This window comes from Bufo gargarizans, chromosome 3 (assembly GCF_014858855.1).
Source record: "Bufo gargarizans isolate SCDJY-AF-19 chromosome 3, ASM1485885v1, whole genome shotgun sequence".
NCBI classification, from domain to species: domain Eukaryota; kingdom Metazoa; phylum Chordata; class Amphibia; order Anura; family Bufonidae; genus Bufo; species Bufo gargarizans.
The window spans coordinates 272335537-272479715 of NC_058082.1; the positions used below are offsets into that span (position 1 = coordinate 272335537).

The following is a 144179-nucleotide window of genomic DNA, read 5'->3' on the forward strand; positions in this document are numbered from 1 at the left end:
GCTTGCCCCTGATTTTGTATATGGCCAAAAAATGAACAGACTATTGCTGGTTAAATGCACTTGGTGTGACAGCTTCACCCTGATGTAGGCTTTAGCCAAAAAACAACCACACCATTGAGGGTTAAATGCACTTGGTGACAGGCGCAGCTTGCCCCTGATTTTGTATATGGCCAAAAAATGAACAGACTATTGCTGGTTAAATGCACTTGGTGTCACAGCTTCACCCTGATGTAGGCTTTAGCCAAAAAACAACCACACCATTGAGGGTTAAATGCACTTGGTCGCAGCTTGTGCTGGCGCACCACAAGACACAAAATGGCCGCCGATCACCCCAGAAAAATGAGACTGACAAACGGTCTGTGCAGCCTAAAAACAGTGAGCAATTGAGGATCAGCAGCTCAATGATCCACAGCTGCAGATCGATCAGTTAATCAAGTCCTTTGGAGGAGTTAATCTGCCTAATCTCGCCCTACTGTCGCAGCCGCAACCTCTCCCTACGCTAATCAGAGCAGAGTGACGGGCGGCGCTATGTGACTCCAGCTTAAATAGAGGCTGGGTCACATGGTGCTCTGGCCAATCACAGCCATGCCAATAGTAGGCATGGCTGTGATGGCCTCTTGGGGCAAGTAGTATGACGCTTGTTGATTGGCTGCTTTGCAGCCTTTCAAAAAGCGCCAAGAAAGCGTCACAAAAGCGCGAAGAAAGCGACGAACACCGAACCCGAACCCGGACTTTTACGAAAATGTCCGGGTTCGGGTCCGTGTCACGGACACCCCAAAATTCGGTACGAACCCGAACTATACAGTTCGAGTTCGCTCATCCCTAATGTCCGAGACTTCTGCTCAGCACAGTGCTTCACTGCATAAAATTGTTTTGCTGAAAAAAATCTATAATTGTGGCTTAGGAGCTTATGAGGATTCATTCAAAGCGGTGTATAGTGTAAGTGATGCAGAGTCAATTTTTTTTATCTTCTTACACACTTATATTCTGATCCTGTGCTCCAAAGAACCAACAGTAAAATGCACCGAGAGGACTCCTGTGCTCATGCACATAATGGAGGAGTCGAAGAAGAGTCCTCTCAATACCTTTTGTAGCAGGTTTGTGAAAGCACAGTGTTGGAATTTAAGTATCGTAAGTATGAAGGCAAATCGGACTTAGGACCTCTTATACTATACATTGCTAACACTGGTTTAGGGGGTGTTTTGGAGATGGCATATTTCCTTTGAGGATAGAAGCAATGGCCTTGTCCAGCTTCATTTTTCAAAACAAATTCTTAGTGTACTGAGAGTTAATAGAGGAGGTCCTTTATTCAGCACCTCAATCAATTAACTGGAGCAGTCTGCTACTGTTCAGAGAATCTCTCCCTCAAGATGTCAGTATAGTTCTGCATTTTATAGACATCCATTGATTTCTACGGACAGAATGCAATACCTCAACTTGCCTATTGGTAAAGCTGCAGGAGAACACAGGCTGTTTTCTTCACAGATTATAAGTGATCGCTCAGGGTTCTAGCAGTGGGCTACACTTTAATCTTATTTGCAGAAGACTCTAATAACAGAAAGTGATTGCAAACAGAGGACAGCTGTTTGAAAACATCTAAGAACAAATAAGGGCAGAGCAAGGGGGAAGAAACTAAAGTTTTATATAGGAAAGCTTTACACTTCTAAAACAACAATTTTATGGTAAACATAAACATAAATATACAGTATATATAGTATATGTATCCTTCAAAGGTTCTATTGGCCAGGTTGTTACCAAGAGGTTGAAAAGTTTTGCAAGTCCTGCCCAACCTGCCAAAGTAACTGCTCCTATGTGTCACTTTCCGAGCCCCTTGGTTCCCCTGCCAATAATTGAGATTCCATTCGACAGAATAGCTATGGATTTGGTGGAGCCGATAATCGAATCTACCCGAGGTAACCAGTATATTTTGGTAGTGCTGGACTATTCCACCAGGTAGCCTGAGGCCATTCTGCTGCAGAATACCTCTTCCAAATGCATTATATATTTTCCAGAACTGGCCTATCAAAAGAAATACTGACTGACCAGGGTACACCTTTCATGTCCAAAGTTATGAAATATCTGTCACGGCGGATGTACACTTAGTATCAAAGATAACACACCAACCAGGCTCTGGACGAGAGACAGGGGAAGGGTCACCTCCTAGCTTATCCCTGACCTCTTTCCCTGCACTGATCAGCCCACAGTAGACCTTGAAGGTAGGTGTACTAGTGTCCTCCAGCCTGGGCTAACAAAAACCCTGAACTCCCTAAGATGGTGAAGTGGGGAGATAGGAGCAGTCTGTTCGCACAGAACCTGGATGGACAAGAAGACACAAACAACCGAATAAGCAATGACACTTATCTCTGAGAGCAGGAACAGACAGCCAACCTTCTCTCCAAACTTCCCAGACAGAATGAACAGTATAATCCGCTCAGGGCACTGGGCAGTGTGCTATTTAACCTAAAGACCCCACCCAGTGCACCTGAGAGAGGCGGATCCAGCACGGCTCCAAAGCAATCACTAAACTCGTGCTGCTATCCTGGCTGACCTCCGCACATGGTCAGAGTGGGGCATGACAGTACCCCCCCTTCTACGGGTGACCTCCGGACACCCCGGACCAACCTTATCCGGATGGGACGTATGAAAGGCCCTCACCAGTCGGCTGGCGTTGACATCAGACGCCGGAACCCACATCCACATGCACCAGGTACTGGAGGGAGCCCCGAAGAACTCTCGAGTCGAGAATCCTGGAGATCTCGAACTCCAAGTTTCCCTCGACTAGAACAGGAGGAGGAGGCAATGGCGATGGTACCACCGGTTTAACATATTTTTTTAGCAAAGACCTGTGGAAGACATCATGGATCCTCCAAGTCTGCGGAAGATCCAGCCGAAACGCCACCGGATTGATCACCGCAGAAATCTTATACGGACCAATAAATCTTGGACCCAGTTTCCAAGATGGCACTCTCAATTTGATATTCTTAGTGGACAACCACACCAGATCACCCACACACAGGTCCGGACCAGTCACACGTCTCTTGTCAGCCATTTGTTTATACCTCTCACCCATCTTCTCCAAATTCCCTTGAATCCTCCGCCAGATGGAGGATAAGGCAGAAGAGAATCTCTCCTCCTCTGGCATCCCAGAGGAACCAGTCCCAGAAAAGGTTCCAAACTGAGGATGGAAACCGTATGCGCCAAAAAATGGCGACTTACCCGTGGACTCCTGCCTACGGTTCTGCTAAGGACAAGAATGAGGACCAGTCCTCCTGATTCTCAGCCACAAAGCACCTCAAGTAGGTCTCCAGGTTTTGATTGGTACGCTCCGTCTGACCATTCGACTGTGGATGAAAAGCCCACGAGAAAGAAAGTTGAATGCCAAGCCGAGAGCAGAACGCCCTCCAAAACCTGGAGACAAACTGCGTGCCCCTATCAGAGACCACATCTGAAGGAACACCGTGCAATTTCACAATATTATCCACAAAGATCTGCGCAAGAGTCTTAGCGTTAGGCAGACCCGTTAGTGGTATAAAGTGAGCCATTTTACTGAAACAGTCGACTACCACCAAAATCACTGTTCTCCCGGAGGAACTCGGCAGGTCCGTAATAAAGTCCATGGACAAATGTGTCCAAGGACGAGATGGAATAGACAATGGAAGAAGCGAACCAGGTGGTCGAGAATGAGCGACCTTTGACCGAGCGCAGGTTTCACAAGCTGTCACGTAATTCTCAATACTCTTACGTAACCCTGGCCACCAGAACCTCCGTGACACCAGATCACAGGTGGACTTACCACCAGGATGTCCAGCGAGAACAGTATCGTGATGTTCCTTGAACACCTTGTATCGTAGGCCCTCAGGAACAAACAACCTCCCTGGAGGACACGAAGCAGGAGCCCTCTCCTGAGCTCCCAATACCTCCATCTCCAATTCAGGGTACATAGCGGAGACCACCACCCCATCCGCCAAAATCGACGCTGGATCTTCTGAATCACCTCCCCCAGGGAAGCTGCGAGACAAGGCATCTGCCTTGACGTTCTTGACCCCTGGGCGAAAGGTAACCACGAAATTGAACCTGGTAAAAAACAATGACCATCTGGCCTGTCTAGGGTTCAGACGCTTGGCAGATTGCAGGTAGGCCAAATTCTTATGGTCAGTATACACCGTAACGGGGTGGGACGCCCCCTCTAACCAGTGACGCCATTCCTCAAAGGCCAACTTGATAGCCAACAATTCCCTATCTCCAACATCATAATTCCTCTCGGTGACCGAGAGCTTCCTGGAGAAGAAGGCACACGGGACCCACTTGCCAGGAGAAGAACCCTGCGAAAGCACCACCCCAACCCCCACCTCTGATGCATCAACCTCCACCACGAATGGCTGAGATACATCCAGCTGCACCAGAATGGGAGCAGACGCAAAACGCTCCTTAATGGCCGAAAAGGCCTGCAATGCCTCATCCGACCAGACAGAGACATCAGCGCCCTTCTTGGTCATATCAGTAATGGGTTTGACTAGGGTGGAATAATTCGAAATAAATTTTCTATAATAATTCGTAAACCCCGAGAACCGCATCAAAGCTTTCTGATTCTCCGGTCGGTCCCACTCCAGAACTGCCCGGACCTTTTCGGGGTCCATACGAAAACCGGAATCAGAAAGCATGTATCCCAAGAACGGAAGCTCTTGCACCGCAAACAAACATTTCTCTAGTTTAGCATATAACTTATTCTCTCGAAGGATCGTCAAAACCTGTCTTACATGATCCTGATGGGTCTTCAGATCAGGAGAATAAATTAAGATGTCATCTAGGAAAACTACTACGAACCTCCCCACCAAGTGATGAAAAATATCATTGACGAATCGCTGAAATACTGCTGGTGCATTCGTCAACCCAAAAGGCATTACCAGGTTCTCAAAATTACCCTCGTGCGTATTGAAGGCCGTCTCCCACTCATCCCCCTCCTTGATCCTGATCAGATTGTATGCTCCCCTCAAATCCAACTTGGAGAACACCTTGGTTCCAACAATCTGATCAAAAAGATCAGAGATCAAAGGCAGGGGATATGGATCCCGGACTGTAATACGGTTCAACTCCCGGAAGTCCAAACACTGTCTCAGAGATCCATCTTTCTTCTTCACGAAGAACAAACCTACTGCCACTGGAGACTTAGATGGTCTGATACGACTCTTTGCCAAACTCTCGGCGACATGCTTTCGCATGGCCTCTCTCTTGGGTTGAGAGAGGTTGTAAAGCCGAGACTTAGGCAACTTAGCCCCCTGAATAAGATTCACTGGACAATCATAGCCTCGATGAAGGGGCAATTCCTGAGCCCCACCCTCCGAAAAGACATCCCAAAAATCCGAGAGATACTGAGGCAAGGCCGTAATGGACACTTCAGCGATAGATGTGACAATACAATTATCCGAACAAAACTTGCTCCAACCAATGATTTGTCTTGCTTGCCAGTCTATAATTGGGTTATGTCTAGACAACCATGGCAACCCCAACACTATTGGCGCTGACAAATCCTTCATGACAAAACAAGAAATAATCTCAGCATGTGAATCACCCACCCTTAAATGAATACCATGAACAATGTGAGTAAGGCTCCTTTGAGAAAGAGGGGAAGAATCAATTGCAAAAACAGGAATCTCGTTCTCTAACGTGCAAGTACTTAGTCCCAGGTCCTGAAAAAAAGAAAGTCAATTAAATTCACCCCAGCATCACAATCAAGGAAAACATCAACAAACACATTTCTAGACTCTAGCGCCGCCATAGCTGAAAGGAGAAAACGGGAACTGCAGGGAGCTTGCATACCCGTCTGCTCCACCACACCATTCATACATTCATACAGTGTGAGGGGAGTTTTTTTTTCTTTTTTCTTTTTCTCTTCTACCTGTGGTTTGACCCTTCTTCCCACAATAGAAACATAGATTGTGCACTTTTCGAAAGTCTCTATCAGAATGGCCAGAAATCTGACCTAACTGCATGGGTTCCTCCCCTACCCCAGAGTAACAAGCAATATCACCCTGGGCAGCTGGTGAAACAAAACCACACGCGGGAGGAATCCCCTGCACCGAGGGACCCTTACAACTCTCTCTGATACGTCTATCCAAGCGTATAGCCAAAGACATTGCATTCTCCAAAGTATCTGGGTATTCATGAAAAGCCAGGGCATCTTTCAACCTTTCAGATAACCCCTGACAAAACTGACTACGTAATACGGGGTCGTTCCACCTCGACTCAGTAGCCCACCTCCTAAACTCTGTGCAGTAAACCTCAGCAGTATGTTTACCCTGTAGTAAGTTACGTAATTTTGATTCTGCCATCAAAACTCGATCTGGGTCATCGTAAATCAATCCCAGGGCTTTAAAAAATTCCTCCACCGACTGGAGGGCCAGAGAACCGGGCGGCAGAGAAAAAGCCCAGGATTGTGCGTCCCCTTTAAGCAAAGACATGATGATACCCACCCTCTGATCTTCATTACCTGAAGAAAATGGGCACAATCTAAAGTACAACTTACATGATTCTTTGAAGCGAAAAAAATCATCAGTACCCCCTGCAAATTTCTCAGGAAGAGCGACTTTAGGCTCCCCAACAATTTGACCTTTACCTGTTGCCAGCACCTTCTGACACTGTGTGACCGAACTACGCAGATCCACAACCTCTAGGGATAAACCCTGCATGCGGTCAACCAGTGCATCAATTGACGCCATCACAAAAGCGCTGAGCAATTGCTGTCACAGTCTGGCGGATTATAATGTCACGGCGGACGTACACTTAGTATCAAAGATAACACACCAACCAGGCTCTGGACGAGAGACAGGGGAAGGGTCACCTCCTAGCTTATCCCTGACCTCTTTCCCTGCACTGCTCAGCCCACAGCAGACCTTGAAGGTAGGTGTACTAGTATCCTCCAGCCTGGGCTAACAAAAACCCTGAACTCCCTAAGATGGTGAAGTGGGGAGATAGGAGCAGTCTGCTCGCACAGAACCTGGATGGACAAGAAGACACAAACAACCGAACAAGCAATGACACTTATCTCTGAGAGCAGGAACAGACAGCCAACCTTTTCTCCAAACTTCCCAGACAGAATGAACAGTATAATCCGCTCAGGGCACTGGGGCAGTGTGCTATTTAACCTAAAGACCCCACCCAGTGCACCTGAGAGAGGCAGATCCAGCACGGCTCCAAAGCAATATCTAAACTCGTGCTGCTATCCTGGCTGACCTCTGCACATGGTCAGAGTGGGGCATGACAATATCTCTGTAAGTTGCAGAAAATTAAGCCGATAAGAACCTCTGTATGTCATCCCCAAACAGATGGAGTAGTGGAGAGGTTCAATAAAACCTTAAAAGGGATGTTGAGAAGGGTGGTAGAAAAGTATGGGAGGGACTGGGATTGTCTGTTGCCATATCTCATGTTCTCCATCCGAGAGGTCCCTCAGTCCTCCACTGGCTTCTCCCCATTTGATTTATTATATGTGATACATGCCAGGGGTTTGCTGGATGTTACCAAGGATACATGGGAGAGTGAGTCTACCCCTTATAGAAGTGTGATAGAATATGTGGCCCAAATGCAGGATCGCATAAGCAGTATTATGCCCATTGTGAGGGAACACATGCAAAAAGCTCAAGAGTCCCAGAGCAGAGTATACAATAGAGCGGCCCGGGTGAGGCAGTTCAAACCTGGTGCCCGTGTACTAGTGCTGGTTCCCAAAGTAGAAAGTTAATTTCTGGCCAAGTGGAAAGGTCCTTTTGAAGTGGTTGGAGAGGTAAATTATAAAATCCATCAGCCTGGGAAAAGAAAGCCCATCCAACTATATCACGTAAATTTAATTAAACCCTGGAAGGATAGAGAGTCCCTGATAGTAACCTCAAAACCCCAAATGGACTCCCACTCTGATATTGAAAAGAATGCAATAGGTGACACCCTGTCCAAGACCCAAAAACAAGAAACCAAGGAGTTTCTACAGCGGAACAGGAATATTTTTACGGACCTGCCAGGCACTACAGGTGTCATTCAGCATGACATAGTCACTGAGCCCAAGGTAAAAATAAACATTAAACCATACAGAATCTCTGAAGAGGTAAAGCGTATGTTAGCTCTGCAGGTTATTGAGGAATCCAAAAGTGGGTGGTCCAGCACCCTTGTATTGGTGCCTAAGCCAAACGGGACCTGGCGGTTCTGTAATGACTTCTGCTGGCTAAATAAGTCTCTAAATGCTATTCCCATCCTATGCCCTGGGTAGATGAATTAATTGAAAGGTTGGGACCAGCCAGGTATATTACCACTCTTGACTTCACCAAAGGGTACTGGCAGATTCTCCAATCAAAGGAGGCAAAGGAAAATACTACCTTTTTCAACCCAGATGGGCTTTCTCAATATACCAGGATGCCCTTTGGGTTACAAGGGGCACCCACTACTTTCCAGAGAGCGATGGACAGGGTTTTGAAACTCCATAAAAGGTATGCAGCAGCATACTTACAGTAGATGATATTGTGGTCTTTAGCACTGACTTGGAAACCCATCTTGGTAAGGTACAGGCAGTACTTGATTCCCTCAGGAAATCTGGCTTTACTGCTAACCCTGAGAAGTGTGCTATTGGGTTAGAAGAGGATCGCTATCTGGGGTACATTGTAGGTAAGGGCACAATAAGACCCCAGGTAAACAAAGTGGAGGAAATTCAGAATTGGCCACAGCCTCTGAGAAAAAGCAAGGGAAGGCATTCTTGGGCATTGTTGGCTATTACTGCAGATTTGTCCCAAACTTTGCCTCCATTGCAGAGCCATTAACAGACTTTACAAAAGGGAGAAAGTCAGTAATGGTCCAATGGACCTTAAAAAATCCCTGTGTAGTCAGCCTGTGCTGATCGCACCAGACTTCACAAAAGAGTTTATTGTCCAGACCGATGCCTCAGAGGTTGGTTTAGGGGTAGTAATGTCACAAGAGGTGAATGAGGAAGAACACCCCATCACATATTTGAGCAGAAAATGCTCTAAATGCTTAGAGTAAGGCCTCATGCACACGACCGTTTTTTTTTACGGTCCGCAAAAACGGGGTCCGTAGGTCCGTGATCCGTGACCGTTTTTTCGTCCGTGGGTCTTCCTTGATTTTTGGAGCATCCACGGACATGAAAAAAAAGTCGTTTTGGTGTCCGCCTGGCCGTGCGGAGCCAAACGGATCCGTCCTGAATTACAATGCAAGTCAATGGGGACGGATCCGTTTGACGTTGACACAATATGGTGCAATTGCAAATGGATCCATCCCCATTGACTTTCAATGTAAAGTCTGGAGTCTCTTTTATACCATCGGATCTGAGTTTTCTCCAATCCGATGGTATATTTTAACTTGAAGCGTCCCCATCACCATGGGAACGCCTCTATGTTAGAATATACTGTCGGATATGAGTTACATTGTGAAAACTCATATCCGACAGTATATTCTAACACAGAGGCGTTCCCATGGTGATGGGGACGCTTCTAGTTAGAATATACTACAAACTGTGTACATGACTGCCCCCTGCTGCCTGGCAGCACCCGATCTCTTACAGGGGGCCATGATCAGCACAATTAACCCCTCAGGTGCCGCACCTGAAGGGGCTAATTGTGCGTATCATAGCCCCCTGTAAGAGATCAGGGGCTGCCAGGCAGCAGGGGGCAGACCCCCCTCCCCAGTTTGAATATCATTGGTGGCCAGTGTGCGGCCTCCCCCGGCCCCCCCTCCCTCCCTCTATTGCATTAATAACATTGGTGGCAGTGTGCGTCAAGGTAATGATTGTGTAATATGCAAATTTTCGTAATTCGAATTTTCAGATTCAAATTTTTTATTGCGAATTTTTCAACTTACAACTATTAGACAAAGAAGATTATAGCACTATATTAACAAAATTGCTCTATATTCTTTTTTTTTTTATATTCGCTATAGCTATATATTCTTGTTTTAGAATATTACGAATATTCGAAAAAACTAATATATAGCAATATAGCGAATATTAGAAAAAAAATAATATAGAGCAATTTAGCTAATATAGTGCTATAATCTTCTTTGTCTAATAGTTGTAATTTTTTTCTCATCTGAAGTTCAGATTGGAAAAAAAATTACAACTATAAAAACAAAGATTATAGCACTATAAATAGCTAAATTGCTCTATATTCGTTTTTTTCAAATATTCACTATATATTTGTAATATTCTAAAACAAGAATATATAGCAATATAGCGAATATTCGAAAAAAAAAAACTAATATAGAGCAAAATTCGCAAACACTACTACTCCTGCAAGTATATTGCAGCCTTCTTATTGGCCCACAAGCTAGAAGCAGGGAGGGATCATGTGTACTGATTAAAAAATAATAATAATAAAAAAAAAATTGAATATTCGAAATTACGAATATATATAACTATATTCGAAATATTCGCGAATTTTCGAAGTACCTATATTCGTGATAAAAATTCGAAATTCGAATATTCGTGATTAACACTAGCGGGCACATGATGCGCGTGGTGCGTGCTGAGGCAGTTGACCAGACGTCACGTCGCTTGGTCTCCGCCTGCTGGCGACGTACAGTGGTTATGTACCGCCTCACAAGGGGGGAAGGACTGACACATGCGCATTAACGAGGAATAGACGCGGAGTAGCGGCGTGCATTTACAGAAACTAAGACGCCATCTCCTTCCATTCCATAAATCCCCAGCAAGGTATTGTAGATTTTAGGAGTTTTTATTGCACTATTCACTTTATTATATGCACTTTAACACATGAATTATGATCATGAAAATTACTATTGATATCGTAGTTATAATGACACATTTGATCCGTCTGTATTCACGTTAGCATGTGGTGTTAATGAATGAATTGTAACATGTCCAGGAAGGGGAGTGCACTGTTTTTGTATTGGTTGATGAAATAATTGGTAACAACCTGATGATGTATTTATACACGCACGTATGCACTTTGTTTTCACCTGACTTGAGAAAGGTTCTGTGAGAGAACCGAAATGTTGTCAAAATTCGACATGTGTGAATAAAGAGCACATTTTTTATATTTCAAGGAGTGCTGCAGATTTTCTTTGTTGTCTTCCGTCCTGAATCGAGGGACCACCGCGGGCACCTGACATCTGTGTTTGAAGGGAGTGCACTTTTATTTATTTATATATATATATATATATATATATATATATATAATTAGGGATGAGCAAAAAGATTCCTTTTGAGTCCAGTTCGACGAATTTTTAAAACGTTGAATTTGGACCCAAATCTGTTCAGACCAAACCAAAGTTGCTCCAATTGCCCTGAAATTTGGTATGTAACCCTTTAGCCTCCTTGGACTCATAATTGTTAGGAAAACTTGTTATCTCTTTTTGTTTATTTTTTTATTAATTTTTTAAATTTTTCCCCACCTCTGGAACGCCATGACAGCAATAGTAAATGATGTCTGAGTGTCATTGACATATATAGCTATGGATAAACACACATTTGGTGATGTTAACACACAGCATTTAAAAATACACTGTGCAGGCACATGTGTTATGCCTTTTCATATTCTAAAGCTCCCACAAATTGTCCCTTTTTGGGAGCAGATAACACACATGGTGTTATGAGATTAAAAGAAAAAAATTAAAAGTGGCTTGAGGGAACGTGATAGTTGGAAATGTGGCATTAGTGGCATGATGCAGTCCACAGCATCAGCCTTACATAAAGTGATGTTAGTTAGGCAGAGAGACAGATAGCAACACTGGCAAGATGGGACACCGGCAGCAAGACAAGGTCTATTCATCGGAATCAGCCTGAGCTGTAAGAAAATGTCGGTATTGATGTAGCAATCATGTACGTATGCTGGTTAATGAAATTGAATCCCCCCCCCCCCCCCCGAAAATGTGGAAAGTGAACACATGTAAACAGATGATTTAGGCATTAGTGGCATGATGCAGGACGCAGCATACCGCTGTACAGAATGTGATGGTAGGCAGAGAGACAGACAATAAAAGTGGCAAGATGGGCCACCACCAGCAAGGTGAGATCTATTCATCCAGAATCAGCCTGCCTAAGCTGCGAGAAAATGCTAGTATAAATTCAGAAATAACATACATTTATGCTGCAGAAAGAAATATACCCCTCCACCAAAATTGTATATAATTTCAACTGTGTGGAAACTGAATACAGCACACGTAAACGAACGATTGAAAGGCATTAGGCTAGGTCTACACGTCGACATTTGTCGTGCGACAATAAGTCTTACGACACATAGGGCACAACTACACTGCAACAAGTGTCAATGTCGCACAACAATTTTTATAATGATAGTCTATGGTGTTGCACTACGACATGCGACATGCTGCGACTGCGACAGTTACAGAAAAATCTATTTTGAATGGATTTTTTGTGACTGTCGCATTGCAGTCACAGCATGTCGCATGTCGCAGTGCAACACCATAGACTATCATTATAAACATTGGCGCGACAAAATGTTGCGCGACAAATGTTGTGTAGATATAACCTTAGTGGCATGATGCAGGCCGCAGCACGCAACAGCTGTACTACATGATGGTAGTTAGGGTATTCACACTAGTGGCAGGACGGATCCAACAGGCTGTTCACCCTGTCGGATCCGTCCTTGCACTATTTTGCCATGCCGCCGGATCACCACTCCATCCCCTTGGACTATAACGGGGACGGGGCGGAGCTCTGGCGCTGCACGGCAGTTCGGACATGCAGTACTTTTAGTCCGGCGGCTTTTCGCCGTGCACTGCCATGCTGCACATGCCATGCAGATTTATCGATGATGTGTTGTTATTTTGGGAGGGAGAGGAAGAAGAATTCTGTACCTTCGTTGACGTGCTGAATCATAACATAATAGGTATGCATTTTACCTTTGAAATACATCCAAGTCAGATATGCTTCTTAGATCTAAAGATCCAGAAGGATTTGGATGGACAAATCCTTACTGACATTTTTAGAAAGCCTACTGCGACCAATAGTCTCCTCCATTGGACAAGCTGGCACCCGGTGGCCTTGAAGAAGGGAATACCCGTGGGGCAGTATTTGAGAGCTAAGAGAAATTGCACAACAGAGGAGACTTTCAAAAAAGAGGCCGATGAACTCTAAAATCGATTTAGGAGTAGAGGCTACCCTGGTAAATGTCTAAAAAGGGCATATAATCGTGTCAAGAATACCAACAGGGAAGATCTGTTATCTCACGACCATGGGAAAAAGAAAAATGAGGAAAAGAGGATAAGATGCATTGGCACGTATGACTGTAATAACCAACAAATAATGAAAATCCTGAAAAAGCACTGGAGGATACTTACCAGCGATGATGAACTAAGACCCGTGTTATCACCATATCCCAGTGTGACATATAGGAGGGGACAAAACTTAAAGGATAAACTGGTTCACAGTTTCTTGCCTGAAAAAGAAACAATAAACACAACCTGGTTAAAATCTAGTATTATTGGCTCCTTTCCATGTGGCAACTGTACCTTCTGTAAATATCTACCCAGAGTAAAGAAATTTAAAAACCCCACAGATGGACGTGAATATGCAATAAGAGAGTACTTTAACTGCCGAAGCAGCGGGATTATCTATATTGCATCCTGTAATTGCCCTAAATTATATGTGGGTAAAACCACACAGGAACTGAGGCGAAGAATATCTGGACATATCAGCGCAATAAATACAGGGAAAGATACGTCTCTCTATAGGCATATTACATACGTCTATGGGGGTAATCTTGAAGTCCTGAAATTCTGGGGACTGACGAAAAAAACTTTGGGACCCAGAAGTGGAAATTTAGATATCAAACTCCTACAGGAAGAGGCCAGATGGATACATAAGTTGCAGACCTTAAGTCCAGGAGGCCTAAATGAAGGCTTTTCATATACAGCCTTCATTTAATATGTGCATATGAAATAGTAAATATAAGGAAAATAAATTGACAATGAAAAATAATAAAAAGGAGGAAAGACAAAGAACATCGACCCCAATAGATTGCCAGAAATAACCCACCCATAGATAAGGAATTTGGCCCACTCTAATATAAATTGATGGGTCCAGCCATAATGGTATCCCTGCTTCAATCATTTTTATAATAAAGTGAATAATGAATAATAAATATATAAAAAACAATAATAATCAAATATATATAAAAAAAAATGTCAAGCCTGACCTTTAATTCAAATATAAGGGGAAAAAAATAAAATAAAAAATAAAAATATTTTGGAGCATGTCAGGATGGTGAAATCAGGATGGTGATATAGTAAAATATCTAGGAAAGAAGGACTGGATACAGCGTGAATAGTCTATATTATATCTATGGGCTATTCATGACCCTTGCAATTATATAGTATATATATGGTCCTTTATTACTAGTTTGCGCCTGATTAACAAGTTTAAAAGTAAGTTAGTATTGATGGATGGAATGTACACTTTAAATAAGTGGATCCAAATTATCAATACATTTCCCTTTATTCTCCCTTGATAATGGAGACAAATCGTGGTGGCACCCTTTGATCATATATCTTATATTACAATGACTGCAGGTATCGATCACTTACAAGGAGTTTATTACCGCTGGAATCGAGCAATCTATTCAGTGCTTATTTCCAAGTGATAGAATGACAGTCCTACGATGTAAACATCACCTGACGTCACCGACGGAGAGACTGAATAAGGGAGCGCACAGGATACGCGTTAACCAGACGCTTCCTGTTTTGCGATCACATGCACTGATCGAGGTTATCTTCGGTTGGTGATTGGCTGGGAGATCTAGGAGGGTGGGACTCTGGAAAGTATAAAGGGAGGTCGGCACAAGCGCGCGCGTACATATGCCCCGCATCCCCTGACGAAGCCGCAGTACGCGGCGAAACATGTCGGGAGGGGTGGTATAATGTGATCCTATTTTAGACAGTCTGCATCTTGAGTGAGACGAGTCGAGTGGTTTATAATAACACAGAGAGACAGAGAGGAGTATAGTGAGGTAGAGATTAGTTTGGTGGTGTGACACCGATCCCTGGTGTAATGTAACCAACACAGCAAGTTAAAGCAAGTGTCTAGCAGTGGATCAGATACAGAGTAGTGTTTACACTGACCTCTATGAGGATAAATAGAGGCAACAGTGTGGCCTACTCGAATTCAGTGGAAGGTGTATTGCTGTAAAAGTGTCAACTTTAGTAGTGGCAACATTGTCAATGAATTATAACCCCCAGTACAGGAATTATATAGTGGGGATATTCTGAATGAATCATGCAATCACCGTCTAATTGCTGATCCCGAAATAAGGCTAACTGCAGCGTACTTACAATTGACCAGAGAAAAGTTGGTTGTAACATACCAATGTTCCTCACACAAACAAGTAAATACATCATTACCTATATATGAATAGATATCTTCTGTGTAACCCAGAGACAAAGAGATGCTATAATAGGTTGTAAAAGAAGCAACCTGGCGTAATAATAATTGTCTCACAACTCATTGCAACTGAAAGTTTTAATAGTTTTTTTTTGTGTTTTCTCCCCTATATGTTTATAAGTCAAATAAAAAATAATAAAGACATGATTTTAAATGTTGGTTAGGGACCCCTAAAGGGATTTTTGGTCCTATAGACCATTACAGTATAATAGAGCCAAAAATGTTACAATTGTGTTGATGTCCCAATATTTATGGACCTGACTGTATTTATATTTACCTAGATTCGCCCACCATAACAGTGATATCCACAGTGGCTTCAATAACTGTGACCTCCTAAGTGCCACACCACAAAAAACAGAGACATCCACAGTACTATTCCCCCTTTACAGTGACCTGCACAGTGCCCTGTCCACATCACAGTGACCTCCACAGTGCCCTGCCCCATAACAGTGACATCCATACTGGCTTTATAACAATAAAGAAGAATGGAGTTGTTATGGAAATCTGATGTAAAACTGTATGTCAGTATATGAGTGAAGGACCTGTGAGCTTATATTTGCTAATATGGGTCATGCAATGGTGCCATATTTCCAAAATGGGGTCAGTTGAGGGGTGTTTGTACTGCCCTGGCATTTGAGGGTCTCCGCAATCATTACATGTATGGCCAGCATTAGGAGTTTCTGCTATTCTCCTTATATTGAGCATACAGGTAATGAGATTTTTTTTTCCATTCAGCCTCTGGGCTGAAAGAAAAAAATGAACGGCACAGATTTCTTCATTCGCATCGATCAATGTGGATGAAAAAATCTCTGCCAAAAAAAAAAATGGAGGGGAAAGGCGTCTGCCAGGACATAGGAGCTCCGCCCTACATCCATACCCACTTAGCTCGTATGCCCTGGCAAACCAGATTTCTCCATTCGCATCAATCGATGTGGATGAATAAATCATTGCCGGGATTTTTTTTTATTTTTTTTATATATATACAAAGTGTTTGCCAAAGCATAGGAACGCCGCCTCCTCCTCAGCTCGTATGCCTTGGCAAACGTATCTGTCACTGCAGAGGAGAAAATCCCGTCTTGCAGCGCCACATACACCGACTTGCGTGTAATCTGACAGCAGCGCAATGCTTCTGTCAGAATGCACATCGGTGCTGCAGCTAGTAGATCGGTTGGTTAACTTTTTGAACTAAACATTAACGTGTTTGCTTACTGGTGTTTTTTTTTTTTTTTTTTACCTTTATAGAACAAACCTCTCCCTCCCCATGGGTCAATGTGCAAAGCGTAAATCACCCAAAGATGTGGCGAAGTGCGTTATGCACTTTGTCCCATGTGAAAGGAGACGTTTGCAGCAGCTGTGGGTGAATGGGCCCTAATAGCCCTGTGTGCCTATCCTGGTGAGATGATCCCTATGCTAGGTGTACCTGTGTGTGGTACTTTCGGAAACACTCCCCTAAGCATAGGGCAGGGTGGTCAGGACAGTCAGGACAGAAATAGCGGGTGTCACGCCTTATTCCACTCCTGCTACAGACACGACATCTTTTTCGGGGTGACGGGTGGGTTGAGGTACCAGCAATGACATTGGGGAAATATCCCTCGTGTAGACGGCTAACTACACTGGTGGATGGGGCCACGGAACCTCCTGGATACAGGAGGTTCTCGATGATCTCTTCCTGAAATTTGAGGAAGGATCCAGTTCTCCCAGCCTTACTGTAGAGAACAAAACTATTGTACAGAGTCAATTGAATTAAATATACAGACACCTTCTTATACCAGCGTCTGGTTCTGCGGGAAACTAAATACGGAGACAACATCTGGTCATTGAAGTCCACCCCTCCCATGTGAAGGTTATAGTCGTGGACTGAGAGGGGCTTTTCAATGACACGGTTTGCTCGCTCAATTAGTATTGTCGTGTCTGCGTGAATGGAGGAGAGCATGTAAACGTCACGCTTGTCTCTCCATTTCACCGCGAGCAGTTCTTCGTTACACAGTGCGGCCCTCTGCCCCCTTGCAAGACGGGTGCTAACGAGCTGTTGGGGGAAGCCCGCGCGACTAGTTCGCGCGGTACCACAGGCGCCAATCCGTTCTAGAAACAAATGCCTAAAGAGGGCCACACTTGTGTAGAAATTGTCCACAGATGGTACCCCTTGCCGAATAAGGGTGACACCAAGTCCCAGACTATCTTCTCACTGCTCCCCAGGTAGTCAGGGCAACCGACCGGCTCAGGGTCTGATCTTTTCCCTCATAGACACAAAATTTGTGTGTATAGCCTGTGGCCCTTTCACAGAGCTTATACAATTTGACCCCATACCGGGCGCGCTTGCTTGGGATGTATTGTTTGAAGCCAAGGCGCCCGGTAAAATGTATAAGGGACTCGTCTACGCAGATGTTTTGCTCTGGGGTATACATATCTGCAAATTTCAGGTTGAAATGGTCTATGAGGGGCCGAATTTTGTGGAGCCGGTCAAAAGCAGGGTGGCCTCTAGGACGGGAGGTGCTGTTATCACTAAAGTGCAGGAAACGCAGGATGGTCTCAAATCGTGTCCTGGACATAGCAGCAGAGAACATGGGCATGTGATGAATCGGGTTCGTGGACCAATATGACCGCAATTCATGCTTTTTTGTCAGGCCCATGTTGAGGAGGAGGCCCAGAAAGGTTTTAATTTCGGAAACTTGGACTGTTTTCCACCGGAAAGGCTGGGCATAAAAGCTTCCCGGGTTAGCGGTTATAAATTGTGTGGCATACCGGTTTGTCTCTGCCACAACTAAGTCTAAGAGCTCCGCAGTCAAGAACAGCTCAAAAAATCCCAGGGCCGAACCGATCTGAGCTGTCTCAACCCGAACTCCAGACTAGGCGGTGAAAGGGGGAACTACAGGTGCGGCTGAAGTTGGGGACTGCCAATCAGGGTTTGCCAGCACCTCTGGGATTCTAGGGGCTCTACGGGCACGTCTTTGCGGTGGCTGCGACGGGGTCACTACTGCACGTGCCACCGTACCAGCTTCAACTGCCCTTCTGGTGCTCGCTACTTCACCATGTTCTACGGCAGTGCTGGTACTAGGTCCAGGAAGGGCTGGGCTGCTGGTGTATGCCTCACCACGTAATCCGACAGCACCAGCCCCACTCTGCTGCTCTTGAAGCGGATCCTGCGCAACCTGCGGTCTAGCGACACGGGGCCGGGTACGCCTGCTGCTATCAGGGACCTCAGCCTCCTCGTCCGAACTTTGGGTCAGAGAGCCACTGCTTTCTACAGGTTCGTATTCTGACCTGCTGGATTCATCAGATGAGGGTTCCCACTCCTCATCCGACTGGGTCAGAAGCCTGTAGGCCTCTTCAGAGGAATACCCCCTGTTAGACATGTGGGCAACTAAATTTGGGGGTATTCCCTGAGACTACCCAAGAAAAAAAAAGCAAGCCTGTCTTACAAATGGGAGGCTAGCGAAGTACCGGAGGCTGCTGCGGTTGATAAAAAATATCAAAACTGATTTTTTTATCGCCGCAGTGCGTGTAAAGTGAATGTGCGGTGGGGCGGGCGTGGGCGAACGCACATGTGGGCGACCGATCAGGCCTGATCGGGCAAACACTGCGTTTTGGGTGGAGGGAGAACTAAAGTGACACTAGTACTATTATAGATCTGACCGTGATCAGTTTTGATCACTTCCAGATACTATAAAAGTACAAATGCTGATTAGCGATACGCTAATCAGCGAATAACGGACTGCGGTGCGGTGGGCTGGGCGCTAACCGATCCCTAAACTACCTAACCAAGGGGCCTAAACTATACTGAAACCTAACGGTCAATACCAGTGAAATAAAAAAGTGACAGTTTGCACTGATCACTTTTTTCCTTTCACTAGTGATTGACAGGGGAGATCAAAGGGGTGATCAAAGGGTTAATTGGGGTGATCTGGGGGCTAAGTGTGGTGTAGTGGGTACTCACAGTGATGTGTGCTCCTCTGCTCCTCTGCTGGAACCAACCGACCAAAAGAAGGAGCAGAGGAGCACAGCAGCCATATAACCCCATCATATTTACTAATATGTGGGGTTCAATGGCTGCTGATTGGATTTTTTAAAAATCAGCAACCTGCCAGCCTATGATCGTGGCCGGCAGGCTGCTGACGAAATACTCTGCTGCGAAATGCCGGCCCGCGATGCGCATCTCGCGAGATGACGCGCCGATGCGTCCAGGAGGAACAAATCAACCACCTCCCGGACGCATCGGTGCGTTAGGCGGTCAGGAGGTGATTAAAAGTGACCATTAATAGTGAAGAAAAATGACAGAGTTTTGGAAACCTGGTATGAAACTGTGTGCATATCAAGACTGAAGGACCTGTGAGCTTCTACTGGTTAATAAGGGCTCTGTGACCTTGTGAATGGCAGTTATGCTATGAGTGAAGAACCTGCAAGTTCTTATTGGCTAATAGACTATATTTTTTTATCCAAAAGTGGGGGGAAAATGTCCCTGCGTCTTATGGGGTGATTACTAATGAACACTTCCATTACGGAAGCGCTCATTAGTGTCAGTGAAGGCTCTGTACTCAGTGCTACCTGGTCATCAGCTGTGCTGTGGCTGCATACAGCGTGTGGGTGCTCTGTGACCTCACACTGTGCGCGTTGGTTCACAGCACAGCAGGCATTAGGAAGAGCAGGAGGAGTGCTGGAAGTGACGAGCGGGAAGTCTGGAGCAGAAGAAGTAAGTGTATTTTTTGTTTTATGTACTCTGTGGCATGGGGGCTGTTATGGGAGCTGAAATAGGGAAATAGGGAAATAGGTGCTGATATGAGGGCTGGTGAGAGGCATGGGGGCTGATATGGGGGCTGATGAGAGGCATGGGCTAATATGGGGGCTGGTATGAAGCAATGGGGGTTGATGAGAGGCATATGGGGGCTGATAAGAGCCGTGGGGGGCTGATGAGAGGTATGGGGCTCTTATCAGAGGTTTAATTGGGGGTTATTCACATTGAGGTCTCAGCTGAGGTCTGATTGGGGGTCTAATATGAGGTCTTATTGGAATCTTATTAACATTAGGGGTCTGATTGGGTCTGTCATCTGAGGTCTGATTAACATTAGGGGTCTGGTTGGTGGTCTGTTATTTTCAGAATGAAGTACCGCACACCGTGGTCACTGGTGCTAGCAAAAGACTTTGTTAGTCGTAATCTAGTATAAAAAATTGCTGCACACAGCTAGTTCAATTTGCCATTGATTAGTGTAATTTATTATTCACAATTATTTCATGTTGCATACATGATCCAGTGGATGCCCATATGTCTCAGTCACATTGCATAAGTACCGTACGTTTCGGCCTTTTTCGGCCTTCTTCAGCGGTATACGATCTGGCAGTGACAGCGGGCAGGAGCACTGGATCACTTCTGTCACTGCCAGATCGTATACCGCTGAAAAAGGCCGAAACGTACGGTACTTATGCAATTTGACTGAGACATATGGGCATCCACTGGATCATGTATGCAACATGAAATAATTGTGAATAATAAATTACACTAATCTTTTTTTTTATTTTTTTTTATTAACTTTATTCTTTTCTTTCTTACAACATATAATCTTTCATCATATCAATAATATAGTATAACATATTCAATATTACTACTATAACAAATATTCAATATTACCACCCAAGCCCACCCACCACCCCTGGGGGAAGAGGGGGAAGAGGGGGAAGAGAGGGGAGAGAGAGGGACGAAAAAAAAAAAAAAAAAAAATCATTTTTCAAAACTTAACCCGATATGGCCATTTATTCCAGATTTCAACTCCTACTGGATTTTTGGTATAGCACTCAGAAACCCGTTGAGTTTTAATAAGATTAACTACTGCTTCACACCATTGTCCCACTGTGGGTGGTTCTTCTTTTATCCATTTCCTAAGTATGAGAAGTCTAGCTTGAAATAATATTTTACCCAAAACCAATCGTACTTCCTTCTTTAATTTCAGATGTTCAGTTGCTCCCAATATACAAACTACTGGATCTTCTATCACCTGAACATCCAAAAATAAAAATACACTCTCTGCTATCTCTTTCCAATATCTAAAAAGTCTGGGACATCTCCAAAAACTGTGAATTAAATCTGCATCCCTTTCGTTACATTTTGGGCAATTATCCGACGTTCTTACCCCCATTTTCTTTAACATCTTAGGAGATCTATGTAATCTGTGTACTATAAAAAACTGTGATATTTTGTGTGAACCCCTGTCCGACACCATTGGATAACTTCCAAGGGCATCTTTCCATTTCTCATCAGAAAGGAGCGACTGAAGTTCTTTCTCCCATTTTTTTTTAGCTAGTATTGTAATCCGTTCTCTTTCCTTCCATCAATATCCTGTATCTTTTTTTTGTAATACCTCTTTTTTCTCCTCCGTCAATAAATTTGTATATCCGGTCTGATTGTTCTTTTCTATATTTATCTAATTTTTGCCCTGAACTGCAAATATTTGTAAATATCCTTTTGGGGGATCCCAAACTCCCTCACAAGTGTATCAAAATCCTTCAATTTATCCTCTTCAAATACTTGAGCTAGATATTTTATCCCCTTTTTTTCCCAGTCAATATAACTCCTAATCGTTTGGAGTTCCTTCAAATTCACGTTTTCCCAAATAGGTGTATATTGAAGATACCCTTTTATCCCAAGTAATTTTTTTATGTGCCCCCATATGTAATCCATTGCACTCATAATTCTATTTCCTGTAATATTTTTATCAAGTGTACCTGATTCCATTATCTCTACGTGATTGAGTTCCCCTCTCCAACCCATTTTATCTAACTCCTGTCTTCCCACTAAACTATTCAAACTATCTCTTATCTGACTATATTGTGTTATCAAATAATACATAAACCAATTAGGAACCGCCAAACCATCCTCTCTCACTGGGAGCTGAAGCACTTCTTTTTTTATCCTAGGAATAGAGCCTTTCCATATGAATTCCCCCATTAAGCAATCCAGTAATCTAAATATCTTCTGCGGGAGTCTTATTGGGGCATTTTGTAACACATAAAGTACCTTTGGCAGAAAAATCATTTTTATTAAATTTACCCGACCTTGAATAGAGAGTGGTAATCTTTTCCAAATATGTATTTTGGTTCTAAGTTCTTTTATTACAGGGAGTAGATTTAATTTTTCATAATCTTCTATATTGCTGGAGATTTGTATGCCTAAATATTTAAAACTCTCGTGTTTCTCTAGTACTTGAACCCTTAAGTCCCTCCCTAACTGCCCATCATCCAATACCATCATATGGGATTTCGCCCAATTAATATTTAATCCAGAAAAAGCACCAAACTTATCTATTTTATCTAGTATCCTAGTAAACTGATCCCCTGTGTTATGCATAAATATCAAAATATCATCGGCATACATTAATACTTTTTGATCTCCTTCCGCATATTGAAAACCTTTTATCTCCCTATCGTTTCTTATTATACTTGCGAGGGGCTCGATTGCTATAGCGAATAATAGTGGAGAGAGAGGGCATCCCTGCCTGGTGCCCCGAGAGAGGGCAAGAGGCAGGGACAAGCTCCCATCCACCATCACCCTAGCCCTTGGGTTAGAATATATAAGCTGAATCCATTTTATAAACCCCTCGCCTATACCAACCCTTTCCAAGACTTCCCATAGATACTCCCATTCAATACAGTCAAATGCCTTCTGGGCGTCCAATGAAAGTATTGCTTTGTCACCTGGTTCTATTCTGTTAGCCTCAATATTAAAATACAACCTTCTTATATTTGAATATATTGTTCTGCCAGGTATAAAGCCAGTCTGATCTTCGTGGATTATATATTTAATCACTTTGGAGAGCCTCCCTGCCAAAACCTTTGCCAGGATTTTAACATCCGTATTCAACAGAGATATTGGTCTATAGGATCCGGGGTCCAGTTGATCTTTACCCTTTTTTGGGATCAGTGTAATAATTGCCTCTTTCATAGAGTCTGGTAGATCCCCTATCCTCTGTCCCTCCTTCAATGTTGTTATTAGTTCCGGTATTAAAACCCGGGCAAAAACCTTATATATTTCAAAGGGAAGGCCATCACACCCTGGTGTCTTTGCGGATTTTACTTTACCCAAAACTTCATTAATTTCAGCGATTGATGTTTCTCTATCCAGATATTCCTTTTGGACTGGGATATCTTTCTCCAAACAACCTGATCTAAATATGAGTCCAACTCTAGTCTTGAATATCGTACCCTGGTTTCATAGAGTTCCTGAAAATACTCCCTAAACACCTTTTTGACTCCTTCCGGTGTGGTAATTATTTTGTCCTCATTATCTCTAATTGCCCCCAGCCAAGATTTACTTCTTTGGTTTTTTACAATACCTGCTAAAATTTTTCCCACTTTTTCTCCCTCTGATGCCAGTCGGAACCCTTGGAAGAGCAGTTCTCTCCTACAGCACGATGGCTGGCAAGAACCTCTTCATCCACTCAAGGATAGCATATCTCTTTATTCTATCTCTTAGACCTCTCACATTCAATGAAAGGATCCTAACCATCTAGCAGAGAGGGGAGAACACAAAAAAATAAATAAAATTACACTAATCAATGGCAAATTGAACTAGCTGTGTGCAGCAATTTTTTCTACCTGGTTGGTGGTCTGACCTGAGGTCTAATTAAAAATATTTTTTTTCTTATTGTCCTCCTCTAAAACTTAGGTGCTGTCTTATAGTCCAGTGTAACTTATAGACTGAAAACTACAGCATTTTTTGAGAATATCTCAAGAACCGTACATGCTACAAAGCTGAGACGAAAACCTTCCAGGAAAGGCTACTTTCACACTCACATTTGGTGCGGATCCGTTCAGATAATACAAATGTCTGCATCCGTTCAGAACGGATCAGTTTGTATTATCTTTAACATAGCCAAGACGGATCCGTCCGGAACACCATTGAGAATCAATGGAGGACGGATCAGTTTTCTATTGTGCCAGATTATGTCAGTGAAAACGTATCCATCTCCATTGACTTACATTGTGTGTCAGAATGGATTCGTTTGGCTCAGTTTCGTCAAATGAAAGCGTTTTGGTGTCTGCCTCCAAAGCGGAATGGAGACGGAGTGGAGGCAAACGGATGCATTCTGAACGGATCCCTATCCATTCAGAATCCATTAGGGCAAAGCTGATCTGTTTTGGACCACTTGTTAGAGCCCTGAACGGATCTCACAAATGGAAAGCCAAAACGTCAGTGTGAAAGTAGCCAAACCCGATGTACCTATGTGCCAAATTTAGCGCAGATTAGTCCAGACATTTGGTAATGCATAAATAACAGACATACAGAAATATATGTATTTATATATATATATATATATATATATATACACAGTTAGGTCCATACATATTTGGACAGCTTTAATTTTAATTCAGTGGTTTTATGCAAATGATTGCATAAAAATGTGAGGAACTAAAGCATTTTTTAAACTCAATCCCTTCATTTCAGAGGCTCAAAAGAAGTGGACTAATTAAATAATTGTAAATAAAATGTTAATTTCTAATACTTGGTTTAACACCGTTTGTTGGCAATGACTGCCTGAAGTTTTGAACTCATGGACGTCACCACACGCTGTGTTTCCTCCTCTTTAATGCTCTGCCAGGCCTTTACTGCAGCGGATGTTTGTTTGCGGGCCTTTCTGTCTGAAGTTTAGTCTTTAACAAGTGAAATGCTTTATTGGGTTCAGATCAGGTGACTGACTTGGCCATTCAAGAATATTTCACTTCTTTGCTTAAAGGGAACCTGTCACCTGAATTTTGGGTATAGAGCTGAGGACATGGGTTGCTAGATGGCCGCTAGCACATCTGCAATACCCATCTGTGCTTTTATTGTATAAAACCTGAGATGAGTCAGAGCTTGAAAATATGACTTTTCTCTGGTCATACAAGTAAGATATGACTCTTTTATGTTAATTTGCATAAAAGGCGGGAAGTACAAAAATGCATAATACTTACTTAATTCATCTGCAAATGAAATTAAAAGTGTAATTTATATGTTTTTAGGGTAACACAATGAACATTTAGAAACCTCAGTGAGGGTAGAATAGTAGAGGTGACAGGTTCCCTTTAAATAAACTCCTGGGTTGCTTTGGCTTTATGTTTTGGGTCATTGTCCATCTGTATTATAAAAAGCCGACCAATCAGTTTGGCTGCATTTGGCTGGATTTGAGCACTTAGTATGTCTCTGAAAACCCCAGAATTCATCCGGCTGCTTCTGTCCTGTGTCACATCATCAATGAACACTAGGAACCCAGTGCCACTGGCAGCCATGCATGCCCAAGCCATCACACTGCCACCACCGTGTTTTACAGATGATGTGGTATGCTTTGGATCATGAGCTGTACCATGCCTTCACCATACTTTTTTCTTTCCATCATTCTGGTAAAGGTTGATCTTGGTTTTATCTGTCCAAAGAATGTTTTTTTTTAGCAAAGTCCAATCTAGCCTTCTTATTCTTGAAGCTTATGAGTGGCTTGCACTGTGCAGTGAACCCTCTGTATTTACTTTCATGCAGTCTTCTCTTTATCATGGATTTGGATATTGATACGCCTATATCCTGGAGAGTGTTGTTCACTTAGTTGGCTGTTGTGAAGGGGTTTCTCTTCACCATGGTAATTATTCTGCGATCATCCATCACTGTTGTTTTCCGTGGGCGTCCAGGTCTTTTTGCATTGTTGAGGTCACCAGTGCTTTCTTTCTCAGGATGTACCAAACTGTAGATTTTGCCACTCCTAATAGTGTAGCAATTTCTTGGATGTTTTTTTTTTTTTTTTCGTAGATGAAGGATGGCTTTTTTCACTTGCATGGAGAGCTCCTTTGACCGCATGTTTACTTCTCAGCAAAATCTTCAAAATGCAAGCACCACACCTTAAATCAACTCCAGGCCTTTTATGTGCTTAATTGAGAATGAAATAATGAAGGAATTTCACACACCTGCCCATGAAACAACCTTTGAGTCAATTGTCCAATTACTTTTGGTTCCTTTGAAAACAGGGTACCACATGTAAAGGAGATGAAACTCCTAAACCCTTCATCCAATTTTTATGTGGATACCCTCAAATGAAAGCTAAAAGTCTGGACCTTATGTCCATGTCCATTGTATAACTATAACTTGAATATGTTTTAGTAAACAGGTAAAAAAAAAAAATCTAATTTTGTATATACATATATTTATTTATTATACACACTGTACACTGTACATATCTATATATATAGGAGCGCAAAGGGGTTTCCCACCTCAGACAATGGGGCATATCTTTTGGATATGCCCCCATTGTCTGATAACACTTTTGTGACCCGCACCTATCTGATAAATGCAGCCAGCAAAGTTGAGGAGGGCACACTGTGCATGTGCGGCCACCCTCCATTTATTTATATGGGGCTATTGAAAGTAGTCGAGCACTGGCTCTGCAATTTTCATTGGCCCCATAGAAGTGAATGGAAGCGGTGACTGTGCAAGTGTAAAGTGTTCCAATTCATTTCTATGGAGATTCAAAAAATAGCCTAGTGCGCATTGCCAGCCACCACTTTCCCAAAGATGGGACCCGTACCTATCAGACAATGGGGCCATATCCTAGTGATATTCTCCAATTGTCTGAGATGGGAATACCCCTTTGATAAATACTTATTTTTTAATGGCAAAGCATTCACACCAGTTGCTGTTATTTCCCAAAACTCTCCATTTCATACCTTACTTATTACACTATTGCTGCTTGAACTTGGTAATGTATGGACCACAATAGATAACATTTGATTAAATATGTGACATTTCATTTTTCTGTATGTCTGCATGATTGTGGAGTGCTCTGTGTGGAATACAGACTGTTCCACATAATACCGTATTTTTCTGTGACGCCCTTGTGCTTCTCATTTTATGGCTTTTTTTTATTTTCTTCATTTGCTTGAGAAATATTCTCTCTTCATCCCTCTATATAATTTTCTTCAACCATTTCTTCTGAAATGATATAGTGCATGTTTTATTTTCTACTTTTCTTCTGCTATTGCCCTTTCCCACCAATTATGTAACACCCTAATTTATGTTTTTTTTTCCTGCGCCCTATCAATTGTTCTGTTTCATATTTGTCTAGGTTCAAAGTCACTCTCCGCCTGCCTATACATTCCTCTTTTTTGTAATCATTGTTAACCTAAGAAATGCCATACTAGAGAATTGTTCTATTACTGAGACTGCATTTACCTATATCAATTATCTCGTACAGATTGCACCAGTAGTACAGAATGGAAACCAGCATTATACAAAGACTTACAAGTGACTCTCTGGGGAGGATATTATTTTAAAGCCCTCAAGGATACCAGGGGAAAAAAAAAAATTGGACCCTATGTCATTGACTTTTTATAAAGAGAAATGTTCTAAATAGTCCACACTCCCAAATGAAATGCAAATTGAAATTTGTAGATGTGACATTTTACAGCACCTGCTGAACAATTATCCAGTCGAATATAGAAAGTAATGATGTCCCTTTATTCTACCCATTACACTTAGAGATTAAAGATGTTTATTATAATAAAGCTGCAAGAGAATGGAACATCACATTTAAAAACATTTTCAATTGTATTGATTATTTGCAGATTATATGAGCTTAAAATAAGCTATTGTTTCATTTAAAAAAATAAATAAAAGGTGTAGGGATCCTGTACAAACTAGAGGCACAGCTTGTCTTCAGCATGCCTGCTGCTGAAAAGACCAATGTTTCACCACTTCGGCTGTTTCTATAATAGATTGTCCTGCTCCTGTACCAGTGTCTGATTATAACCCCAATCATTAACATCTGCGCTCTCCCCCATTCTGGCATGAGCAATAACTATCTAGCTGGCTGGGAAGAGGGGAGAGCAGAGGTGTTGATGATTTGTGTTATAATCAGGCACTGGGCGATGTCTGATTAATGCCTCTTCCTAATTTTAACACTGATTGCCAAAGCTCTCTCCCTTTCATTGTTGGCCAGGTAGTTATTCAGAGCACCGGAAAGAGGGGAGAACAGTGGTGTTAGTGATCGGTGTTATAATCAGATATTGGCACAGTACAATACATCTTCTGGGATGAAAGGCATGGTGCTTAAAAAGTCACAGATAAAAAAACAAAACGCATGTGTTTCCTGAGTTTCATATCTCTATAAAATTTCAAGTAACATCTGGAGCTGCTGCTTTTTCAGCCAAAAATACAAGTACAAAAAATTATTGCTGAAAAATAACACTAAACTAAGGGTGTTCCCTTAAAGAGTTTTCCCACAATGTAAACTTACTTCCTCCGCTGAAGGAATAGAATGGCAGGACAAGCAGGCGTATTCACTGGAATGATGATTGGCAATCCAATAGACAGTAAACAGAGTAGCAAATACTTGATCTGCTGGTCCACTCAATCAGGGGAATTGCAACCCTGTTCCTGTGATCAATGAGGATCCCAGCAGCAGGACCCCTACGGATAAGAAGAGATGAGAGAATTGATTCTAAACAAATCAGATTGGTTATGAATAGAGATGAGCGAATCGACGTTGACAAAGTGGAATTTGATCAGAATTTCAGGAAAAACTCGATTTGGACCGAATCCAAAATTCCTCATGGTTCGTGGTGACGAATCACATTTTTTCCTAACATTACTTCTGCAGTTGTTAGGACATGGAGCAAGGAACTCTGGGAACGAGAAATCACCCACAATGCCATGCATGCAGCCAATCAGCAGCCAGCCAGCCAGCCATGTGATGTCACAGCAATATAAATAGCCTTAGCCATCTTGGATTCAGCCATTTTCCAGTGTACTTAGTGCAGGGAGAGATGTCAGCAGGTGCTAGAGACAGAGCTATAGAAAGACTTTAAAACTTTTATTTTGCTGTATAGAAGTTCAGGGAAAGGACAGGGAGGAATAATTCCACAGTACTGAAGCAGAACGGTTCAGTAGGGAAGTTTACAGCCTGGGTAATAAAATACCACTGGTGTTGTTTTTAGGTCTCAAGACCAGCTATGATTATTCTCTTTACTCAAGGTTACCATCTTAAGACACAGGGTTTAGTAGACAATTTTGTCTGATTAACAGACTAATCTTTGAGAGCCTTATATGGTTATCTCTCATATGAGAATTCTCCCTCTTTTGGGGGTATTAGCCTAATCGATCGAGAATCTTTATATATCTCTATGTACTTGTGGACCTGCTTATCCTTTGTTATCCTGATTTACTATGTTGTAAAAAAAAAATCTCTTTTACACTTCAAAAAATTAATAAAACTTAAATTTACAAGGAACAATCCTATTACCCCTTGCTGTACTGACTGCAGATCCAAATTGCCATTATACAGCTCTGTAATTCCAGCAAACAATTCTTGTTATTGGAGTGCAAGTGCTGTTTGATAAGGCCAATAACATGGTTTATTACAAGGAAATATTTCTACATTTTATTTGCCCTTGTGCGGTATAAGGGCCCATTTGTCATTCAGCAGTGCAGTTATATGTTCTAAAGCCCTTTTTAGCATGTATAAGTGGCAAAAATATATATATTATTTGCCGTTCAGCGGTGTAGCTGTATGTTCTAAAGCCCTTTTTGGCGTGTATAAGTGGAAAAAAATATATATATTATTTGCCATTCAGCGGTGAAGCTATATGTTTTAAAGCCCTTTTTTGGCGTGTATTAGTGGCCAAAAATATATATTTGCCATTCAGCGGTGCATTTATATGTTCTAAAGCACTTTTTTGTGTGTATTGGTGGCAAAAAATATATATATTTTCTGTTCAGTGATGCAGTTATATGTTCTAAAGCCTTTTGTGGTGTGCATAAGTGGAAATAAATAAGGGCCTATTTGCCGTTCAGTAGTGCAGTTATATGTTCTAAAGCCCTTTTTGGTGCGTATTAGTGGGGGAAAAAAGGGCTTATTAGCCGATGTGTGGTGAAGTAAGAAAATTACAGATTATTTTGGGGTGTTTTAATTTTCTTTTTATTTATTTATTTATCTAACAGTATGTCAGACAGAGAAGTGCCAGGCCCTGCACAGGGGAGTGGCAGAGGCCTAAATGTTTCTGGCACAGGCACAAGTCGCAGAAGAGTAAGGGGGCATGGCAACAGGAAGCGCAGTGAGAGCCCTGAGCTTTTGGTTTCATCTAGCGGTCGTGTCTTGACCAGCAACCCAGCGGTTCTTGAATGGTTGACTCGGTCATCCACTTCGTACCAAGTGACATCAGACACCCGCGGCCAAGAGTCTGTGGTTTTGTCAGGCACAACCCTTAGTTGGCATGGCCCGGGAGCAGGCCCTGTGCCCTCACCTGTCCTCAACCTGCCTCTGTCCTTTTCTGTTCCCTCAACCAGAGAAGTATTTTATGCTGTGGGCTCAGCAAGGACGAGCTACTAGAGGGCAGTCAGCAGTTACTGGCCAGTCAAGATGTGGATAAGATATCTGCTGCTTCCTCCGGTAGGCAGATAAGTAGTGATGAGGAGAGAGGCGTTGGAGCTGGTGTTGCGAGCGGTTAGGCTCCTGACCCAAAGACCGTTGAGGAGAAAATCAGTGACGTGCAGACAGTACTCGATGATGAAGATGTAGCTGATCGCATTTGGTAGCCGGGTGAATTAGGGGCTTCATCATTGGGAGAATAGGATGGCAGCTTGCCCGTGAGGCAGCAGCTGAGCCAGCGTGGCCTGGAGTCAGCAGGGTGGCAGTAGTTGGAGGTCGGGAGCCAAACGAGCCTGGGGTAGATCACCCACTTTGCAGGAGCCTACCTGTTGGGAAAGTAGTGGTTCATAGAAGCAGCGGCGGTAGCAGTCAGTCAGTGCAGAGTGTTGGGGGTAAAATCACCTACTCGGCGGTGTGGCAGGTTTTTGTTAAGCTGCCGGAGGGGGTGAACATGGCCATTTGTAGAATCTGTGGGCAGAAGGTGAAGCGTGGGCAGATTGACAATCAATCACCGAAGCGATTGCCAAGAGACAACAGTATGCATGCACTCATCCAACGGCGCAAAAGCTGAATGTGCTCCTGGCCAAGTTGCTGGTGCTGCAGTCCCTCTCTTTCCAAGTGGTGGACACTGCACTTTTCAGAAAACTGATGGCTTTTGCCAAGCCGAGGTGGAGAGTCCCAAGCCATCATTTCTTTGCCAAAAAGGCAGTACCAGCCCTGCACACGTATGTAGAACAGAAGGTGGGCCAGTCCTCGTGCACACACATGTAGAACAGAAGGTGGGCCAGTCCTTGAGTCTTTCGGTGTCTGCCAAAATGCACGGCAGCGCCAACGTGTGGAGCTGTAAAAATGGTCAGGGACAATACATGTCCTTTATGACCCACTGGGTGAATGTGGTTCCTGCACAGCCACACCAGCAACTTAGCCAGGTGACGCCACTTCCGCCTTCATGTTCTCACGCCGTTGGTTCTGCGAAAATATCCGCCTCTGCCTTCTCATCCTCCTCCGTGTCCTTAGCCTCCACTTCAGTGACAATTCACAGTGCCCCTCCAGCATACCACATGTGCAGTGCACAGCAGTGTCAACCTGTTCTGCACCTTGTTTGCCTGGGCAAACAGAGTCACACAGGGGAGGAACAGCTCCGTGTTCTTCAGCAAGAAATCGAATACTGTCTTTCTCCATGACAACTTAAAATCTGAACCATGGTGACCGACAACGGGTAGAACATGTTGTAGACGCTGCGCCCTGCATGGCACACGTATTCAATCTGGTTGTCAAGCGGTCCTGGAAGTCTTCCAACCATCTGCAAGACATCCTAAATTAGCTAGGAAACTTTGCATGCACTTCAGGCACTCGTACACCGCAAAGCACACCCTCCTTGAGCTGCAGCGGTAGAATAGCATCCTCCAACATAGGCTGATATGCAATGTTTTCACCTGTTTAAATTCCACCCTCCATATGTTGGACCGACTATACGAACAGAGAACGATTTCTGTATGATCCAAGCTGACAGGATTACTCCCCTGTGTAACTTAGATGTCAGCCAGTGGCAGCTCATGTGTGACACCTGCCGTTTGCTCAGGCCCTTTGAGGAGGCCACGTTATTTGTAAATCGGCAGTACTAAGGAATAAGGAATAAACAATGTCATTCCACTGCTATATGTCCTGGAACAGATGCTGGTAAATACTGGTCAGGGAACTGGGGACATGGCGACTAGATCTCATGGCAACATGAGCCCTGTGCGGGCTGAACTGGAGGAGGAGCAGGAGGACATTGGAGGATATCGGAGCACAAGCAATGTGTAGAGAAATGGGTGGTTTTTCTACACAGGTAACAGGAGAGGAGGAGCAGCCAGAGGAGCTACAGGGCGGAGGAAGAAAAGGCAGAGGACCTAGACACACTGTGGCAGTATGCAGTGGAGATGGAGGCAGGGAGTCCCTCTGAGTCACTTGCACAAATGGCCCGATGCATGCTCACTTGCTTGAGTAGTGACAGCCGAATTGTCAGCACTCGGCAGAGGGATGACTTCTGGCTCTCCACCTTGTTGGACCATCGCTACAGGTCCAAAATGGGGGCCTTTTTTTACACCCGCTGAGAGGGATGACAAACTGAACTACTGTAGAGACATCCTATGTAGGCAGCTGGCCACTGCCATTTGTACCATCGTCCATCCTCTCGCAGGTCTGACCGGGGGGGCCCTCTGTGCTCACGTTCCTCTGCCATAGCTGCTGTGGCAGGGTGGTTAGATAGGAGGAGTTCCAGCTCCATCAACAGCAACTTCAGTCTAGAGTCGCTGATAAGCAGCTTTATTCACCCGTTTACTGAAGAAACTACTCCCCAGCAGCAGCAGCTCGACCTGAAGCAGGACCTAAACCAGCAGGTGGTGGCATACTTGGACAGCACCCTGCCACCCCACATTGAAGATCCGCTGGACTACTGGGCAGCAAAACTGGATTTGTCCTGCCTGGCCAGTAGTGTGGCATCAGAGTGGGTGTTTAGTGCGGGGGGGGGGGCATAGTTAACCCAAGAAGAACTCGCCTGTCTACCCAAAGTGTGGAGAGACTGACGTTTGTTAACATAAATCAGGCGTGGATCCACCAGGATTTCCACCCACCAATACCTGATGCGTTAGACTAGATCATCCATGGTGCCACACGAACACTTTGAAAGAAGAGACCGGTTTCTTCTGGCTACCTGCCTCAGCTACTATTCTGATGCTGCCATCTGCCTGATGCCACAAATCTGATGCCAAGTGCTCCTTCTTTCACCCAGCATCTTCAGCTGGTACTGGTATTGCCACTCACCTCCCCACTCTGTCACCGGGTCACTCTGTGGTCTCCTGATGCTGCTGACACCTCTACATTATGTCACCTTGCCACTCTGTGGCCTCCTGATGCTGCTGCTACCTCAACACTTTGTCACCTTGCCACTCTGTGGCATCCTTATGTTGCTGCTGCCAACTCCATACTGTCATTGTGCCACCCCGTGGCCTCCTTCTGATAGCTACTAGAGATGGGTCATTGATCCAGAGAGAAATTCTGATTGCCTGATTGGAGTCAGGAAGGAATTTTTTTTCCCCTTAAGTGGGGAAAATTGTCTTCTACCTCACAGTTTTTTCTTTCTTGCCTTCCTCTGGATCAACTTGCAGGATAACAGGCCGAACTGGATGGACAAATGTCTTTTTTCGGCCTTATATACTATTTTACTATGTATAATCGGTCCAACATATGGAGGACATATGGAGGATGGAATTCCAAAGGATGAAAAAGTTGCATATCAGACTATGTTGGGGGACACGGTTCTGCCGCTGCAGCTCAAGGAGGGTGTGCCTTGCAGTGTACGAGTGGCTGAAGTGCATGCAATGTTTCCTGCCCATTTTCTGGATGTCTTGAAGATGGGTGGAAGGCTTCAGGAACCGCTTGCCAACACCATGTTCTTCCCATAATCGGTCACCATGCTTCTGATATTGAGTTGTCGCAGAGAAAGTCAGGATTCAATTTCTTGATAAAGGACACGGAGCAGTTCCTCACCTGTGTGACTCAGTTCGCCCAGGCAAACGAGGTGCGGAACAGCGTGACACCACCATGCCCTGCACATGTGGTATGCTGGAGGGACACTGTGAATTGTCCCTGAAGTGGAGTCTGAGAACACGGTGGAGGATGCGGAGCCAGATGCGGACCTTGTCGCCCCAACGGTGTGAGAACGTGGAGGCATAATTGACAACACCTGGCCAAGTTGCTGGTGTCGCTGTGCAGGAACCACATTCGCCCAGTGGGCCGTAAAGGATTGTAATGCATTGTCCCTGACTGTAGTTACAGCTCCACACGTTGGCGCTGCTGTGCACTTTGGTAGACACCAACAGGTTCAAGGACTGGCCCACCTTCTGTTCTACATGTGTGTGCAGGGCTGGTTCTGCCTTTTTGGTAAAGAAATGACGGCTTGGGACTCTCCACCTCAGCTCGGCACAAGCCATCAGTTCTCTGAAAGGTACAGAGTCCACCACTTGGAAAGGGAGGGACTGCAGCACCAGAAACTTGTCCAGGAGCACATTCAGCTTCTGCGTTGTTGGATGAGTGCACGCCTGCTGTTGTCTCTTAGCAATCGCCTTGGTGATTGATTGCTGATGGAATGAGTGACGAGGAGTAGGATGGAGAGGAGCAGGAGCATCAGGACCAGCAGATGATGGGAAGGACAGACAGCTCCCTTCGGCAGAGGTGGTGGAGCCTTGACTGCCTGAAATCAGGTGCGTGCCACTGGGTGATGCAGCAGTTGCTGCAGCAGGCCGGACCACCACATCGGATCCATGGTTCTCCCAGTCCACTTTATGGTGACGCTGTATATGTTGACGCAGGGTCGTGGTGCCAACATTGGCACCCTGACCACACTTCACCTTCTGCCCACAGATTCTACAAATGGCCAAGTTCACCTCCTCCGGCGGGTTAACAAAAAACTGCCACACTGCCAAGTAGGTGATTTTACCCCCAACACTCCGCACTGACTGACTGCTACTTCCGCTGCTTCCGTGAACCCCTCCACCACTACTTTCTGGGCAGGTAGGCTCCTGCGAAGCAGGTGGTCTACCCTGTGCACGTTTGGCTCCCGACCTCCCACTGCTGCCACCCTACTGACTCCCGGCCACGCTAGCTACTTGCTGGCTCCGCCACTGCCTCATGGGCAAGCTGCCACCCTCTTCTCCCGATGATGATGAAGCCCCTAATTCACCTGGCTCCCAAGTGCGATCAGTTACATATTCAACATAGAGTACTGTCTGCATGTCACTTACCACTCGCAACTCCAGCTCCAACGCCACTCTCCTCATCACTACTTGCCCGCCAACCGGAGGAAGCGGCGGATGTCTCCTCCACATCTTGGCTGGCCAGTAGCTGCTGACTATCCTCTAGTAGCTCGTCCTCGCTGTATAGTGGACATAGCCAACAGCATATGACACTTCTTTCTCTTGCTGAGGGAACCTAAAAGGACAGAGGCAGGTTGAAACCACCGACTTTTGGCTGGGGGTGTCTGATGTCACTTGGTACAAAGTGGATGACCGAGTCAACCATTCAAGAACCGTTGGGTTGCTGGTCAAGACACGACCGCTAGATGACACCAAAACACAGGTCTCTCGCTGCGACTCCTGCTGCCATGCCCCCTTACTCTTCTGCGACCTGTGCCTGCGCCAGAAACATTTAGGCCCCTGCCATGCCCCTGTGGCACTACTCTGTCTGACACACTGTTAGATCAAATAAATAAAAAGGAAATTAAAACACCCCAGAAAAGGCAGTAATTTTCTCATTTCACCACACAACGGCAAATACTTTTTTTGTGCCACTTATGCACGCCACAAAAGGCTTTAGAATATATAACTACAGAGCTGAAAGGCAAATAATATGTATTTTTTTGCCACTAATAGATGCCAAAAAGGGCTTTAGAACATATAACTGAACCGCTGAACAGCAAATAGGCCATTATTTTTTTCCCACCTATACATGTCACAAAAGGCTTTAGAACATATACCTGCACTGATGAACGGCAAATATATATATATATTTATTGCCACTAATACATGTCAAAAAGGTCTTTATAACATATAACTGCACCGCTGAACGGCAAATATATATTTTTTTGCCACTAATACACGCCAAAAAGTGCTGTAATTTTCTCACTTCACCACACAACCGCAAATACTTTTTTTGTGCCACTAATACATGCAAAAAAGTGCTTTAGAATATATAACTGCACCGCTGAATGGCAAATGTATATTTTTTTGCCACTAATACATGCCAAAAAGGGCTTTAGAACATATAACTGCACCGCTGACCGGCAAATAATATATATTTTTTTGCCACTAATATGCGTGAAAAAGGGCTTTAGAACATATAACTGCAACAATGAACGGCAAACAGGCTCTTTTTTTTCCACTTATACACGCCAGAAAAGGCTTTAAAACATATAACTGCACAACTGAACGGCAAATAATTTATAATTTTTTACCATGAATACACGCCAAAAAGGGCTTTTGAACATATAACTGCACCTCTGAATGGCAAATAGGCGCTTATTTTTTCCACTTATACATGCCGCAAAAGGATTTAGAACATATAACTACACTGCTGACCGGCAAATAATATATATTTTTTTGCCACTGATACATGAGAAAAAGGGCTTTAGAACATATAACTGCACTGCTGAATGGCAAATAGGCCATTATTTTTTTCCACTTATACGTGCCACAAAAAGCTTTAGACAGTGGCGTAGTTAGAAATGACCAGGCCCCACAGCAAATTTTTGAATGGGGCCCCCCTCCCCCAGTAATTTTTTCACAATGCCTTCCTTTCATGCCGCCCCCATTCCTGTGCCTAGTAAAGATTGCTCTCTCAGACCAGGCCCAGCAGCTGCGCCGTCCATTTTCTACACTGTCTATACTGTCACTGTATATAATTTTATTCTGTAATACTGTTGAGGGTGCCCTGACAAAATATTTTAGTCCTCCTCCTCCTGGATGGGCCCCCTTCTGGGTCAGGGCCCCAAAGCAGCCGCTTCCCCTGCTTCCCCTATAGTTACGCCCCTGGCTTTAGAACATGTATCTGCCCTGCTGAGCAGCAAATATTATATATTTTTGTGCCACTAATACAGGCCAAAAAGGGCTATAATTTTTATCTCTTCTCCACACAACGGCTAATAAGCCCTTTTTCCCACTTATACAAGCCAAAAAATGCTTTAGAACATATAACTGCACAGCACAAGGGCAAATAAGACATATAAATATTTCCTTGTAATAAACCCTGTTAATGGCTGTATCAAACAGCACTTGCACCCCAATAAAAAGAACGGTTTGCTGGAATTACAGATCTGTATAATGGCAATTTGGATCCCCAGTCAGTTCAGCAAGGTGTAAAAGGATTGTTCCTATTACCCAGGCTGTAAACTCCCCTACTAAACCCTGTTCTGCTTTAATACTGTGGAATGATTCCTCCCTATCCTTTCCCTGAACTTCTATATAGCAAAATAAAAGTTTTAATGTCTTTTCTACCACTGTCCCTAGTGCCTGCTGATGTCTCTCCTTGCATTAATTACACTGGAAAATGGCCGAATACAAGATGGCTGAGGCTAATTATAGGGCTGTGACAGCACAAGGCTGGCTGGCTGCTGATTAGCTGCATGCATGGCATTGAGGGTGATCCCTCGTTTCCAGAGTTCCTTGCTCCATGTGCTAACAAATGCAGAAGCCATTTTAGGAAATATGTGATTCACAACTAAAGTAATTACAGGAATGAGGGAATTACACTACCCTGAAAGATTATCAAAATTAGGGTTATTCACTTTTGAAAAAAGACGACTGAGGGGAGGTTTAATTACTATGTATAAATATATCAGGGGTCAGTACAGAGATCTCTCCCATTATCTATTTATCCCCAGGACTGTGACTGTGACAAGGGGAAATCCTCTGTGCCTCGAGAAAAGAAGGTTTGTACACAAACATAGAAGAGCATTCTTTACGGTAAGAGCAGTGAGACTATGGAACTCTCTGCTTGAGGAGGTGGTGATGTTAAGTTCACTAAAAGAGTTCAAGAGGGGCCTGGATGTATTTCTGGAGGGTAATAATATTACAGGCTATAGCTAGTGAAGAGGGGTCATTGATCCAGGGAGTTAAGTGGGGAAAATTGGCTTCTACTTCACAGTTTTTTCCCCCCCTTCCTCTAGATCAACTTGCAGGATAACAGGTTGAACTGGATGAACAAATGTCTTTTATTTAGGTCTTATATACTATGTTACCGCAAAGGGTGAGGAAATTCGGATTCGGTGCAAATCAAATTGTTCCTGAAATTCGGATCAAATTCCACTTTGTCAACTTCAATTCACTCATCTCTACTTAGGAGTCCATTTGGTGGTCCTAAAGAGTCATTGACAGACTTCCCTATATGAGCATATATACAGACATAACTAGCAGTCACTGAGTAGGACAGCCCACTGAACTCCTTAGCGTGCAGGGATATAGATGATAAATAAAGAAGTTGTACTGGATGTTTTCTAATAAAACAATATATCAATCTGCTCAGGTCCTCCGGCCCAAATGTTGGGCTATATTTTCTGTGTGACAGGTTACCTTTAAATTAAGTTATAAATCCCAAAATTGTGATGTATGCAATATCACCACTCATGACCTTTTAGAACTACCGTTTTAGTCAACAAGTGCTGTACAAATTATTCCTACGAGATGTGAAAGAATTGGCCTTCCTTAAGGTTCACAAGTGGTCATAAACAATCTACCCTACTGTGAGAAAATGTTTAAATTCTTGTGATTATCCTTACATTATGACTACTAGTGTTGAGCAAATTGAAGTGACGTGAATTGACTTCGATCCAAATTGCAGGAAAAATTCAATTCACCACAAATTTGAATTTCCTTGTGCTTTGTGGTAATGAATCGGGTTTTTCCTAAAATGGCTGCTACACATGTTGCAAAGTGAAAGTACGAAGAATGGGAATGCGATATAAGCTATTATGCCATGCAGCCAGCCAATCAGGAGATAGGCATTCCCTGTGATGTCACACCCTTATAAAAGCCTTCCTTATTCTGTGTGGTCATCAACATTTCACTGTTAACTAAGCATCAGGAGAGATGAGACAAGTGCTAGGGACAGTGTGTTAGAAAGCTTTTAATTCTATAATATTGGATAGGGACAGTGCAGGGACAGAGAAGGAAGATCATAGGGAGAGTGTTTAGACACTGTAGGAAGACCTTAAAGAGACTGCAGGGACAGTGCAGGCTCAGTATTATCGCTCTGTGTATCTTATTCATCTGCCGTGCCATTTGTTCTTAATCTGTTATACATAGACTTACTGTGCATAAGACTCATTTTTAAAAGGCGGTCTAATATATAGGTGCCTTTATCTAGTTCATCTAATGCACCATTTATACTTAATCTGTTGTGTTATACATAGACTTACTGTGCATCAGACTCATTGTCAACAGGTGGTCTAATATATAGGCGCGTTTATCTAGTACACTTACTGTGCCATTAATACTTAATTAATCTGTTTGGTTATAGATAGACACATTGATTAATAAATAAGCAAGTCTATTAGGTCCCGATTCACAAATTGGGATGATACACCTGTCTATTTCTACTGTTTGTGTTGTGTCCACATTGATTAATAGATATGCAATGCCATTAGACCGTTATTCACAAATTGGGGTGATACATTTGTCTCATTCTACTGTTTGTTGCGTGTCCATCTTGATATTTAACCGCTTCTGTTAGCCAAACAGTTATTGTGATTTAGTGTTACAGAGAGGTTTTATTTAACACCCTGTGAGCAGTGCAAATAAATTGATTCTACACACAGCAGAGTTGACCCCGAGTTGATTGTCGTTTTCTGTCGGAAAAATTATTAGTTTATCTGAATTTTTGTTTTTTTTTGCAAAAACATTAGTCTTTTACCAAATAAATTAGTCTGCTCCAGTATTACAATCCCTATGATGAACGAGGTTGAGCAGGTAACCAGCACCTGGTGGCAAACAGAAACACGACGATCCATTCAGTGCAGTACATGTGCAGCCCCAGACATGTAAGGGTATCACAGAACAGCTGAACGCCACTTAGCCCTGCAGAAAGTTGGACGCAGAATACCTGGGGTTAAATAACTCCTTGTAATTAGGGTTAAAACCCGATGGATTACTGCCACAAATGAGGTTTGTCGTTCGTTATTGGAATGAACCACACAAATCATTCCACCAACTGGACCCAAATTAATTTTAGCAAATACATTCCATTAGCAAAAAAATTGCAATCGTTTATGGTCAGAACTACGACAGTATTACCAGACAAATCGCTCCACCAACTGGAGCCAAATTCATTATTTTTAGCGACCACATTCTGTTATTGAATATTTGATTCTGCGTCACTCTGAAAACTACAACAAATTTTTAATAAATAGTATGTCATTGTACAGTGCAAATAAATTTTAGCCCATGTGGATCCCTCCATAAGGTCCGGGACCCCTCCATACTATGAAATTAACCCTTTTACTACCAACACATTAATTACGCAACCAGCAATAATGCTGATTGCAGTAATTAAAGATTTTAAATGCCGTGATCAAGTGAGATCACAGCATCTAAAGTGTCAAAAACTCATGCTCATGCTTACGGGAATCCTACCGACCTCTTCTGCGGCCAATGGGAATGCCGGTAATTAGTTTGCATGCCCTGGGTATTGCAGAAGACACCCAGGGTATTTAAACTGCTATTCTAATTTTGGCAACCAGATGGCAGGCCAACATAAGAAATGAGCAATGGACAGTAATAATATTTTTAAAAATACATGATTGTTCAAAATTTAAAATATAAAAATCGATTTTTAGGCTCATATAAGAGATTCAAAATCATTCCAAAAAATTTCTAAACACTTTAAAAATGTATAAAAAATGTAAAAAAATATAAGTTTAAATCACCCCCTTTCCGTATAATAAAAAATACTAAATAACAAAAAATATAAACATCATGGGTATCACCACAACTGAAAATGCCATACTATTAAAATATAAAAATGTTTTTCCAATATAGCGAATGTATTGTGTAATGGAAAAAAGGGTCAAATGGCCAATTTGCCACTTTTTCAATGCTTATCTTACCCAAAAATGCAATAAAATGTGATCAAAAAGTCACAAACACTCCAAAATGGTATCAATAAAAACAAAAAATTGTCCCGCAAAAAATGAGTCTCCACACAGCTCAGTAGACTGTCTAACTATAGAAAAGTTATGGGGGTTACAATATGGTGATGTAAATAAAAAAAAATGTTTTTTCAAAGTTTAAATTTATTTTTACACTATTTAGACATAAACAACCTATATGAGGCTTTGTTGTAATCAAACTGACCCAGAGAATGAAGGGCATTGGTCAGTTTTGCCGCAAACAAAATGTCGTGGTAACAAGACCCGTAAAATGGTGGAGGAATTGAGTTTGTTTTTTTTTCAATTCCACCCCATTTTGATTTTTTTTTTTTACTGCTTCCCACTACATTGTATGCCATAATTAATGGTGGCATTAGAAAGTACAACTCCTGCAAAAATAAGCCCTCATACCTCTATGTGACAGGAAATATAAAAAGATTATGGCTCAAGGAAGATAGGAAAAAAAAATGAAAACGCAAAAACCTTTGGTAGTGAAGGGGTTAAGGCCCCTTTCACACTGGTGAGAATTCCGTGTGAGGTGAACGCATTGCACCTGCACTGAATCCGGACCCATTCACTTCAATGGAGCTGTTCCGATGACTTGTGCGTTGCGTGAAAATCACAGCATGTTCTATATTCTGCATTTTTCACGCAACGCAGGCCCCAAAGAAATGAATGGATCTGCGTAAAAATCGCAAGCATCCCCAAGCAAGTGTGTATGCGGAGCGATTTTCACGCATGGTTGCTAGGAGATTATGGGGATGAAAGCAACCCCGGCCACATTTAAGTGTATTCACTGTATTATTTTCCCTTATAACATTGCTATAAGGGAAAATAATAGCATTCTTAATGCTGAATGCTAACTAAAATGTTGATTGAGGGGGTTTAAGAAAAATAAATAAAATGAACTCACCGTGTCCAATTGATTGCACAGCTGGCATGGTCTTCTTGCTTCTTCTTTCAGGACCTGAAAAATAACTTTTGATGTAATCACGCTTACCACGCAGGTCCTGCTGAATGCGGGATCAATTGGGTAAGGTGAGTTAATTATATATATTTTTTAACCCCTCAATCCACATTTTAGTTATCATTCTGTATTAAGAATGCTATTATTTTCCCTTATAAAATGAATAGAACACCTAACCCAAACCCGAACTTCAGTGAAGAAGTACGGGTCCGGGTCTGGGTACCACATTCAGGTTTTTTTCACGCGCGTGCAAAAACACATTGCACTCATGCGGAAAAAAATGAACATCGGAATGCAATCGCAGTCAAAACTGACTGCAATTGCATGCCTACTTGCGCCGTTTTCCCGCAATGCACACGCGACGCATCCGGAGCAAATCCTGGACGCCCGTGTGAAAGAGGCCTAATGGTATTTTGCTTTAAATATATCTGGGCTAAAACCAAATGTGCTGAACTTGTTGGATGGATCAAGCATGGCATTGGATTATTGCTATATGGGATGAGTGTCTTTGGTTATCGGAATGAACCACACAAATCACTCCACCAACTCGATCTAAAATCATCATAGATTTTAGATTTTTACATTCTTTTAGTCAGTGCTTGGTCAGTAGTCATAAAAAAAAAATATAAAAAAATAAACAGCACTGCAGGTTTAAAGTGATGTCGGGTCTGTTCACATCAGATATTGTCCAAAAGAAAAGAATGCGCTGCTGCTGGTTATTCTGAGTAGGGATGAGCGAATCAACTTTGAATAAAACATCCAAGGTCGATTTCCATAAAACTTTGTTTCAATACTGTACGGAGCGAGCGCTTCGTACAGTATTAGAATGTATTGGCTCTAATGAGCCGAAGCTATTACTTTGAGAAGTCTTGCGAGACTTCTCATAATAACTTCAGAAATTGATTGCTACTGTAAAAAAAAACATTTCCCAAACTCGGTTCGGTCCAAGATCTTTCTTGTGATATAGTCAATCATTGCTTCTTATACAAATGCTTCTGTCCAAATCTCCGTGCTCAACTCTATAATGGTCGAATGGAGATTGAATTCACAAATAGTGAAGCACCACAGATACAAAACATTATCCTGCAATTTTATTACTCTTGCAAAATTATAAAAGATACAAGCATATCAAGATAAAAGACATAAATCTCCCGTCAATCGCCCAACCCGGGTTTCATCATCTGCTTTAGGGCTCTTGCACACAATCGTATGCCCTCCGTGACATACAGTCCGTGAGTGGGCCATATGTCCTGGAGTGGCATTGATCGTGCGCATGGGAGCACACAGAATCAGAAATTACAATGATTCTGTGGACGTCGGGCTGCCCGCGAGGCTATTGTCCCGCACTCATATGATCATATGAGTGCGGGACAATAGTCCCGCGGGCGGCCCGACGTGCACAGCATCATTGTAATCTATGATGCTGTGTGCTCCAGTGTGCACGATCAATGCGGCTCCAGGACATATGGCCTGCTCACGGACTGTATGTCATGGAGGGCATATCGTCGTGTGCAAGAGGCCTTATCAGGAGTGTGTACTCCTCCCACTTAAGGGAGATCCTTTTATAGTCAACTACAATCACAAATGACTGTTTATAAGAACTAAACTAAAGTTACAAAAAAAGACATAAAAAGGGAGAGCAATTTCAGGCTCTATCCCCTAGTAATAATTATATGTTTTCAATAATCATGATAGAATAGAACCACATCAAATCCATTCATAAAATGTCCACATGATTACTACAGCCAAAAATCTATTGAGAAGAAGATTGTAATTTAGTTAACTCTGCATACATCCTGCAACTATTGATATACAAAAACTTTATTAGAATAGTTAAATGAGACAGTGTCAGTGAAATTGTAGAAATAGTTATAAACGGTATTCCTGTGTCTAATTCTTCTGCAAAACATTTAGTAATATTAGCATATGAATTATCATTCAATATAAAAGAAATATAGTCCATCTAGATGACATTCACTTTATCACATCACAAAATATTTGATTACTTATACAAAATCCCACTTCATCAGCTAACCCATGAAGGAAGAATAAAGGACCGATTTATCCTCATAATAAATTCTGCACTGTTGATAAAAAAAAAATAATGAAAAAATATTCCTATTCTTATGCAGAAAAACACGGTCTGCACAGCAGGGCTCTAAAGTAATAGACCCATGCATACATGGATACTGTATGCAGTTTTGTCTCATTATGTTTCATTATGCTTGACTAGTGCCTTGAGCCTGTTTTTTTTTTTTTCTACAATGCCAATGTTTCTTTTATTAAATTTCATCTGTCATGTACATGCCGATATTGAGTTCTTTGAATTTCTAAAGACTAAAACTAGATGCACATATTTCTTTTCCAGTCCAGGACACATAAATGAAACATTTTTTGCACAAATAACATTTTGGACGAAAGCCTAATGAAAATGAATTTCACTTAAAAAAGAAATAAAGAAAAAAGTTGCACTATTTAAACAATAGCATGCCAATAATTGGCTGGCTGCAGATGGTTTTGAAGGTCACAGGAAAACAAGCTATGCATTGATATACAGACAAATCAGGAGTGCATTTTAGTCTTCTCTCATTAATGTGCCAAACTAGTGAGCATCAATGTATGCAAACGCAAACAGTGCTGCATTATTATCAACTTGTAAAATAAATTTGCAACTGCTTTTAATTTTTAAGTGGCATTTGCTTCATTTGGTATGCCTTACTGAGACAAGCACTGCTGGAACACAAAGTGCACTGGCTCATCTAAATCCTCTTTAGCTCCTTTGGAAGTTTAAGATGCAGTCTATCATTACTTATGGTCTTATTTATTTCAAAGTAAGCTTGTCAGAGTTACTCACTAGGCTATAAAATGTTCAAAGTGGACAGGGAAATGTACAACCACAAAGCATTGGCACATATGAGATAATAAAATACTCAAATAAGAACAGCATAGGGTAAGCACTATTCAAGTTGAGATGGTTAAAGTCCAGCATGTCAAAATCAAGTGACAAGGCAATGTAAGAAGAGCAAAAATTGAAGGTGGTGGAAGCAAATAAAAATGAATGTATATATAGATACATGTGCCAATATTTTCAGTTGATAATTATAATAATACAGGAGTTATTGCTAACTGTATAATAGTTTATAACTATTATATTATTATGCTTATCCTTAGAATTACTGCTGTTAAATTGAGATGAATATACACTCACCTAAAGAATTATTAGGAACACCTGTTCTATTTCTCATTAATGCGATTATCTAGTCAACCAATCACATGGCAGTTGCTTCAATGCATGTAGGGTTGTGGTCCTGGTCAAGACAATGTCCTGAACTCCAAACTGAATGTCAGAATGGGAAAGAAAGGTGGGCTGCAACAGCAGAAGAAATTTGCACGAGCTCACCAAAATTGGACTGTTGAAGACTGGAAAAATGTTGCCTGGTCTTATGAGTCTCTGTGGAGACATTCAAACGGTAGAGTCGGAATTTGGCGTAAACAGAATGAGAACATGTATCCATCATTGTTACCACTGTGCAGGCTGGTGGTGGTGGTGTAATGGTGTGGGGGGATGTTTTCTGGGCACACTTTAGGCCCCTTAGTGCCAATTGGCCATCGTTTAAATGCCACGGGCTACCTGAGCATTGTTTCTGACCATGTCCATCCCTTCATGACCACCATGTACCCATCCTCTGATGGCTACTTCCAGCAGGATAATGCACCATGTCACAAAGCTCGAATCATTTCAAATTGGTTTCTTGAACATGACAATGAGTTCATTGTACTAAAATGGCCCCCACAGTCACCTGATCTCAACCCAATAGAGCATCTTTGGGATGTGGTGGAACGGGAGCTTCATGACCTGGATGTGCATCCCTCAAATCTCCATCAACTGCAAGATGCTATCCTATCAATATGGGCCAACATTTTCTTTATTCATTTTTTCGAGAAACAACACAATGTACAAATACAAAAAGGAAAGGAGGAACATAATACATATACAAATTCAACCTCAAATATATATGGTCTTCATTATATACCTATATGGGCCAGCATTTCTAAAGAATGCTATCAGCACCTTGTTGAATCAATGCCACGTAGAATTAAGGCAGTTCTGAAGGCAAAAGGGGGTCCAACACCATATTAGTATGGTGTTCCTAATAATTCTTTAGGTGAGTGTATATATACAGTGAGAAACAGAAGTATTTAAACACCCTGTGATTTTGAAAGTTCTCCCACTTATAAATCATGGAGGGGTCTGAAATTCACATTGTAGGTGCATTCCCACTCTGAGAGACAGAATAAAAATTAAAAAAAAATCAGGAAATCACATTGTATGATTTTTAAATAATGTATTTGTCTTCCACTGCTTAACATAAGTATTTGAACACCTGAGAAACAGCAAGAATTCTGGCTCTCAAAGACCTGTTACTGTGCCTTTAAAAAGTCTCCCTCTACTCAACTCATTAATCTAACTTAGTAGCACCTCTCGGAGCTCTTTAAAGAAACTTGCCCACTCCACAGTCAGTCAGAATGTGAATTTCAGACCCCTCCATGATTTCTAAGTGGGAGAACTTGCAAAATCGCAGGATGTTCAAATACTTCTGTTCCTCACTGTATATATATATATATATATATATATGACTCAACAGTTTTCTCAAGAAAAACATCTTTCTTTTAAAAGCTATTCTATTTGTCACGTTGCCAAGAAATGTAAAATTTTTCCCAGGTGTCCACTGCTGAGGTAAAGGTGTCCAATGCTGAGGTCAAACTGACTCACTGATAGAAAAAGAAGAGAAGGCCAAGATTTTACAGCTGAATAAAACGTTACGTACTCAAGTCCTGACTTGACGAGTCACACCAGTATCAATTGGTAATTATTGTGGACTGTTAGCTTCTTAGACAATGCTAAAAAAAAATCCTATCCAACATATATGGAACTGCCAGATAGAAAGTATTAATGGGAAAAAAGATACAAACATTGGATTGATGTTGACTGGAAAAGAACATTATGCATGGATGAGTCTTTTAGTTTTATATCACAAAGAAGAATATCTGTTAGAAGTAGAGCAAATTAAAGGATGTTGAACTGATTGAAGCCTTCTAATAATGTTAAAAGAAATGTCATGGTATGGAGCTGCACTGGTCTTCGCAGAGGTGATATTTACACAAGGAATAATGAACCACATAGGTTACTTCCTATTTTACAACCTCCAATGGTCAGAAATTGCATCATCCTATACAATAGGATGAGTGCCACAAAAATGTGTACTTCTCACCTATGCATTTGATGTTACAATTGCAAACCTACTAACCTCTTGCAGGTAAGCTTCACTCAGGATAACATTTCTAACAAAGTCAGTTAGATCTTTGAGAAGAGTTACAGAAGTTGAAGTTTAAATTCCACTTTGCGTATAGTAAAAATAATAATAAAAATAAATGGACAACCCTTTTAAGGTTAAAAAAGTTTATTTTGCTATATGTGCATTTATATTGTGTCACACACAAAAGGAGGAATCTATTAGCCCCATGCACTAGAAAAATGGCATCAAAAAGTTCAAATTTTTTGCTCAATAATTTTTGGGTTCTTGTTCCATTCTTGCAATCCAAAAATAGGATTGAGAGTGTACAGGGCTTATCGGGAGAAGCATGGCCTCTCATGACCCGGAAAATTTAGTAACATTTATGCTAGAATATGGCTTCAGCTATAATTTATAGCTGTCGTAATTTGACTTTCTGATGCACAGAGGGCAACAGATGTGCCTAATTTATTTGGAGGCCTGCATCCTTTATTAAGCGAAAACTGAAATGAAAAGTCTGTCTTCAAAAATTCTCACCAATTAAAGCTGTCTAATGATCTGAATAGTTATCCCATAAAAAACAATAAATTCTTTTCCTGTATTCTTGGTTCAATATTCTCCACCTGTGATTGGTACATTCTAACAATCTTACACACTCTTCCTGGCTGCTGTCAGCTCAAGGTTTAATGTCATCAAATGTCTGCTCTTTCTTATCTCTTCTTAGTGTTAGAACAAAAAAAGAGGATAGAAATGGAGCAGATAGAGAGGAGATAATCCATAGCAAAATTTGCAGGGAGAGTATCTGGGTCCACAAAGGGGTATGGAAATCCTACTGCATTGAAAGTGTAAGAGGTAGATAAATTAGTAAAGGCAGCAGCATCCTAGATTCACAAGTGAATGAGACAGAGCTGCAAATCCAAGACCAGCAGCTATGAAAAGTAGAGCATTGTACTATTCTGTAGATACTGTAGATCAACTATTAAAACCTGGTTAACCCCTTTAAATTGCCTTTCCAGTTACCACATCGTATTTAGATATTTAAAATACTAGATAGTATATGCTACACCAAAAAACATAAATCTGTCACTAAATCCACAAAAAATTACGAATACAATTGTTTTGAATCTTAGAGGTTCAGTATTTTATTTTTCAAATGTACAATAGATGAATTTTAATTTACTTTCAGATTTCATCAAGCGGCATTACAAATTTATTAAGCTAAGTTAAAACAGCAGATCTACTTAAATGGAAACTTCTGACCATGCTAAACTGCTGACAATGCAGGTAGGGGAAGGGGCCAGGGAGAACAGTTCAAAGATACATTTGGTGAAGCTTTCCGTACTAATCAGGAGTAGTTTTAATATAGGTGTATCTCAATAAATTAATCAACTGACGAGTGAACAGTGATTTCTGAATCTAGTAAGATACTCAGTATTTTCAAATGGTATTATGCTTCATTATATTTCTCTAAAGGTGATAAGTCTGTATCTCAAATAGTTATAAAGCTATCAAGAATTCTACTCCCTAGCTAATCGCAGAAAGATAAACTAGGCTGACAAAGTAAAAAAAGCAGTTAGCCAAATGCTTTATGTGAAGACACAGTGTGCAGATAGGCTTCCAGTGGAGGCATATAAAGTCAGGTCAATAAATATTGGGACAGTGACACAATTCTAACATTTTTGGCTCTATACAACACCACAATGGATTTGAAATGAAACAAACAAGATATGCTTTAACTGCATACTGACAGCTTTTTATTTTTTTATTTTTATTTTAATTATTTATTTTATTTTCAAAAAAGATATAGATTTACAATGTATCAAATCAGTGTCAGATTACAAAATACAATATCATGCAGTACAACGTATTCTCCTCATGTATCAAATCCCCCTCTTATTTTATACCCACCCACTTCTCCCTCCCCCCCTTTTCTTCCGCGGAGCCGCCATTGTCACACATGGTGTTTTTATTTTATATTTTTATTATTTTATATTTTTATTTCCAACTACCCCATATCCGATGCCAGACTACTTATTTTTTTTCTGTGTAGGCGAGATTATGTTCATAAAACTTTACCCTGTCCATATACTCTATCCATTCCTGGAGATTGGGGTATTTTTTGGAACCCCAGTCTTTAACTGTTATTATTTTGGCCAAGGCGATGCCCCGAAGCCAAAGTAATTGCTCAATTTTGTTTTTATTTGTCTCTGGGAGGGTGCCCAGGATCACATAGTCGATGCATGCTTCATATTTCATAGGGGAACTATTCTGTAATTTCCGAAATATTTTAATCCAATACTCTTTATCCCCGGGCATTCCCACAGCAAGTGTTTATATTCTCCTCTGTCTTTATTACATTTATAGCAGTTCTGTTCTCTGTCTTTATAGATATTATGCAAAAATGCTGGTGTGTAATAGAGGCGGTGTATAATTTTTAGAAGAATCCATGCATGGGCAGGGGAGATCGTGGACCTTTTAATATTTTTATAAACAATGTTCCATGGAATGGGTTCCACCTTCTGCAGGTCCCTTTCCCATTTGCCTTCAGCTCTAAATGTGATCTGTTTAGTGTATTCGTGTTTTAACTTAGCATAAATGTAAGATACAGCAGAGGTATTTAACGTCATATCGTGACAAAAATCTAAAAAATAATTCTGTGCAATGTTTAAATAATTCTTATTTTCCGTATAGTGTATAGCGTGTCGTAATTGTTCATATCGAAATTTATCAATAAATCTTACTGAAATATCAGGAAAAATTTCATTTAAAGGCTTAATCTGTCCCTTATCAAAAACTTGTGAAATGAGATGTATCCCCTGGTTTTCCCAATATCTAACATCACCCATTTGCTTAATTTGTGGTAAATGAATAATAATCATAAATCAAACTTTCACTTTTTAATACTTGGTTGCAAATCCTTTGCAGTGAATTACAGCCTGAAGTCTGGAACGCATAGACATCACCAGACGCTGGGTTTCATCTCTGGTGATGCTCTGCCAGGCCTCTACTGCGACTGTCTTCAGTTCCTGCTGATTATGAAGCATTTGGCTGAATATGAGCATATAATATTGCCCGAAACACTTCAGAGTTCATCCTACTGCTTTTGTCAGCAGTCATATAATCAATAAATTTAAGAGAACCAGTTCCATTGGCAGCCATACATGCCCACGCCATGACACTACCACCACTATGCTTCACTAATGAGGTGGAATGCTTAGGATCATGAGCAGTTCCTTTCCTTCTCCATTCTCTTCTCTTCCCATTACTCTGGTACAAGTTGATCTTGGTCTCATCTGTCCATAGGATGTTGTTCCAGAACTCAAAGGGCATCAGCAATCGGCAGGTGTAACGCATGAGCTGCTACTGGCTGACATCAAAGTTACACAGGGGAGTACTTCTGTCCACTTGGATCATCAAGAAATCCTTTATGGCCTTTCTCTGTTCGTACAGTCGGTCCAACATATCTAGTATGGAATTCCAGCATGAAATGTAGCATATCAGCCTATGTTAGGAGATTCTGTTCTGCCGCTGCAGCTCAATGAGGGTGTGCTTTGCGGTGTACAAGTAGCTGAAGTGCATGCAAAGTTTCCTGGACATTTTTAGGATGTCTTGGAGATGGGTTGAAGGCTTCAGGAACCGCTTGACAACCAGATTGAACATGTGTGCCATGAAGGGTGCATGGCTCAGCCCTCCTTGACGCAGTGCCAATGCCATGTTCTTCCCCTTGTCGGTCACCATAGTTCTGATTTTGAGTTGTTGCGGATAAAGCCAGGATTCGATTTCTTGCTGAAGGACACAGAGCAGTTCCTCCCCTGTGACTCTGTTCGCCCAGACAAACGAGGTGCAGAACAGCGTGACACTGCCAGTGCCGTGCCCTGCACATGTGGTATGCTGGAGGGGCATCGTGAATTGTCCCTGCAGTGGAGGCTGAGGACAAGGTGGAGGATGAGGACAAGGTGGAGAATTAGGAGGCAGAGGCATACATTGTCGCAGGACCAACTGCATGAGAACGTTAAGGCGGAAGCGGCGTCACCTGGCCAAGTTGCTGGTGTGGCTATGCAGGAACCACATTTACCCAGTGGGCCATAAAGGACATGTATTGTCCCTGATTGTAGTTACATGACGGCTTGGGACTCTCCACCTCGGCTCGGTACAAGGCTTGGGACTCTCCACCTCGGCTCGGCACAAGCCATTAGTTCTATAAAAGATGCAGAGTCCACCACTTGGAAAGGGAGGGACTGCAGCACCAGCAACTTGGACAGGAGCACATTCAGCTTCTGCACCATTGGATGAGTGCATGGATAATGTCTCTTGGCAATCGATTTGGTGATCGATTGCTGACGGAATGACTGACGCGGAGTAGGATGGCGAGGAGCAGGAGCATCAGGACTAGCAGATGATGGGAAGTACAGACAGCTCCCTTTGACTGAGGTGGTGGAGCCTTGACTGCCTGAAATCGGCTGCATGCTACTGGGTGATGCAGCGGTTGCTGTGGCAGGCTGGACCACCACATCGGAGACAGAATTCTTCCAGGCCATATTATGGTGATGCACTAGATGTTGACACAGGGCCTTGGTGCCAACATTGGCACCCTGGCCACGCTTTACCTTCTGTCCGCAGATTATACATATGGCCATGTTCCCCTCCTCCGGCGGCTTAACCAAAACTTGCCACACCGCCGAGTAGGTGATTTTACCCCCAACACTATGCACTGACTGACTGCTACCACCGTTGCCTCAGTGAACCCGTGCACCGCTACTTTCCGGGCAGGTAGGCTCCTGCGAAGCGGGTGGTCTACCCCGGACACGTTTGGCTCCCGAGCTCCCACTGCTGCCACCTTGCTGACTCCCGGCCATGCTAGCAACTTTCTGGCTCTACTGCTGTCTCACGGGCAAGCTGCCACCCTCTTTTCCCGATTATGATGAAGCCCCCTTCGTCACCCGACATCCAAGTGCAATCAGCTACATCATCATTATCGAGTACTGTCTGCACGTCACTGATGTCCTCCTGAACCTTCTCTGGGTCAGGAGCCTGACTGCACACAACACCAGCTCCCACGCCACTCTCCTTATCACTACTTGCCTAGTGGAGGAAGCGGTAAATGTCCCCTTCACATCTTTGCTTGTCAGTAGTCTTCTAGTAGCTTGTCCTTGCTGTATAGTGGAGCTGAGCCCACAGCATATGACACTTCTTTCTCTGGCTGAGGGAACCTAAAAGGACCGAGACAGGTTGAGGACAGGTGAGGGCACAGGGCCTCCTCCCGGGCCATGCCAACTAAGGGTTGTGTCTGACGAACCCACCAATTTTTGGCTGAGGGTGTCTGATGTCACTTGGGAAAAAGTGGATGACCGAGTCAACCATTCAAGAACAGCTGGGTTGCTGGTCAAGACACGACAGCCAGATGACACCGGGAGCTCAGGCCTCTCACTGTGACCCCTGCTGCCACGCCCCCTTACTCTGCTGTGACCTGTGCCTGTGCCAGAAACATTTAGGCCTCTGCCACTCCCCTGTGCAGGACCTGGTACTTCTCTGTCTGACCTTCTGTTAGATAAAATAAATAAATAAAAAGGAAATTAAAACACCCCAAAAAATTAGATTTTCTCACAACAGCACACAATGGCAAATACTTTTTTGTGCCACTAATATACGCCAAAAAGGGCTTTAGAACATATAACTGCACTGCTGAACTGCAAATTGGCCCTTATTTTTTTCCACTTATACATGACATGAAAGGCTTTAGAACATATCACTGCACCACTGAACGGCAAATACATTTTTTGTTTTTCCACGAACAAATCCCACAAAAGGCTTTAGAACAGATAACTGCATTGCTGACCGACAAATATATTTTTTCTTTTTCAAATAATACACGCCACAAAAGGCTTTAGAACATATAACTACACCGCTGGACTGCAAATATATTTTACTTTTGCCACTAACACACAACAAAAAGGGCTGTAATTTCAGCACTTCACCACACAATGGCTAATAAGCCCTTTTTTTCCCACTAATACAAGCCAAAAATGCTTTAGAACATATAACTGCACCGCACAAGGGCAAATAAGACATATAAATATTTCCTTGTAATAAACCCTGTTAATGGCTGTATCAAACAGCACTTGCACCCTAATAGGGATGGTTTGCTGGAATTACAGAGCTGTATAATGGCAATTTGGATCTGCAGTCAGTACAGCAAGGTGTAATAGGATTGTTCCTATTACCCAGGCTGCAACCTCCCCTACTGAACCCTGTTCAACATAAATGCTGCGGAATGATTCTTCCCTATCCTTTCCCTACACCTTGAGTAATCTTGCCCTGCACTTTTAAATCATTTTTATAGCACAGACATTTTTTCGAACACTGTCCCTAGAGCCTGCTGATGTCTTCCTGCACTAAGTACACTGGTAAATGGCAGAATCTAAGATGGCTAACACTATTTATATGGCTATGACATCACATGGCTGACTATCTGCTGATTGGCTGATTGAATGGCATTATGGGTGATCCCGCCTTCCCAGAGTTCCTTTCTCCATGTACTCACACGTGCAGCAGCCATTTTCGGAAGAAATATGATTCATTACCACGAAGTGCAAGAAAATTCGGCTTCAGTGAGAATTGAATTTTTCCTGAAATTCGGATCAAATTCTACTTTGTCAGCATTGATTCGCTCATCTCTATCTATAATGACTCCTTAAAATGTGTCTCACTTCCAAAGTCAATGCAGGAAGCTAGAGTGGTAGTTCTTTTGAAACCAGGAAAACATAGTCAGACTTAGATTCCTATAGATCTATTTCCCTTCTTCCAGGAGATATGAAAATACTTGCAAAAGTATTGCCAACTCGGTTATCTAAAGTAGTTACCTCAGTTGTTAACTCTGATCAGACAGAATTTTTGCAACTTAAGTTTACTGCTACAAATGTTCGTCGGCTTTTTATTAATTTACGGATTCCATCTGGCCGATAAGGCTCTAGAGTAATATGCTCGTTAGATGCTGCAAAAGCTTTCGATTCCGTCGAATAGTCTTTCCTATGGGCAGTGTTGCACAAAATGGGATTTGGTGATAAATTTATCAAATGAGTTAGGCTTCTATATAAATCTCCATCTGCATGTATTAGTGTCAATGAAGTCTTATTCTCTAGATTTGAATTGGGAAGAGGAACTAGACAAGGATGTCCTCTATCCACTTTGCTATTCGCTCTTGCAATAGCATTTAATTGACTGTCCGCTGGACAGAGTGACACAGTTTCATTACTTGGGGATAGAGGTTTCCAGGAATCTGGCCAGTTATGATACATAAAATCTAACACTGCTAGTAAAATAATTAAATTTCAACAAAAGTCAAGGATTTGGTTGAAACTTCTGATCTCAGTGATTGGGAGAGTGAATTTGCTTAAAATTATATTGCTACCACGGTTGCTGTGTTATTTATACAGTTCTCCAATTTGGATCCCTTAGGAGTTTTTTTGTAAAAATAAAGAGACTATCTAAAATCCTAATGTGGGAAAAAAGGGTTGAAACACTACAATACAGTAATAGGGAAGGGGACTTGGCAGTGTCAAATCCTAAAATGTATTGGTATGCCTCTCAAATGCAACATTTCCGGTGATGGGATGTAGATTGTTCTACAGACAAAAGTATTTTCCATTCTGAAAAACTACTTCAACAATAACAATCTAGTTAGGGTATTGGATGTGAGGGGTTTGGGGAAACCTGCCAAGGGCCTTCCTACTCTGGCATTAATGGATAGAGTGTAATGGAAAGTAAGATCATTACAAGGATTAAAAGGACCCACAAGATATACATCTATTTGGTCGACTCCTTGGTTACCTGAACTGTTTAATTTGGAGGGTTTTTCAATGTGGAAAAAATGGTATATTAATATTTCAACATATATATAATGAAAAAGAGTTTAAATCATTCAAGGATTTACAGCAGGAATTTGCTTTACCAAATACCTGTTTTTATCAATATCTGCAATTAAGCCATGCAATAGAAATACAATGTAAAATACAGGAAACGGCCCTGGTGCAAAATAATATAGCTGCCTTAATTGTAGGAAAGTGCTCATCATCTGGGCTTATATCTAAAGTATATTCCCAACTACTTAAATAATTTTAATGGCCTTTCCGATAGCAGTGAAAGTAGAGTGGGAACGGGATGTGGGGCCAATCTCGGATATGGATATGGATTGGAGGGATATTGTTTTGGGGTAAAAGCTGTTCTTCAGCCTAGTGGTGCGGGCATGTAGGGCTCTAAGACGCCTACTGGAGGGTAGGGGAGTGAAAAGGCTGTGGCCGGGGTGAGTTGGATCCCCGCAGATAATCTTTGCCCTGTTGCTGCAACGAGCAGTGAAGATGTCATCCAGCGATGGTAACTGAGTACTAGTGTTGATCGAGCACCTATTTGCTCAGGTGCTCGGGGGCTCAGGCCAAACACATCGGGATGTTTGGGTGCTCGACCGAGCACCCAAGTATAATGGAAGTCAATGGGAGAACCCGAGCATTAAACCAGGCACCCCCTGCTCTGAAGAAGGGAGGGTGCCTGGTTCATAGGAAATGTCAGAAATTTATAGAAACACCACCAAATTGGTTCTGTAACAGCATGGGGAGGATGTCTGGATGCATCTTGGACTCACAAGTCGCTGCTGGGAACGATGTTGTCCGAATAGTACGCCACTTTTACAAACTGACAATATTACGCACCAAACTGAAGAAAAAAAATTGATTTTAGAGGAAAAATTGATAGGAAACATTCTTTCCTGTATATTTACTTGTTTACAAAGTGCAAGTGCTGCCAAAAATTACAAGGAAGAAGCACTCCGATACAACCTGTATATCACATAAAGGAGGGCCTCATTCACATTGTGGTACAACTGTTCATGTAGTGGGACTCCTACACTCATAAAGCCTATGCACTAAGTGAAAGGGCTGCCAAAAATCACAATGAACCAGTACTTTAATACACCCTTTGTTACACCTAAAGGAGGGCATCATACACACTCTTGAAAAATTATGATTGATGGCCCTCTGGTGACCCTCAAAAACATTTGGAGCAAGGGCCTGCTGATCTGACCATCTAAAACATTATGGCCAAGGGCCTGCTCCCGCTTTGGTGACTCTAGATAACCTGGGAACGATCGCATGTCCCCGTGATGGCGACGATCCATTCGGATGTCTGCCCTATCAACTTTCGATGGTATTTTCAGCCCAAACCATGTAGACCATAGGTAACGGGGGAATCATGGTTCGAGAGGGAGCCAGAGAAACAGCTACAGCTACCACATCCAAGCAAGGCAGCATGCAACCTATTAGGTATAATTAGGTGAGGGCCTGCAGGTGAGCTGAGCCTATAAGAGATTTTAGGTGCAGGCCTGCAGGTGAGCTGACCCTGTAAAAGATTTTAGGTGCGGGCCTGCAGGTGAGCTGACCCTGTAAAAGATTTTAGGTGCAGGCCTGCAAGTGAGCTGACCCTGTAAAAGATTTTAGGTGTGGGCCAGCTGGTGAGCTGACCCTGTAATAAATTATATGTGAGCGCCTGCTGGTAAGCTGACCCATTAAAACATTATATGCAAGGGTCTGCAGGTGAGCTGACCCTCTAAAAAATTATATGCGAGGGCCTTCAGGTGAGCTGACCCTGTGAAAGATTTGAGGTGCGGGCCTGCAGGTAAGCTGACCCTGTAAAAGATTTGAGGTGCGGGCCTGCTGGTGAGCTGACCCTGTAAAATATTTTATGTGCGGGCCTGCTTGTGAGCTGACCCAATAAAATATTGCAGGTGAAGGCCTGCAGGTGAGCTGACCCTCTAAAAAATTATATGCGAGGGCCTTCAGATGAGCTGACCCTGTAGAAGATTTGAGGTGTGGGCCTGCAGGTGAGCTGACCCTCTAAAAAATTAAATGCGAGGGCCTTTAGGTGAGCTGACCCTGTAAAAGATTTGAGTTGTGGGCTGGCTGGTGAACTGACCCTGTAAAAGATTTGAGGTACAGGCCTGCTGGTGAGCTGACCCTGTAAAAGATTTGAGGTGCAGGCCTGCTAGTGAGCTGACCCTGTAAAATATTTTATGTGTGGGTCTGTTGGTGAGCTGACCCAGTAAAATATTGTAATGAAGGCCTGCTGGTGAGTTGATCCTGTAAAAAATTATATGCGAGGGCCTGCAGCTGAGCTGACCCTCTAAAAAATTTAATGCGAGGGCCTTCAGGTGAGCTGACCCTGTAAAAGATTTGAGTTGTGGGCCGGCTGGTGAACTGACCCTGTAAAAGATTTGAGGTACAGGCCTGCTGGTGAGCTGACCCTGTAAAAGATTTGAGGTGCAGGCCTGCTAGTGAGCTGACCCTGTAAAATATTTTATGTGTGGGTCTGTTGGTGAGCTGACCCAGTAAAATATTGTAATGAAGGCCTGCTGGTGAGTTGATCCTGTAAAAAATTATATGCGAGGGCCTGCAGCTGAGCTGACCCTCTAAAAAATTTAATGCGAGGGCCTTCAGGTGAGCTGACCCTGTAAAATATTTGAATTGCGGGCCTGCTAGTGAGCTGACCCTATAAAAGATTTGAGGTGAGGGCCTGCTGGTGAGTTGAACCTGTAAAAAATTATATGCCAGGGCCTGCAGCTGAGCTGACCCTCTAAAAAATTATATGCCAGGGCCTGCAGCTGAGCTGACCCTCTAAAAAATTATATGTGGGGGCCTGCAGCTGAGCTGACCCTATAAAAAAATTATATGTGAGGGCCTGCAGGTGAGCTGATTCTGTAAAACATTATATTTGAAGGGCATATATGTGAGGGCATTATATATGACAAATAAGCATGTTGATATGATGGAAGAGGAGGAGGAGGAGGAGAAAAGTAAGATTCAACCATATACCCTTGTTTGTGGTGGAAGGGGTGCATGGGAATACAGTGTATTCAGTACATTATAAGCAACACATTTAAAGTGCCTTTATGTTCAGTCGCTCTCCTCTGGTGGAGTCGAGAAGTCAGGGTCAATCCAGGCCTTGTTCATTTTTTTACGAGTAAACCTATCAGCATTTTCAGTTGATAAGCGGATACGCTTATCTGTTATAATGCCACCAGCAGCACTAAATACCCGCTCAGACAAAATGCTGGCGGCATGGCAGGCCAGCACCTCCAAAGCGTAGAGCGCCAGTTCGTGCCATGTGTCCAGCTTGGACACCCAGTAGTTGTAAGGCACTGAGGGATCATTGAGGACTCTGACACGGTCTGCTATGTACTCCTTCACCAGCTCCCAAAATTTTTCTCTCCTTGTGACAGTATGATGCGCATCAGAATGAGGGTGCTGGTGGGGTGTCATGAAACTATCCCAGGCTTTGGATAGTGTTGCCCTGCCTCTGTTGGAAATGCTGTGTGTTCCCCTTGTCTTCCCTCCTCGGTTGGCCAAGGAACTACGGACTCTGCTGCCAGTGTTGTCAGATGGAAATGTTTGGAGCAATTTTTTAACAAGGATTTTCTGGTATTGCACCGTTTTGCTCATCCTCTCCACCAGAGGCATGAGAGATGAGATGTTCTCTTTGTAGCGGGGGTCCAGAAGGGTGAACAACCAGTAATCCGTGTTGTCTAAAATGCGGATAACGTGCGGGTCCCGGAAAAGGCAGCCTAACATAAAGTCAGCCATGTGTGCCAGAGTACTAACAGGCAAGACTTCACTGTCGTCATCAGGAGGATCACTCTCAATCTCCTTATCCTCTTCCTCCTCTTCTGCCTACCCACGCTGAACAGATGGAATTAAACTTCCATGGGTACTACCCTCTGTAGTGGAGGCAACCGTCTACTGCTCCTCCTCCTCATTGTCCTTCTCCTCTTCATCGTCCAATTGGAGCTGAGAAGACAAACTGAGAGTGGGCTGGCTATCACCCAGTGTAATGTCTACCCCCATTTCCATCTCTTCCACATGCAAAGCGTCGTCCTTAATTGTGAGCAGCGAGCACTTGAGTAGACACAGAAGTGGGATGGTTAAGCTGATAATAGCGTTATCGCCGCTCACCATCTGTGTTGATTCCTCAAGCGTTCTTAAAACCTCACAGAGGTCAGACATCCATGCACACTCCTCGATTGTGAATAGTGGAAGCTGACTGGAAAGGCAACAACCATGTTGAACCACAAGGTTGAAGACGTGTGCAAGGCATGGGATGTGTCTAAGGTTGCCGAGCTCCAGAGCCGCCACCAAGTTACGGCCATTATCAGACACAACCATGCCTGGTTCTAGGTTGAGTGGCGAGAGCCACAGCTCAGTCTGGTCTGGTCTCTTGTCCCCTGCCACAGCTCTGCAGCGGTGTGCTATTTGTCCCCTAAGCATATCAGCTTTAACACTGCTGCCACTTCCCCACTGCAGTGCTACACTGCTTCCAGCTACTGACTGATGACTGACTGGTGCTGCATGTATATAATTTGGAAGTGGAGGAGGAGGCAGAGGAGGAGAAGTGGAGATTGGAGCCACTAACGTAGGTGCTGACGGAAACCCTGATCGACGTTGGGCCAGCAATCCTTGGCGTCGGTAGCACCTGTGCCATCCCAGGATACGACTCGCTCCCGGCCTCCACAACATTTACCCAGTATGCCATCAGCGAAATGTAGCATCCCTAGCCAAATGCACTTGTCCATGTGTCCATGGTTAAGTGAACTTTCCCAGTAACTGCGTTGGTCAGGTCAAGTGTGATGTTACATGACACATGTTGGTGTAAGGCGGGCACGGCACACCTTGAAAAGTAGTGGCGGCTGGGGACTGCGTAACGCGGGATGGCCCCAACATCAGGCTGCAGAATGCCTCCGCGTCCACTAGCCTAAATGGCAACATTTTCAGGGCCAGTAATTTGGAAAGCTGTGCATTTAGTGCTATGGCGGGTGGGTGGCTGGGTATTTTCGCTTGCGTTCAAAGGACTGGGGAAAGGACATTTGGACGCTGCGCTGGGACATGGAAGTGGATGTGGTCGCTGATGGTGCTTGCGAATGTCCAGGTGCAGGGTGGGAGGCATCCGGGCCTGCGCCTTTGAAAGGGAATTGGCCAGCACATAACATAGGGGAAGAGGAGGCAGTGGTGTGACCCGCAAAACAGATTGTGGACCCAGGCGTTCGTCCCACTTATTATGTTGCTTGGATGCTATGTGGTAGATGATGCTGGTGGTGGTGAGGTTGCTAGTGTTCACGCCCCGGCTCATTTTCGTATGGCACAGGTCGCAAACTACTATTCTTTTGTCGTCCGCACTTTCTTCAAAAAAGCGCCAGACTGTGGGAGGGCGTGCTCTATGGAACAGTAGCGGGCCTGTTTGGTGTGGACCGCCTTCACCCTTTTGCCACCCCACTGCCTCTTCCAGCCTGTTGCTCTGCTGCGGATCCCTCCTCCTCTGTACTGCTCTCCTCGCTCGGCTTTCCACTTTCCCAGGTTAGATCAGTGACCTCATCGTCCACCACCTCCTCTTCCACTTCCTCACTCTGATCATCCTCCTGATTTGTTGACCTAACCACAACCTCAGTGATTGTCAACTGTGTCTCATTCTCTTCATCAACCTCTTTAGACAGTAAATGTGGTTGATTTACTAGCAACTGTGTCTCATCATCATCCACCTCATTAAACTCTAATTGCGGTTCACCACCATCATGTTCTTATGACTGTGGATGCTCAAGAAGTTGGGCAGAAGATCTCATGTTCTTCTTCAAGAGTGCTTGGCGAGAGCGCCAAATCAAGTAATGGTGCTAAAAAGAGCTCCTCGGAATATCCGAGTGTGGGATCACTTGTTTGGCAACACTGTAAATGGTGGGAGGAAGGATGATCAGGGTAAGTATTGTGTGGACCAGACTCCTGGCTACTGAGACTGGACTTGGTGGTAGAGATGACCTTGCGGTTCGCCCGGCGGTCGTTTCTCATCCAACTTTGCTCGTTCACAGTTCGCCAAACAGGCAAACATATGGTCATGTCCGCCGGCGCCATATTCTTAGCATTGTGATGAACTTTGACCCATGACACATCCATCAGGTGGGACAGGACAGCCAAATGAGACGTTTCAGCACATGGACACACCCCCTACCCTATAAATATTCCCGATCTGGCAGCCATTTTACATTCAGTTTTTTGCCAGTGTTGGGAGAGGTTGCTGTGTGGAGCAGGGACAGACTGTTAGGGACCCCAAACGCTAGCTAATAGGGCCACAAAAGTCCTTTTAAGAACTGGTATAGGTGTGCTATCGATAGGTGTGACATACAGAGGGGTGAGATATACTTATACTTTCTAACATGAAAAATATATTGTGCAGTAGTTGTGTGCAGTTCTGCTGCAATACTGCAGCTAGATAGAGGGACAAACGCTATTGGAATAACTAATTGCAACTGGTGTGATATTCCTGTTGCCCCCCCCAAAAAACTGATTGAGGGGTGTGATATACCTATAATATACCTTCTAACATAGAAAGTATATTATAGTGCATTTGTATTGTGCAGCAGTTGTGTGCGGTTCTGCTGAGATACCGCAGCTAGATAGAGGGACAAATGCTATTGGAATAACTAATTGCAACTGGTGTTATATACTTGTTGCCCCCCCAACAAAATCTGATTGAGGGTAGTGATATACCTATAATATATCTTCTAACTTAGAAAGTATATTATAGTGCATTTATATTGTGCAGCAGTTGTGTGCCGTTCTGCTGAGATACCGCAGCTATAGAGAGGGACAAACGCTATTCGAATAACTAATTGAAACTGGTGTGGTATACCTGTTACCCCCAAATAAACTGATTAAGGGGTGCAATATACTTGCTTCCATAAAATACTGATTGAGGGGAGTGATACACCGGCGTCCACAAATTATTGATTGAGGGGAGTGATATATAGGCTTCCACCAAATAAAGAATGAGGCCTGCGATACACCAGCTTCCACCAAATATTGATTAAGGGGTGTGATATACCAGCTTCCAGCAAATACTTTTAATTGGGTTCTATATTCCTGTTTCCACAAAATACTGATAGAGTGGATTGATATGCTGGATTCCACCAAATATTGATTGAAGCCTCCAATACACCAGCTTCCACCAAATATTGATTAAGGGGTTTGATATACCAGCTTCCAGCAAATACTCATTATTGGGTTCTATATACCTGTTTCAACAAAATACTGATACAGGGTATTGATATACCGGCTTCCACTAAATATTGATTGAGACCTGCTATACACCGGCTTCCACCAAATATTGATTATGGGGTTTGATTTACTAGCTTCCAGCAAATACTTATAATTGGGTTCTATATAACTGTTTCAACAAAATACTGATACAGGGTATTGATATACTGGCTTCCACCAAATATTGATTGAGGCCTGCGATACACCAGCTTCAACCAAATATTGATTAACCCCTTAGGGACTGGGCTCATTTTCATCTTAAGGACCAGGCCATTTTTTGCAAATCTGACCAGTGTCACTTTAAGTAGTGATAACTTTAAAACGGTTTGACTTATCCAGGTCATTTTGAGATAGTTTTTTCGTCACATATTGTACTTCGAGACACTGGTTAAATGAAGTAAAAATTTTTTTTCCAAGTTTCACTTTCTCTACTTCTATAATACATAGTAATACCTACAAAAATAGTTATTACTTTACAATCCACATATGTCTACTTCATGTTTGGATCATTTTGGGAATTACATTTTTTTTGGGGGGATGTTATGAGGCTTAGAAGTTTAGAAGCAAATCTTGAAATTTTTCAGAATTTAAAAAAAAAACACTTTTCAAGAACCAGTTCAGGTCTGAAGTCACTTTGTGAGGCTTACATAATAGAAACCACCCAAAAATGACCCCATTCTAGAAACTACACCCCTCAAGGTATTCAAAACTGATTTTACAAACTTTGTTAACCCTTTTCCAGTTACAAAGCAAGGGTTAACAGCTAAACGAAACTCAATATTTATGGCTCTGATTCTGTCGTTTACAGAAACACCCTATATGTGGCCGTAAACCACTGTACAGGCACACGGCAGGGCGCAGAAGGAAAGGAATGCCGTACGGTTTTTGGAAGGCAGATTTTGTTGGACTGTTTTTTTTACACCATGTCCCATTTGAATCTTCCCTGATGCACCCCTAGAGTAGAAACTCCAATAAAGAAACCCGATTTTAGAAACTACGGGATAGAGTGACAGTTTTGTTGGTACTATTTTAGGGTACATATGATTTTTGGTTGCTCTATATTTTGGCACCGTTTTTATTTTTTGTCATTTACAACATTCATCTGACAGGTTAGATAAAGTGGTATTTTTATAGACCAGGTTGTCATGGATGTGGTGATACCTAATATGTATACTTTTTTTTATTTATGCATGTTTTACACAATGATTTCAATTTTGAAACAAAAAAAAAATCATGTTTTAGTGTTTCCATTGTCTGAGAGCCATAGTTTTTTCAGTTTTTTGGCGATTATCTTGGGTAGGGTATTATTTTTGCGTGATGAGATGACAGTTTGATTGACACTATTTTGGGGTGCATATGACTTTTTGATCGTTTTCTATTACACTTTTTGTGATGTAAGGTGACAAAAAATGGTTTATTTAGCACAGTTTTTATTTTTTATTTTTTTACGGTGTTCATCTGAGGGGTTAGGTCATGTGATATTTTTATAGAGCCGGTCGATATGGATGCGGCAATACCTAATATGTATATATTTTTTTATTTATGTAAGTTTTACACAATAATATCATTTTTGAAACAAAAAAAAAATCATGTTTTAGTGTCTCCATATTCTGAGAGCCATAGTTTTTTCAGTTTTTGGGCGATTATCTTAGTTATGGTCTAATTTTTTGCCGGATGAAATGACGGTTTGATTGGCACTATTTTGGGGTTCATATGACTTTTGATCGCTTGCTATTACGCTTTTTGTGATGTAAGGTGACAAAAAAGTTTATTTAGCACAGTTTTAATTTTTTATTTTTTATGGTGTTTAGCTGAGGGGTTAGGTCATGTGATATTTTTATAGAGCCAGTCGATATGGACATGGCGATACCTAATATGTATACTTTTTTTAAATGTAAGTTTTACACAATAACAGCTTTTTTAAAACAAAAAAAAATGATGTTTTAGTGTCTCCATATTCTGAGCTATAGTTTTTTTTATTTTTTAAGCGATTGTCTCATTTAGGGGCTAATTTTTTGCGGGAGGAGGTGACGGTTAGATTGGTACTATTTTGTTAGGCGTATGCCTTTTTGATCGCTTGCCGTTTTACTTTTTGTGATGTAAGGTGACAAAAAATTGTTTATTTAGCACAGTTTTTGCTTTTTATTTTTTACGGTGTTCATTTGAAGGGTTAGGTCATGTGATATGTTTATAGAGCCGGTTGATACGGATGCAGCAATACCTAATATGACAACTGTCAAATTTTCCCTATTTTTTTTCCATTTTTTTTTTTACTCTATTTGGGGAAAATTACGTTTTTGTTTATTTTTACTTGAAACTTGTAATTTTTTGGGGGGAAAACTTTTTTTTTAACTTTATTTTTTGTCCCACTTTGGGACTTCAACTTTTGGGGGCATCGCTCTGCCTTCCATGCCATCGGGTCCTCCCTACAGCCCCATGGGAACCCTATGGCACTGCCGCCGCAACATAAAAAGCCGCCAACTGCAGGTCTGAATTGACCTGCGGTTTGCAGCGATCGCCGATACGGGGGGGGGGGGGGGGTTACAGGACCCCCCCGCGCATTTAGCCAAGGTGCCTGCTCAAGGATTTGAGCAGGCACCTTGTTCCGATCACCGCCCGCCGGGCGGCGGTGATCGGAAATATACATGACGTACTGGTACGTCATGTGTCCTTAAGTACCGGGACAACATGCCGTACCAGTACGTCATGTGTCCTAAAGAGGTTAAGGGGTTTGATTTGCCAGCTTCCAGCAAATACTCATTATTTGGTTCTATATACCTGTTTCCGCAAAATACTGATAGAGTGGGTTGATATACCGGCTTTCACAAAATATTGATTGAGGACTGCGATATACCTGCTTCCACAAATACTGCTCTTCTATAGGGACTTTGTCACAGGGTCATTTTCAAAATGACAGGCAGAGGAATAGGCAGGCCATTCCCCAGGGGTGGTAGGTGTACCAGGTCAGAACCTAAGTGTGAAGTTGGAGAAGGTCCATGCAATTACGTCAAAGGATGCACCAGAGTTTGTTGAGTGGCTCACTCCACCTTCCGCTTCTGCACCATCTTCATCCTCTGTATCAGCACCCTCCTCACTCTGCTGTGTGCACCTCCAAAGACCACTGCTAGCCTGCCAACTACTGTCATATAAACTGGTGGGCTCTGAGGCTTTTAGAAAATGTATGGCCATTGGCACACCGCAATGGAAGGTCCAAGGAAATAAATATTTCTCCCAGAATGGCAACCCAGAGCTATATGGCCACGTTCAGCTGCAAGTGAATGTATCTCTGGCACACAGTGTCGGCATCAAGATATATCTGACCACACGTGGTCTAGTAAACACAAGCAGGGAATTTACATACCTTTTACTGCCCACTGGGTGAACCTTCTGACGTCTGTCAAGCATGCAACCCTTGGCACCTGTGTGAATTTGGTGTTACCACCACGAATTGCATGCGGGCCTGCCTCTTCTTCTTCTCCTCCTCCTACTCCATCCTCCGTCTCCTCCTCGGATGACTCCTCCTTTTCCATTGCTACCGCCTCTTCCGCTGCTCCCCCCAGCTTCCCAGAACCTATTCGATGTGCCAGGTGAGACGTTGCCATGCTGTGCTGCGGCTGTTGTGCCTGGAAGCCAAGAGCCACACCGGTCCTGCACTGCTTTCAGCTCTGCGGTCACAGGCTGATCAGTGGCTAACGCTGCTCAAATTGACAGTTAGTAAAGTGGTGTGCGACAACCGTGCCAATCTGCTGAGCGCGCTGAAACAGTGCATGACACTTGTGCCGTGTATGGCTCACGTCCTGAACTTAGTCTTGCAGCGATTCATTGCCAAATACCCCTGGGTCCAGGACGTCTAGCAGCAGGCTAAGAATATCTCTGGCCATTTTATAAGATCTTACACGGCCATGGCTTGCCTTGCTGACGTTCAGCGGCGACACCACTTGCCCGTCAGACGTCTGATTTGTGACAGCCCGACGTGCTGGAACTCCACCTTGTATACGCTTGATAGGCTGCTCCAGCAACAACGTGCTGTGAACGACTACCTGTACGAACTCTGCGGCAAGACAGGTTCTGGGGAGCTTGGTTTCTTTTCACCGTGCCAGTCGCTGCTCATGCACGACGCATGCAGAATTCTGCGGCCATTTGATGAGATCACCAAACTGGTCAGTCGCAGCCAGGGTATCATCAGTGACATGGTACCTTACACCTTCTTTCTGTTTTGTGTATTGCATCATGCCATTGATTAAGCCGTTGAGGAGCAGGAGCAGGAAGATGAGGAAGTCGCAATGCTGAATGGATTCCCGGGGGGGAGGCTACTCCATCTGAGACAAGTCAGCAGGAGTCTGAAGAGGAGTCAGAGAATGGTGCATGGAAGGAGGAGGAGGAGCAAGAAGAGCAGGCTTTCAACTTGTCTGGGATCCCTGGTGTTGTCTGTGGATGGGGGGAGGAGACCGAGGACGACATTCTCCTAGGCAATGAGCAGGAGCCCGTGCACTCCACCGCTTCCAATTTAGTGAAAATTAGGGCCTTCATGCTCCAGTGTTTGAAGAGGGACCCCCGTATAAAAAGCATAAAGGGTAAGGACAAGTACTGGGTGGCAACTTACTTAGACCCCGGGTACAAACACAAAATGGTGGACATGCTACCAGCATCACAGAGGGCTGTCAGAATGCAGCATTTCCAGGGCTTGCTGCGAGAGATGCTGCAATCTGCTGTTGCGGGCACTGGCAGAGGAATTTCCACCCACAGTTGCGGGTACCAATCCTACAGCGCATGCAAGAAGAGGCCGGTTTGAAGATGGGTTGGTCACTTTGGATATGAGATCATTCTTGCAGTCAACCCATCGACAGCCACCCTCCGTATCCAGCCTCAGGGAATGCCTAGAATGACAGGTGTCCGACTACTTCGGGTTAACGGCCGGTGTGGACGCTCTGAGAAGCAAGGAACCCCTTGACCACTGGGTGTGCAGGCTTGACCTGTGGCCAGAGCTTGCACAATTTGTCATGAAACTCTTGGCTTTCCCCTCGTCGAGTGTCCTGTCCAAAAGGACGTTCAGCAAAGCAGGGGGGATTGTGACCGATAACCTCCCTCGCCTAGCTCACGACAGTGTGGACTACCTCACATTTATAAAAATGAATGAGGCATGGATCTCGGAGGAATTCAACACCTGCGACGACTATGTTCAATTGAATTTCCTCCTGCCAGCCCACAAATATCAACCATCACCCAGAACAAATAATGGTCCCTGTCTTATGTAAATACAGCGGCATAAAAGGCCTTTTCTGTCTGGTGAATGCCTAATGTTTGGGGCCACGGAGGAATTTAACACCTGTGATGTGTTATCGAATTTCAACTATTATCATTTGGAGATTTTTCAAGAGGGTGAATTTCTTTAGCCATATTTTGGAATCCAATTTTATATTTGACATGTATTTGTACTGGCCTGCAGTAAAATTGATATCCAATGGCTGTCTAATATACCTCCAGCCACAAAATCACTTGTTCTTTTCTGTACGTTGAATGAATAATTTTTGGGGCCTGTACTCCACTGGCCAGCATTGTTATCCATCGACCGTCTAAAATACCTCCAGCCAAAAGTGGGGGGGAAATGCCTCTGTGTCTTATGGGGCGAATGCTTCCATTTTACATTGCAGTCTGCGATGCTGCAGCATCGCAGACTGCGATGTATGAGCCGGGAGAGAGGAGGGGCTGGAGTCCGGAACTAGGGGTGGGGCCCGGTGCAGTCACTGTACTCTTACACCGGGCCCCGCCGCTCACCGAAGAATTTCTAAACATGAATCCTTATCCTGTTATTTAGTTTGACTAACGCTGCTCTCTCCCATGTTCCCCTGTATCCCCACAGCACTTACGAACAAGCTTCAATAGCAGGCAGAGCGGACGGCAGTAGTAACGTCACTCACTGACGTTGTGTACCTGCTCCGCCCACTTTATGAATGAAGCAGGCGGAGCAGGCGTGTGACGTCAGTGAGTGACGTTACTGCTGCCGTCCGCTCTGCCTGCTATTGAAGCTTGTTCATAATTGCTGTGGGGATACAGGGGAACATGGGAACATGGGAGAGCGCAGAGTTAGTTAAACTTAATAACAGGATAAGGATTCATGTTTATAAAAACTTCGGTAAGCAGAGGGCCGGTGTATTGGGGGACACTATTATGAGGGGGATCTGTGGATGACATGTAGCAGTGTCATCCACAGATCCCCCCATAACAGTGCCATCCACAGATCCCCTACCCCATAACAATGCCATCCACAGATCTCCCACCCCATAGCAGTACCATCCACAGATCCCCCATAACAGTGCCATCCACAGATCTCCCATAACAGTGCCATCCACAGATCCCCCATAACAGTGCCATCCACAGATCCCCCATAACAGTGCCATCCACAGATCCCAGAATAACAGTGCCATCCACAGATCCCCCACCCCATAACAATGCCATCCACAGATCCCCCCACCCCATAACAATGCCATCCACAGATCTCCCACCCCATAACAGTGCCACCCCATAATCAGATCCCCCATAATAGTGTCATGCACAGACCACCATTAATTCAAAACCCACCAAAGGCACACCTTTTGGTTAAAAATATTTTTTTCTTATTTTCCTCCTCAAAATCCTAGGTGCGTCTTATATGCCGGTGCGTCTTATAGGGCAAAAATACGGCAATCACTTTATGTTTTCTCTCCAGTGAATGCCTAATGTTTCAGGCTTGTACTCCACTGGCCTGCAGTTAAATTGATATCCAATGACCATCTAATATACCTCCAGCCATAAAATCACTTTATGTTTTCTGTCCGGTGAATGAATAGTTTTTGGGGCCTGTAGTTCACTGGCCGGCAGTAAAATTGATATCCATCGACCGTCTAATATGCCTCCAGCCACATAATCACTTGATCTTTTCCGTACGGTGAATGCATCATTTTTGGGGCCTGTACTCTAACTGGCCAACAGTAAAATTGTTATACGGTGACCACCTAATGTACCTCCAGCTGCATAATCACTTGATGTTTTCTGTGCGGTGAATTAATAATTTTTGGGGTCTGTAGTCCACTGGCCTGCAGTAAAATTGATATCCAATAACTGTCTTTTCTGTACTGTGAATGCCTATTGCCTAATTAATGGGGCCTCTGAGGAATTCAACACCTATGACGACCAAGTGTTATCGAATTTCACCTATTATCATTAGGGGTTTATTTAAGAGGGGGGATTTTTTTAGCCATGTTTTCAATCCAATTTTATATTTTTAGTACTTTTAAACATATGTATTTGACATGTAATTATACTGGCCTGCAGTAAAATTGATATCCAATGATGACCGTCTAATATACCTCCAGCCACATAATCACTTGTTCTTTTCTGTACATTGAATGAATAATTTTTGGGGCCTGTACTCCACTGGCCTGAAGTAAAATTGTTATCCAATGACCGACTAATATACCTCAAGCCACATAATCACTTGATCTTTTATGTACGGTGAATGCATAATTTTTGGGGCCTGTAATCTAGCTGGCCAGAGGCAAACAGTAAAATTGTTATACGGTGACCGCCTAATGTACCTCCAGCCACAATATCAATTGTTCTTTTCTATATGGTGAATGAATAATTTTTGGGGCCTGTAGTCCACTGGCCTGCAATAAAATTGATATCTATCGACCGTGTAATATACCTCCAGCCACATAATCACTTGATCTTTTATGTACGGTGAATGCATAATTTATGGGGCCTGTAATCTAACTGGCCAACAGTAAAATTGTTATACGATGATCGCCTAATTTATCTCCAGCCACATTATCAATAGTTTTTTCTGTACAGTGAATGAATAATTTTTGGGGTCTGTAGTCCACTGGCCTGCAGTAAAATTGATATCCATTGACAATCTAATATACCTTCAGCCACATAATCACTTGATGTTTTCTGTACGGTGAATGCATAATGTTGGGGCCTGTACTCCACTGGGCTACATTAAATTTGATATCCAAGGACCATCTAATATACCTCCAGCCACATAATCACTTGATGTTTTCTGTCCGGTGAATGAATAATTTTTAGGGCCTGCAGTCCAGTGCCTGCAGTAAAATTGATATTCATTGACCATCTAATATACCTCCAGCCACATAATCACTTGATCATTTCTGTACGGTGAATGCATAATTTTTGGAGCCTGTCATCTAGCTGACCAGAGGCAAACAGTAAAATTGTTATACGATGACTGCCTAATGTACCTCCAGCCACATTATCAATTGTTCTTTTCTGTATGGTGAATGAATAATTTTTGGGGCCTGTAGTCCACTGGCCTGCAGTAAAATTAATATCCATCAACCATATAATATACCTCCAGCCACATAATCACTTGATATTTTATGTACAGTGAATGCATAATTTTTGGGGCCTGTAATCTAGCTGGCCAGAAGCCAACAGTAAAATTGTTATACGGTGACCGCCTAATGTACCTCCAGCCACATTATCAATTGCTCTTTTCTGTATGGTGAATGAATAATTTTTGGGGCCTGTAGTCCACTGACCTGCAGTAAAATTGATATCCATCGACCGTCTAATATACCTCCAGCCACAAAATCACTAGATCTTTTATGTACGGTGAATGCATAATTTATGGGGCCTGTAATCTAACCGGCCAACAGTAAAATTGTTATACGGTGACCGCCTAATTTACCTCCAGCCACATTATCAATAGTTTTTTTCTGTACGGTGAATGAATAATTTTTGGGGTCTGTAGTCCACTGGCCTGCAGTAAAATTGATATCCATTGACCGTCTAATGTACCTCCATCTACATAATCACTTGATGTTTTCTGTACGGTGAATGCATAATGTTTGGGGTCTATACTCCCGTGGTCTAAAATAAAACTTTTCTAAGCTCCAGCAGGGCACATTTTTGATAGTTTCCCTTTAAGATGCATAAAAATGGCCCCTGATTAAAACACATATTTTATGTGGGAATTTTTGCCATTGATCCCCCTCTGGTATATCACTGTCCATGTTGTGGGACTATTTGTGCACTTCTAGTAAGTATTTGGTGGCTGCAAATATGACCTGAAGATTTTTCAGGTTCGCCTGCTATTAAAGTGAATGGGGCGTTCGCGAATCGTGCCAGCCGATGTTCATCCATCACTACTTGGTAGAAGATAGGATGGTGCTTAACCAACTGGAAGCATTATCGGCTGCAATCCAACTGACCACCTGCTCGCACTGGGCTGACTTCGAGAGTGGTTTCCTGCACCGCCCTGCAAACTGGAACATGAAGCTAGGTATCTTGGATGATTTTTTTTCTTGTGCTCTGACAGCATGCACAGTTTCTCCGTGCCCAGTGCCACGGCCTCTGTGTGCACCTTCATCATCACGGCCACTTCCCCGTCCCCTACAGCTCGCCTTCTTCATTTTAAATGTGATATATTCTTGAAAGTATGTCATACGTACATTAGTGTAGGATTTGGAAGTGTATGTGCAAACAAATTTACAACAGTATTTGTGATGAGTAAATGTTATACAGGACAGGTACCATAGGTAATGTCACAGTTTGCAGTGTCTACAGAAAAACTGCACTGGATGTCACAGATATTTTAGGAATGCGCACACTTTAAACAGGAAATGCGGCGCGGATAATTTAACTGTCCACAGGAGACACCGTCTATGGAAAAACTGCACTGGATGTCACTGATATTTTAGGGATGCGCACACTTTGAACAGGAGACGTGGTGCTGATAATTTAACTGTCCGCAGCGGACACCATTAACTGAAAAACTGCACTGGATGTCACTGATGTTTTAGGGATGCGCACACTTTAAACAGGAGATGTGGTGCGGATAATTTAACTGTCCGGTGCGGACAACATCTATGGAAAAAGTACAATAGATGTCACTGATATTTTAGGGATGGGCACACTTTAGCCCCTTAAGGACTTGGCCCTATTTCACCTTATGGACTTGGCCATTTTTTGAAAATCTGACCAGTGTCACTTTAAGTGCTGATAACTTTAAAATGCTTTGACTTATCCAGGCCATTCTGAGATCGTTTTTTCCGTCACATATTGTACTCCATGACACTGGTAAAATGAAGTAAAAAAAAAAAATCAATTTTATTTATAAAAAAATTGCAAATTTCCAAGTTTCAATATATCTACTTCTATAATACATAGTAATACCTCCAAAAATAGTTATTACTTTACATTCCAAATATGTCTACTTCATGTTTGGATCATTTTGGGAATTATATTTTATTTTTTGGGGATGTTACAAGGCTTAGAAGTTTAGAAGCAAATTTTTAAATTTTTCAGAAATTTTCAAAAACCCAATTTTTAGGGACCAGTTCAGGTCTGAAGTCACTTTGCTAGGCTTACATAATAGAAACCACCCAAAAATGACCCCATTCTATAAACTACACCCCTCAAGGTATTCAAAACTGATTTTACAAACTTTGTTAACCCTTTAGGTATTCCACAAGAATTAATGGAAAATAGAGATACAATTTCAAAATTTCACTTTTTTGGCATATTTTCCATTTTAATAATTTTTTTCCAGTTACAAAGCAAGGGTTAACAGCCAAACCAAACTCAATATTTATGGCCCTGATGTTTACAGAAACACCCCATATGTGGTCGTAAACTACTGTACGGGCACACGGCAGGGCGCAGAAGGAAAGGAATGCCATATGTTTTTTGGAAGGCAGATTTTGCTGGACTGTTTTTTTGACATCATGTCCCATTTGAAGCCCCCCTGATGTACCCCTAGAGTAGAAACTCCATAAAAGTGGACCCCATCTAAGAAACTACATCCCTCAAGGTATTCAAAACAGATTTTACAAACGTTGTTATCCCTTTAGGTGTTTCACAATAATTAATGAAAAATACAGATACAATTTCAAAATTTCACTTTTTGGGCAGATTTTCCATTTTAATAATTTTTTTCCAGTTACAAAGCAAGGGTTAACAGCCAAACCAAACTCAAAATTTATGGCCCTGATTCTGTAGTTTCCAGAAACACCCCATATGTAGTCGTAGACTACTGTACAGGCACATGGCAGGGAGCAGAAGGAAAGGAATGCCATATGGTTTTTGGAAGGCAGATTGTGCTGGACAGTTTTTTTTGACACCTTGTCCCCTTTCAAACCCCCCTGATGCAACCCTAGAGTAGAAACTCCATAAAAGTGACCCCATCTAAGAAACTACACCCCTCAAGGTATTCAAAACTGATTTTACAAATGTCGTTAACCCTTTAGGTGTTCCACAAGAGTTATTGGCAAATGGAGATGAAATTTCAGAATTTCAATTTTTGACAAATTTTTAATTTTAATCCATTTTTCCCAGTAACAAAGCAAGAGTTAACAGCCAAACAAAACTCAATATTTATGGCCCTAATTCTGTAGTTTACAGAAACACCCCATATGTGGTCAAAAACAGCTGTATGGGCTCATGGCAGGGCGCAGAAGGAAAGGAATGCCATACGGTTTTTGGAAGGCAGATTTTGCTGGACTGTTTTTTTGACACCAGCCCCCCTGATGCACTCCTAGAGTATAAACTCCCAAAAAGTATTTTAGTAACTACGGGATAGGGTGGCAGTATTGTGGGTACTAGTTTAGGGTACATATGATTTTTGGTTGCTCTGTATTACACTTTTTGTTAGGCAAGGTAACAAGAAATAGATGTTTTGGCATCGTTTTTATTTTTTGCTATTTACAACATTCATCTGACATGTTAGATCATGTGATATTTTTATAGACCAGGTTGTCACGGATGCGGCGATACCTAATATGTGCACTTTTTTATTTACGTAAGTTTTAAGCAAAAAAAATCATGTTTTAGTGTTTCTATAGCCTGAGAGCCATAATTTTTTCAGTTTTTGGGCGAATTCCTTGGGTAGGGTAAGATTTTTGCAGGATGAAATGACGGTTTTATTGGCTCTATATTGGGGTGCGTGTGACTTTTTGATCGCTTGCTATTACACTTTTTGTGATGTAAGGTGACAAAAAATTGTTTATTTAGCACATTATTTATTTTACATTTTTTACGGTGTTCATCTGAGGGGTTAGGTCATGTAATATTTTTATAGAGCCATCGATACGGACGCGGCAATACCTAATATGTATACTTTTTTTTATTTATGTAAGTTTTACACAATAAAATCATTTTTGAAGCAAAAAAAAATCATGTTTTAGTGTCTCCATATTCTAAGAGCCATAGTTTTTTCAGTTTTTGGGCGATTATCTTAGGAAGGGTCTAATTTTTGGCGGGATGAGATGACGGTTTGATTGGCACTATTTTGGGGTGCATATGACAATTTGATCGCTTGCTATTACCCTTTTTGTGATGTAAGGTGACAAAAATGGTTTATTTAGCACAGTTTTATTTTTTTGTTTTTTACGGTGTTCATCTGAGGGGTTAGGTCATGTGATATTTTTATAGCGCAGGTTATTACGGACGTGGCGATACCTAATATGTCTACTTTTTTATGTAAGTTTTACACAATAACAGCTTTTTAAAAAAAAAAAAAGATGTTTTAGCGTCTCCATATTCTGAGCCATAGTATTTATTTTTTTTTAAGCGATTGTCTCATTTAGGGGCTAATGTTTTGCGGGATGAGGTGACGGTTAGATTGGTACTATTTTGGTGGGCAAACACCTTTTTGATCGCTTGCTGTTGTCCTTTTTGTGATGTAAGGCGACAATTTTTTTTTATTTAGCACAGTTTTTATTTTTTACGGTGTTCAACTGAGGGGTTAGTTCATGTGACATTTTTATAGAGCTGGTCGATACGGACGCGGCGATACCTAATATGTATACTTTTTTTTCCAATTTTTTTTTACTTTATTTGGTGAAAATGACGTTTTTGTTTATTTTTACTTGAAGCTTTTAAATTTTTTTCAACTTTTTTTTCACTTTATTTTTTGTCCCACTTTGGGACTTGAACTTTTGGGGGTATAATCATTTACAATGCATTCCAATACTTCTGTTTTGGAATGCATTGGCTGTATGAGTAATACAGTGTGTATTACTCATACAGCTTCCGGCCTGTGAGATCCAGGGGGCTGGATTAGAGTTGGGCGAACCCGAACTGTAATGTTCAGGTTCGTACCGAACTTTAGCTTTTTTTGGACCCGGACCCGAACCCGAACATTTACGTAAAAGTTTGGGTTCGTGTTCGGTGTTTGGCGATTTTTATGGAGCTTTTTGAAAGGCTGCAAAGCAGCCAATCAACAAGCGTTTAACTGTGTGCCCTTAGAAGCCATCACAGCCATGCCTACTATTGGCATTTCTGTGATTGGCCAACTGCAGCATGTGACCCAGCCTCTATATAAGGCTGAGTCACGTAGCGCTGCACGTCACTCTGCTATTCTTAGTGTAGGGAGAGGATGCTGCTGCTGTCAGGGACAGATCAGGGATAAATATTAAGAAGAACTGCCTTATAACTCAGCGATCTCAATCCAATGTGCTTTGTGGGTGCAGTGCACAGTTTTTTTAAGCCTACACTGAGCCAACTTCTGTTGAAAATGCTTTTTTTTTTTTACTTCAGTTTGTCACTATGGATACCTAATTGGCGGCCATTTTATGCAGACATGCTGGTGCAGCACTATCTATCTGCATGTCTGCTAGTCCAGAAATACAGCTTTTTTGCTGCCTGTGCTTAAAAATATATTTTTTTCATATACTGGTCATCTTTGATTACACGTGCATAGGTGACAGTCACATTTTGGCCACAAATACGGCCATTCGTTTACTGTGGTTGAAATAAACTGTGTGTTCATGTACTACTCATTTTGAATTTAACGTACATAGAATACAGTCACATTTAGGCCAAAAATACGGCCATTCGTTTACTGCAGTTGAAATAAACCGTGTGTTCATATACTGCTCATTTTGGATTTAATGTACATAGAATACAGTCACATTTTGGCCACAAATACGGCCATTAGTTTACTGCGGCTGAAATAAACTGTGTGTTCATATACTGCTCATTTTGAATTTAACGTACATAGAATACAGTCACATTTAAACCACAAATACGGCCATTCGTTTACTGTTCTAAATCCTCTGTTGTATTGCTGGGTGACATGAACCCCCTTTTGCTGTGAATGAACCCCTGCTCTGCATTGCCGACAGGGGGCCTAAATCTCTCAAAATCCTCTGTACTATTGCTTGGTGACATGAACCCCCTTTTGCCCTGAATGAATCCCTGCTGTGCCTGCGTGACAGGGGCCTAAATCTCTCAAAATCCTCTGTTCTATTGCTGGGTGACATGAACCCCCTTTTGCCGTGAATGAACCCCTGCTGTGCCTGGGTGACAGGGGCCTAAATCTCTCAAAATCCTCTGTTCTATTGCTGGGTGACATGAACCCCCCTTTGCCATGAATGAACCCCTGCTGTGCCTTGGTGACAGGGGCCTAAATCTCTCAAAATCCTCTGTTCTATTGCTGGGTGACATGAACCCCCTTTTGCCCTGAATGAATCCCTGCTGTGCCTGGGTGACAGGGGCCTAAATCTCTCAAAATCCTCTGTTGTATTGCTGGGTGACAAGAACCCCCTTTTGCCGTGAATGAACCCCTGCTCTGCATTGCTGACAGGGGGCCTAAATCTCTCAAAATCCTCTGTTCTATTGCTGGGTGACATGAACCCCCTTTTGCCGTGAATGAATCCCTGCTGTGCCTGGGTGACTGGGGCCTAAATCTCTCATAATCCTATGTTGTATTGCTGGGTGACATGAACCCCCTTTTGCTGTGACTGAACCCCTGCTGTGCCTGGGTGACAGGGGCCTAAATCTCTCAAAATCCTCTGTTCTATTGCTGGGTGACATGAACCCCCTTTTGCCGTGAATGAACCCCTGCTCTGCATTGCTGACAGGGAACTAAATTTAGTGAAAACATCTGTTACTGATCGGAAGATGCACGACTACAAGCACACGCTGATGATAGCATTCCCACCTTACAGCGGGGGCACAGTAGAAGCACAAGGCGAAGGCAGGGGAGGAGAAGGAAGAGGTCGCCAACGCAGCTGGGGCACCACCAGCACCTCAGAAGGCAGGGTTAGCATGTCCAAAATGTGGAAAAGCTTTGTCACCCTTGGAGGTGCTGACCTGCCCTGCAGCCAGTGTATAGTGTGAACGTGTGTTTAGTACGACATAAAGCATTATCACAGGCCGCAGCCAATGTGGACAAGCTTACGTTTATTAAAATGAACCAGGCATGGATCCCGCAGGACTTGTCCGTACCTTGTGCAGAATAGACATTTATACCAGCCTCAACCATCCATTCTTGCATTCAAGTGCACTTATTCTTTGTTTTATTTTGTTATATGTCCCAATTAGGGATGAGCGAACTCGAACTGTATAGTTCGGGTTCGTACCGAATTTTGGGGTGTCCGTGACACGGACCCGAACCCGGACATTTTCGTAAAAGTCCGGGTTCGGGTTCGGTGTTCGTCGCTTTCTTCGCGCTTTTGTGACGCTTTCTTGGCGCTTTTTGAAAGGCTGCAAAGCAGCCAATCAACAAGCGTCATACTACTTGCCCCAAGAGGCCATCACAGCCATGCCTACTATTGGCATGGCTGTGATTGGCCAGAGCACCATGTGACCCAGCCTCTATTTAAGCTGGAGTCACATAGCGCCGCCCGTCACTCTGCTCTGATTAGCGTAGGGAGAGGTTGCGGCTGCGACAGTAGGGCGAGATTAGGCAGATTAACTCCTCCAAAGGACTTGATTAACTGATCGATCTGCAGCTGTGGATCATTGAGCTGCTGATCCTCAATTGCTCACTGTTTTTAGGCTGCACAGACCGTTTGTCAGTCTCATTTTTCTGGGGTGATCGGCGGCCATTTTGTGTCTTGTGGTGCGCCAGCACAAGCTGCGACCAAGTGCATTTAACCCTCAATGGTGTGGTTGTTTTTTGGCTAAAGCCTACATCAGGGTGAAGCTGTCACACCAAGTGCATTTAACCAGCAATAGTCTGTTCATTTTTTGGCCATATACAAAATCAGGGGCAAGCTGCGCCTGTCACCAAGTGCATTTAACCCTCAATGGTGTGGTTGTTTTTTGGCTAAAGCCTACATCAGGGTGAAGCTGTCACACCAAGTGCATTTAACCAGCAATAGTCTGTTCATTTTTTGGCCATATACAAAATCAGGGGCAAGCTGCGCCTGTCACCAAGTGCATTTAACCCTCAATGGTGTGGTTGTTTTTTGGCTAAAGCCTACATCAGGGTGAAGCTGTCACACCAAGTGCATTTAACCAGCAATAGTCTGTTCATTTTTTGGCCATATACAAAATCAGGGGCAAGCTGCGCCTGTCACCAAGTGCATTTAACCCTCAATGGTGTGGTTGTTTTTTGGCTAAAGCCTACATCAGGGTGAAGCTGTCACACCAAGTGCATTTAACCAGCAATAGTCTGTTCATTTTTTGGCCATATCCCAGTCTAATTCTGTCACTAAATCCATACCGGTCACCCAGCGCCTAAATACTAGGCCTCAAATTTATATCCAGCTAAATCTGTCCCTAGTGCTGTAGCTGGGCGAGTTATTTAGTGTCCGTTCAAGCACATTTCTTGTTCTGGGTTGAAATACAATTCCCAATTTAGCAATTTCATAATTTAGTGGTTCCTGCTATATCAGAGCTATTTGAAATCTATCCCAAAAAGGGTATATAATATTGAAGGTGCACATTGGGTCATTCAGAATAACTTCACACACACCCGCTACTGTGTATTTCCAAGTCTAATTCTGTCACTAAACCCATACCTGTCACCCAGCGCCTAAATACTAGGCCTCAAATTTAAATCCCTCTAAATCTCTCGTTACCCACCGCTGTACTGTTGTTGCTGGGCAAGATATTTAGTGTCCGTCAAAGCACATTTTTTGTTCTGGGTTGAAGTACAATTCCCAATTTAGCAATTTCATAATTTAGTGGTTTCTGCTATATCAGAGCTATTTGAAATCTATCCCTAAAAGGGTATATAATATTGAAGGTGCACATAGGGTCATTCAGAATAACTTCACACACACGCTTCTGTGCATTTCCAAGTCTAATTCTGTCACTAAATCCATACCGGTGACCCAGCGCCTAAATACTAGGCCTCAAATTTAAATCCCTCTAAATCTCTCGTTACCCACCGCTGTACTGTTGTTGCTGGGCAAGATATTTAGTGTCCGTCAAAGCACATTTTTTGTTCTGGGTTGAAGTACAATTCCCAATTTAGCAATTTCATAATTTAGTGGTTTCTGCTATATCAGAGCTATTTGAAATCTATCCCTAAAAGGGTATATAATATTGAAGGTGCACATAGGGTCATTCAGAATAACTTCACACACACGCTTCTGTGCATTTCCAAGTCTAATTCTGTCACTAAATCCATACCGGTGACCCAGCGCCTAAATACTAGGCCTCAAATTTAAATCCCTCTAAATCTCTCGTTACCCACCGCTGTACTGTTGTTGCTGGGCAAGATATTTAGTGTCCGTCAAAGCACATTTTTTGTTCTGGGTTGAAGTACAATTCCCAATTTAGCAATTTCATAATTTAGTGGTTCCTGCTATATCAGAGCTATTTGAAATCTATCCCAAAAAGGGTATATAATATTGAAGGTGCACATTGGGTCATTCAGAATAACTTCACACACACCCGCTACTGTGTATTTCCAAGTCTAATTCTGTCACTAAACCCATACCTGTCACCCAGCGCCTAAATACTAGGCCTCAAATTTAAATCCCTCTAAATCTCTCGTTACCCACCGCTGTACTGTTGTTGCTGGGCAAGATATTTAGTGTCCGTCAAAGCACATTTTTTGTTCTGGGTTGAAGTACAATTCCCAATTTAGCAATTTCATAATTTAGTGGTTTCTGCTATATCAGAGCTATTTGAAATCTATCCCTAAAAGGGTATATAATATTGAAGGTGCACATAGGGTCATTCAGAATAACTTCACACACACGCTTCTGTGCATTTCCAAGTCTAATTCTGTCACTAAATCCATACCGGTGACCCAGCGCCTAAATACTAGGCCTCAAATTTAAATCCCTCTAAATCTCTCGTTACCCACCGCTGTACTGTTGTTGCTGGGCAAGATATTTAGTGTCCGTCAAAGCACATTTTTTGTTCTGGGTTGAAGTACAATTCCCAATTTAGCAATTTCATAATTTAGTGGTTCCTGCTATATCAGAGCTATTTGAAATCTATCCCAAAAAGGGTATATAATATTCAAGGTGCACATTGGGTCATTCAGAATAACTTCACACACACGCTTCTGTGCATTTCCAAGTCTAATTCTGTCACTAAATCCATACCGGTCACCCAGCGCCTAAATACTAGGCCTCAAATTTATATCCCGCTGAATTTGAATACAATACATTGGGCCAAATAATATATTTGTTGTTGTGGTGAACCATAACAATGAGAAAAACATCTAGTAAGGGACGCGGACGTGGACATGGTCGTGGTGGTGTTAGTGGACCCTCTGGTGCTGGGAGAGGACGTGGCCGTTCTGCCACATCCACACGTCCTAGTGTACCAACTACCTCAGGTCCCAGTAGCCGCCAGAATTTACAGCGATATATGGTGGGGCCCAATGCCGTTCTAAGGATGGTAAGGCCTGAGCAGGTACAGGCATTAGTCAATTGGGTGGCCGACAGTGGATCCAGCACGTTCACATTATCTCCCACCCAGTCTTCTGCAGAAAGCGCACAGATGGCGCCTGAAAACCAACCCCATCAGTCTGTCACATCACCCCCATGCATACCAGGGAAACTGTCTCAGCCTCAAGTTATGCAGCAGTCTCTTATGCTGTTTGAAGACTCCGCTGGCAGGGTTTCCCAAGGGCATCCACCTAGCCCTTCCCCAGCGGTGAAAGACATAGAATGCACTGACGCACAACCACTTATGTTTCCTGATGATGAGGACATGGGAATACCACCTCAGCATGTCTCTGATGATGACGAAACACAGGTGCCAACTGCTGCGTCTTTCTGCAGTGTGCAGACTGAACAGGAGGTCAGGGATCAAGACTGGGTGGAAGACGATGCAGGGGACGATGAGGTCCTAGACCCCACATGGAATGAAGGTCGTGCCACTGACTTTCACAGTTCGGAGGAAGAGGCAGTGGTGAGACCGAGCCAACAGCGTAGCAAAAGAGGGAGCAGTGGGCAAAAGCAGAACACCCGCCGCCAAGAGACTCCGCCTGCTACTGACCGCCGCCATCTGGGACCGAGCACCCCAAAGGCAGCTTCAAGGAGTTCCCTGGCATGGCACTTCTTCAAACAATGTGCTGACGACAAGACCCGAGTGGTTTGCACGCTGTGCCATCAGAGCCTGAAGCGAGGCATTAACGTTCTGAACCTGAGCACAACCTGCATGACCAGGCACCTGCATGCAAAGCATGAACTGCAGTGGAGTAAACACCTTAAAACCAAGGAAGTCACTCAGGCTCCCCCTGCTACCTCTTCTGCTGCTGCCGCCTCGGCCTATTCTGCTGCTGCCGCCTCGGCCTCTTCCTCCGCCTCTGGAGGAACGTTGGCACCTGCCGCCCAGCAAACAGGGGATGTACCACCAACACCACCACCACCACCTCCGTCACCAAGCGTCTCAACCATGTCACACGCCAGCGTTCAGCTCTCCATCTCACAAACATTTGATAGAAAGCGTAAATTCCCACCTAGCCACTCTCGATCCCTGGCCCTGAATGCCAGCATTTCTAAACTACTGGCCTATGAAATGCTGTCATTTAGGCTGGTGGACACAGACAGCTTCAAACAGCTCATGTCGCTTGCTGTCCCACAGTATGTTGTTCCCAGCCGGCACTACTTCTCCAAGAGAGCCGTGCCTTCCCTGCACAACCAAGTATCCGATAAAATCAAGTGTGCACTGCGCAACGCCATCTGTAGCAAGGTCCACCTAACCACAGATACGTGGACCAGTAAGCACGGCCAGGGACGCTATATCTCCCTAACTGCACACTGGGTAAATGTAGTGGCAGCTGGGCCCCAGGCGGAGAGCTGTTTGGCGCACGTCCTGCCGCCGCCAAGGATCGCAGGGCAACATTCTTTGCCTCCTGTTGCCACCTCCTCCTTCTCGGCTTCCTCCTCCTCTTCTTCCACCTGCTCATCCAGTCAGCCACACACCTTCACCACCAACTTCAGCACAGCCCGGGGTAAACGTCAGCAGGCCATTCTGAAACTCATATGTTTGGGGGACAGGCCCCACACCGCACAGGAGTTGTGGCGGGGTATTGAACAACAGACCGACGAGTGGTTGCTGCCGGTGAGCCTCAAGCCCGGCCTGGTGGTGTGTGATAATGGGCGAAATCTCGTTGCAGCTCTGGGACTAGCCAATTTGACGCACATCCCTTGCTTGGCGCATGTGCTGAATTTGGTGGTGCAGAAGTTCATTCACAACTACCCCAACATGTCAGAGCTGCTGCATAAAGTGCGGGCCGTCTGTTCGCGCTTCCGGCGTTCACATCCTGCCGCTGCTCGCCTGTCTGCGCTACAGCGTAACTTCGGCCTTCCCGCTCACCGCCTCATATGCGACGTGCCCACCAGGTGGAACTCCACCTTGCACATGCTGGACAGACTGTGCGAGCAGCAGCAGGCCATAGTGGAGTTTCAGCTGCAGCACGCACGGGTCAGTCGCACTACAGAACAGCACCACTTCACCACCAATGACTGGGCCTCCATGCGAGACCTGTGTGCCCTGTTGCGCTGTTTCGAGTACTCCACCAACATGGCCAGTGGCGATGACACCGTTATCAGCGTTACAATACCACTTCTATGTCTCCTTGAGAAAACACTTAGGGCGATGATGGAACAGGAGGTGGCCCAGGAGGAGGAGGAGGAGGATGAGGAAGAGGGGTCATTTTTAGCACTTTCAGGCCAGTCTCTTCGAAGTGACTCAGAGGGAGGTTTTTTGCAACAGCAGAGGCCAGGTACAAATGTGGCCAGCCAGGGCCCACTACTGGAGGACGAGGAGGACGAGGATGAGGAGGAGGTGGAGGAGGATGAGGATGAAGCATGGTCACAGCGGGGTGGCACCCAACGCAGCTCGGGTCCATCACTGGTGCGTGGCTGGGGGGAAAGGCAGGACGATGACGATACGCCTCCCACAGAGGACAGCTTGTCCTTACCCCTGGGCAGCCTGGCACACATGAGCGACTACATGCTGCAGTGCCTGCGCAACGACAGCAGAGTTGCCCACATTTTAACCTGTGCGGACTACTGGGTTGCCACCCTGCTGGATCCACGCTACAAAGACAATGTGCCCACCTTACTTCCTGCACTGGAGCGTGATAGGAAGATGCGCGAGTACAAGCGCACGTTGGTAGACGCGCTACTGAGAGCATTCCCAAATGTCACAGGGGAACAAGTGGAAGCCCAAGGCCAAGGCAGAGGAGGAGCAAGAGGTCGCCAAGGCAGCTGTGTCACGGCCAGCTCCTCTGAGGGCAGGGTTAGCATGGCAGAGATGTGGAAAACTTTTGTCAACACGCCACAGCTAACTGCACCACCACCTGATACGCAACGTGTTAGCAGGAGGCAACATTTCACTAACATGGTGGAACAGTACGTGTGCACACCCCTCCACGTACTGACTGATGGTTCGGCCCCATTCAACTTCTGGGTCTCTAAATTGTCCACGTGGCCAGAGCTAGCCTTTTATGCCTTGGAGGTGCTGGCCTGCCCGGCAGCCAGCGTTTTGTCTGAACGTGTATTCAGCACGGCAGGGGGCGTCATTACAGACAAACGCAGCCGCCTGTCTACAGCCAATGTGGACAAGCTGACGTTCATAAAAATGAACCAGGCATGGATCCCACAGGACCTGTCCGTCCCTTGTCCAGATTAGACATTAACTACCTCCCCATAACCATATATTATTGGACTCCAGGGCACTTCCTCATTCAATCCTATTTTTATTTTCATTTTACCATTATATTGCGATGCTACCCAAAGTTGAATGAACCTCTCCTCTGCCTGTGTGCTAGGCCTAAATATATGCCAATGGACTGTTGCAGTGGTGGCTGACATGAAGCCTGATTCTCTGCTATGACATGCAGACTAATTCTCTGCTGACATGAAGCCAGATTGTCTGTTACGGGACCTCTCTCCTCTGCCTGGGTGCTGGGCCTAAATTTATGACAATGGACTGTTGCAGTGGTGGCTGACGTGAAGCCTGATTCTCTGCTATGACATGCAGACTGATTCTCTGCTGACATGAAGCCAGATCGTCTGTTACGGGACCTCTCTGCTCTGCCTGTGTGCTAGGCCTAAATATATGCCAATGGACTGTTGCAGTGGTGGGTGACGTGAAGCCTCATTCTCTGCTATGACATGCAGACTGATTCTCTGCTGACATGAAGCCAGATTGTCTGTTACGGGACCTCTCTGCTCTGCCTGTGTGCTAGGCCTAAATATATGCCAATGGACTGTTGCAGTGGTGGGTGACGTGAAGCCTCATTCTCTGCTATGACATGCAGACTGATTCTCTGCTGTCATGAAGCCAGATTGTCTGTTACGGGACCTCTCTGCTCTGCCTGTGTGCTAGGCCTAAATATATGCCAATGGACTGTTGCAGTGGTGGGTGACGTGAAGCCTCATTCTCTGCTATGACATGCAGACTAATTCTCTGCTGACATGAAGACAGATTCTCTGTTACGGGACCTCTCTCCTCTGCCTGTGTGTGTGCTGGGCCTAAATATATGCCAATGGACTGTTGCAGTGGTGGCTGACGTGAAGCCTCATTCTCTGCTATGACATGCAGACTGATTCTCTGCTGACATGAAGCCAGATTCTCTGTTACGGGACCTCTCTCCTCTGCCTGTGTGTGTGCTGGGCCTAAATATATGCCAATGGACTGTTGCAGTGGTGGCTGACGTGAAGCCTCATTCTCTGCTATGACATGCAGACTGATTCTCTGCTGACATGAAGCCAGATTCTCTGTTACGGGACCTCTCTCCTCTGCCTGTGTGTGTGCTGGGCCTAAATATATGCCAATGGACTGTTGCAGTGGTGGCTGACGTGAAGCCTCATTCTCTGCTATGACATGCAGACTGATTCTCTGCTGACATGAAGCCAGATTCTCTGTTACGGGACCTCTCTCCTCTGCCTGTGTGTGTGCTGGGCCTAAATATATGCCAATGGACTGTTGCAGTGGTGGCTGACGTGAAGCCTCATTCTCTGCTATGACATGCAGACTGATTCTCTGCTGACATGAAGCCAGATTCTCTGTTACGGGACCTCTCTCCTCTGCCTGGGTGCCGGGGCCTAAATATCTGAGAATGGACTGTTCCAGTGGTGGGTAACGGGAAGCCAGATTCTCTGCTATGATATGAAGACTGATTCTCTGCTGACATGAAGCCAGATTGTCTGTTACGGGACCTCTCTCCTCTGCCTGGGTGCTGGGCCTAAATTTATGAAAATGGACTCTTACAGTGGTGGGTGACGTGAAGCCTGATTCTCTGCTATGACATGAAGACTGATTCTCTGCTGACATGAAGCCAGATTGTCTGTTACGGGACCTCTCTCCTCTGCCTGGGTGCCGGGGCCTAAATATCTGAGAATGGACTGTTCCAGTGGTGGGTGACGGGAAGCCAGATTCTCTGCTATGGAACCTCTCTCCAATTGATTTTGGTTAATTTTTATTTATTTAATTTTTATTTTAATTAATTTCCCTATCCACATTTGTTTGCAGGGGATTTACCTACATGTTGCTGCCTTTTGCAGCCCTCTAGCCCTTTCCTGGGCTGTTTTACAGCCGTTTTAGTGCCGAAAAGTTCGGGTCCCCATTGACTTCAATTTCCGGGATGTTCGGCCGAACTTCTCGAACCCGAACATCCAGGTGTTCGCTCAACTCTAGTCCCAATTTAAAAATAAAAAATAACTCAAATCAGTGTTGGCTACCTATTCCTCCTTCACCGCCGCTTCCACCTACACCGCCACATCCACCCATCCACCGCCTCCTCAACCTCCTACTCCTAGATCCAGACTGTTATTTTTAATTTTTCAGTATTTTATGTTATTTTAAGTAATTTCCCTATCCACATTTGTTTGCAGAACAGTTGTCATGCTCTTAAGCACATTTTGATGCCTTTTGCAGCCCTCTAGCCCTTTTCCAGGACTATTTTAGAGCCATTTTAGTGCCCAAAAGTTCGGGCCCCCATTGACTTCAATGGGGTTCGGGGTCAAGTTCGGGTCAAGAACCTGCCGAACCCGAACATCCAGGAGTCCGCTTAACTCTAGGCTGGATCTCACAGGCTTGTGTAAGGGATCGCCTCTTATTTGGGGGTCATTCGCACAGATATCTTCAGGACACCAAGTTTAAGATCCAAACACTGTGCTTTATTGCGGCACATCCGCATAAACATAAACAATAATACAAAATAACAAACACTTGCCCGGCTAGGCTCTAACTAAACAAATAGATGCCTGACTCACCTAAGTCCCTGTTCACACCCTGTGAACACGTGCGGCTTTCTGAGCCAAAGTCCCACAGCCTCCTGGCTGTACAGAGCACAGTACGCCCACTGTCTCCAGTCCAGTGTCTCTTGGGGAATCGTGGTCCCTCAGCCCTCCTGGCTTGGACCACACTGACAGAGCCTCCAGGCCTCTGTCCACAGGTACCACACTCCCCCCTTTCTGACACTCTGGGAGGTGCTTTGTGCTAGGCTGATTACCTCCAGCTTCTCTCACCTGTGGTGGAACAGGGGTGTGGACCGAACTATCCACCCCTTCCTTGCCTCTAACCTGAGTGAGACCTGTCACTGTCTCACACTTGTTACAGAAAGGCAGTGCCGATGCCTCAGGAAGGCATTGCGCTGCCTTCCATGCCATCCGGTCCCCCTCACAGCCCCATGGGGACCCGATGGCACCGCCGACCACCGCCGCCACACCAGGTAAAAGCTGCAAACCGCAGGTCTGAATTGACCTGCGGTTTGCGGCGATCACCGACACGGTGGGGGTCACGGGACCTACCGCGCATTTAGCCCTATTGCCTGCTCAATGATTTGAGCAGGCACCGTGTACCGATCACCGCCCACCGGGCGGCGGTGATCGGAACTATAGATGACGTACCGGTACGTCATGGGTCCCTAAGCACTCGGGAACCATGCCGTACCGGTACGTTATGGGTCCCTAAGGGGTTAAACAGGAGATGTGGCGCAGATAATTTAACTGTCCGCAGCAGCTTATTACACGGTATTTAGCGCAGGATGCGCTAAAAATATATATTGCTCCTGCCACACACAATAGTCCTTAAAAGGACTTTTGGGTCTCTGAAAAAAAAATGTGTATACAAATCTTCCTATTGCACTCCCTACACTGTCTGTCCCTTCCTATGCACAGCTCTCCCTAACACTGAGCAATTTAGCGCAGGTTGAGCTACAAAATTATATTGCTGTTGTCACACACAATAGTCCTTACAAGGACTTTTGGGTCTCTGAAACATTTTTGTACACTTATAATATTCGATCACACTTCCTACACTCTCTGTCTCTTCCTATCCTCAGCTCTCTCTGACTTAGAATGAGTTTAACATGCATCATCATGGCTACTGGCATTACAGTAAGGGCAGTACTTACCTGCACGTTTATTGGCTGCTTAGCAGCCACGAAACGTGCGGAGAAGAGACTCGAGCATTGCACTCCAGCACATGCCGTACTCGGTATCATGTTCCGAGCATAGCAATGCTCGAGCCGAACTCGTTTTCGGCCGAGCATGCTCACTCAACACTACTGAGTACCAGTGGCTGGAAGAATCACTGGTACTCAGTTACCATCACTGGATGACATCTTCACTGCTTGTTGCAGCAACAGGGCAAAGATTATCTGCAGGGATCCAACTCACCCAGGCCACATCCTTTCACTCCTCTACCCTCCGGTAAGAGCCCTACATGCCCGCACCACTAGGTTGAAGAACAGCTTTTACCCCAAAGCAATCAGTCTCCTAAATGCTCAGAGTCTATTGTCCCTTCCTAGGATAGAAACTACAACAGACTAAAAGTGACTGCTGCATTTCTTGATGATCTCTTGTCTGCAGTGGTGTCTAAATTAGTTTGTATATACAGTCAGGTCCATAAATATTGGGACATGAACAGAATTCTAACATTTTTGACTCTATACACCACCTCAATGCATTTGAAATGAAACGAGCAAGATGTGCTTTAATTGCAGACTATTCGTGAAAAAAGACCGGCACTCGCACTGTTGAAGTATCTTGCAAATTTTTTCAGTCACATATTGCAACATAGTGACGCGTTCCAGCAACAAAGTGCTTTCATCAGACTGTGACACACAGTCTGATGAAACCACTTTGTTGCTGAAACGCAACACTATGTTGCAATATGTGACTGAATAAATTTGCAAGATACTTCAACAGTGCAAGTGCCGGTCTTTTTTAATGAATTGTCTATTGGAATTCCTGCCCGCAGACACTTGCACCGCCAAACTACTTAAGAGCAGTGCCGACCTTCTTGAATATATGTTAACTGCAGACTGTCAGCTTTAATTTGAGGGTATTTACATCAAAATCAGGTGAACGGTGTAATAATTACAACAGTTTGCATATGTGCCTCCCACTTGCTAAGGGACCAAAAGTATTGGGACAATTGGCTTCTCTGCTGTTCCATGGCCATGTGGGTGTTATTCCCTCATTATCCCAATTACAATGAGCAGATAAAAGGTCCAGAGTTCATTTCAAGTGTGCTATTTGCATTTGGAATCTGTTGCCGTCAACTCTCAAGATGAGATCCAAAGAGCGGTCACTATCAGTGAAGCAATCCATCATTAGGCTAAAAAAACAAAACAAACCCATCAGAGAGATAGCAAAAACATCAGGCGTGGCCAAAACAACTGTTTGGAACATTCTTAAAAAGAAGGAATGCACAGGTGAGCTCAGCAACACCAAGAGACACAGAAGACCATGGAAAACAACTGTGGTGGATGACTGAAGAATTCTTTCCCTGGTGAAAAAACACCCTTCACAACAGTTGGCCAGATCAAGAACACTCTCCAGGATGTAGGTGTATGTGTGTCAACAATCAAGAGAAGACTTCACCAGAGTGAATACAGAGGGTTCACCACAAGAAGTAAACCATTGGTGAGCCTCAAAAACAGGAAGGCCAGATTAGAGTTTGTCAAACGACATTAAAAAAAGCCTTCACAGTTCTGAAACAACATTCTATGGACAGATCAAGATCAACTTGTACCAGAGTGATGGGAAGAGAAGAGTATGGAGAAGGAAAGGAACCGCTCATGATCCTAAGCATCCCATCTCATCAGTGAAGCATGGTGGTGGTAATGTCATGGCGTGGGCATGTATGGCTGCCAATGGAACTGGTTCTCTTGTATTTTTTATTTTTTTTTAATAAAATTTTTATTTATAAAATATAACGTAACAAGGTACATATACAGGTATCTTGGACGTCAAGCATGACGTAAATTTTGTACATTTGAAAACATTTCAAAATGACAAGAGGCAGTATCACGGAATGTACAGGCATATGAATGAGAAGACAGTAGTCACATTTATATCATATGAGATCCCTGGTGATAGTATTTCTTGCATTGGACATTCGTGCCAGGATAGACTCTAGATCAGCTTCCACATTAATGAACAGATGTGGGATAGAGCATCTTATTTGGTGTGTCTATACTCGGACCACATTTTCCAATGTTTTCAAAAATTTGTGTGAGTACGTGTTTCCCAGGAGGAAATTTCCTCAAACCTGAGCAGTTGGTCAACTTTCAATTTCCACTGTTCCAGGGGAGGGGTAGAAGTCGTTAACCAAAGTTTAGGCACCAGCAATCTGGCAGCAATCAGAAGTTGCCTGAAGAGAAGTGGAGGATGAGGAGAGACTGTTTGGGTGTTCAGATTGAGTAGTGCTAATGAAGGGGATAGCGGTATATTGGTGTGGCAGATTTGGTTGCTGAGATCGAAGATGTTTTTCCACCACTTGTTGATTATAGGACAGGACCACCATATGTGGAAAAACGTCCCCCTGTTTCCCAGGCATCTCCAGCAATTATCCGTCGCTGTGTCTGAATAAAGGGAGGTCACGTCAGGAGTTTTGTACCACCTTGTTAAAAGTTTGTACCCATTCTCCTGTATACGAACACAGCGAGAGGTCTTATGTGGGGCTAGTAGCAGTTTCGGCAAGTCGGATATTGAAAGATCTATGGCTAAATCTTTTTCCCATCTGCTGATGAACGCTGGCTTAACAAGTAGCGGAAGAGTATTAAGTCTTCAATATAATTGTGAAATTAGCTTTTTGGGGGAGTTGGGGTGACTGATAAGAGATTCAGCCCATACCAAGGGTCGAAGCTGATCTCTGCCAGAGATATGTTGCGAGATAAACAAATGTAAGTATAGTACAGCCGGTGAGAACTTGTGATGGAGATTCAGTTTTGTTTGAATCTCACTTATAGAGGGGGGAGGGCCATCAGGTTGAAAAAATGTAAAAATAGAGATGTTTGATTCCCTGATGTCGCGTGGGGTGCAATCTCTTATTACTGGGAGGGAGGTGCCTATAATATCCCCCACCGAAAGAATCGGAGATGGGAAGGGTATCCCACAATGTGTGGATTGAAGGCATTTCCACGCCTGAAGAGTAGATTGGATTATCGGAGAGGGGGAGGAAGGGAGGTTATTTATTTTGGGAGTCCCTAACAGTAGTGAGCGGAAGGGTTGCTTCACCAGATCCTGTTCCATTGCCACCCAGGATTTGGGATTAGGAGTTCTAAGCCATTCCACTGCTCTAGACAACAAAACAGCCCTAACGTAAAGCTCAGGGTCCGGAAAAGCTATACCCCCTGTATGTTTGGGGTGAGATAGAAGGGAGTAGGAGAGTCTTGGTTTCTTTTGGCTCCAAATGAACGAGCTGAAGAGTTTCCTAAGGGAGACATAGTACGATTTAGGGACCGGTATGGGCAAAACCTGTTGGAGGTAAGTAAGGCGAGGGAGTATTAGGCTACTTTCACACTAGCGTTCGGGCGGATCCGTTCTGAACGGATCCGTTCTGAACGGATCCGCTCATAATAATGCAGACGGAGGCTCCGTTCAGAACGGATCCGTCTGCATTATTTTAGCATATAAAAGCTAAGTGTGAAAATAGCCTCGTACGGATCCGTCCAGACTTTCAATGTAAAGTCAATGGGGGACGGATCCGCCTGAAGATTGAGCCACAGGGTGACATCTTCAAACGGATCCGTCCCCATTGACTTACATTGTAAGTCTGGACGGATCCGCACGCCTCCGCACGGCCAGGCGGACACCCGAACGCTGCAAGCAGCGTTCAGCTGTCCGCCTGTCCGTGCGGAGGCGAGCGGAGCGGAGGCTGAACGCCGCCAGACTGATGCAGTCTGAGCGGATCCGCTCCATTCAGACTGCATCAGGGCTGGGCGGCTGCGTTCGGGTCCGCTCGTGAGCTCCTTCAAACGGAGCTCACGAGCGGACCAGCGAACGCTAGTGTGAAAGGAGCCTTAATGATACCAAAAGGTTTTTACGACCAAACCAGGAAATAGTAGGGATATTCAGTCTGTTTATGTCTGCAGTTATGGATTGTAGTAGGGGCAGGTAATTAAGAGCAAAGAGTTCAGAAGGATTGGAACTTATTTTGACTCCTAAGTAGGTGAGATAAGGAGATGACCAATCAAATGGGGAGTTTTCTTTAAGGCTCAGTTGGTTATGTTGGGAGATCTTTATACATTTTACCAGGGATTTTTGTTTATTTATCTTAAAGTTAGATAGGAGGCTGTAGGTATCCAGATATTTTTGGATTATGGGGAGTGAGGTGCTCGGGTTAGAAGTCATGATCATAATGTCGTCAGCAAAAGCCGCAAGTTTATGATCCTGACTTCCCAATGTCACACCATGGATGTCCCGATCTGCTCTCAGTCTGATAAGGAGAGGCTCCAACGCTAATACAAAAAGCAGGGGCGAAAGGGGGCATCCCTGACGGGTGCCGGTTTTTATCCTAAAAGGATCCGTTAAGTCCCCGTTAATCAGTACTGAGGCTGACGCTTGGGCATACATTGCAAAGGTGGCTTGTACAAAGGGATCAGGCAGGCCAAACCCAGATAGTATATGCTTCAGGTATTTCCAGCTAATTCGATCGAACGCTGGAGCGGTGGGTAGAGTAATATATCGCGTTTAGGACCCTAGTCGTATTGTCCCTACCCTCTCTACCTCTGACAAAGCCCATCTGATCCCCATGTACAAGCAGGGGTAGAAGGGTGGCAAGGCGATTTGCTAACATTTTCGCTAACAATTTAAGATCTATATTGAGGAGTGAGATGGGCCTATAGCTTGCGCAGTGTTTAGGATTTTTCCCCTCTTTGGGGATCAGGGTTATATGGACCATCGTCATATCTCTAGAAAGCTGTTTCCCCTTTAGAGCTGAATTACAGACTGAGAGCAGATGGGGGAGGACTATTTGTTGGTAAGTTTTATAGTAGTATACTGGGAGCCCGTCTGGGCCTGGGCTTTTGCCATGGGGAGATTGCTTTAATGCCGAGGTTAGTTCCTCTAATGTAAATTGGGATGCCAGATTAAGTTTGTGTTCAGGGGAGAGCTTGGGCAGAGAGATTAAATCCAGGAAGGACTTAAGGAGGTCCGAGTGAGTTTCTGGGTTTAGAGTTGGGGGGAGGTTATAAAGTGACTCCTAAAAAACACCGAATTGAGTACTAATTAATTTTGAGGAATAAAGGGAATCACCTTGGGGGGACTCTAGTTGGTGTATATAGTTTGCAGATCGCCTGTCTCTTATTCTACGCATCATAAATTTAGACGCCTTGTCTCCATGTGCAAAAAATTTGTGCTGCGAGTTTAAGAAATACAGGTCCTTCTCAAACAATTTGCCTATTGTGATAAAGTTCATTATTTTCTGTAATGTACTGATAAACATTAGACTTTCATATATTTTAGATTCATTACACACCAACTGAAGTAGTTCAAGCCTTTTATTGTTTTAATATTGATGATTTTGGCATACAGCTCATGAAAACCCAAATTTCCTATCTAAAAAAATTAGCATATTTCATCCGACCAATAAAAGAAAAGTGTTTTTAATACAAAAAAGTCAACCTTCAAATAATTATGTTCAGTTATGCACTCAATACTTGGTCGGGAATCCTTTTGCAGAAATGACTGCTTCAATGCGGCGTGGCATGGAGGCAATCAGCCTGTGGCATTGCTGAGGTGTTATGGAGGCCCAGGATGCTTCGATAGTGGCCTTAAGCTCATCCAGAGTGTTGGGTCTTGCGTCTCTCAACTTTCTCTTCCCAATATCCCAGAGATTCTCTATGGGGTTCAGGTCAGGAGAGTTGGCAGGCCAATTGAGCACAGTAATACCATGGTCAGTAAACCATTTACCAGTGGTTTTGGCACTGTGAGCAGGTGCCAGGTCGTGCTGAAAAATGAAATCTTCATCTCCATAAAGCTTTTCAGCAGATGGAAGCATGAAGTGCTCCAAAATCTCCTGATAGCTAGCTGCATTGACCCTGCCCTTGATAAAACACAGTGGACCAGCACCAGCAGCTGACATGGCACCCCAGACCATCACTGACTGTGGGTACTTGACACTGGACTTCAGGCATTTTGGCATTTCCCTCTCCCCAGTCTTCCTCCAGACTCTGGCACCTTGATTTCCGAATGACATGCAAAATTTGCTTTCATCCGAAAAAAGTACTTTGGACCACTGAGCAACAGTCCAGTGCTGCTTCTCTGTAGCCCATGTCAGGCGCTTCTGCCGCTGTTTCTGGTTCAAAAGTGGCTTGACCTGGGGAATGCGGCACCTGTGGCCCATTTCCTGCACACACCTGTACACGGTGGCTCTGGATGTTTCTACTCCAGACTCAGTCCACTGCTTCCGCAGTTCCCCCAAGGTCTGGAATCGGTCCTTCTCCACAATCTTCCTTTAGGGTCCGGTCACCTCTTCTCATTGTGCAGAGTTTTCCTTCCCACAGACTTCCCACTGAGGTGCCTTGATACAGCACTGTGGGAACAGCCTATTCGTTCAGAAATTTCTTTCTATGTCTTACCCTCTTGCTTGAGGGTGTCAATGAGGGCCTTCTGGACAGCAGTCAGGTCGGCAGTCTTACCCATGATTGCGGTTTTGAGTAATGAACCAGGCTGGGAGTTTTTAAAAGCCTCAGGAATCTTTTGCAGGTGTTTAGAGTTAATTAGTTGATTCAGATGATTAGGTTAATAGCTCGTTTAGAGAACCTTTTCATGATATGCTAATTTTTTGAGATAGGCATTTTGGGTTTTCATGAGCTGTATGCCAAAATCATCAATATTAAAACAATAAAAGGCTTGAACTACTTCAGTTGGTGTGTAATGAATCTAAAATATATGAAAGTCTAATGTTTATCAGTACATTACAGAAAATAATGAACTTTATCACAATATGCAATTTTTTTTAGAAGGAACTGTATTTAGCAGTAGATTGATGCATAAGGGATTTCAATTCTGCTTTTAGAGATGAGAGCTCAGCAAATTGGGACTCTGAGAGGGATTTTTTATGTAGGTTCTCTAATGAGAATATCTTATTACTTAAGGAGTCTATTTTTTTATTTCTTTCCTTTTTTAAGAAGGCTCCAAGGCTAATGAAGTGTCCTCTAATAAAAGGCTTGTGGGCATCCCACAGTGACTGGTCTGAGACCTCAGGAAGTTTATTAAAGGAGAAGTATTCCTTGAGGAGACCAGAAATCTTTTCCCTAACATCTTGATTATCTAGTAGGGACTCATTAAGTCGCCATCTAAATTTACCAGGGTTCGGTACAGGAGCTGAGATTGATAGAAAAATAGGGGCATGATCCGATAAAAGGATGGAACCTATTTTGGGCCCGTGACATAGCTGGAGATGTTCCTTGGACACAAAGAGATAGTCCAGTCTATGATATGAATTGTAGGGGTGGGAGTAAAACGTGTAGTCTTTTGCATCTGGGTTAAATACACGCCATGCATCCATAAGGTGTAGATTCCAAAAACCTTCCTGTATGAAGCGTAGGGACCTAAGAGACAGGGCTGATCTGCGGGATGAGGAGTCCAGGAGTGGGTTCAAAGTAGCGTTTAAATCTCCTCCAACAACTATCAGACCCTCAGCAAAGGATTCTATTAGCGTGAAAAATTTTGCAAACCAAGTATTTTGCCCTTTGTTGGGAGCATATAGATTAATGATAGTGTAGGTTTGGGGACCTATAGAGCCTTTAACTAAAATATATTTCCCTTCTGGGTCTTGGAGGTGGGAGATATGTTTAAAGGGAATTTTCCTCTGGAATCCAATACTCACCCCCCAGATGCCGCAGAATTACCCCCACAGTGATACCACAGCGGGTAATTAGAGAAGGACAGGTTAGGGTAGTGGTTAAATTTGAAATGAGTTTCCTGGAGAAGAAGGACACTGGCCCAGGATTTGCGTAGCAATTTGAAGATCTGACTTCTCTTAGAAGGGGAGTTGAAGCCCTTAACATTGAAAGACGCAAATGTTAGATCAGCCATACTGTCTGTTATAAAGGTAGTTACCTTGATGCGGCCAGGTCCCCTTTCCGGGTAAGCATTGATGGGTGCAACTGTTTTGGTTGATCTGGTGGAGTGAGTCAGGAGCCAGAAGAATCTTCTGTATAGTCATGCAAGAAGAGATGAAGAGAATAAGTACCTTTAACCAAAAGTAAATAACAGAACAAAAAAATGTTAAATGAACTTTCAAGCAACAAGGCCCATCTGTATGGGTCTTTTGGAGAAGCAGGGTAAGGATCGCAAGGGGGGAAATGGTGTATCAACCCAGTTGTGACCCTCACAGCACGTAGAGGCGGCCTCAATCGTGAGGCATGGTGACAGAGTGACAATGAGGTTACAGTGGAAATGTGAAGAAGAAGGAGAAGGTAAGAAAAGAAGGGGGAAGGGAGGGAGACAGGAAAGAGGAGCAGCAGGGGGACAGGATGAATAGAGGCTGCTAATCCTATGGGCATCAAGAAGTAGAGAGAAGTAAGAAAGGAATTAGGAAAGGGTACATAAGCAATTGAGTTATTCCTGACATTTAAGCTAAAGTTAGATAACCATCTATGGCGTCATCTGGGTGGTCTTGCGCTTAATCTTCTGGGATCTTGGGGTGCGCGGAGGCTCAAAAGGAGAGATCTTTGGAACCTCTGTTAAGTCTGTGAGATCCTGATAAAGTTCCCAGTTTTCAATTGGAAGCAGAGATATCTGGAGGTGATCGTATACTCCAGCTAGATCGGTGTATGATGAAACAGTGAGACGGCGTCCCTCATAGAAGAATGAAATCCAGAAAGGAAAGGTCCATCTATATGGCGTCTTCTTGGCTCTGAGCCAATCCGTTAGGGGTTTCAGGTTTCTTCTTTTCTTCAGCGTGGAGGGGGCTAGATCTTGGTAGACAGCTATAGGAACTCCTTCATAGGTCAGGTCGGTGATGTTCCTTGCAGCTTCCAGGACCGCTGTCTTGGTTTGATAGTTGAGGAATCTGCATATAATGTCCCTAGGTGGTTCCGAGGGTTTGGGCTTGGGACGCAATGCCCTATACGCCCTTTCTACTGTAATGTCAGCAAGTTGGTCCGGGCCCAAGATGGAGGTGCAGATCTCCGTCACCAACGCAGGGATGTCAGCTGCTTCAACCGCTTCAGGAACTCCCCTGAAGCGCAGGTTGTTTCTGCGCCCCCTGTTTTCTTGATCCTCCACTGCGTTGTGGAGTTCATTCAGGTATGTGCGGCATTTCTGTAAGGAGATGGCCGTGGCAGATTGATGTTCTAGGACTGCCGTTTGCCGGGATTCCAGGGCTCCGACTCTGTCTCCTATATGGTGGACATCTTGGCGGAGAGCTGTTAACTCATTCAATATCGGCTCCATAGCTTTGCCGAGTGATTGTTTCAAGAAGCGACGGGTGATCGGAAGTGCTGTCTTGCAGTGTGAATCCTCCGTGTCACTTTCCCCCTCAGACATGTCAGCGGAGCATTCATGCGCTCTATGTGAGGGAGCCGGCGCCATCTTAGTTTCTCTGGCCGCTACTGTGGCGGCTGCCTTTTTTATAAATTTGTCCATGTCTCCGCTATTGTTCGGAGGTTTAGGGGCACTAGGGTTATCTCCAGCCCTTGGGTGGCCGATCTTGACCATTGTCACGTCTGTCTGCTTGCGTTGGCTTGTGCTGTGCAGGATTCAGATCGGAGAGCTCCTGACTATGCGGCCATCACAGTCCGGCGCTAGCTCTGCCCCCCTCTTGTATTTATTGATGATGTGACTGCTGACAAAAGCAGCAGGATGAATTCTGAAGTGTTTCAGGCAATATTATCTGCTCATATTCAGCCAAATGCTTCAGAACTCATTGGACAGTAACCCACAGCATACTGCAAAAGCAACCAAAGAGTTTTTTTAAGGGAAAGAAGTGGAATGTTATGCAATGGCCAAGTCAATCACCTGACCTGAATCCGATTGAGCATGCATTTCACTTGCTGAAGACAAAACTAAAGGGAAAATGCCCCAAGAACAAGCAGGGACTGAAGACAGTTGCAGTAGAGACCTGGCAGAGCATCACCAGGGATGAAACACAGGGTCTGGTTATGTCTATGCGTTCCAGACTTCAGGCTGTAATTGACTGCAAAGGATTTGCAACCAAGTATTAAAAAGTGAAAGTTTGATTTATGATTATTATTCTGTCCCATTTCTTTTGGTCCCTTAACAAGTGGGAGGCACATATGCAAACTGTTGTAATTCCTACACTGTTCACCCGATTTGGATGTAAATACCCTCAAATTAAAGGGCTTCTCCACTAAAGTATTTTTTTTTTGGCTACTTATAATCCCTATACTGCGATATTTCAATCTATAATGCTTTTACTCATTTTGGTTTAGTAGTTAATAAAAAAAAAAAGGACTTTTATAATATGCAAATTACCTGTCTACCAGCAAGTAGGGCGGCTACTTGCTGGTAGCAGCCACATCCTCCTTTCATAAAGATGCCCCCTCCTCATGTTGATTGACAGGGCCAGCGAACACACTCGTCCTCTGCTGGCCCTGTCTGCGTTCAAAATCTGGCGCCTGCGCCGTACCTGTCTTCATTCGGCGCTTGCGCACTGAGAGGAGGACCTCGCTCGCCTGCGCCGATGACGTCACATCTACACCTGGCGCAGGTGCACTGAGAAAGGAGCAGTCAAGCGAGCGTCCTTCTCTCAGTGCGCCTGCGCCGACAGAAGACAGGTACGGCGCAGGCGCCAGATTTTGAATGCAGACAGGGCCAGCAGAAGACGAGCACATTCGCTGTTCCTGTCAATCAACATGAGGAGGGGGCGTCTTTATGAAAGGAGGATGCGGCAGCTACCAGCAAGTATCTGCCCTACTTGCTGGTAGACAGGTAATTTGCATATTATAAAAGTCAGTTTTTTTAATTAACTACTGAACCAAAATGAGTAAAAGCATTATAGATTGATATATCGCAGTATAGAGATTATAAGTAGGCCCCCCCCCCCAAAAAAAAGACTTTAGTGGGGTGACAGAAGCCCTTTAAAGCTGACAGTCTGCAGTTAAAGTATATCTTGTTCGTTTCATTTCAAATCCATTGTGGTGGTTTAGAGAGCCAAAAATTTTAGAATTGTGTCGATGTCCCAATATTTATGGACCTGACTGTATACAGGTATTCATAAGCACTTCCTACTTTGCACTTGCTATATACACTGCCTGTCCAAAAAAAAGTCGCCAGAAAAAATAAAACTAAAAGATTCTCAATGGGGTTAAGGTCTGGACTCCGTGGTGGCCAATACATGTGTGAAAATGATATCTCATGCTCCCTGAACCACTCTTTCACAATTTGAGCCTGATGAATCCTGGCATTGTCATCTTGGAATATGCCTGTGCCATCAGGGAAAAAAGAATACATTGATGGTATAACCTGGTCATTCAGTATGTTCAGGTAGTCAGCTGACCTCATTCTTGAAGCATATACTGTAGCTGACCCTAGACCTGACCAAAAGCAGCAACCCCAGATCATAGCACTGCCCCCACAGGCTTGTACAGTAGGCACTAGGCATGATGGGTACATCACTTCATCTGCCTCTCTTCTTACCCTGATGCGCCCATCACTCTGGAACAGGGTAAATCTGGTCTCATCAGACCACATGACCTTCTTCCATTGCTCCAGAGTCCAATCTTTATGCTCCCTAGCAAATTTAAGCCTTTTTTTCTGGTTTTCCTCAGTGATTAGCGGTTTTCACAGCTGTTTAGTCCCAATTCCTTGAGTTCCCTTCGCATTGTGCTTGTGAAAATGCTCTTACTTTAACTATTAAACATAGCCCTGAGTTCTACTGTTGTTTTTCTTTAATTAGAATTCACCAAATGTTTAAGTGATCGCCGATTACGAACATTCAGAATTTTTTCCGGCCACATTTCTTCCTCGAATACGATGGGTCCCCACTATCCTTCCAGTTTTTAATAATGCATTGGACAGTTCTTAACCCAATTTTAGTAGTTTCTGCAATCTCCTTAGATGTTTTCTCTGCTTGATTCATGCCAATGATTTGACTCTTCTCAAACAGACTAACATCTTTTCCAAGACCACGAGATGGTTGTTTAAGAAATGAGAAGCTACTCATTGCATCAGTTGGGGTTAAATAACTTGTTGCCATCTGAAAGATAATCGCCCAGGAAGTAATTATCCAATAGGAGGCTCATACCTATTTGCTTACTTAAATCCAGGTTTGTGACTTGTTTTTTGGACAGACATTGTATATGCTGTGAACTGTGAATAGTAATGCTTTCTAGTGCAATGTGTATCTTTTTTCTATTATAATTTAAATGTCAGTTCTTTGTTCCTCTGTCCATGGCATCTAGGATTGCTCCAAACAACATTTCATTGTATTGTGCATTGTATTCATTGTATTGTACAGTACAATAAAGGCATCTTATCTTATCTTAGTTATATTCCACTTAAGGCTACTTTCACACTCACGTTTGGTGCGGATCCGTCATAGATCTGCACAGACGGATCCGTTCAGATAATACAAACATCTGCATCCGTTCAGAACGGATCCGTTTGTATTATCCTTAACATAGCCAAGGTGGATCCGTCGTGAACACCATTGAAAGTCAATGGAGGACGGATCCGTTTTCTATTGTGCCAGATTGTTTAATAGAAAACGGATCCGTCCCCATTGACTTACGATGTGTGTCAGAACGGATCCATTTGGCTCAGTCAGACAACCACCAAAACGCTGCAAGGTGTCTGCCTCCAAAGCGGAATGGAGACGGAACAGAGGCAAACTGATGCATTCTGAGTGGATCCTTTTCCATTTAGAATTCATTAGAGTAAAACTGATCCGTTTTGGACCGCTTGTGAGAGCCCTGAACGGATCTCACAAACGGAAAGACAAAACGCCAGTGTGAAAGTAGCCTTAGCCATATGCATAGACTCTACAAGATATATTTATTACATAGAGTCTAGTCTATAGGACTCCCTTGCTATTGTACAAAGCTGGGATAAGGATAGATTCACTATACCACATGCAGACATTTTATATGAAATGAGGGTACGACATGGTGGATGAGGGTATGGGTCCTAAATTATGTATGTTAGTTGGAGGATTTAGAGCGAGAGCAAATGGGGGAGAAACTGACCCCATTTTTATTTCAGTAATTCAATTCAAAAAGTGAAACTCATATTTATTTTAATTCATTACACACAGAATCATTAATGTTGAGCGCGAATATTCTAATCGCAAATTTTTATTGCGAATATCAGCACTTTGCGAAAATCTAGAATATAGTGCTATATATTCGTAATCGCAAATATTCTAGATTATTTTTTTTTCATCAGTAACCTCCCTTCTTGCTTGTGGGTCAATGAGAAGGCTGCGATATCTTTGTCACAGCTTAGCATCACCCTAGCAACCAATAGAAAAGTTGCCTACCTCTTACTATATAAGAACCTCCCCAGCAGCCATTTTCTGCTGTTTTTTGCAGTTGTGAGAGAGAGAGAGAGAGTAGTTAGATATTGATATAGTGTAGCTGATAGGTTCCAGTGCAGGGTGTTAGGTAGTGTGATAGGAATTACTGTGCACACATATGTGTTACATACATGCTACAGACATAGTGCTGCAATGTCACAACAATAGTTAGTGCACCAATCAGTAATCTCTACTCAGACCTGATAAAATGTGAAGTTGCATGTATACAAAAATATGTGCATCATTAGTGCCGATTTGCTCAATCATGAATATATTGGAGCACTCTATCAGGAGTTCTTCCTCACAGTCATGAAAGTTGCTCCCAACCATTTTCTCCAGTCTCAGGAAACTTCTAGCAGCTTGACAAATGTATCAAAAGGGAGCCATGTCGGTCGATTCATAGATCTCCCAATAGGGTCATCCCCTCAAGTCCATCACCTCCCGACTTATGGACAAGTCTCTTCTGGCCATTAAAGGGGTTGTCCCACTTTGCTGTTTCAATCTTACCAGCAGTAGATGTCCTGATAACTTCCTGGTTCTCAGGCAGTTGAGTGAAGGCCACGCCCCCTCATGACTCACCCTCAGAGCTCAGTCCGTGCTCGTTCATGTGGATGAGTCATCCACATGGAGCCTGCAGAGTATGTAAAGCCCCTCCCCCTGCTGGGGAATCACTCAGTGACCACTGACCAATGCTAGTGAACTAATGGAGTAACTTGTGGCTGTCCTGCATTCTAATACACTTTTACACATAAAACCTGTGTTACAAACCCATTCTGTGCAGCAAAAACAATAAATCACTACAGCCCAAATGCATGTTAGCTAGTAGCCATATGATCTGTGCCAGATATAGATATATTCACTGACTTATTACCCAGCTTTCCCGATGTCTGATATTATCACTGACTTAGTACCCACCTTTCCCGGTATCAGATATTATCACTGACTTATTACCCAGCTTTCCCGGAGTACAATATTATCACTGACTTATTACCCAGCTTTCCCGGTATCAGATATTATCACTGACTTATTACCCAGCTTTCCCGGAGTACAATATTATCACTGACTTATTACCCAGCTTTCCCGGTGTACAATAATATTACAGATTTATTACCCAGCTTTCCCGGTGTACAATATTATCACTGACTTATTACCCAGCTTTCCCGGTGAACAATATTATCACTGACTTATTACCCAGCTTTCCCGGTGAACAATATTATCACTGACTTATTACCCAGCTTTCCCGGTATCAGATATTATCACTGACTTATTACCCAGCTTTCCCGGTATCAGATATTATCACTGACTTATTACCCAGCTTTCCCGGTGAACAATATTATCACTGACTTATTACCCAGCTTTCCCGGTGAACAATATTATCACTGACTTATTACCCAGCTTTCCCGGTATCAGATATTATCACTGACTTATTACCCAGCTTTCCCGGTATCAGATATTATCACTGACTTATTACCCAGCTTTCCCGGTGAACAATATTATCACTGACTTATTACCCAGCTTTCCCGGTATCAGATATTATCACTGACTTATTACCCAGCTTTCCCGGTATCAGATATTATCACTGACTTATTACCCAGCTTTCCCCGTATCAGATATTATCACTGACTTATTACCCAGCTTTCCCGGTATCAGATATTATCACTGACTTATTACCCAGCTTTCCCGGTAAAGCTGGGTAATAAGTCAGTGATAATATCTGATACCGGGAAAGCTGGGTAATAAGTCAGTGATAATATCTGATACCGGGAAAGCTGGGTAATAAGTCTGTAATATTATTGTACACCGGGAAAGCTGGGTAATAAGTCAGTGATAATATTGTACACCGGGAAAGCTGGGTAATAAGTCAGTGATAATATCTGATACCGGGAAAGCTGGGTAATAAGTCTGTAATAGTATTGTACACCGGGAAAGCTGGGTAATAAGTCAGTGATAATATTGTACACCAGGAAAGCTGGGTAATAAGTCAGTGATAATATCTGATACCGGGAAAGCTGGGTAATAAGTCAGTGATAATATCTGATACGGGGAAAGCTGGGTAATAAGTCAGTGATAATATCTGATACCGGGAAAGCTGGGTAATAAGTCTTATAGACTTATTACCCAGCTTTCCCGGTGTCTGATATTATCACTGACCTATTACCCAGCTTATATGGGGGGGGGGGGCATCTGTGGAGGGCACTTATGGGGTGGGGGCATCTGTGGAGGACACTTATGGGGTGGGGGGGCATCTGTGGAGGGCACTTATGGGGTGGGGGGGCATCTGTGGAGGGCACTTATGGGGTGGGGGCATCTGTGGAGTGCACTTATGGGGTGGGGGGGCATCTGTGGAGGGCACTTATGGGGTGGGGGGGCATCTGTGGAGGGCACTTATGGGGTGGGGGCATCTGTGGAGTGCATTTATGGGGTGGGGGCATCTGTGGATGGCACTTATGGGGTGGGGGGGCATCTGTGGAGGGCACTTATGGGGTGGGGGGGGGGGGCATCTGTGGATTGCTGCCTGGACTCCTTCTGGGCGCCGGAGCACACGGCGTCCTCGGTTGCTATGACGCCGTGCGCTCCCTCCTGCTGCCGGAAAACAGTAATACACTGCTATGATCTGTAAGATGTATCACTGTATTCCGGTGGCATGAGGGAGCGCACGGCGTCATAGCAACCGAGGACGCCGTGTGCTCCGGCGCCCAGAAGGAGTCGGCCCGTGACTAATAGGGCCCAGGGGAGCATATCAATCACTAACCTCTGCCACCGTGATCTTCCAGGGCCCTCCTCCCTCCTCTAGAATCTGCAGGACAGCAGCGTAGCAGGCAGACAGTCTCTCTCCCCGGCACTATCTCCAGCATGCAGGACACGCCTCCCCAGCTTGTAAAACAGCCATGTGTGCGCGTTCTCGAGCGGCCGGCTGGGGAGAAGGTAGGACATTGTGCGCAGGCGCGGCACATACAAGCCCCGCAAGTATCTGGCCGTATCCATGGGATACAGGTAGACAACAGAGGCGCAGATGAAGGCATTTTTCAGGAGAACCGTGCAAGTTAGGAAATGGAAGTTATTTAGAAGATTATTCAAGGACACTTGGGGAAACTGATTAACAGCAATTAATGAAATGGGACAACCCCTTTAACTACATCCGTACTGACTCTCCTACAGAAACTGCTACACTACCATTCTGCTGCCACTTCCAACTATGATTTGGACCTCTTATTTATACCCCTCCACACTACTTGCTCACCTCACAGTGATTAGTGACTTTCAGTCTAACGTGGGCCATATACCCACCATCCCCTTTTTCTTAACATGTCTTTTACCCATAGGCCGCCACTCTTACCCTCGAAATCCCGGTCTATCTGGCTATCACCACTATTCATGCCTAACATTGCCATGTACTTGTATGCACTTGTACTCTTTCTATGTACTTGCTTGGCCTGCGTGCCTGTACCTGTAACCTTGTTACTCCTTGTTCTTTATTGAAGACTAATAAAAAGTTAAAAAAAAAAAAAAAAAAAAGGGAGCCATGTCTGTAATGTGCGTGCAATACGTGCAAATTGCATTGAAGATTTTCGCAATCAAAAAAATAATGACTGGAGATAGTAAATTCTAGAATTCGCAAATTTATTGCAAATATTAGGCCATAAAATCGCCAAATATTGCGAAAATGAATATTGCCTATGCCGCTCATCACTAAGAGTGATCTATTTCAAGCATTTATTTCTTTTAATATTGATGATTATGGTTTAAAGCTAATGAAAACCCAAAAGTCATAGAATCATCGTATCACACTCTAATCAGCTACTCTACACAAAACACCTCTAAGCTTTTAAATTGTTCCTCAGTCTGGTTCAGTAGGCTACACAATCATAGGGAAGACTTCTGATGACAGTTGTCCTCCACAATGAGGGTAAGCTATAAAAGGTCCTTCTATCTTCATTCAGCAGTACCTGTGGTGACATCACCGCAGGTCCTTTTGCAGGTTCTGAAGAAAAGAAGACATTGGCTGCGCGATCGAGTGGATGAGGTGATTTTTTGTTAATTTTAACCCCTCAATAGACATTTTATTTAGCATTCTGTTTTAAGAATGCTGATATTTTCCGTTATAACAATGTTATAATGGAAAATAATAAAATCACCCGAACACCGAACCCGAACTTCAGTGAAAAAGTCCGGGTTCGGGTCCAAGTACCCGAACTCAAAAAGTTTGGTACGAACACGAACTTTGCAGTTGGGGTTCGCTCAACTCTACTAGGCATACTATCCGGTATGGTTAAGCATGCTGATTAAAATGATAACTGAATTGTGTATTCACTCTTTAAGCAAAAAAAGTGCACAGAGGGGTGTGGCCAGCAATGGATAGCTAAACTTCACCACTCAGTGCACTGAAGTCCTTATATGCAATAACAATAAAAGTTTTTTTTTTTGAGGGGATACACTTTTCACAAGACATGCATTATTTTTTTAGGATCAACCCTACCAAAAACTGCCTTAAAGTCAGCTTGACAGCCAATCAGGAGGGAGGATATCAGGCACTATGTTAGGTCCCAAGCATAGTTCATAAACTGATGGGATAGGATGTGTCTTTCACAGACACATCAATTAGACACACAAAACCGCCATTTTAGGGCCTCACAGGGACAGAGTTAGCAATAGGGAAAATATATTTAGTGTGGTAGATTTAATTATTTGATAGAAAGTTAGATTTTAGCATTAGGGCCATAATAGGGTGAGTTAGTGTATTGTGTGTCTGCTACAGCCAGGGTCTGTTCATATACAGGCTGAGTTACATTGCACAAGATATGAGTTTTTAACAAGAGTATATTCTTTTTTTTTTTTTTATGCAGAAACCACAAAAAACAAAAATAATTCCCTCCCATTCATAAAATATACGTTTTTTTGAATACCTTAAAATATATATTCCAAAAAAGACCCCTATAGATAAGGAATATCTATAAAAAAGACCCCTATAGATTTAAGGAACCACCCTTAAAAAATTATAATAATAATACTATTAATAAGTGTGCAATAAGCATATTTTCCAGCATCATGGGAAGCCTATATTTTGCTACACATTTGCAAAATTGGGCCTTTTTTTTTCCAAACCCCTTTATTTTCTACATTTAATAAGTGTATTAATATGTTTATTTTAGTGCTTTAAGAGAAGCATATATTTTGTTCACAGAGGTTATCTAATTGCACCTCTTTTTTCATGAAAATGCATAGAACATGTGGTTACCGATAGCTATATATATCACCGTCACTCTGACATTGTGAATGCTGTCTTGTTAAAGAACTTGAAGGGGGGATTCTTAAAAAAAAAAGAGAGAGAGAGAAAGACAAGGGAGAAAGTCCAAGGATACCTCAGGGTGTCATAAACTAAATTTAAGACCAATTATAGCAATTTTATATATAAATTTGCATATCTCTATTCCCCCTTCGAAACTCCCCTCCTCCTCGAATCATATATTAATTTTGTCAGCACAAGAAAAGCTTGATTTACTAATACTAAATGTAAAGACAGTGTAAACTTAGACACATAACACTAATTTTCTGGTGTAAAAAGCTTGTAAACCTTGAGTTTGTGACTTTTTAAACACCACTTGTGACAACTTTTGTTGCAAGAGGAATTTCTATGACGTATTCACCGGTGTCCTGAAAAGACGGCATGGGCAGCAGGCCCGACATATTTATCTTCATTTATGCCAGTTTACTGGCATAAAAGAAGACAGAAACCTATGCCAAGCTGGCGTAGATTTCAGTTTAGGTGCATGACTGCCAGAGGGTGTGCCTAATTTATTACAAGGTGTACGCCTTGTCATAAATTAGGCCATTCTCTGGCAACGCAGAGGAAATCATAGACCAGCGTGAAACACTGGTCTATGATAAATTCCCTCCATAGTCTTCACTTGCTCCAGATTTATCATAATGTCTGATACTGGATGATAAATTTTGTGAGTCACCACCTCCAAAAATGTGCCAACATTTTGTGGCATTTTTTTTGTACATGAAGGTGTATTTCAGTCATGTCCCCTTGTAAACAAAGCCATGCCCCTCTCTGTGACCTTGTAGGCCACAACTAAAATTGAGCCAAAAAAAGTTTGCATTTTCAACAGTAAATCCTCCCTGTGGTCTCATCTAGACATTTCTGTTCAGCAAAATGTATCTTGGAATTCAGTTACAAGAGACAGGAAAATAGCAATGACATTTGAGAATACAAAGAAACAGCTGAAAAAATGCATAACATTTCTCCAGTTTATAAATTAATTTGTATTTTTAGCTAAATAGAACTATTGCAAAAATAACTGTGTTGTGCTATAAACATAAGTACACTTTTTCGAGGTGAGCTTTTATATGCATGGTTAGTAGTGTTGGGCGATCATGCTCGGCCGAACGCTAATTTTACTCGAGCATCGCGATGTTCGGGGGAATACCGCGTGTGCTCAAGCGCGATGCTCGAGTCTCCTCCCCGCATGTTTGTTGGCTGCTACACAGCTTATAAATGTGCAGGTAAGTACTGCCATTCACTGAAATGCCGTAGCCATGTTGACTACTGACTTTACAGTGATTGGCTGGCCGGAACGTGTCATCGGGTGCTATATAGCACCTGATGACACGTGTTTGGCTCAGTCTTTGTCAGGGAGAGCTGTGCTGAAGAAGGGATAGATAGTGTAGGGAGTGAAATACTAATATTTTTATTCAAAAAACTTGTTATAGACCCAAAAGTCCTTTTAAGGACTATTGTTGTGCCTGGCAGCAATATATATTTTTAGCGCAACCTGCGCAACCTGCGCAGCCTAAAAATATCTGTGACATCCAGTGTACTTTTTCAGTAGACGGTGTCCACTGCGGACAGTTACATTACCAGCACTACATCTCATGTATAACATTTGCGTGTCCGAAATATCAGTGACATTCAGTCAAATTTTTTTGCTGCTGGTGGCAGTTGACATTACCTGTGCTACATCTCCCGTATAACGTTAGCTCATCTGAAATATCAGTAACATTCAGTGTAATTTTTTTCGCCGCTGGTGACAGCGACATTATCTGTGCTACATCTACTGTGTAGCGTGTGCGCAGTCTGAAAATATCCATGACATCCAGTGTACTATTTCCATAGACGGTGTCCGCTGCAGACAGTTACATTACCTGCGCTACATCTCCTGTATAACGTTTGAATATCCGAAATATCAGTGACATTCATGCAACTTTTTTTTCTGCTAGTGGCAGCGACATTACCTACGCTACATCTCCTGTATAACATTTGCCCATACTAAATTTCTGTGACATTAATTCAGTGTAATTTCTTATTAGCCGGTGGTAACAGTGACATTACTTGCACTATATCTCCTGAATAACTTTTGTGCAACCTAAATATCAGTGACATTAATTCAGTGTAATTTTCTTTTAGGCGGTGGTGACAGTGACATACTTGCACTATACCTCGTGTATAACGTTTGCGCATCCTAAAATTATCTGTGACATTCAGTGCACTTTTTTCATAAACGCTATGGACAGAGACGTTATCTGTGCTGCATCTCCTGTTTAACATGTGCGCATCCTAAAAATATCTGTGACATTCTGTGTACTTTATTTGTTCATACACTTACAAAACCTGTGCTACTGTACGAGTGACATACTGCAAGCATATATACCATTTAATATGCGCAAGGCGAGCACTAAGGGATGAGGAAGTGGCCATGCTGCTGATGGTGCACGGAGAGGCCGTGGCCCTGGGCGCGGTGAAACTGTGCCTGCTGCCAGAGCAAAAGAAACTCACTCATCCACGATACCTAGCTTCATGTCCAAGTTTGCATGGTGGAACAGGACACCACTCTCAAAGTCAGACCAGTGCGACCAGGTGGTTGGTTGGATTGCAGCATATAATGCTTCTAGTCGGTTAAGCACCACCCTGTCTTCCACAAAATCCAGTCTCAGTAGCCAAGAGTCTAGTCACCAGAATCCTCACCCTGATCCTCCTTCCTCCCACCATGGAGAGTATTGGCAAACAAGTGATCCCACACTCGGATTTTCTGATGAGCTCTTTTCAGCGCCATACCTTGATTTGTCCCTCTCGCCAAGGCCGCTTGAGAAGGGACATGAGGGGATCTTGTGCCCTGATTCCCAAACTCTTGAGAATCCACAGTCACAAGAAGGTGACGGTGGGGAACGGCAATTAGTGTTTCATGAGGTGGAAGATGATAATAAGACACAGTTGTCAATAACTGAGATTGTTGTTAGGTCAACAAGTCAGGAGGATGACCAGCGTGAGGAAGTGGAAGAGGAGGTGGTGGACAATGAAGTCACTGACCCAACCTGGGAATTTGGCAAGCCGAGCAAGGACAGCGGTACAGTGGGGGAGGAATCCGCAGCTCCACAAAAGGCTGGAAGAGGCATTGGGGTGGCAAAAGGGAGAAGGCAGGCCCGCAACTGCTCCCCGAAGCATCCTCTTTTGGCAATCTCCCTTGCCAAGGGGTAGGTGTTCCACAGTCTGGCGCTTTTTTGAGGAAAGTGCAGATGATAAAAGAATTGTCATTTGCAACCTTTGCCGTACCAAAATGAGCAGGGGCATGAACACTAGCAACCTCACCAGCACCAGCATGATCTACCACATGGCATCAAAGCACCCTAATAGGTGGGCCGAAAGCCTGGGTCCACAATCAGTGACTGCGGGTCACACCACTGCCTCTTCTTCCCCTGTGTTAAGTGCTGGCCAATCTCCTGTCAAAGACGCAGGCACGGATGCTTCCCACAATGTACCTGGAGCTTCGCAAGCACTATCAGCTAGCACATCCACTTCTGTGTCCCAGCGCAGAATATACACTCACCTAAAGAATTATTAGGAACACCATACTAATACGGTGTTGGACCCCCTTTTGCCTTCAGAACTGCCTTAATTTTACGTGGCATTGATTCAACAAGGTGTTGATAGCATTCTTTAGAAATGTTGGCCCATATTGATAGGATAGCATCTTGCAGTTGATGGAGATTTGAGGGATGCACATCCAGGGCACGAAGCTCCCGTTCCACCACATCCCAAAGATGCTCTATTGGGTTGAGATCTGGTGACTTTGGGGGCCATTATAGTACAGTGAACTCATTGTCATGTTCAAGAAACCAATTTGAAATGATTCGAGCTTTGTGACATGGTGCATTATCCTGCTGGAAGTAGCCATCAGAGGATGGGTACATGGTGGTCATGAAGGGATGGACATGGTCAGAAACAATGCTCAGGTAGCCTGTGGCATTTAAACGATGGCCAATTGGCACTAAGGGGCCTAAAGTGTGCCCAGAAAACATCCCCCACACCATTACACCACCAGCCTGCACAATGGTAACAAGGCATGATGGATACATGTTCTCATTCTGTTTACGCCAAATTCGGACTCTACCATTTGAATGTCTCCACAGAAATCAAGACTCATCAGACAAGGCAACATTTTCCCAGTCTTCAACAGTCCAATTTTGGTGAGCTCGTGCAAATTGTAGCCTCTTTTTCCTATTTGTAGTGGAGATGAGTGGCACCCAGTGGGGTCTTCTGCTGTTGTAGCTCATCCGCCTCAAGGTTGTGCGTGTTGTGGCTTCACAAATGCTTTGCTGCATCGGTTGTAACGAGTGGTTATTTCAGTCAACGTTGCTCTTCTATCAGTGTGAATCAGTCGGCCCATTCTCCTCTGACCTCTAGCATCAGTAAGGCATTTTCGCCCACAGGACTGCCGCATACTGGATGTTTTTCCCTTTTCACACCATTCTTTGTAAACCCTAGAAATGGTTGTGTGTGAAAATCCCAGGAACTGAGCAGATTGCGAAATACTCAGGCCGGCCCACCTGGCCCCAACAACCATGCCACGCTCAAAATTGCTTAAATTACCTTTCTTTCCCATTCTGACATTCAGTTTGGAGTTCAGGAGATTGTCTTGACCAGGACCACAACCATACATGCATTGAATCAACTGCCATGTGATTGGTTGACTAGATAATCGCATTAATGAGAAATAGAACAGGTGTTCCTAATAATTCTTTAGGTGAGTGTAGATGTCTATACCCCAGGCCTTTGAACAAAAGTGCAATTACACAGCCACCCACAGGCCATAGCCCTAAATGCGCACCTTTCCAAATTGATGGCCCTGGAAATGTCTCCATTTAGGCTTGTGGACACTGAGGCTTTTTGCTGCCCAATGGCGGTGGCTGTCCCACGTTACTCTGTACCCAGCCGCCACTATTTCTCATGGTGTGCAGTCCCAGTCTTACACCAGCATTTGTCCCGTTACATCACCCTTGCCCTGACCAACACAGTTATTGGGAAGGTCCACTAAATGACTGACACATTGACAAGTGCTTTTGGCCAGGGATACTATATTTCCCTGAAGGCACACTGGGTGAACGTTGTGAAGTACCATGTGATGACACAGGTGCTACCGACGCCAAGGATTGAAGGCCCTACTTCGATCAGGGTTTCTGCCACCACCTACGTTAGTGACTGCAACCCCCCCTTCTCCTCCTTTGCCTCCTCCACTTTCACCTCTGAATTATCATCTTGCAGCACCAGTCAGACATCAGTCAGTAGCTGGAAAAAGCATAGCACTGCAGTGGGGAAGCAGCAGCAGGCCATGCTTAAACTGATCTGCTTAGATGACAAACCGCACCCCTCTACAGAGCTGTGGCAGGGGATAAGGGACCAGACTGAGCTGTGTCTCTTGCCACTCAACCTACAACCAGACATCGTTGTGTCTGATGATGAACATAACTTGGTGGCAGATTTGGAGCTCGGCAAGTTACTGTTGAAGGTTTGCCGCATGTGTGCCCATTTCCCCAAGTCATCAACAGCTTCTGCCGGTCTGGCAACGCTGCAGCAGCGGTTGCAATTGCCAGCTCACCGACTATTGTGCGACTTGAGCACGCGGTGGAACTCCACAATCCACATGTTGGCTAGGCTTTGTGAGCAGCAGAGGGCAGTAGTGGAATAGCAGCTGCAGCATGGTTGTCGCCTTTCCAGTCAGCTTCCACTCTTCACAAGCGATGAGTGGACATTTATGTCTGACCTCTGTGAGGTTTTACGCAATTTTGAGGAATTAACACAGATGTGAGCGGCGATGCCGCTATTATCAGCATAACCGTCCTACTTCATTGTCTACTCAAACACTCACTGCTCACAATTAAGGTGGACGCTTTGCATGTGGAAGAGGTGGAAATAGGGGGAAACAGTACATAGGGTGATAGCCAGACCACCTATAGTTCATCTTCTCAGCGCAAATTGGATGATAAGGGGGAGGAGGAGGAGCAGGAGACGGTTGCCTCTGCTACAGAGGGTAGTACCCATGGAAGTTTTATTCCATCTGTTCAGAGTGGATGGGTAGAAGAGAAGGAAGAGAATGAGGAGATTGAGAGTCATCCTCCTGATGAGGACAGCAAAGTCTTGTCTGTTAGGACTCTGGCACACATGGCTGACTTTATGTTAGTGTCACGACCGCTATCCCAGCAGCAGTCGTGTCGCACCAGACGGAGGGGAAGGGGGACCCTTATCTACGGATGGGAAATAGAATGGCCACCCCTGACTAACCGTAAGCTGGCACCTGTCTGCCCTGATAACCTATACGGCAGATGGGAGCACTAGTCACCATCACTCATGTCTAGGAGAACAACAGGGGAAGACAGCAACAAACAAACAATCTACAGCAGAGATAGACTTATCCAATCACGAGCAGAGATCCCAATAACGACAGTCCACGCCAGACAAGAGCACCACAGCAATACAGTCAAACGATCTCCTTCAAAGGTCAGAATAGCACTGGAAGTAAGGACTATATCTGGCAATGATTGCAAGTGAAACTGAAACTAATATAGTAGCTGGGAGTGGCAGACAGGACTCACCTGAGAAGGATGCCTACAAACTCCCAGTCAGGACAAAAAGGTTCACAAGGCAAAACCCGGATGACATACCCTGAACCACGGAGCAAACTCACAACCTATCGCGAGTAGCAAGTCGCTGCGACCTTCTCCTCCCAGACCTGTCTAGATCAGTCACAGTCGTGACAGTTAGGCTGCCTTTCCTGTGACCCTCGCGTTGTATGCATTTTGGCCAACACCGATTACTGGTAGTTCACCCTTCTCGACCCATACTACAAAGAGAACTTCTCATCTCTCATTCCTGTGGTGTAGAGGATGAGCAAAATGGTGCATGACCAGAAGGTCCTTGTGGAAAAATTGCTCCAAGAATTTCCAGCTGACAACGCTGGCGGCAGAGTACGTAGTTCCTTGGACAACCAAGGAGGAGAGACGAGGGGAACACAGCAGTTCCAACAGAGGCAGGGCAACACTCTCCAAGGTTTTGGACAGTTTTATGACACCCCGCCAGCACCCTCAACCCTCAAAATTTTTGGGAAGATGACGAAGGAGTACTTAGCAGACAGTGTCAGCGTCCTCAGTGATCCCTCTGTGCCTTACAACTACTGGGTGTCCAAGCTGTGGCACAAAGTCTACTTCTTGGAGGTGCTGGCCTGCCCTGCCACCATCGTTTTGTCAGAGTGTGTATTTAGTGCTGCTGGGGGCATAATAACTGATAAGTGCATTCCCCTTTCAACTGAAAATGCTGACCGGTTGACTCTTATATAAATAAACAATGCCTAGATTGTCCTTGACTTCTCTACTCTACCAGAGGAAAGCAGCTGAACATAAAGGCACTCTAAGTGTGGTTTTTATGGTGTATTAAATACACTGTATTCTCATGCACCCCTTCCACCACTAACAAGGGTATATGGTTCAATCTCCCTTTTCTCGTCCTCCTCCTCCATCATATCAACATTCTTATTAGGATGCCCTCGATCCTAATCTTTTTAGAGGGTCAGCTCAGCAGCAGGTTAATGCATAATGTTTTAGAGGGTCACCAGCAGGTTAATGCCCATAATGTTTTTGAGGGTCACAAGCAGGCCCTTGTTCTTAATGTTTTAGAGGGTCACCAGCAGGCCATTGCCCCTAATGTTTTAGAGGGTCAGATCAGCAGGCCTTTGCTCCAATAGTCTTTGAGAGTCACCAGCAGACCATCAATCATCATTTTTCAAGAGTGTGTAGGATGCCCTCCTTTATATGTAATAAAGGATGTATTGTATCAGCAGCAGGCACTTGCCCTTAATGTTTTAGAGGGTCAGCTCAGCAGCAGGCCCTCGCCCCTAATGTTTTGGAAGGTCAGATCAACAGAAGGCACTCACCCCTAATTTTTTAGATGGTCAGCTCAGTAGCAGACCCTTTCCACTAATGTTTTAGATGGTCAGATCAGCAGCAGCCTCTCGCCCCTAATGTTTTAAATGATAAGATCAGCGGGCCTTTGCTCCAATAGTCTTTGGAGGTCACCAGCAGACCATCAATCATAATTTTTCAAGGGTGTGTAGGATGCCCTTCTTAATGTGTAATAAAGGATGTATTGTAGTGCCGGTTTCTTGTAAATTTTGGCAGCCCTTACACTTTATACACAAGTAAATATACAGGAAAGAATGCTTCCTAAAAAATTTTCCTCTAAAATTGATGTTGCCGTCAGTTTTGTATGTATTATTGTCAGTCTGTAAAAGCGGCTTACTACTCGGACAACATTGTTCCCAGCAGCGACCTGGGAGTCCAAGATGCATCCAGACATCCTCCCCATGCTGTTCCCGAACCATTTCAGTGGTGTTTCTGACCTTTTCCTGTGAACCAGAAACACTCCCCTCTTCAGAGTAGGGGGTGCCTGGTTTAATGCATGTGTTCTCCCATTGAATTCCATTTAGCATCCCGAGGTGTTCAACTCGAGCACCCGAGCACTTTGGTGCTCGACCAACACTAATGGTTAGGTAAGACAAGTAGTAAAATTTCTTGCAGTAACATCAAGATAGTTGGCTGGTTTGCAGGCTGTGCACTCAGAAAGCATTGCAGGTATCTTAACAGTTTTCATTTTCTGCAAATCCTTATTTGGCCGGCATCATATTTGCTAGTGTATTTCCCCTACAACAGAAGCATTTCAATGCAATCGCTTCTGAATTCTTTATAACATTGTATCTTCAGTGAAACCTGCTATCTATTTTCCCTTTTGTTCCTTTAATGATTTGTTTGTCAGTCTGGCTGTGGTTAAAACACTGTTATGAGAGCATGCCCATCTTGCTATGCTCCCCTGCGCTGTTTAAATTTTTTAAAACTCTTCCACTCTGAATTTATGAAATATTTATCCTGGTCTGTCAGGGCAGCAACAATGCCCTGCCTGAGGACTTGGGAGAGTTAGTGCATGCGTATGCTCACTGCAGACATCTGAGGCCTTTATCAACAAATGTTTCACTTCAGTTCTAATGTCTCCCTGGCTGCAGTTAACAATGTTCTGCCATTGTTTATTGAAGATTTGAAATACAGTGGTACAGTGGTGCTTGAAAGATTGTGAAACGTTCAGAATTTTCTATACAAATTTGACCTAAAACTACACATAGGTACTAAAAGTAGATAAAGATAACCAAATCTAACAAACAAGTCCAACATATTAGGCTTAGCCATTTATTTATTTAAATTTATTTATTGAAAAAAAGTTATCCAATATCTTAAATATATGTGTACTGAGTACAATTCTGGGCTCCTGTAAATAAGACAAACATAGCAGAGCTAGAAAGGGTTCAGAGAAGGGCAACTAAATAATTAACAGGAATAGGTGGACTACAGTACCCAGAAAGATTATCAAAATTAGGGTTTTCAGTTTAGAAAAAAGACAACTTTGGGGAGCTCTAATAACTATGTATAAATATATCAAGGGCCAGTACAGAGATATCTCCAATCATCTATTTATACCCAGGACGGTGACCATGATGAGGGGACAGCCTCTGCACCTGGAGGAAAGAAGTTTTTTTTACAAATATAAAACTGGATTCTTTGCTGTAAGTGCAATGCAACTATGGAACTCTCTGTTGGATGATAAAAGAGTTCAAGAGGGTCCTGGATGTATTTTTGTAGTGTAATGATATTACAGGTCATAGTTATTACATTTCTGGAGAGGTTGTTTATCCAGGGAGTTATTCTGATTGCCTGATTGGAGTGATAAAGGATTTCCCCCCGCCTAAAATGAGGAAACATGTGAAACTTTAGGAATAGCAAGTAATTTGAAGGTGACAGGTGTTTTCAATAAATGGGATTTCAATCAAGTGTGAGTGGGTGAACTGCATTCAAATTCTGTGATCTATCAAAGTCTGATCTTAGCAACAGAAGATGGACTTGTGGAAGTATATCATGGCACAGACAAAAGAGATTTCTGAAGACCGCGGAAAAACTAACTCTAAAGAGTTTGGACTCCATCAATCCACAATCAGCCTGTATACAAATGAAGGAAATTCAAGACTATTATTAACATGAGAGGTCAACATACAAAGATAAGCCAAGACAAAGGTAATAGTTTGAAAGTTCATTTAAAAAAACAAGGCAACATCTAAGCAACTAAAGACCTTTTTTCATATTAGCTAATGTTTATTTTCATGGGTCTACCAACAGGAGGACACTGGACAACAGCGGTTTACATGGCAGGATTGCAAGGAGAAAGCGCTCCAAAAACAACATTGCTGTCTGTCTGCAGTTTGCTAAAGATCACCTAGATAAGCCTGAAGGCTATTGGTAGTGTTAATCGAATCAAAGCCAAACAAACTGACTTCGATACAAATGTCAGGAAAACTAACCTTTTTTTTAAATAATCTTTATTGATTTTCTTCATTACGACATATCAAGACAAAAAGTCTTTTTTCCATTTTGCTATACATTACAATTAGGGATGAGCGAACTCGAACTGTATAGTTCGGGTTCGTACCGAATTTTGGGGTGTCCGTGACACGGACCCGAACCCGGACATTTTCGTAAAAGTCCGGGTTCGGGTTCGGTGTTCGTCGCTTTCTTCGCGCTTTTGTGACGCTTTCTTGGCGCTTTTTGAAAGGCTGCAAAGCAGCCAATCAACAAGCGTCATACTACTTGCCCCAAGAGGCCATCACAGCCATGCCTACTATTGGCATGGCTGTGATTGGCCAGAGCACCATGTGACCCAGCCTCTATTTAAGCTGGAGTCACATAGCGCCGCCCGTCACTCTGCTCTGATTAGCGTAGGGAGAGGTTGCGGCTGCGACAGTAGGGCGAGATTAGGCAGATTAACTCCTCCAAAGGACTTGATTAACTGATCGATCTGCAGCTGTGGATCATTGAGCTGCTGATCCTCAATTGCTCACTGTTTTTAGGCTGCACAGACCGTTTGTCAGTCTCATTTTTCTGGGGTGATCGGCGGCCATTTTGTGTCTTGTGGTGCGCCAGCACAAGCTGCGACCAAGTACATTTAACCCTCAATGGTGTGGTTGTTTTTTGGCTAAAGCCTACATCAGGGTGAAGCTGTCACACCAAGTGCATTTAACCAGCAATAGTCTGTTCATTTTTTGGCCATATACAAAATCAGGGGCAAGCTGCGCCTGTCACCAAGTGCATTTAACCCTCAATGGTGTGGTTGTTTTTTGGCTAAAGCCTACATCAGGGTGAAGCTGTCACACCAAGTGCATTTAACCAGCAATAGTCTGTTCATTTTTTGGCCATATACAAAATCAGGGGCAAGCTGCGCCTGTCACCAAGTGCATTTAACCCTCAATGGTGTGGTTGTTTTTTGGCTAAAGCCTACATCAGGGTGAAGCTGTCACACCAAGTGCATTTAACCAGCAATAGTCTGTTCATTTTTTGGCCATATACAAAATCAGGGGCAAGCTGCGCCTGTCACCAAGTGCATTTAACCCTCAATGGTGTGGTTGTTTTTTGGCTAAAGCCTACATCAGGGTGAAGCTGTCACACCAAGTGCATTTAACCAGCAATAGTCTGTTCATTTTTTGGCCATATCCCAGTCTAATTCTGTCACTAAATCCATACCGGTCACCCAGCGCCTAAATACTAGGCCTCAAATTTATATCCAGCTAAATCTGTCCCTAGTGCTGTAGCTGGGCGAGTTATTTAGTGTCCGTTCAAGCACATTTCTTGTTCTGGGTTGAAATACAATTCCCAATTTAGCAATTTCATAATTTAGTGGTTCCTGCTATATCAGAGCTATTTGAAATCTATCCCAAAAAGGGTATATAATATTGAAGGTGCACATTGGGTCATTCAGAATAACTTCACACACACCCGCTACTGTGTATTTCCAAGTCTAATTCTGTCACTAAACCCATACCTGTCACCCAGCGCCTAAATACTAGGCCTCAAATTTAAATCCCTCTAAATCTCTCGTTACCCACCGCTGTACTGTTGTTGCTGGGCAAGATATTTAGTGTCCGTCAAAGCACATTTTTTGTTCTGGGTTGAAGTACAATTCCCAATTTAGCAATTTCATAATTTAGTGGTTTCTGCTATATCAGAGCTATTTGAAATCTATCCCTAAAAGGGTATATAATATTGAAGGTGCACATAGGGTCATTCAGAATAACTTCACACACACGCTTCTGTGCATTTCCAAGTCTAATTCTGTCACTAAATCCATACCGGTGACCCAGCGCCTAAATACTAGGCCTCAAATTTAAATCCCTCTAAATCTCTCGTTACCCACCGCTGTACTGTTGTTGCTGGGCAAGATATTTAGTGTCCGTCAAAGCACATTTTTTGTTCTGGGTTGAAGTACAATTCCCAATTTAGCAATTTCATAATTTAGTGGTTCCTGCTATATCAGAGCTATTTGAAATCTATCCCAAAAAGGGTATATAATATTGAAGGTGCACATTGGGTCATTCAGAATAACTTCACACACACCCGCTACTGTGTATTTCCAAGTCTAATTCTGTCACTAAACCCATACCTGTCACCCAGCGCCTAAATACTAGGCCTCAAATTTAAATCCCTCTAAATCTCTCGTTACCCACCGCTGTACTGTTGTTGCTGGGCAAGATATTTAGTGTCCGTCAAAGCACATTTTTTGTTCTGGGTTGAAGTACAATTCCCAATTTAGCAATTTCATAATTTAGTGGTTTCTGCTATATCAGAGCTATTTGAAATCTATCCCTAAAAGGGTATATAATATTGAAGGTGCACATAGGGTCATTCAGAATAACTTCACACACACGCTTCTGTGCATTTCCAAGTCTAATTCTGTCACTAAATCCATACCGGTGACCCAGCGCCTAAATACTAGGCCTCAAATTTAAATCCCTCTAAATCTCTCGTTACCCACCACTGTACTGTTGTTGCTGGGCAAGATATTTAGTGTCCGTCAAAGCACATTTTTTGTTCTGGGTTGAAGTACAATTCCCAATTTAGCAATTTCATAATTTAGTGGTTCCTGCTATATCAGAGCTATTTGAAATCTATCCCAAAAAGGGTATATAATATTGAAGGTGCACATTGGGTCATTCAGAATAACTTCACACACACCCGCTACTGTGTATTTCCAAGTCTAATTCTGTCACTAAACCCATACCTGTCACCCAGCGCCTAAATACTAGGCCTCAAATTTAAATCCCTCTAAATCTCTCGTTACCCACCGCTGTACTGTTGTTGCTGGGCAAGATATTTAGTGTCCGTCAAAGCACATTTTTTGTTCTGGGTTGAAGTACAATTCCCAATTTAGCAATTTCATAATTTAGTGGTTCCTGCTATATCAGAGCTATTTGAAATCTATCCCAAAAAGGGTATATAATATTGAAGGTGCACATTGGGTCATTCAGAATAACTTCACACACACCCGCTACTGTGTATTTCCAAGTCTAATTCTGTCACTAAACCCATACCTGTCACCCAGCGCCTAAATACTAGGCCTCAAATTTAAATCCCTCTAAATCTCTCGTTACCGCTGTACTGTTGTAGCTGGGAAAGTTATTTAGTGCCCGTCAAAGCACATTTTTTGTTCTGGGTTGAAGTACAATTCCCAATTTAGCAATTTCATAATTTAGTGGTTCCTGCTATATCAGAGCTATTTGAAATCTATCCCAAAAAGGGTATATAATATTCAAGGTGCACATTGGGTCATTCAGAATAACTTCACACACACGCTTCTGTGCATTTCCAAGTCTAATTCTGTCACTAAATCCATACCGGTCACCCAGCGCCTAAATACTAGGCCTCAAATTTATATCCCGCTGAATTTGAATACAATACATTGGGCCAAATAATATATTTGTTGTTGTGGTGAACCATAACAATGAGAAAAACATCTAGTAAGGGACGCGGACGTGGACATGGTCGTGGTGGTGTTAGTGGACCCTCTGGTGCTGGGAGAGGACGTGGCCGTTCTGCCACATCCACACGTCCTAGTGTACCAACTACCTCAGGTCCCAGTAGCCGCCAGAATTTACAGCGATATATGGTGGGGCCCAATGCCGTTCTAAGGATGGTAAGGCCTGAGCAGGTACAGGCATTAGTCAATTGGGTGGCCGACAGTGGATCCAGCACGTTCACATTATCTCCCACCCAGTCTTCTGCAGAAAGCGCACAGATGGCGCCTGAAAACCAACCCCATCAGTCTGTCACATCACCCCCATGCATACCAGGGAAACTGTCTCAGCCTCAAGTTATGCAGCAGTCTCTTATGCTGTTTGAAGACTCCGCTGGCAGGGTTTCCCAAGGGCATCCACCTAGCCCTTCCCCAGCGGTGAAAGACATAGAATGCACTGACGCACAACCACTTATGTTTCCTGATGATGAGGACATGGGAATACCACCTCAGCATGTCTCTGATGATGACGAAACACAGGTGCCAACTGCTGCGTCTTTCTGCAGTGTGCAGACTGAACAGGAGGTCAGGGATCAAGACTGGGTGGAAGACGATGCAGGGGACGATGAGGTCCTAGACCCCACATGGAATGAAGGTCGTGCCACTGACTTTCACAGTTCGGAGGAAGAGGCAGTGGTGAGACCGAGCCAACAGCGTAGCAAAAGAGGGAGCAGTGGGCAAAAGCAGAACACCCGCCGCCAAGAGACTCCGCCTGCTACTGACCGCCGCCATCTGGGACCGAGCACCCCAAAGGCAGCTTCAAGGAGTTCCCTGGCATGGCACTTCTTCAAACAATGTGCTGACGACAAGACCCGAGTGGTTTGCACGCTGTGCCATCAGAGCCTGAAGCGAGGCATTAACGTTCTGAACCTGAGCACAACCTGCATGACCAGGCACCTGCATGCAAAGCATGAACTGCAGTGGAGTAAACACCTTAAAACCAAGGAAGTCACTCAGGCTCCCCCTGCTACCTCTTCTGCTGCTGCCGCCTCGGCCTATTCTGCTGCTGCCGCCTCGGCCTCTTCCTCCGCCTCTGGAGGAACGTTGGCACCTGCCGCCCAGCAAACAGGGGATGTACCACCAACACCACCACCACCACCTCCGTCACCAAGCGTCTCAACCATGTCACACGCCAGCGTTCAGCTCTCCATCTCACAAACATTTGATAGAAAGCGTAAATTCCCACCTAGCCACCCTCGATCCCTGGCCCTGAATGCCAGCATTTCTAAACTACTGGCCTATGAAATGCTGTCATTTAGGCTGGTGGACACAGACAGCTTCAAACAGCTCATGTCGCTTGCTGTCCCACAGTATGTTGTTCCCAGCCGGCACTACTTCTCCAAGAGAGCCGTGCCTTCCCTGCACAACCAAGTATCCGATAAAATCAAGTGTGCACTGCGCAACGCCATCTGTAGCAAGGTCCACCTAACCACAGATACGTGGACCAGTAAGCACGGCCAGGGACGCTATATCTCCCTAACTGCACACTGGGTAAATGTAGTGGCAGCTGGGCCCCAGGCGGAGAGCTGTTTGGCGCACGTCCTGCCGCCGCCAAGGATCGCAGGGCAACATTCTTTGCCTCCTGTTGCCACCTCCTCCTTCTCGGCTTCCTCCTCCTCTTCTTCCACCTGCTCATCCAGTCAGCCACACACCTTCACCACCAACTTCAGCACAGCCCGGGGTAAACGTCAGCAGGCCATTCTGAAACTCATATGTTTGGGGGACAGGCCCCACACCGCACAGGAGTTGTGGCGGGGTATTGAACAACAGACCGACGAGTGGTTGCTGCCGGTGAGCCTCAAGCCCGGCATGGTGGTGTGTGATAATGGGCGAAATCTCGTTGCAGCTCTGGGACTAGCCAATTTGACGCACATCCCTTGCTTGGCGCATGTGCTGAATTTGGTGGTGCAGAAGTTCATTCACAACTACCCCGACATGTCAGAGCTGCTGCATAAAGTGCGGGCCGTCTGTTCGCGCTTCCGGCGTTCACATCCTGCCGCTGCTCGCCTGTCTGCGCTACAGCGTAACTTCGGCCTTCCCGCTCACCGCCTCATATGCGACGTGCCCACCAGGTGGAACTCCACCTTGCACATGCTGGACAGACTGTGCGAGCAGCAGCAGGCCATAGTGGAGTTTCAGCTGCAGCACGCACGGGTCAGTCGCACTACAGAACAGCACCACTTCACCACCAATGACTGGGCCTCCATGCGAGACCTGTGTGCCCTGTTGCGCTGTTTCGAGTACTCCACCAACATGGCCAGTGGCGATGACACCGTTATCAGCGTTACAATACCACTTCTATGTCTCCTTGAGAAAACACTTAGGGCGATGATGGAACAGGAGGTGGCCCAGGAGGAGGAGGAGGATGAGGAAGAGGGGTCATTTTTAGCACTTTCAGGCCAGTCTCTTCGAAGTGACTCAGAGGGAGGTTTTTTGCAACAGCAGAGGCCAGGTACAAATGTGGCCAGCCAGGGCCCACTACTGGAGGACGAGGAGGACGAGGATGAGGAGGAGGTGGAGGAGGATGAGGATGAAGCATGGTCACAGCGGGGTGGCACCCAACGCAGCTCGGGTCCATCACTGGTGCGTGGCTGGGGGGAAAGGCAGGACGATGACGATACGCCTCCCACAGAGGACAGCTTGTCCTTACCCCTGGGCAGCCTGGCACACATGAGCGACTACATGCTGCAGTGCCTGCGCAACGACAGCAGAGTTGCCCACATTTTAACCTGTGCGGACTACTGGGTTGCCACCCTGCTGGATCCACGCTACAAAGACAATGTGCCCACCTTACTTCCTGCACTGGAGCGTGATAGGAAGATGCGCGAGTACAAGCGCACGTTGGTAGACGCGCTACTGAGAGCATTCCCAAATGTCACAGGGGAACAAGTGGAAGCCCAAGGCCAAGGCAGAGGAGGAGCAAGAGGTCGCCAAGGCAGCTGTGTCACGGCCAGCTCCTCTGAGGGCAGGGTTAGCATGGCAGAGATGTGGAAAACTTTTGTCAACACGCCACAGCTAACTGCACCACCACCTGATACGCAACGTGTTAGCAGGAGGCAACATTTCACTAACATGGTGGAACAGTACGTGTGCACACCCCTCCACGTACTGACTGATGGTTCGGCCCCATTCAACTTCTGGGTCTCTAAATTGTCCACGTGGCCAGAGCTAGCCTTTTATGCCTTGGAGGTGCTGGCCTGCCCGGCAGCCAGCGTTTTGTCTGAACGTGTATTCAGCACGGCAGGGGGCGTCATTACAGACAAACGCAGCCGCCTGTCTACAGCCAATGTGGACAAGCTGACGTTCATAAAAATGAACCAGGCATGGATCCCACAGGACCTGTCCGTCCCTTGTCCAGATTAGACATTAACTACCTCCCCATAACCATATATTATTGGACTCCAGGGCACTTCCTCATTCAATCCTATTTTTATTTTCATTTTACCATTATATTGCGATGCTACCCAAAGTTGAATGAACCTCTCCTCTGCCTGTGTGCTAGGCCTAAATATATGCCAATGGACTGTTGCAGTGGTGGCTGACATGAAGCCTGATTCTCTGCTATGACATGCAGACTAATTCTCTGCTGACATGAAGCCAGATTGTCTGTTACGGGACCTCTCTCCTCTGCCTGGGTGCTGGGCCTAAATTTATGACAATGGACTGTTGCAGTGGTGGCTGACGTGAAGCCTGATTCTCTGCTATGACATGCAGACTGATTCTCTGCTGACATGAAGCCAGATCGTCTGTTACGGGACCTCTCTGCTCTGCCTGTGTGCTAGGCCTAAATATATGCCAATGGACTGTTGCAGTGGTGGGTGACGTGAAGCCTCATTCTCTGCTATGACATGCAGACTGATTCTCTGCTGACATGAAGCCAGATTGTCTGTTACGGGACCTCTCTGCTCTGCCTGTGTGCTAGGCCTAAATATATGCCAATGGACTGTTGCAGTGGTGGGTGACGTGAAGCCTCATTCTCTGCTATGACATGCAGACTGATTCTCTGCTGTCATGAAGCCAGATTGTCTGTTACGGGACCTCTCTGCTCTGCCTGTGTGCTAGGCCTAAATATATGCCAATGGACTGTTGCAGTGGTGGCTGACGTGAAGCCTCATTCTCTGCTATGACATGCAGACTGATTCTCTGCTGTCATGAAGCCAGATTGTCTGTTACGGGACCTCTCTGCTCTGCCTGTGTGCTAGGCCTAAATATATGCCAATGGACTGTTGCAGTGGTGGGTGACGTGAAGCCTCATTCTCTGCTATGACATGCAGACTAATTCTCTGCTGACATGAAGACAGATTCTCTGTTACGGGACCTCTCTCCTCTGCCTGTGTGTGTGCTGGGCCTAAATATATGCCAATGGACTGTTGCAGTGGTGGCTGACGTGAAGCCTCATTCTCTGCTATGACATGCAGACTGATTCTCTGCTGACATGAAGCCAGATTCTCTGTTACGGGACCTCTCTCCTCTGCCTGTGTGTGTGCTGGGCCTAAATATATGCCAATGGACTGTTGCAGTGGTGGCTGACGTGAAGCCTCATTCTCTGCTATGACATGCAGACTGATTCTCTGCTGACATGAAGCCAGATTCTCTGTTACGGGACCTCTCTCCTCTGCCTGTGTGCTGGGCCTAAATATATGCCAATGGACTGTTGCAGTGGTGGCTGACGTGAAGCCTCATTCTCTGCTATGACATGCAGACTGATTCTCTGCTGACATGAAGCCAGATTCTCTGTTACGGGACCTCTCTCCTCTGCCTGTGTGTGTGCTGGGCCTAAATATATGCCAATGGACTGTTGCAGTGGTGGCTGACGTGAAGCCTCATTCTCTGCTATGACATGCAGACTGATTCTCTGCTGACATGAAGCCAGATTCTCTGTTACGGGACCTCTCTCCTCTGCCTGTGTGCTAGGCCTAAATATATGCCAATGGACTGTTGCAGTGGTGGCTGACGTGAAGCCTCATTCTCTGCTATGACATGCAGACTAATTCTCTGCTGACATGAAGACAGATTCTCTGTTACGGGACCTCTCTCCTCTGCCTGGGTGCCGGGGCCTAAATATCTGAGAATGGACTGTTCCAGTGGTGGGTGACGGGAAGCCAGATTCTCTGCTATGGAACCTCTCTCCAATTGATTTTGGTTAATTTTTATTTATTTAATTTTTATTTTAATTAATTTCCCTATCCACATTTGTTTGCAGGGGATTTACCTACATGTTGCTGCCTTTTGCAGCCTTCTAGCCCTTTCCTGGGCTGTTTTACAGCCGTTTTAGTGCCGAAAAGTTCGGGTCCCCATTGACTTCAATGGGGTTCGGGTTCGGGACGAAGTTCGGATCGGGTTCGGATCCCGAACCCGAACATTTCCGGGATGTTCGGCCGAACTTCTCGAACCCGAACATCCAGGTGTTCGCTCAACTCTAATTACAATGTAAATATAGTTTTTTTTTACAATATACAATTACATATCCCATTGTGCATCCCCGTTGCTTAGTCCTCTTCTGGAGGAGGAAAAAAAATAAAAAGGGAAAAGGACATATTTTCTCTTCATTCTCCCTCCTGTTTTTAATCTGTCCAGCCATAATGTAAAGTTCCAAATCAGGAACTGATAGTCCACCCTTTTTCTCATGAATATACAATATCTGTGCTCTTATTCTAGGTTTTTCCCCCTCCATACCAAATCTGTTATTGAAGTGGCTAATAATTTAATGTTTTGGGGGGGGGGGATTACTGTCAGTGTATTCCAGAGCATATAGTTCAGGGAGGGCAGTATACACATTTTCACAAGAGAAATACGACCCGCTATTGAAATATGCATTTTTTTCCAAACCTCTATCCTTTTACGTATCTCATGTGTTTTGGGGAGTACATTCAGCTGTACATATTTCTTTAGGGTTAGGTGTTATCTGGATATCAAGGTACTTAACCGATTCCTGCCTCTCTTTAATTTCGAGTGCACCGAGTACAAAACCATTCAAGGGATCAATCGGGATACAGGCTGATTTTGACCAGTTTATATTTGATCCTGCATAGTCACTATAATCTTTGAATACTTGAAAAATCTTCCTAAGTGAATTATGCGATCCTACAAACAGCATGATATCATCTGCATATAGGGAAATTTTTTCCTCATGGTTCCATATCTGAAACCCACAATTTCTTTGTCTTTGTCGGTTCGATAGCTATAGCAAATAGCAGGGGGGATAGGGGGCAACCCTGCCTAACCCCCCTACCAATATGTATTTTATCCAAGAACTCGCCATTCAGTATTACCCTTGCAGAAGCCTCAGTATATAATAGCTTGACCCAATTTATAATATTATCTCCAAATCCCATTCTCATTAATGTGGCAAACAAAAAGGACCATTCTATCGTATCGAAGGCCTTGGATGTGTCTATAGTTACAATCATGCGTTCTCCACCATTTGAGGGTTCCAGTTGGGTAGCCATATAGTATCTCATTATATTATCAATTGTAGTTTTACCTGGCATAAAGCCCGACTGATCCTCATGAATAAGCCCTGGAGCTACTTTACCAAGTCTGTTTGCTAAGACCCTTGCTAATAATTTATTATCAGTATTAATTAATGAAATGGGACAATACGAGTCCAGTACTATTGGGTCTTTCCCTGATTTTAAAATAAGTATTATCAAAGCTTCTCTTACAGAATCTAGGAGTTTTTTCTATTTCCCACACAGCGGTCCACATTGTAAGAAGTTTCAGGATAAACAACTGATTGTTCCATAAATTTATGACTGGATTTATCTATCAGGCAATGAATATATTTGTTTTTAATAGGGGTTGCTGGATTGCTTCGGCAACTTGCCTTAGTACTCACTCGAAACTGTTCTACAATCCATGCTAGGTAGGACTGCTCAAGCAATGCACCTGTGCCTGGTTCAAATATAAGAACCGTGTCCTGATTCCCTCCCCAGTATTTATTGGCACCAATGTGCTAGCTGGATAGGGACCTAGTCCAGATTTTAAGTTGTGTGTTGGATTCAATTAAACTCCTACATTACACCACCTGAGTCTGGAAGCCTGATAGTCACGGAAAGTGATATACAGTCTTTCCCATTTTTTAACCAGAGTTTAATAAATACTTTATTATTTTCTTTTAAATACGTTCTTCAGGCATTGATATTATATATATTTAGTGAGCGTACAAAAGAGTACCTTGTTAGTGTGAGATTGTCACCAGGGCTGCCAACTTTTTTCCGGGTATATGTGCATATATGAAGTTGTCCCATACATAGTTCTCTTTCTGTTGTTCCGCCATTATAAGCAGCTCCGTTTCAAGTTTAGCCGCTTTATCTATCCACTCTTTGTAGTTTTGAACTATAGGGTCATCTATATATTTTTTTTCAAGTTTTTCCACCTCACCTTCTAAATCCATAATCCTTTTCTTTATACTCCTCCTATATATCATAGTATATTTGGTGACAATCCCTCTTATAAAGGCATTTGCGGCATCCTATACCATATTGTTCCCAGTGGACCCCTCATTAATCTCAAAATATTCCCTAATCTCTTTTAATATCTTATCATGTGTGCCCATTATATTAATCCACCCTATACTTATGTTCATCCTTCTATTTTTTGTTTGTTTTTATCTTTATAATAATTGAATTGTGATCCAAAATCCCTCGTCCTCCATAATATCTTGTGCACCTCTATTATCATTAAAAACTAAATCAATCCGTGATAAACTCCTGTGTGTTTTGGAAAAACATGAATATCTTTTTAACTTAGGATTCATCACCCTCCAAATGTCAATCCACCCCAGTTCTATTGTAATATCTTTTAATTTTGACCCGGTATTGGTTTATTGCGTTTTTTGTAATCTACATATGTCCATTTGGCCATCCATTACATTATTAAAATCTCCCATAACTTAGAAGTGGCTTATCTCCTACTTTAAGCACAAACTCATTTATTTTAAATAAGACATCTGGTCTAAAAGGGGGGGGGGGGGGGTTGGTATATATACATTCGCTATAATCCATGGTTTGCCCTCTAAGATACAATCAATAAAAACAAAACGCCCATCCTCATCTATAGCTGTATTTACTATTTTAATGTCTATATTTTGGTGGATCAATATACTCACTCCTCTCACATATGATAAACATACTAAGTGAAAGGCATAATGTACCCATGGCTTATTCAGCCCTGATAGCGTCTCACCTGTCAAATGTGTTTCTTGCAGGCAAACTATGGCTGGCAACATCCTATGTATTGGCAACTCTTTTAATTCCCCTACCAAGTCCCCTGATATTCCATGAGATTAATCTCATCCAGTCTCATTATGGCGGCTATCTATTTCCTATCTTACTATGAACTCAAAAACCCCAAAAAGGGGGGGAGGGGACGGAGCGCGGAGGGATGAAGGGGGAGGGCCGAGCGAGAGAGAGAGGAAAAGGGAGAGAAAAAAAACTAAAACTTTTTTCGACACCTCCTTCCCAGAAGCAGACGCCACAACAGGCCGCAAACCCCTCCCTAATCCACCCTACCTGAATGGCTCAGGATAACATCCGCACCTGGCACTCTCTCTTGCATTACTCCCTTCCAACCATGCCCCAGCCCTATTTCCTCAAACATTAATCTTTTCTTTAATCCATACTTGCGCCGCTTCAACTGTGTCAAAGAACCAAGTCTCATTTTCCCATTCCAATCTCAGCCTAGCCAGAAACATCATTCAATACTTCACGTTTTTGGAGCGCAATATTTTTTTTATGTCAATAAAATGACTTATTTTTCTTATTGTTTCTTGTGCATAGTCAGAAAGCAACATTATTACCATGCCCTCATATTCTAGTTTACCCTTAGTTCTTGACCTACGTATTACCTCCTCCTTATCTCTAACCGACACAAAATTAATTATGATTGGTCGGGCTCTCGTTCCCGGAGGGGGCATCCTTGCTGACACTCTATGAACATGCTCTATAAAACTTTTATGAGCTGAAATATCCTGACCCAGTTGCTCCATTAACCAGGTCTGTATAAATCCGCAAGGATCCCGTCCCTCCACCCCCTCCGGGAACCCCAAACATCTCAGGTTGGACCTCCTGGATCTATTTTCAAGATCCAGTAATTTATTTTTAATTTCTCTATTTTATTCCTTTAATACACTCTTTTCCTTTACCATTGTCTGTAACAGGTCCTCTACCTCAGATGTTCTCTTTTCTACTTCTACCAGCCTGTCTTTATATTTTTGTAAGTCAGGAGTCCACCGTTTCCTTGATATTTCCAGTCTGGAGGGAGAGATCCTGTATTGCCAGGTTACATTTTTTTATTTCTTCAAATATATCCTGCAAACTTGGTCCCTGCTCCTCCTGAGCAGAGGTAATTTTCTCCACCTCTTTTAAGTGTTTAATACTGCTCCCTCCAGACTGGAATTCGCCCACCAATGGTATCACCTTGGATTTATTTATTGAACAGGTGGATTCCCCCTCTGGAATTTGCACTATATTATCCCTCTTCCTCCTGGGGGGGCTAATCTGTCCACTTGTATTAATCAGCATCTGCTGTTTCGGTCTATCTGCTCTCTTGACGAAGGAGAGATCAAAGTATTTAACTCTGGTTGGGTTCTCCGCTTTTTGCCCACCCCCTGTCTAGACATTATCGTTTCCCCCTTTTCCTTTCCTTTTCTATCCCTTCCCCCCTTTATCTTCTCCCTCTCCCCCTCTCTCTCCTCTTGTTCCCCCTTCTCCTCTCTTTTAATATCAATATCTAGTATCTAAACATCCCTTCTAGGAACTCCATCAATTATCCCAATTTTCTCAGTGTCCGGATAGTATCTCCCCTAATTAATCAGGCCCAATGTGACCTGACGTCCGCTGGCATTGAAAAAAATGCAATTCTCAGTTAATAAAAGACACTCCTATTGACTGTAGGGCAGCCAGTCGAAACAAGGCCCGAAGTTTACCAACACAGGCTACTAGGAGATTCTAACCTTGCATATATACAGTGTACATGTCCAAAAAAGAGAAAGAGGAGAGAGAGAAAGAGAGAGAGAGAGAGAGAGAGAGAAAAGGGGAGAACCTCTTGCAATATAACAACTTTACAGTTATTACTTAAGAAGACCATTAGTAAATCACTCCATGCCACCTCATTAATATAGTTAATACAAGTGGAATCACTGTCTAGTAAAAATAAAAGCCCCCTTCAATAAACAAGATGCATAATTAAACCCTCCCAAGTACTCTCGGGTGATAAAACATAGCAGCTTTCAAATTGGATACCGGACAAACAATAGATTTGGAGCACAGACAGTTGTTTAGGTTAGTACATATCATGCAATTAGTGTAGTCAGGCCAACTGAACTCTCACGTTGGTTAGAGTGGCCGTTATCACTTTGCCTCCAACCAATTAGTGTAAAAAAAAACGTAGTTAGTCGGGTTAGTTCGTACCCAGTTTTTTCTTCTTCCTTTCTCCGTCTCTAAGTTTTTCAACCAAACTGGTTGCTGTATACCACTTTTCCAAGTAGCAATAGAGCTTTCCTCCAAACACTCCAACTCCGCTTCAGACAAAAATAATCTGCACCATGGATAATTCTCCTATTTGCACACAGTTCATGAGAAGAAAGGAATAATTCCTCTAGTTGTAACACCACCAACCAGCGTCCAATTGCTAAATGCAGCGAAAGTAGGAAAGGGAGCAAAGGAGGATTAAAGGGGATTTACCTCGCACCCTTGGGTCCAACAGGAGAAACCAGTCTGTGCTTCTGGACAGAGGTACCAATATCTCCCTTTGCTGCCACTGTAAGTTCTTAGCAGTCCAATTGCCCGCTGGCCTGGGAGGGAAAAGGGTGGGGGTGCAGCAACACGGCATCAAACGGCCTCCAACAGAGTGTCCAGCCCCATGCGTCTCACCTCAGGGCCAGCTCCCAGATCCAGATCACAATTCACGCCCAGCAGCTCGACGTCCGGGACAAACAGCACCCACCTCGCAGCATCAAGGCATCAATGGGACCGGACAACAGGGTCACAGGACGGCAGGGCAAGGGCAGCGATCCTCACGGCAGGGAGACGATAAACTAGAGCAGCATCAGAGCAGCATCGGCATCGGCTGCTTCATTACCGGCGCAGTGCGGGCTGGTGCTCACGATGTGGGGGGGGGGGGGGGGGAGGTGCGCACGCTACCTGCGTGCATCCGCAAGCATGCTCTGATTTTCAGGAAAACTTTGATTCACTGCTTTGTGGTAACAAATCTATTTTCCTGAAATGGTGTTTAAAAAAATTACATCACATCATCCTTTTGCGAAGAAAGAGGCCATCACAGCCATCTTTATTGCAGAAACCATGCAAAATCTTGCACGTGGTGATGTATGACGGCACCACGCCAGCTTGATGGCCAGGCGTGGTGACGTCATCAGTGATGGTGACTTTTATGCGAGCAAATCAATAAGGTGAGTATTTTTTAACCCTAATTAAACCCTGAAAGAAAAAAAAATTGCAGCCTCAGATGCTGTGATCGGTGATGAATGTGCCGTCTGATTGGTTTAATGATGGGGCAGGCACAATCACCTTTTCCCGTCATTGCACCCGCTACATATAAAGGAATTTGTACGGAAAGGATGGATTTGGCACATAACTGAGCCCAATGGAGACTACGGACCCCACTCAGAGGACGGAAACCTAACGGACCCCATTATAATTTATGGGGCCCGTAGTCTCCATTTGGCTCAGTTATGTGCCAAATCCATCCTTTCCATTCTCCTGCTCCTATAATGGAACAGGAGAACGGAAAACATGAACGCCTAGCACCATCTAAGGGTGTTAAATTGTATTACACTTTGTTTTTCTTGTTACAAAGACTGCTGCATTGTGGGTGGTGCAAAGCATTGTGGGAGTGCAAAGTATCCTGGGAAAGAGAAGTCTTCAGGACACAGTACAGAGCTGTCTATGCATATCTCCTTATTAAACTCCACCATCCTTAAAAGCATATCTGGTGAGAGAACTACCTTTGTTTCAGGGACATTATGTTATGCAGAACTGTTTAGTTAGTTATAATTGTTATTCAGGGAGTTATAACTGTTAGATGTTAGATATGTAATCTTATGTATAAGCAGACATTTTACCATGTGCTTTCACTGTCAATGCAAATGTTATAGTACATGCTATTCATGCTTTATACTTATACATGTTATTTGTATTCTTGTAGTTTTACCAATCAAATGTACAATCTCTCACTCACACGCACCGTGCAGAGAGTACAACCTGTTTCCCAATAAACAAGTTAGACTACAAAGAACAGTCCTTTTATTTGCAAGACAGGAATGGTGTATGCTGAATGTTAGACTGCACACTGTGTGAATGTGTATGAGGACAGAACAACCCCTTTAAATATTTTACCAACTATTGGTTGGCTTAGTCGGAGGCAGAATTTTATGTCAGAATTGTGTCACAATTTTGGTGCTGAATGTCACATTTTAGGTTATGTCCCTGCAAATCCACAGCCATTTTAAAATAAGCCACATCCCCTCATTGGGCTAGGTGCACATGATTTCTCTAACCCTTGATGCACCAAACTGCGACACATTTTGCCATATTTTATGCTAGACTTTAGGTACACTGATATTAGTAAATGTAACACAAGCTTTTTCTCACTTTTTTTTATTAAGGTTTGAAAAAAATTTTTTAAATAAAAATAGCTTAAAAATAAACTACCACCTATGACTGAAAAAAAGGACGCAAGAAAAAGGACACAAACTGAATGAAGAAAAAGCTATTGCTTTGAAAAACACATGTGTCTGGTCATGAAGGGGACATATTAGATTTGGTTAACATAGAGACTTCATTCTGCATTCAAAGAGGGATTTCTCAGGGAACCCTGAGGAAGGAATATGCTTATTCCGAAAAGCGTCGGAGGAATTGTGGACCCTAGAGGCTTCCGTCACACTACAGGTTTCCAGGACGACGAACCTAACACGGCTGCTCTGTGCGCGCGCAAGCTACCGGCCGGAGCTGCGCACGCAATACAAGGCAAGCTGAAGACAGGACCAGACGAACACGGCAAGAGGACCACTATCGATAGCGAACTTTTTACAACACAACATCAGATGGACCGGGCTGTGCGCATAATAGTAAGTGTTTAGCACTACCACAATAGACCGCATACAATATTACTTCTTTACCACAAAAACGTAATGTATTCTATATAGAAGAGTGAGTTGGTATAAGAGGAGCTATAATAACTAGCGCAAATATATACTTAATACTAAATGCTATGACATGGTTTATCTAGTGTGATAATATCAGTAGGAAACAAGTCAGCGTGGGTTCTTCCTTTCTGCAAGGAATAATAATTATTGGAGAGATAAATGTGATAATTGAGAAAAAGTGTTTATTTTTTTCCTTGTCTAATAGATTAATAGGAAATAGGAAATAATTAAGTAAAACTTATCATTTATTCATTTAAATGAGTTGTCTCATCTGAGACATTGGTGGCATATAGCTGGGATACCTGTTTCAAGAACATGACCCCCAAAGTGAACGGAGAAGTAGCCGTGCTTGTACAGTGTGCTCTCTATTAATTTCTATACGCTTTCTGGGTAATATTTGGAACAAGAAATGAATGGCAAGCATGTCCAAGCCTGTCTCAGGATAAGCAACCCCTTTAAATCTTACTTCACTTAAAACAATGCTCATCCTGAGCTTAGAAGCCATCTTATCATCTCGACAGCCTATTTGTGTAAGAGTGTATCTATAGATAGATACATAGATGGATAGATATTTAGATAGATAGATAGCTGTCAATGACCATGTAAGACCACCCACATTGCTAGTGAACTCACAATTAGCAGAAATTGATCTTAATAAAGTAAACATTTTCAAGTTTCACTGAAACGTTTCCCATTCAACTATAGAATAGATTAATCTGCTCAGCTTCCCCTGTTCTATAACCTGCTGCCTGCAGATAAGACTGCATTTTTATTGTGACAGGTTCCCTTTAAGTGTAATGATCATAAGCAATCCATTATATAATGAAAAAAACATGAGGAGAGGAAAGCCTTCTTTTATTAAACATTATTGACATTTAGTCAAAGGCTATACTTTCACTATGAAGTTAATTTACTTTAGCCCTAAAGGTATTACTGCTACCTCAAAGACAGCATGTAATACTGACATGGCACTGGACAATGTCTGAGATGGATCTTTGCACTTGGCGACAAAAGCACACGGTACAGTACATTTGAGCCTGGCAAATGTGAGTTTAAGGGCAAGAAACCTACATACTCTTTATCAGCATCTGCACAGCAACAAACCATCCAAATGTATTTTTAATGCCATTATTGTGGAAACAAAAGTCGAGTACACTAAAAATCGCTCTAAAGACATGGAGAGGGGTTTTATATTGATAAATCCTTTTCATAACCCTATTAGGATGAGTCTTAGCACATTTGTGTCTCTTATCGCACTAAAATAAATCAACTGAACTTAAAACTGCGGAATCCTTACACCATTTTGACTTGCGGAATCTCATTTGTTACATTCAAGCAGCATAAATCTGATTCATTGTTTCATTCCATTGAATTGCTTTTGTTGTTGCTTTTTCAAAATTTATATCTTGATTTTGCTATTGATCTTTTAGAATGGGATGAAATTCAGAAAGAATTACTAGAGTAATTGACCGAAAAAAAAGAAGATTAAGAAAAATGTGACAGTGCAGACACCAGCGCACTATAAAAAAAATATGATAATTCGGTTTACAGCATCATAACACATTATAACCTTTACATTTACAAGTAGTGTGATGTACTTTGTACCCTGGAGGGATGTGATATAATTGTTTAGTTATGATCATAAATACAGATAGCAGGCACAAAGTGTCAAATGCTGTATATGCAGTTGACACACTACTGACAGGTTATGTGAAGCAAAAATCCTGAATATATTAAATGCAGCAATGTCCAGAGGAGGATTAACTCAGCTCGAGGTTTGTTAAATCTTCCAGATGCCAAATAGTTCTCAGCACACAGTCTATTAAACAGGTTTATACACAAGCAAGCAGAGATAATCAGGAGCAATGGTGACAGGTGGTACAATATGCCTATTACTACAGTATACTGTGTGCCATATCAAGCCTGTTGCTCCAGTGTTAAGCCTTCGCCAAAATTGATACACAACAAAATAAATGACTGCAACAAAATAAATGACTGCAAAATAAAAATATTGTAAAAGTATTTAAAGAAGTATACATCTCAATAAACTTTCTGTTGTAATCAAATATGCATATTCAGTTTATAAAACGGAACCGAAAAAACATGTAGAATACATTTTTATAATACCTAGTCAAAACAAGCTCAAATATACAGAGGTACTCTGAGGATGCTAAAATAATCTATATGTAAATGTTTTATTTATTTATTTTTTAATGCATTAAAGCTATATTTACTATTACTGTAAAGTGAATTGAAGTATCTGAAGCTGGATTATATCTGAAGTTTAGGAAAAAATGTATTCTCCACAAAGTCAAATTTCCTCACATTTCATGGTAATGAATAAGATTTTTTCTAAAATGTCTGCTGCACGTGTTATAAAGTGAAAGTAAGAAGCCCAGGAAAATAATATTACCCATAATGCCAGGCAGCTTGCCAATCAGCAGACCATCGGCTGTGATGTCACAGATGGTCTCATTCCAGATGGTCTCTGCCATTTCATTGCGAGCTGAGCTTAGGGAAAGACGTGGCAGTTGCTTATGCATTAGGGACAGTGTTGCAAGAAGCTTTTAATAAGGCAAAGTATAGGGACAGTGCAGGGACAGTGTAGGGAGATCATAGGGAGACTACAGGGATATGTCAGGTTGAATGTAATGACCGTGTCCATCTTGTTAAACCGCTGCCACAATCTTATTTAATATGTTAGTTTATATATAGATATACAAACCGGATTCCAAAAAAGTTGGGACACTATACAAATAGTGAATAAAAACTGAATGCAATGATGTGGAGGTGCCAACTTCTAATATTTTATTCAGAATAGAACATAAATCACGGAACAAAAGTTTAAACTGAGAAAATGTACAATTTTAAGGGAAAATTATGTTGAATCAGAATTTCATGGTGTCAACAAATCCCCCAAAAGTTGGGACAAGGCCATTTTCACCACTGTGTGGCATCTCCCCTTCTTCTTACAACACTCAACAGACGTCTGGGGACCGAGGAGACCAGTTTCTCAAGTTTAGAAATAGGAATGCTCTCCCACTCTGACTGTTCAATCGTCTTGGGCCTTCTTTGTTGCACCTTCCTCTTTATGATGCGCCAAATGTTCTCTATAGGTGAAAGATCTGGACTGCAGACTGGCCATTTCAGTACCCAGGATCCTTCTCCTACGCAGCCATGATGTTGTGATGATGCAGAATGTGGTCTGGCATTATCTTGTTGAAAAATGCAGGGTCTTCCCTGGAAGAGATGACGTCTAGATGGAAGCATATGTGGTTCTAGAACCTGAATATATTTTTCTGCATTGATGGTGCCTTTCCAGACATGCAAGCTGCCAATGCCACACACTCTCATGCAACCCCATACCATCAGAGATGCAGGCTTCTGAACTGAGCGTTGATAACAACTTGGGTTGTCCTTGTCCTCTTTGGTCCGGATGGCATGGCATCCCAGATTTCCAAAAATAACTTTGAATCGTGACTCGTCTGATCACAGAACAGTCTTCCATTTTGCCACACTCCATTTTAAATGATCCCTGGCCCAGTGAAAACGCCTGAGCTTGTGGATCTTGCTTAGAAATGGCTTCTTTGCACTGTAGAGTTTCAGCTGGCAACGGCGGATGGGACGGTGGATTGTGTTCACTGACAATGGTTTCTGGAAGTATTCCTGAGCCCATTCTGTGATTTCCTTTACAGTAGCATTCCTGTTTGTGGTGCAGTGTCGTTTAAGGGCCCGGAGATCACGGCATCCAGTATGGTTTTACGGCCTTGACCCTTATGCACAGAGATTGTTCCAGATTCTCTGAATCTTTGGATGATGTTATGCACAGTTGATGATGATAGATGCAAAGTCTTTGCAATTTTTCGCTGGGTAACACCTTTCTGATATTGCTCCACTATCTTTCTGCGCAACATTGTGGGAATTGGTGATCCTCTACCCATCTTGGCTTCTGAGAGACACTGCCACTCTGAGAAGCTCTTTTTATACTCAATCATGTTGCCAATTGACCTAATTAGTGTTAATTGGTCTTCCAGCTCTTCGTTATGCTCAAATTTACTTTTTCCAGCCTCTTATTGCTACTTGTCCCAACTTTTTGGGGATTTGTTGACACCGTGAAAATTTGAATCAACGTATTTTTCCTTTAAAATGATACATTTACTCGGATTAAACGTTTAATCTGTCATCTACGTTCTATTACAAATAAAATATCGACATTTGCCATCTCCACATCATTGCATTCCGTTTTTATTCACAATTTGTTTAGTGTCCCAACTTTTTGGGAATCCGGTTTGTATGTGCCTCAGTATTAAAGGTTGGTCTAATATATCGCTGTCTGCATATTGTTGAACTGCTGGCCGGGGGTGGATTGGTAATAGACCATACAGGGTCTATTGCCAATAGACCCTCTAGGGAAATTTCCTGGTGGGCCGATGACCAAGAGGCCGCCTGAGCCCTCCTCACAGCCAGCCAGTGGAAGTTTCTGAGGATGTATTTTGTGCTGTTGGTTGCAGTATTTTGTCATGGACTGTGGCATTTTGCTCTGTTAGGGTGGTATAATGTGCCACACTATGGTATTGCTGACCCTGTTTACTTGTGTGGGCCCTGCCTTCCATCAATTTGGACCCAACTACAAAATGGGGCCACTTTTAGTCTTTTTTACACGGGGTACTTTAAGTTCCCAGTCTGCCCCTTCTGCTGGCACATTCACAGTTAAACTCTTAGTTTATATATAGAACTACTGTGCCTCAGTATTAAAGGGTGGTCTAATCTATCACTGCCTTAGGGTCCAGCATCCTCTTATATTCACCATGTCTTCAGGTACGTCCTGTGTTTAGTATAGCATGTTACCTACATATGGTACTTATATACATCCATATTGGGCCTTCGATATTCTGGATTTACCATTGCTATACCTTAAGATCTGGGTACTGATTTGACTTGAGATATTTTGTTGTATTATACCTGTCAGTCTTGTTGCCCATGACCCCTGGACGTTGTGGGATAGCTCACGGACACCCAGCCATTATCCCTCTGCATTAATATTATACAGCCCATTGTGGTGATTATTTACCATTATGCAGATTTGGTTGTCCCCGAGCTACAGCCCCCCTTTCTTACCTGTTAAACCATCTAGTGCTCATTTGATGCATGGGTAGATATGTGTATGCAATGGTGTTTAATGGCCCTTTGCTTCTCTGTATACTGTATACCATCCTGTCTTTTCCCCATATTTTATATTTTATAATAAATTGATATTTTGATACATTATTTCCACTTGCTTGTTTATTTCTATATTGGATGCCGTACAGGTGGAATTTGTTTCTGTCTAGTCTGACAGAGAGGTTTTTGTAGGTTAACTACTCTTTTGTCAAAGTGTTGGTGTGGCTCCATGGATGATCTAGTCTGATGCATCAGAAATTGGTGGGTGGAAATCTGGAAATCCTGGCTGATTCATCTTGACAAAGGTTAGTCTCCCACATTTTGGGTGAACAAGCGAGTTCTTCTTGGGGTAACTATGGCCCCCGACACACTAAACACCCGCTCTGATCTCACACTACTGGCCGGGCAGGACAGCTTTTCCAGGGCAAACTCGGCCAGTTGCAGCCACAAATACAGTTTGGCGGCCCAGTAGTCCAGTGGATCTTCAATGACAGCTGGCAGGTTGAACTCCAAGTATGCCACCACCTGCTGGTTCAGGCTCTGCATTATGTCTAGCTGCTGGTGAGTAGTTTCTTTACTAGGTGGATGAAGAAAGCTGCTCATCAGCGACTGTACACTCAGGCTGCTGCTGATGGAGCTGGTACTGCTCCTGCTACCCCACCCCACCCCAGCAGCCATGGTAGTGGGACGTGAGCACAGAGGGCCCCCCGGTCAGATTTGCTAGAGGATGGACCATGGCACAGATAGGCAGTGGCCAACTGACTACATTGGATCTCTATAGTAGTTCAGTTTGTCCACCCTCTCAGCGGGTGTAAAAAAGGCCACCATTTTGGACCGGTAGCAAGGTGGATAACCAGAAGTCATCCCTCTGCCGAATGGTGACAATACAGCTGTCACTACCCAAGCAAGTGAGCATGCAGTGGGCCATTTGCGCAAGTGACTCAGAGGGACTCCCTGCCTCCATCTCCACTGCATAATGCCACAATAGGCCTGGGTCCTTTGCCTCATCTTCCTCTTCGCCCTGTAGCTCCTCTGGCTGCTCCTCCTCTTCTCCTGTCACTTGTGTAGCAAAACCACCCATTTCTCTACACATTGCTTGTGCTCCAATGTCCTCTTCCTCCTCCTCCATTTCAGCCCCCACAGGGCTCATGTGGCCGTGAGATCTAAGTGCCACGTCTCCAGTCGCCTGACCAGCCAGATTTACCATCATCTGTTCCAGGACATGAAGCAGTGAAATGACGTCGCTAATCCCATAGTACTTGCGACTGCCAAATAAAGTGGCCTCCTCAGAAGTCCTGAGCAAACGGCAGGTGCCACACATGAGCTGCCACTGGCTGACATAGAAGCTACACAGGGGAGTACTCCTGTCCGCTTGGATAATCAGGAAATTGTTTATGGCGTTTCTCTGTTTCGTACAACATATGGAGGGTGGAATTCCATCGGGTGGAAATGTTGCATATCAGCCTATGTTGGGGAATGATGTTCTGCCGCTGCAGATCAAGGAGGGTGTCATTTGTGGTGTACGAGTGGCTGAGGTGCATGCAAAGTTTCCTGGGTGAAAGACTTTAGGAACCAGTTGACAACCAGATTGAACATGTGTGCCATGCAGGGAGCATGGCTCAGCCCTCCTTCACGCAGCACCGACACATTGTTCTTCCCATTGTCGGTCACCATGGTTCTTTCAGTTGTCAAAAGCCAGGATTTGATTTTTTGCTGAAGGACATGGAGTAGTTCCTCCCATGATTGACTCCGTTCGCCTAGGCAAATGAGGTGCAGAACAGTGTGACACCACCATGCACTGAACATGTGGTACGCTGAAGGGGCACTGTGAATTGTCCCTGCAGTGGAGGCTGAGGATACAGTGGAGGATGAGGAGGCAGAGGCGGACTTTGGCAGACACCGACAGGCTCAAGAACTGGCCCACCTTCTGTTCTACTGCCTTTTTGGCAAAGAAATGACAGCTTGGGACTCTCCACCTTGGCTCAGCACAAGCCATCAGTTCTCTTAAAGGTGCAGAGTCCACCACTTGGAAAAGGAGGGACTGCAGCAACTTGGCCAGGAGCATATTCAGCTTCTGTACCGTTGGATGAGTGCACGCATACTGTTGTCTCTTGGAAATCGCTTCGGTGATTGATTGCTGATGGAATGACTGACAAGGAGTAGGAGGAGGAGCAGGAGCATCAGGACCAGCAGATGATGGGAAGGACAGACAGCTCCATTCGGCTAAGGTGGTGGAGCCTTGACTGCCTGAAACCGGGTGGGTGCCACTGAGCAACGCACCAGTTGCTGCGGCAGCTGGACCACCACATCAGAGCCACGGTTCTCTAAGGCCACTTTATCGTGACTGCATATGTTGACGCAGGTCCGTGGTGCCAACATTGGCACCCTGGCCACGCTTCGCCTTTTGCCCACAGATTCTCCATATGGCTACTTTCCCCTACTTCAGCGGCTAAACAAAAAACTGCCACACTGCTGAGTAGGTGATTTTACCCCCAACACTACGCACTGACTGACTGCTACCGCTGCTTCTTCCTTGAACCCCTGAACCGCTACTTCCCGTGAAGTTATGCTCCCGCGAACTGGGTGGTCCTCCGAGGGCACTTTTGGCTCCCGACCTCCTCCTGCTGCCACCCTGCTGACTCCTGCCCACGCTAGAGACTTCCTGGCTCTGCCGCTAGCTCACGGGCAAGCTGCCCCCTTCTTCTCCCGATGATGATGAAGCCCCTTCGTCACCTGGCTCCCAAGTGCGATCAGCTACATCTAGTACTGTCTGCACATCACTGATGTCCCCCTCAACCGTCTGTAGGTCAGGAGCTGGCAACATCAGCTCCCACGCCACTCTCCTCATCACTACTTGCCCGCCTACTGGAGGAAGCGGTGGATGTCTTTTTCCGCTCTTGGCTGGGCAGTGGCTGCTGACTGCCCTCCAGTAGCTCTTCCTCACTGAAAAGTGGAGCCTAGCCTACGGCATAAAATACTTCTCGCGGTGAGGGAACTGAAAATGAGAGACGAATGTTCAGGACAGGTGGGGGCACAGGGCCTGCTTCCAGTCCATGACAAATAAGTGTCATGTCAAAGGAACTCACCGACTCTTGGCTGGGGGTGTCTGATGTCACTTGGGACGAAGTGGATGACTTAGTCAACCATTCAGGAACCACTGGGTTGCTGGTCAAGACACAACCGCTAGATGACGCCGGGAGCTCAGGCATCTTACTGCGACACCTGCTGCCATGCCCCCTTACTCTGCTGCGATGTCTGCCTGCTCCAGAAACATTTAGGACTCTGCCACTTCCCTGTTCAGGGCCTGGCACTTCTCTGTCTGACATACTGTTAGATCAAATAATCAAATGTTAGATAAAATATTTTTTATTTCGCCATTAATACACGGCAAACAGGGCTGTAGAATTTATAACTGCACTGCTGAACGGCAATTAGGCCCTGATTTTTTTCTACTTTTATACCGCACAAAAGTTAATGCTGGACAGCGAATATATTTTTATTTCGCTACCAATACACGGCAAACAGGGCTGTAGAATATATCACTGCACCACTGAACAGCAATTAGGCTCTAATTTTTTTCTACGGTACTTTTACACTACAAAAAGCCGGACGCTGGATGGCAAATATATTTATATTTTGCCACTAATACACGGAAAACAGGGCTGTAGAATATATCACTAAACCGCTGAACGTCAATTTGGCCCTTTTTTTCCTACTTTTACACATCACAAAAGGCTTTTCAACAGATAGCTGCAACGCTGAGTGGCGAATATATTTTTATTTTGCCTCTAATACACAGCAAACAGTGCTGTAGAATATATCACTGCACCATTCAAGGGCAAATAATACATACTGTAGAAATGTTTCCTTGTAATAAACCCTGTTAATGGCTGTATCAAACTGCACTTGCACCCCAATAACAAGAACGGTTTGCTGGAATGACAGAGCTCTATAATAGCAATTTGGATCCCCAGTCAGTGCACCAAGGTGTAATAGGATTGTTCCTATTACCTAATCTGTAACCTCCCCTACTGAACCCTGTTCTACACAAATGTTGTGGAACGATTCCTCCCTATCCTTTCCCTGTACTTATAAATCATTTTTTCACCACAATCATGTCTTTCCTATCACTGTCCCTCAGTGGCGTCTCTAGCTTTCAAATTTTGGGGGGGGGCACACTGGGGGCCAGGACAAAAGTAGGGGGGGGGGGCAGCTATAACAGCGATACATTTACACAAGTACGCCTAGAAATGCTGCGATACTTTAGCCAATACCTAAAACCGCAACAGGGAAGAAAAGTCCTGCTGTCTGTGGATGACACTTTTATAGAGAGGGGGATCTGTGGATGACACTGCTATGGGGGGGATCTGTGGATGCCACATACCATATATAGCATCTTATGCTATATGTGTCATCCACAGATCCACCCCATGACAGTGTCATCCCCATTTCCCGCTCCATAACAGTGTCATACACAGATCTCCCGCCCTATAACAGTGTCATCCACAGATCTCCCTTCCCGTCTCTCACAGGAGTGTACATATATAACAAACATATTTCACATGAACACTTACAGTTACTTGGCTTGGCCCTTGGGGATCTCGGACGCCACTTCAACACTTGGCCGGGGGGCTCGGCGGAGCTGATTTTGTGTTTTATCCTAATGAGAAAGATTTCATAATAAGGATTTGGAGAAGGGGCAGAGGGATAGCAGAGCAGGGAGGGGCTGGTGCTGCTACTAGGGGGTCATACCATGGGGGAGTAATAAAGCCCACCATAATCCCCCCCAGTAGAAATAATTATCCTTATAATGTGCAAAACATACCCCCTTATGCCCCCAGTTGAGCTAATGTCCCCCATAATGTGCCAGTATAAAATACCCCTATA

The 144179-nt window shown here is 43.7% G+C and overlaps 1 long non-coding RNA gene across 1 annotated transcript; it reads right to left on the reverse strand.

Moving 5' to 3' along the window:
* Window positions 1–13321: 13321 nt before the first annotated feature.
* On the reverse strand, window positions 13322–102293 carry LOC122933285. The gene is made up of 4 exons (XR_006388410.1): window positions 102063–102293; window positions 96339–96432; window positions 28645–28817; window positions 13322–13406 (listed from the first exon to the last, which is right to left on the reverse strand). It is a non-coding gene; the product is annotated as an uncharacterized LOC122933285 (long non-coding RNA).
* Window positions 102294–144179: the final 41886 nt, after the last annotated feature.